At 41.0% G+C, this 144,179-nt stretch overlaps 7 protein-coding genes across 10 annotated transcripts; 1 reads left to right on the plus strand and 6 right to left on the minus strand.

Moving 5' to 3' along the window:
* Nucleotides 1-1,893: 1,893 nt before the first annotated feature.
* Nucleotides 1,894-6,194, minus strand: LOC111222254 (nuclear apoptosis-inducing factor 1-like). 3 transcript variants are annotated; one of them, XM_022745912.1, is made up of 5 exons: nucleotides 6,111-6,194; nucleotides 5,208-5,410; nucleotides 4,461-4,898; nucleotides 4,085-4,138; nucleotides 1,894-3,986 (listed from the first exon to the last, which is right to left on the minus strand). In XM_022745912.1, the coding sequence occupies exons 2-5, from the start codon at nucleotides 5,332-5,334 to the stop codon at nucleotides 3,544-3,546; spliced, it is 1,062 nt and encodes a 353-aa protein (XP_022601633.1). In that variant the 5' UTR covers nucleotides 5,335-5,410; nucleotides 6,111-6,194; the 3' UTR covers nucleotides 1,894-3,543. The 3 variants fall into 3 exon arrangements, with proteins under 3 accessions (XP_022601633.1, XP_022601636.1, XP_022601635.1); XM_022745915.1 differs by lacking the exon at nucleotides 6,111-6,194 and adding an exon at nucleotides 5,897-6,098; XM_022745914.1 differs by lacking the exon at nucleotides 6,111-6,194 and adding an exon at nucleotides 5,506-5,817.
* Nucleotides 6,195-7,157: 963 nt separating this feature from the next.
* Nucleotides 7,158-12,796, minus strand: LOC111222318 (calpain small subunit 1-like). Its single transcript, XM_022746009.1, has 11 exons — nucleotides 12,649-12,796; nucleotides 11,630-11,686; nucleotides 11,502-11,538; nucleotides 11,304-11,396; nucleotides 11,027-11,084; nucleotides 10,779-10,850; nucleotides 10,082-10,143; nucleotides 9,547-9,625; nucleotides 8,894-9,010; nucleotides 8,712-8,770; nucleotides 7,158-8,582 (listed from the first exon to the last, which is right to left on the minus strand). The coding sequence occupies exons 2-11, from the start codon at nucleotides 11,674-11,676 to the stop codon at nucleotides 8,556-8,558; spliced, it is 651 nt and encodes a 216-aa protein (XP_022601730.1). The 5' UTR covers nucleotides 11,677-11,686; nucleotides 12,649-12,796; the 3' UTR covers nucleotides 7,158-8,555.
* Nucleotides 12,797-28,106: 15,310 nt separating this feature from the next.
* Nucleotides 28,107-46,320, minus strand: LOC111222342 (RNA-binding protein Nova-1-like). Of its 2 annotated transcripts, none has more exons than XM_022746047.1 (4): nucleotides 46,218-46,320; nucleotides 38,775-38,918; nucleotides 29,543-29,709; nucleotides 28,107-29,178 (listed from the first exon to the last, which is right to left on the minus strand). In XM_022746047.1, the coding sequence occupies exons 1-4, from the start codon at nucleotides 46,303-46,305 to the stop codon at nucleotides 28,159-28,161; spliced, it is 1,419 nt and encodes a 472-aa protein (XP_022601768.1). In that variant the 5' UTR covers nucleotides 46,306-46,320; the 3' UTR covers nucleotides 28,107-28,158. The 2 variants fall into 2 exon arrangements, with proteins under 2 accessions (XP_022601768.1, XP_022601767.1); XM_022746046.1 differs by having other exon boundaries at nucleotides 28,107-29,268.
* Nucleotides 46,321-48,900: 2,580 nt separating this feature from the next.
* Nucleotides 48,901-60,406, minus strand: kptn (kaptin, actin binding protein). The gene is made up of 12 exons (XM_022745924.1): nucleotides 59,899-60,406; nucleotides 57,954-58,036; nucleotides 57,785-57,869; nucleotides 57,642-57,696; nucleotides 56,928-57,006; nucleotides 56,025-56,098; nucleotides 55,307-55,413; nucleotides 52,567-52,671; nucleotides 52,422-52,485; nucleotides 52,192-52,327; nucleotides 50,241-50,405; nucleotides 48,901-49,355 (listed from the first exon to the last, which is right to left on the minus strand). The coding sequence occupies exons 1-12, from the start codon at nucleotides 60,098-60,100 to the stop codon at nucleotides 49,191-49,193; spliced, it is 1,320 nt and encodes a 439-aa protein (XP_022601645.1). The 5' UTR covers nucleotides 60,101-60,406; the 3' UTR covers nucleotides 48,901-49,190.
* A 9,743-nt stretch (nucleotides 60,407-70,149) lies between these two features.
* LOC111222218 (homeobox protein otx5-like) lies at nucleotides 70,150-74,291 on the plus strand. Its single transcript, XM_022745854.1, has 3 exons — nucleotides 70,150-70,583; nucleotides 71,692-71,843; nucleotides 72,110-74,291. Exons 1-3 carry the CDS (start codon nucleotides 70,487-70,489, stop codon nucleotides 72,746-72,748), a joined length of 888 nt encoding a protein of 295 aa, XP_022601575.1. The 5' UTR covers nucleotides 70,150-70,486; the 3' UTR covers nucleotides 72,749-74,291.
* A 2,633-nt stretch (nucleotides 74,292-76,924) lies between these two features.
* LOC111222397 (histone H3.3) lies at nucleotides 76,925-80,712 on the minus strand. The gene is made up of 4 exons (XM_022746112.1): nucleotides 80,606-80,712; nucleotides 78,891-79,034; nucleotides 78,531-78,684; nucleotides 76,925-78,431 (listed from the first exon to the last, which is right to left on the minus strand). Exons 2-4 carry the CDS (start codon nucleotides 79,016-79,018, stop codon nucleotides 78,303-78,305), a joined length of 411 nt encoding a protein of 136 aa, XP_022601833.1. The 5' UTR covers nucleotides 79,019-79,034; nucleotides 80,606-80,712; the 3' UTR covers nucleotides 76,925-78,302.
* A 3,364-nt stretch (nucleotides 80,713-84,076) lies between these two features.
* Nucleotides 84,077-107,693, minus strand: LOC111222338 (rho GTPase-activating protein 32-like). The gene is made up of 14 exons (XM_022746040.1): nucleotides 107,642-107,693; nucleotides 97,012-97,161; nucleotides 93,939-94,041; nucleotides 92,951-93,095; nucleotides 92,285-92,367; nucleotides 91,832-91,939; nucleotides 91,246-91,391; nucleotides 90,935-91,136; nucleotides 90,421-90,566; nucleotides 90,240-90,314; nucleotides 89,270-90,136; nucleotides 88,254-88,924; nucleotides 87,453-87,593; nucleotides 84,077-87,332 (listed from the first exon to the last, which is right to left on the minus strand). The coding sequence occupies exons 2-14, from the start codon at nucleotides 97,115-97,117 to the stop codon at nucleotides 85,248-85,250; spliced, it is 4,878 nt and encodes a 1,625-aa protein (XP_022601761.1). The 5' UTR covers nucleotides 97,118-97,161; nucleotides 107,642-107,693; the 3' UTR covers nucleotides 84,077-85,247.
* Between the last annotated feature and the right edge of the window lie 36,486 nt (nucleotides 107,694-144,179).

Raw genomic sequence — 144,179 nt, forward strand, 5'->3', positions numbered from 1 at the left:
CTTGTTCTATTTACTAATGTTTGAAGGAGTTGTACCACATAAGAACTAGACTGTACTTTGAGATATTAGGGGGAGGGTGTTTTTTCAAAGTCAAGGGTAAGGTCAAAGTAAAACCTGGGGCCAGTTTCACAAAGGTATCTTAGATTGGTGTGTAGTGTTGGCCTAGTCTTAATATCGCTCATAGATCAGTCTAATGCAAGTAAAACTGTTTCACAAAAATGAAGACTGACTAATTTTAAGCCAAAAACATTAGACACCTTACCCACAGACACCTTACCCATGCCGAAGACCGATGTTACCATGGTAACAATCAATGACACTTGTGCTGACCAGTAGTGCCCGACCACAAAAAAACAGGAACTCACAGCTCATAATTTGTGGTTTGCTAACTTTGTTATGGAGAGAGCAAAGAGAAGGGACAGAGTTTCTTTTTATTGTTAGACTCTTCAAGTAAAATGTTCTTGTAACTGTTTATTCTTGCAAAAGATAAACATTTTCTGCTGAGGTGAATGGAGCTCAGCAGTTGGATGCAGTTCCTCAGTCAGCCATTTTTTTTACTTTGAAAAAAAGTTTTAATTTACCCAGAATTCACTGTACCACAGTCTGACTTAAGATAGTCAAGAATTAAACTGCTTTGTGCAACGGATGAATCTAAATGTTTATCTGAAGTCTGACTATTTGTTATATCTAGGCCATATTCAAAGTCTATCTCTGTGAAACCAGCTCCAAGATTTAGCTACCATCCCAAACCCAGTAATTTGTGTACAGTCCTTTAAAACCACAGTTTCTGAAAGTTGTTGTGGCCAATCCAAGCAGCACAGGGAGTACAGTAAACCCCAAACAGATTAATGGTCCTCACTTCTCCTCCTCATCTGAGGCTTAGACCATCAGCAGTTTCTGGAGCAGTCTCAAATAAATACACTGTGAGATAGGTGTTTCAATATGTGGTAGAGCAGTAAGGACAAATATTACACAACAACATGTAGTAAAAGTGCTGTCACCCTGCTTGCTCATGTAATATGTCTGCATGACGCATGTTCTGAAATGAACATGACAAATTCATGATTCATGCCACTTATAGACTCTACAAATAACTTCCTATGCCACCTTTTAAAATGGTTTTGATTGTATATTGCATTACTGCATAATACATTGTAGAGCTGCCTTAAAGACACGCTGAGAAATGCTTCATCTCGTTTATCAGCTCCCAGTCAGCACAGTCTGACCTCTGAGACTGACTGTGCTGCAGAGCCCCCTTCTGCTAATTCAATGAACCTGCAACACTGGCTGAACATCGCCAGTATTCCTGATGGACTCCAGATAACGACAGTGTCAAGAGGTGTTATAGTTAAAGACACTACAATATCGCATGTCCTCACCTCATAAAGGACTTATTTAAACGACAAATGTGGTGATGTCTGTTTTTCTTAATGTCCACACATCCCAAAAAAGACCAAAACTATTTTTTTGCCTCTAACTTTCTGACCTCCCAATCCATCCCATAGCTCTCAGCTCCTAGCCCATTAATTCCTACTGAAAATGTACATATATACACACACACACACACACATATATATATATATTTATATATGTGTATATATAGTTTTATCTTGTTTTAAAGCTTTAGTAATTTCCTAAATCAGCTGGGCGGTGTAGTTTTCAGAAACTACCTCTCAAACTGGAGGGAATTGCACACTTGTTGGGGACTATTTTCAGCAGCGGATTAATACACATTTGTTGCTCTGCTGAATATTTACAGCTGCAGGACATGGTACAGGAGATCAAATTAAACTAAATCTACATAGCTCATGTTCATTGTTATGAAGGAACATGTCACCCACTGCAACAGTGTGGCTCATTAATGTGTTTTTAATAGTTTTCAGACAACAATGGATAGGACTCTACATCACAGAGAATACAGGACACAGACAATACTTTGGCATAGTTTGGTTTTGGTCTTTTGATGACAATGTGAAAACACTGAATGGGATCAGCTTTATCCTTTTAAGGTCTATCTGTAATTTGTATTTAATGTTAATCTTTAACACGTTTCTCTAGATATTAGGACAATCAGTCTATGAAACAGTTCATGTTTTCAAACTTATGATTTGATACCACTAACCTATCTTCAGTGAAATCTGATTATTTGAAATCAACAATATAAGGGCATTTGTAATAGAACCAGTCTAAAGATGTCAAGATATATTTATAAAACAGAGCCCCGGAATCCAGGTGGATTTGCACTTTCTAATAAGTGGATATTAGAGTTACCACGGTGCTTGGTGCTAGCGGTGTTACACTGCGTTCAGGCATACGATTACATAACTTTTCCATTAGCCCCACTTTTTTCATTTTTTTAGACATAAAACCCATTCGGTTCATTTTCACGTCATATATTAAAAAACTCTATTTTATAAAATACTTGTAATCAACACTTAGTTGGGTGCTACTATTACAAAAAATGTTTCTTCTCTGCGTGGCAGCAGAGCAGATGCACATCATAGAGTAGCAGAGTCTTATTACGTGATGAGAGGGGAGATGACTAACAAGACAGGGGTGGAGTATTCTGTGTCAAAGCGAAAAGCAAAAACACCTATTTGGCGATATCAAAGAACCCAAAATCAAAAAGGAACCTGATACCATTAATGAGGCAATCTGCAAACTTTGTCTGATGAAGGTGGCAGCACCTGGAGGAAACACTTCTAATGAGCCGACACATCTTTTCTTGTGAAATGTCTAATGTAATTGGTAACACCGGTGTTGTCACAAGTTTATTACCCAGTGGGAAAATGTCCACACCGTGGCCTCCCTGGTGGATATCTGAATTATGTCCACTGTAGCTCTTTTCAGACTCATAGCTTGGAAGATGACTTTTGTTCCATTTAAATACATGAGGGGTTTATTTCATGTTTTAAAAGAAATTACTGAAACTTTCATATTCAAGTGTTGTTTGCAATGTAAAAAAGAACTAAATCAGACAATCACAAATTATTCAGTTACAGGTATTTTCAAATTATGTAAAACACCAGCTTTCAGACATATGGACCATATAATGGTCAGGTGCAGAAATCCACTTACCATTACAGTACATTTGATAACCTCTAGACACTGATGCAAGAGAAAGCTACAACTTATACAAGGACACACAAATGGATTTGACTGACTTTTCAAAATTAAAGACTCATTCTTTGCATTTCAACATTAAAAGAATGTAAAGGCTTTCAAAGTGGTGTATGCTCAATAAAAAATGCTCTACAATGCAAGTGGTAGGAATCTCACGTTCAGTAGCAAAAAAAACACCCTCCACATTTACTTTCTTTATGGCTAACATTGGTTATTTTCTCAATCCCCTTTCATGTAACCACGCAGACAGTAATTCCATCAATACGAATACAGTTTTAAAATATAGCCACAGAAAATCTTTTGAGTACTATGAAAAAGTACAGTAACCAGCAGTGGAGTCCAAAGGAACATAAATGCTCCTGCACCTGAAGGCTGTGTATGAAGTCAGTGATACAACTTAACAACTCTGATGTTTTGTTGCTATAATGCTGGCCGTCCATTCAGTTTGTCATGCATGAGTGCAATGGCTCCACCTGTGAAGTCTCTGAGAACCTGCACTGTCTCCCGCTGGAGCTGCAGCGACTCCCGAACAAACTCCTGTTGAGTCTCTGCCAGCTGCTGCACCGACTCGGACAGCAGCTCCAGGGAGCGTGAAACCGTCTCCAGCAGGATGTTGGTGGCATGCTGCTCTTGAAGGCTCAGTGATGCATTATGTAACATGCTGTCCCTCGTGTTCTGTGAGGGCTGACCGGGCATCAAAGGCGTGGATGTTGACGTTGAAGGTCCAGAGGACATCTGAGGTGGTCCTTGTTTTTGGATGCCGTTGTTTCCTTGATGATCCTCTGTTGGTTTTGCAGCTTGAGTGGAAGGGAGCACGTCATCCCTTTGGTCTTCGTCTGAGTCTCCAAATGCAGTTTCAGTATCTTGAGTCAAAGAAAAAGGTTTATCAGTGTTTTCTCATTACTAAAACATTTTTAAAAAATTCTGAATCTTTTTCTGTATCCAAAACTTGACAACTCACCTTCTGTCGCAGGTACTTCATACTGCACATCAAAGGCAGGTTGCGATGAGTCCCCTGCAACGTTCAAAGTATCTAAATTAAACTATATGAGTGCATGTCTCCTCAATTAGCTTTTAACTTAGATTTTAAAATGAATATGTTATTCTGAAACATCAGTCGTCTACAAGCCATTCATTATACTTATAGCAAAAATTAATACTTCCAGAGGAAGATGACATGGAGTAGTTCTAACCTTACATGTGTTATGTACACATATCAACAACAGTGTTTATTCTGAAATAAGGTTGAGAAAATATTGACAAAATTTTCAACTATTATTTTAAGCACCTATGAGAAGAACTACTTTAGACAGACAGTATTTGATCCTCTTTGCTACCTGACTGTGCAAGTCCACTCATGGTGTAAGAGGTTGGTGGGGGCATAGCTGTCATGTCCAACCCGCCATTCGGAGAACTCTGCATTCCAATCATATCCTCCTCTTCCATTTCTTCTTCCTCCTCTGGCACATCATCGTCATCTCCCAGTGGGCCAAAGTCACCTATGCTCTGGTCTTCCTCATCCATCTCCAGGATCTGAAGAACTATTTTCTCTGTCTGATTAAGGTCTCGGGAGAGACGTGAATTGAGGCCCCTATTGGGGACTGTCCCTGACCGCATGGCAGCCACTTTCCGCTTGGTATCGCACTTAAGGTCAGACCATTTCTTGATGACCTCGATGACCTCGCGTTGGCACTCCCCAATCTCATTGACACGTGCGGTAATCTCTGCCCATGTCCGCTTCTTCATGTCTGTTGGCACACCACGATTGAATTTGCCTTTGGGGAGAAAAAAAAAAAATCAAAAAAAACTATACAAGCACCTGCCTTCAAAAATCATTGTGTCAGTGGTCGGGCCATATTCAAGATTTTATCATTCACAAATTTACTGTAATTTCTTGTATACTCTTGTGTTCTCAATATCTTTGTTCCCTGGGCTTAGCTGTGTTTATTTTAAGCTTTTGATTAACCACGTACATCACAATCACTCATTCACTTTCTAGGAACTCAGACACAAAACTTCAAAGCACCATCTCTTCTTAAAGGAGGTGAATGAAATCATTCCGATAAGGAGTTGAAGACACATACCCACAACAACCATACGATGCTTCCTCACTTCATCCAACAGTATGTGGACTTCACTGAAAGAGAAACGAGCTTTTCTTTTCTTGAAGCGAGTAACACTGTCTTGGTTGTAGTATATTGATGAAGACATCCTCCACACACAGTGTCAGCAGAGGTTCAGCTGCTTTATAGTCTCTTCTGTGCTCTGCTTCTACCTCTGCAGCTGTCTGTAAGAGGGTCAAGGGTCTGATTACAACAAAGTTAAAGGGAGACTGCAAGTGTTAAACGTAAATGCTTCACATGTGTATTTTTTCATACATACTTTGCAGTTGATCTTTGAAACTGAGAGCTAGGGTGAGTAGTATTGATGCAGTGATACACAGGCTCAACAGCTGAGCAATGACCGTGTACAAGTCTAGTTAGGTGATTAACTGAATAGATAAATAAATACTATCAACATTTTATCTGTAAGGTAGTTACATACATAGATCTAACTGTTCTCATACAGTTCAGCAGAGAAATAGTACAGGTTTAGCGTGATGTTAACAGTCTGCGTTAGCACTGGCTGAGTGAATGAACAATGGACGATGCTATACTCACTATACACATACGATAGCCTTATTAGCTAGCTATGTATACAAACCATTCGTAGTTACAGTCAAACGCAACCTTTACTTACATCTCCCTAATTATTGTTAACGGATAACACTTACTTCGTTTCACTTATACAATGCTACATACACTTAGTTAGCTATGTTTAGCCAAATGTTACACAACATCACACAGTAGGTTAGCTGTCTTTGCAGCAGGACGTTAGCTAACGCTGCGTTGCAGTCTGAAAAGGCTAATGAAGCACTTAGTTCACCAAATCTCACTTGTCGAGGTGTACGTTAATAGCAAAAACGGCTAATGAGATGGTGAACATACCCCCAAGTCAAAGAAGCCGGGGTTTAGTCCAAAAACGTAAAGATAAACTTCCTTATCGCCAAGGTAGCTACTAGTCAAGCTAGCCAGTGTGAAGCTAATGTTACACAAAAGATATCCGGTTAACGTCAGCGGGTAGCTAAAACACTGCTGATGAACGTGACATTAGTTTGAGAGTTGTCACTACATATTGGTTATCACTGGTTTCACGTGTGACTTTTAAAAATAACCACAATAACCTGGTGATTTCGGTAACTAAGTTCTTTCTTTATTTCTTCAATTTTTACTGTCGTAACACTATGTGGTTTTATTTTGAAGGAGCACATCTAACCTCTTATATCGTTTGCAGGCTTCATCTTTGCTACCAACACACACAGAGGAAATATGGGTGTCTGGCTCAGGTGCCCTCTGGCACCACTCTACTCCAGGGTCTCCGTCACTCGAGAAGCGCTTACTTCTTGACAAAGGGGGTGTTCGTATTTGTCACCTCATGCATTAACAGTGAGTTTGCTGGTGGTGTATAAGTCATGCAAAAAATGCAAAAAAAAACACTGTTTTTATCTCGGTGGGTCAGATTTCCTGTCTGTGGAGGGCACTATTGTCTCTTTTTTTATATATAAATCAAAGTTTCCTTGTGCAGAGGAAGAGGTTTGACGTTCAGCTTTCTTTGGCAGATATCCCACCAAATATATTTTGATTAATCAATATCAACGAAGAGTCTATTAATTTAAGGCCTGTGAATAGACATGTTCTCTATACACAAGAGATGAGATTGGTGAATCTTTATTACGTCCATATACAGTAATTTCAATTGTCATTTAAAAAAAAATAATAGTGTTTTTAACAAACAAATACCGTACCCCATTTAAGTTAAGAAACCATTGTAAATCGGTTCCTATATTAAGTTCATCATACTCATTGATTCATTTCAAATAACTATGCCATTATGAATGGTCCAGAGACCGATGCCCGTTCAACCTGAGCAAGAATTTAGTTACTGACTAATGACTCAAAGGAGCACACTACAAATTGTCAGCAGTTACCAATGACTCATTTCAGATACCCTTTTATTCCAAATATGGCACAGGTATTTATTTTACCAAACATTTTCGGTAACAGTTTAATGACAGTGGCTACAACTACATGGTTAAAAACCCTTATTAATGCATCTTTTCTATTGGCTGCTTGCATTAGTGGCATACACATCTATTATATACGATAAATTCACACATTGTGCTGGCAATTATCTGGTGCAGGCATTTTGAATAAGCACACAGATAAGTGATAAAGTGATCAGTTAACTGAGACATACAGAATGCTATGGCAAAGACATTATCTCTTGGGATGTTAATGTACATTACTATTACAGAGGAGATATAAAGCTGATATATTGAATATATACATTAATAAACTAACTTTAATATCAGGTCACTTAAAAGACAGTTTGTGATTTTAGATTTATTCATTATTTAGATCTTCTAGTGGCTGTAGTCAGTATGAGCATTCCTGACTGCTGTGCATATACAGTGCAACTGTGATGCAAAATATTGGAGTGTGCACCGCGATCTGCTTGTGATAGGCTTTGGTGCAAGTGATCCATAACTTATACATCTCCCTAACACTCAAAATAATGAGCTGTTTCACATGTTTTAGTGAACAAGAATCTTTCATCAGTGGCTGTGGGCCTGGTTTCACAAAGACACTGAGTATAACTGTGGTCTAACAAATAGTAAGATTTATCTATAGTTTTACAACGGCCATCTCAAAGTCTCTGCAAAAACAGAAGAATTTGCTTCCCTATTTTACCCAATGAGACCTCTTCTCAGGGCTGTGTGGGTGTGTAATGATTGGCTGCCAGCCATTTTCCCAACACTCCTGTTAGCTTTGTTGCAACTGTCGGGGTGGGACAACTAACATCCTCATGACTCTTATGATTACATGGAATTTGGTCACATCATGCAATTCTATGAATAGCTACAACCCAGCTTCAGCCTGTGCAGAGCTCTACTCAGCATTAATACCTGAAAACACCTGTGGGTGTGCAGAGCCTTTAAACTTTATGGACTGATTAACTGTTTCCCCTGAAGTTAAATTAACCCTCTCTTCAAAGACATGCACATCCTCATAGGGGATTAAATTTAGTAAGAAAGCTGGTTAGTCCTCAGGCTGATGCTGGGTGGAGCCTTTTCTGAGAATTACTTACGTGATTGTTAAAAGGTATACACTGACCTGTCCCAACAGGTGTAAACACTAGCACAAAGGTAGACATGTCAATCATGCAGTCTATTGAAAAAAGGTGGGAGCCATTCGAACTGTGCCTTGTGGGAGATTTTTTTTTTTTTTTTTTACAGTGATGAGTGGAGTACATTGCGATGGTTGATAAAATATTTTGGACTGCGTGGACAAACAAAGTGGTTCCGTATAACAAGCAGGAGACATCGTCTGGACTCATGAGTACATGGTCAACTGAAGCCACTGAAAAGACACAAGGGCAGAGAAGATGACTTTTTGAAAACATTTGACATAAACTGAATCAATGCTTTTAGAAAAACTAAACTCCAGTTGAAACCCACTGATAATTTAAAATATCTGAGATGACTTTACCTCCTGAACATTGACTTTGATAGTCCCGTTGTTATCCTTATCCAGGGTTTTGAAGGCACCTGAATCAGAACAGATATTAAGCCTACCATACCTTCAGTTTTGGAGATTAAATTCCAAGTTAATCATTCTTGTCACACTGATAAAGAAATCAATTTATTTCAGGAGTGGTCTTTGAAACTTACGGCACATGGCATCCAGCCTCACAAGGCAACCGATGTAGTTATCAAAATCCATGTTCCCACTTTCATCACTGTATCTGCGAATTATCATCTCGAACAGCTGGTCGTTGAGAGGGAAGCCTGACAAACAGATGAGCGGATGAAATTGGTCATTTTACTATTAAATAGCAATTACAGAGAGGTTATGTGTCCATGACCTTAAGGCTGCGTTCCTTAACACAAATATATTCAAACAACCGGTATGATATTCAAATCACTAACGCTTTATCCAGCTGTTCACAGGTGAAGCTTTGTTTTCAGTTCAAAAACATTTCACTGGCTGCCCGTGTCTATCAAGTTGCTGAAATACTGATCAAGGAGTTTCTCTATTTAACTAGTGCTCACAGGTCATGATGAGAAAACAAAATGATGCCAGCAGGAAATAAACCAGATCTAATCTCACTAACTCCACATTTGATAGAATAATAAGTTTCTAGCTGGTGAATCAATGATCCAAATCCAATATTTTATTTGTTCATAACATGCATAGAGACATTTTTGATTGTTAATCAAATCCATTTGTGAGGCTGTTATTAATGTTATGTGTAAAGTTAGTTTTGCTTGCATCGTTTTATTGTCTGTGCAAACATTTAAACAATTTTTAAAAACTCACTCACCTGCAGCTCTGAAAGCATTTGGAAGCTCATCTGCACCAATGACACCAGAGCCATCTGTGTCGTAGGACTTGTACACTCCCTAAATCACAACAACACAAGTATTTAAAACATGTTTGGCATCTGAAACTGTTTCCTCAAAAGCAGATTCACAAGCTAGCAAGACTAAAAGAAAAAAAACACAAAGCAAACATTTTCTCTCCAACAACCCAGCTGCCAAAATAGTTGCATCAACTAAATTCATCTGAGAAAAATTGAGAGAAAAAAAAAAAACATTAAACAAAGTTGGTGCTTTTCACGTCCTGGTAAGCGTAAATCGACAAGCACCAACTTCATGTGTCATCGCTGACAGAATACAAAAAATTCAAGGTTGAGTTTGTCCTTTATAAACTCAATTCAACAGCTGATACCGTATACACCTGGGACTACAGTTTCTTCTGTGTTAACTAATACTGGAGACATTAACATCGACCACAGGAATGTAAGTGCAACAAGACACAGATGTGCAGGAAAAGTGAAATGAGCCTGCTGTACTTGCCTGCCATTTCTTTATATTGTTCCAGAGATGTTTGAATTCATGAAAGCCGAGTTTTCCAGTTGCTGTCACTCTGAAACTGCATTAAGGACAACAGGCAACAGTCTTCTTCTTTAACTCCAGCTTAGATACACAGTTGCAATACTTATACTTATGGGCACGCTGTATTTGCCCAAGGTGTACTTTTACTGTGCGTGCTTTCCTCATTTGTGTGGTTCAGAGCTGTGGGGAACTAATGCCAACTTTAGTCTGACACCACAGCCAAGGATCACATGACTCCCATGTAGCTACATTCACACAGTTTTCTAGATAAATATGCAATTAATGTTGCTTACAAATAAAAAATATATAAAGATTGACCTTTTGATTGAACAGGGCACCTTGGTTTTTTAGCATGCCTGAGGGAATCTGATACATGCCCAGTTTCAAGGTCATTAAACCTGACTATCCAGTGCCACAGGACAAAATGAACGCAGGCTTGGCCCATCTGTGAAAATCTGTTTCAATGGCCAAATCATGGCAGTTATTTGCCTCAATATTACAATGTATGTCCTCAACCTTAATGAGCTGTGGGTGTGATGGAGTGTGGTGAGCCAACACGTCTCTTTCTATAGCGAACTGCCTATGTATTTGTTCTGTCCTGTGTATTTTTACTGTGCAGTCACTGTCAGCTACACAACACAGCCTGCTAATGATAGACAGGATACATCCATGACTGCCACCATGCTCCTGCAAGACTCAATGCTGAAACCATCTGTCTTCAGATCTCCACCTGAAATATAAGCGGAAACAGTCATTGAGCAGTTTGTATATACACAAAATACAAACATACACTACATAGAAATGTGTAAATACTACAAAGGACTGAATCAAAACAAAGAATGGAAGAACTACACACAAGGATGTGTAAGAGATAGACTCAATATGACAAATGCAAACATATCTTACGCTTTGAAATGATTTTATTTAGGATGTTCATCAGCTCAGTTGGGCTCACTTCCATGTCCTATATGACAAATATTAAACAGTGTTAACACTAAGGAAAGCTTCACAGGCACACAACTGTACGGTGTAACACGATGGATGACAGAGAAACAGTCTTTAAACAGTGAAATCTGTCTGTTGACTTTAAATTTTCTTGTGTCAATGAAATGGAATAAGTAGTGTGGTTACTGCAGAGAGCACCAGACATTCAAAGAGAAATACAGGCAGACATAAGACTCACATCTCCAGCAAGTTGCTGAAAGACTCTGCGGAACTGTTTCTCTTCGTCACTCTCATGCTGCTCTGCATATGCAAGTGGCCTGCGTGGTGGAGGCTGTGGGACAAAGGCAGCAGCAGAAATTACAAACTGTGTAATCACCTAGAGTTAGCAGTACAGTGACAGGCAGATAGAGCTGGTGATGTAATGACTGTCACTCACAGGGTCAGAAGGCACAAACTGGGCTGGGTCGATGTTGCTACAAAGACAGGACCGCAGATGAAATGTCAACTTAAACCACAAACCACATTTTTGTTTTGCTTGAGCAGGTACTTTGTGCAGATTCTTACCTTACAACATCAATGATGCCACCGATAAACTTTTTGGCAAAAAACATCTTCTGTCAACTGTGAATGCAAAATGCAATATGAGTCAGGGAAAAGACTTGCACCACATACACCACCTGAGCCCAGATTCTTAAAAACGCTCCCTGAAATTTCCCAAAAACAAAAACCAAAACCAAAACCAGATTCCACTTTCTCATGGAAATATAAAGCAGGAAGTAGGAATAGATAGTATGAAAAAATAAACATGCCATACACCGACAGTGCAACTTGAATGTCAGCCACTACAAACATGAACTGGTTTTCATGGCCCTTTCATGTTTATGCTATGTTAAGTGGTTAAGTGCTTCAATAGCTAACAGCACTGATTAGACTTGCAATAGATCAAGCGATGACATGTCTTGAGTTTTCCTCAGTTACAGTCATGTAAGCGGCACACCCACTAGCCCCTCTTAAAATGTTTCCTGTTATGAAAAAGATTCAGTGCCACTAAAAGACTGCGAAAAATAGACTACATTTAAAGGCCGTGTTAATGCATCGCATGTTTATAATGACAACTATGAAATTTTAAAAACTCCCACTAGTGAGTAAAATGTCCCATTTCAACACTACTACTTAGACTGGGTAAGCTAAGTTCAGTAGCGTCTCTAACTCCTCACACGACAGAGCTAACGTTGCAATTCTAACATTACGGTAGAAGATTAACATTATATCAGGTTAGCTCACGATGTTACTGACCTACTCACATGCAGCTGCCTAATGCAGTTAAAAACCTGTCAAACCGTGCAACCTCTGAACAGCACGTATTTACACTAGCACGTACTGGCGGTAGCGTTTACGTTAAGGCAGCTAACTAACTTTAGCGTCAGATAAGCTAACACTCAGCTAACGTTCACGGCTAGCTCCGCTATCTGTCAAATTCAGCAAAACTCGGAATTACCGTAACTATCTAATCTTACAGTGGGTTTCAGGTAAACGATACTTTGTTCTTTTAAAACTTGACATATACATATATATATATTTACCGTAAGGCAACAGCACTCGGTGAAGTTGGTGGCAGGATGTCTGGCTGAGCTTGCGTGAGACTCCCTAAATTCAACTCAGCTGTCAGGGCGGTCCGTCAACACGCCCCGACCCACTGCCGCTGCAGGGAGGAAGTGGGATGCCAAAGAGGTCTCACAGTTTACCCAAGTCTTTTCTGCGGCTGGCAGCAAAGAAAATTCTTGGTTTAATACGATACGATACGACTTACATTAGTCTGGTGTCTAATGCCTTCAAATCATAAATGTCGAACATGTACAGATGTTTGTTTTCGACAGGCGCAGTGTGATAACCCGGATGAGACACCGCACAGGTTATTGTGTGTTTCAGTATGTGTGGTCAGGCATGCTTTAATCCAGTTCCTCTTTATTGCTATATATCATATTTGTTGTATTTTTTCTTTCTTTTTGTGTGTGAACTCGTTTAAAGCATGTGCCACCGTCTGGTCTGGAGTGTGAACCGAGGTAACAATTTTATAAAATATCCTGCACCTGTATAGTGTTAAGATGTCCGGTCTAACATGTTTTATGTATTAATAGATCTTCAGGAGAAAGGATGCTTTGGGTTGTTTTTTTGTTCCTCTGAGGATACTATGTCAAAACAGGCTTTATTACAAAGTGTTTGTCACGATAGCCTGTTTACAGAAGCTGTAAGTCAACATAGCATTGTGTGCTTAGTGTGAACACAGCTAAATTAAGTGCAGTATATTAACAAAATTAGTATGCTGTAAATATCCATAGAACAGAGGAATGAAAAGCTGGTCAACAAAAGTTGAATATAAGCAGACAATCGCCAATTAAATTCATATATTGGCATTATATTTTTTTGGAGTTTTATGCCTGGAACCAGGTCTGTATCGGGCACTTCCACCTGAACTGTACTGCCTGTGTCTACTGCAGGTGTATAACAGAGAGTGAGTCCTCTGGTCAAATAGGTCATATTCTCACTCCTCTAACATCACTCAGTGCTACAATAGCACAATTACACTGATATGAATTTAGCTGGAGACCTCCTTGGACCCCCTTCAAGGACCCAGGTGGATCCTAGTTTGAGAACCTCTGCGTCTAACTGCTTAGGCTCCACAGCAGGGCATTATTTCCTGGCATATTGCTATTTCATTGCCAGAATCATTCCGTTTTTCTTTGCTATATCTATAAATGAAAGATTCCTTTGGAGAGGCATATTTTATGGCAGTTGGACAATTTCATAGAAAAACTGGAGCACTGTTAAAAAAGCCCATCTTCCCTCAGAAGATTTGCCAGTGGACTTGGGGCATGTTTAAAAATGATAGCACACCACATTGAATAATTAAACACAGCTTAATGAGAAGGGAGAGAAAATTGTCTTGTCATTTATTTTGACAAAATCCTATTCTCTGATAATTGGATCATATAAGCAGCGATTACCCCAGACTGAAGTGATTGTGCTAAACCGCCAAGGGAACTTTTTTCTCATTGTTGTTCAGTGATCAGGACCATGTAGAATAATATCAAGATAAACTGCTTTTCTACAAATGGAGAAGAGCCTGATGTGTTCAAAGATGTAAAGGCCAAGTCAAATGCTACAGTTCATCCATGTCTGCGCTGAGGGCCTTGGGGTGTAAGGTGCAGACAATGAACCACAACATACTTTGTTCGAGCCTGTCTGGGAACGTTTGTTTTTCATTGTTCCTTCCCTTGATCTCTCTGTCCCGTCATTTCCTGGGACAAAAATGCCAAAAAATAAAATCCAAGAAGCCATAAAATCCTACAGTTTTACTTTACAGGAATCTAAATCAGTGAATTGGCTACAGTTGATTACTTTGCAATCTTGCAGGATGCTATATCAGACTATAGCAAGCTAAATCTTTCAGCTTTACAGAACATATTACTGAAATTCCTCTGTAATTGGCATGAAATGGGTGAACACTAATCAGCTGAATATTGGCAGAAAGATTAAATGTCGGCTTTAATCATCTGCCTTTCCTGCCACTGCTCTGCACAGGCCAGAGGTGTCAGAGACAGAACAGCTCCCCCCTCAGGGTCATCTGGCTCAACGTGGGACTGAACGGTACTTCAGCCATTCAGAGATATCAGTTGACTTTAATATGACAGTGCATGTCAGTGCTGTCCAGCAGGTGGAGCTAGAGAGCATTTGACAGAGCTGAGAGAAAACAGCATCTTCCGCATTTACCATGCAAATACGCCAGGTAAGTCTTTTAGAAAAATGTATATTTGCACAACAATTGTAGGAATATTATCACTTTTTCATGGCTGATGTCAGACTTATAAAGCTTTCTCTGCCTGTTTTCTCTTATACATACATATATATATATATATATATATATATGGTGGCAAGAATTTTGTATGTTTGTTTTTTGTTGACGTCTCCTCAGATTTTAACTGTATCCAACCTCACATTTTAGCAGATGGACTTTCCATCATCTACAACATTCAGCCAGGATTAATATGTTGTCTGGTTATCTTTTTAACTGAGAAGTGAAAGTCAATGGGGACAGACATATCATTAAGTACATGGATGATTCCATCATTGTGTACCTGCTCAGTGATGATGTAACTGACCAGTATCTGGAGCCAATAACTGATGACAAGTTTACTTTTGAACCAAATACTGATGTTTGTGCAAAGGCTCATCAGCGCATATGATTTTATCAGAGGCTCAGGAGGTTGTGATGTTGACACCACCTTTATGAGAATGTTTTTTTTTTTTGCTTTATCAACTCTCTTTTAACCTTATCTTTTATTGGCCGATTTGGATCACTTAGCCTGAAAAACAAGAAGAGGTTACAGGGAATTGTAAGAATGTGCAGTAAAATTGCACAAAGCTCAACACAGCGAGCACAGTGAGTTCAGGTTGCTTCCATCTGGTCACAGACATATTCTGCAAAAACTCATTTGTGTCCGCTGCTATTGGCCTTTTGAATAATATTATGTAATTCTATGTTTACTGTGTAAATTGGTTGCATGTGGACTGGTGTGTTTTGACTCCTGTTGATGATTGTTTTTACTGCTGACTGTGCAACAAATTTCCCCTCTGGGATAATAAAGATCACCTTAACAAACAAGCTGGTATACATTACAGAGCAACAAGTCCTCAAACCTAAACAACCACATGTCGCTTCTTAACCTTTAAAATATGATTTAATTCTTTCCCCATTAAATTCAGGGGGGAAAAAAACAGTAAGACTTTATTTGGATAGTCTGTCTACAGAGAGACAGAGTACATAGTATTTGTAACATTTCAACTAGTTATTACTTGAACGATTCAACTGTTTCACTAACCTTAACATTAAATGAGTAACTGCTGAATATTTGTATAAACGTTGAATATCAGCTCAGCATTAGAAAGTTCAACAACAATTAGTGAAATGTTAACAAAAACTCTGTAAACTGACTGTAGGTGGAGTAAGTGTAATGAAAAACATCACCCTGGCAACATTTATCTCTGTCTATTTTCATTGGTTTTTCCTACATTTATGACAGTAATATGGGCAAATACATGTAGTTATCCAGGCTACTGTTGTGACTCTCTGACCTCCCAACAATCGAGCCTCTTGTTTCTTGACTTTAAAGAACTGCTGTTCAGTTCGTCTCACTGCTGCTCAGTTTTTATCATAGCTACATCTCCTCTTAATCCCCAGTGGGCAGGACTATTGTGGTTGCCTTGACAGTGCAGACACTTCGCCTGCTCCCTCTGCAACAGAAAAGTCTCAGTTCTACTGTCCTGCTCTCTCACCACACACAGGAAAACAGGACTCAAAAATACAATGGCAACATGTCAATTTACAACATAATTCATGGCTTCTGCTATACTCGCAATAATGTTCATTTTAAAATCATCTCTCTAGTTTCTGCCCCTAAATACCTGGTGTAGAATTATAAAAAAACATGTCAGCATTTCTCGGAAAAGTCCCAACTATGACAGTGTTCATCATTATGATTTAGATGTTTTTTTTGTTGTCAGCTGTGCAATTTTCTTAAAATTGAATGTTTTTCATTTTCATCCATACAATCTTCCAAACTATAGGCTTGATTGTCGGAACTGCAGTTTGCTGGGTTACTAAATTATACAGTTCAGTCAGCCACTGCATCACTGACACCTGCCTGGATTCTGTGAATGCACCATTGTTTCTGCAAACAAAACATCCCATATGTCAGTGGATCACTGAGCAGGGCATTATACTCAGGGATGTCTTAGTATCATCACATGGCATACTGTATACTGCACATGAGAAATATTATCAATATATATATCATATATATATATCATATATACATATCTGTAACCTGATATTTAAGACGTGTGATAACATATGATGTGCAGTGCAGAAACGGTGATATCTATCCTTCAGATCCCACTCCAGCTAAAATTACTCCATCCATGAAATAGAGGTATCCATGGTTACATCAGGAGCCATGTTAAAGGGTGCCTCAGTGTATCTCTATTCTAGAGCAGTCCCCACCTTTTTCCTCATTCATCACTTGAAAGAAATCACTGTGCCACCTCAAGGTATCCGACAGCCATGATTTGCTTTTGCAAATGAGATTTGCAGTGAATAATTTCAATAATATTGATGAAGATAGACTGGCTATTAAATATCTCTGAATTATGAATGCAAACCATATTACATCTGCAGTTATACCTGCTCCACTTTGAGGAAACGCAGAGCTCATGCAGAGGCTGCAGGTTGAAATATTGTATAGCAGCATCCTCAATACGACATATTTGCAGTCTTCAGAACAACCTGTTACCTTGACAACGCAATTTTATCATTCAAGCCCATTGCTACCTTCTCTCACAGCAGGAATCAAATGTGCCTTAAATGTATACTGCTGCAGGGTTTTACACCTCAGTTCAAGGTAGAAATGAGACATGGGATGGGCTGAGGATGTGCATAAAATTTTGAGTTATGATTTCACTCTGTCACTGCACAATGGACAGTGTAAGATGATTTTATTGCCCTTACAACAAAAAACAGATTGGACAGTGAGGCAGATATTGAAAGATGCAGTTTTAGGATCAGCGTTCCAAATATTTTTGTTATGGCATGGCATTAGAAGGGATAAACTGCAGAGGATTAGACGGGGAGACTTTATCAATTCAAATTAGCAACAAGTAATTCCCCAAATACCAGAGACCTTAGGATTGTTACTATTTCCAATGCCTTACTCATGCAGTTATATGCCTAATATTTGGAGTTAGTCAGTCATCCTGGTGATTGTTATGCAAGCTACAGTTTGCAAGCTTTACAAGAGGCAAGTCCATTTACTGTTGTGTCTCTTTCACTGAATTCCACAAGTATGCAGGAAGGAATTTAATGATTTTTCCAAAGGTATCTAAATCAAATTAGCAATATACTTTTATCTCTGAGCTCTGGGAAGTCAGAGCAGTCAGAGAGGGGAGAGGGAAAACACTGCACCTGTGCTCTCATCAGAAGTGGATACTCAGATGTGACTGAATGTTCATACTGTATATAAACGCAGGGCTCCCCGTTTTCATTTGAAGGCATCAGTTCCCTGCATGTACTGATGGTCTAAATGCAAGAGCTCTCTTCACAAGTTCAAACAAAACTGCCAGAAATAACATTCTTGTTGGGAAGCACCAAACACCTTTATTTTATCTCTGTCTCTTGGTCTAAATGTCAAATTTAAACATACTAAGCCTAAAACTGAAGAGACCATGAAATAATCCACCAGTGCATATTATTTCAATCGCAGAATATGAACTGCATCTGAGGCTGCAAAGCGGGAACACAAATTCCCAGGAGAAATACCGTGTCCATGATCTCAGTATAGCTACAGCCCTGTATTTGTGATGTCACCTTCCTTGCTTGTGTGGCTGAGCTCAGAAGATTAAGAATGTATTTGTTGGATAATGAACAAGGTCGATCAGTGTAGGAAGAATGGCTGTGTGCTGGGTGGCTCATGTAAGTCATTATATAAAAGTCATGACAGTCTCACATGTTGCAGAACTGAAATGGACCCAATAACTTTGTATTATGATTATTTTTTTTATCTCTATTTTTAGGTGCTAACTTAATTGTAGCTCATAAAATATTGTATGATTTTTCATTGATTACATTTACTTGTGCACATATACTACTATAGTGTCAACTTGGTTCAAGAAGACGTGCTGATCATCTCATTCAATTCAAGTGATAATTACTTCGTACAACCCGGCTCTACATGTGTTAGACTTGGCTCACACTGAATATCACATGTTGGTCAGTCATATTATCCACCTTTGACATAACAGAGGTTCTTCCCTGACCACAGCGACAAAAAATTCTCAAATTAAATCTGATTTTTTTTTAACTTGATTAAACAATAAAAGTATAATCAGTCCCAGAGTTGCTGTGCTGTGAATAGAGTAGTGCGTCATCCTGCCATAAGGAGGTTTTAACACTGAGAGGTTTCCACTGACCCTGCTGGGTTTTGTTAGAGAGTTTGAATGTGGTCGAAATGCTCAATCAGAGGAAAATGCAGGGGCAAACAATAATTCTTTTTTTTTTTTTGTCACGCTAGTGGCAGGTGATCCACCGCTTTGGTCAACACTAAAATATCTCAACAACTACTGAATTGGTTTCCATTAAGTTTAGTAGAGATATCCACAGACCCCATTATTTCTACTAACATTGATGATCCCCCGACTTTTCCACTAGTGCCACCAGCAGGTCAAAGTTTTCATTATCCAGTGAAACAGCTACTGGATGAATTGGCACAAAATTCTGTACAAATGTTAATTTTTCCCAGAAAATGACTTTGTTGATCCCGTGATTTTTCTACCAGTCCCCCCATGAAGTTTACATTTATGGTTTTGAGTACAACGTCCCAACAACTACTGGACAGATAAGCATTAAATTTGGCACAGGCATTCATATCCCACTGAACCTCTCACCTGGTGCCATCACCAGGTTAAAATTAAAATATCTCCAATTCTGTTTAAGACCAAATCCCTGCAAAACTAATGACATTCACATCAGTCTTAAATTAACCTCTAATGCTATCAATAATGAGCAAATGTTTGCATGCTAACACCCTAAAACAAGATGATGAACGTAGTAAACATTAAACAATGTGAGTATGTTACCATGCTGATGTTAGCTTTAAGATCAAAGCAACGCCATGCTAATTAACTAATGAACAAGTGTTAGCTGGCTGCTGAACTTACATACTTTTATAGACGAAGTGAATTGGTTTGATACTATCAAGGATCAAAAAGTACCTTGTCATTCAACATCTAAGGAGTAAATGAAACTCTCATCAGCGTCAGTAAGCCAATCAGCATGCAGCATGCTTGGACCAAGATCTAATAATGCTTGTGATTGGCTGTTTGGCTGAGACCAAGTAAAACTAAAATTTGTACCACTGTGTTGTAACTTTATTTTTGTTAAAATAGATTTGATAAAATTGGTATTGAAAAAATTGTTAATCATTTGTATTGAAGTCTAGGTATCTGTATCTGTATGTATATAGAAACCTTTTGAACGACACCCAGCCTTATTGCAAACACACTAAACTAAGATGGTGCATTGTCATTGTGAGCATGTTAGCATGCTGCTAGCACGGCTACAGTCTTGTATCTTTTCTCTTTTGGCTAAATTTAAAGTAGGCTTAACTTAATATCACCACTCTCATGATATACACTCAGACAGGTGTCCTCACTTATGTTACCTGACTTAACCTCCTCTCAGGATGTGTATGTGTGTAGACATCCTCCACCAGTTCTATTCAGGTGAAACAACACCTTTATCAGTCTGATTAGTTTGGTCAGGTAACTCTCATCATAGCTATACCCTTTAATCAGCCTCAATAACTGAAAAAACCTGTGTGGATGTGCTAAAATAGTGGATTGGCCTCAGCCTGTAAAATCCCATAATCCTCCAGTTTATTTTGCTGAGCACTGTCTACATTCAAAATGTGATCACAGAGAAGACAAACATTTGAAGCTATCACTTCAATGCTTTACAAACACGAACAAAATGTTCATGTTTGTCGATTGGCTCTGACCAAAGTCACTGCAACTCTGAAGCAACAAAAACAAGCTTTTCAAGCTGAACAGCATAATGAGCTACTACATGTAGTATCCATTGTCTAACACCCTGCCCCCAGTAAACAAACCTCACTACCAAATCAATCCATGTGAACCATGTGTGAATTTTATGCTGCTTGTCGCCACGTAGTTGTTGTACCTCTATTGGATTCCTCATTGTAAACACAGTATTGTTCCTGTTTAATATGTGCTCAGATTCATCACCTCAGAAATCGATCTATTCATAGAACGTGTTGGTAGCAATTATATAAACTCTCAGCCTTTCGCTCAAGTGATAGAGTCGAGGGATGAGGTGGAGAATAAAAGGAACAGAAGACAAGTGATGTTAAAATGAACATTTATAATGACTCTTTGTTGCCGTCGCAAAAATAATCTTTAAAAAACAATTCAATTATTAACACTGAAATGCTGACTTCACTGGTAGTCCACGAGTCATAAAACACAACTCACTGAATTTCTTTTACAAACACAGTACTACAGTTACATTAAATAGTCATTACCGTTAAATCTATTAATGAATAATGTTCAAATAAACTAATAATAAAAACAATGACACTTTTAAAATCCTCTCATTCCCTCACCATAGTAGCTGTTGTCTTTTTTATCAACAGTGTATTCGTTTAGAAAATATACTGCTTCTGAGATGTTTCTCTGACAAAAGCAGAAAACAGACTGGCAGCATAACAATAATGGTACATGAGCTCAAACGTCATACAATTAGGGTGATGTTTTTCAAGGGGAGTGGAAATGGGACGTAACCATTCCTGTGATCTAACATTTAGTTATGTAGGCTGGCTGCCTTTTGGCTCAGTGTGGAATTATTTGGCACTCTTGCTGACAAATATTTGCCATTAAAAGCTTTCAGACTTTTGCTAAAATGGCACAAGAAGGCATTTTCCTCGAATTTTTAGACATATTCAGAGGACTTTTTCATTTTAAAAGACATATAAATGCTGTCCCAGAAAGCCCTTTAGGTAGTTAACACTGTGGACTTTCACAGATTCTCCTCGTAACAAATGACAGAACGACAGAACCACTGTCAGTAATATCCAAGAGAGATGTACCCAATCAACAAAACATCACTTTGCTTAGGTTGGAGTTTATGATCTTATGCTGTCAGTCCATTTTTTTTTCTGAGATGGAACGAACAGAGGTTAAACGAAGTAAAATCGAACCCCAAAGAAAATTTACAATGACATGAAAATGTTTGCAAGGTACTGGCATGCTTTCTTCAGTTTACACTTAAGCAAGCGTTCAACCCTGCAGAAAAGTCCAGGTAACCAGAACACAAAAGAACAGCCTAACAGACTTTGACAGTAAAAGTAGTGTAAAATCCAACACATACATGAGTTCTTGGGGATGGAGAAGGTCAACTATGTTCATGGGAGGTTCAGAGGGTCAAAGACAAAAATGGCCTCATGTCTGGTTGGCAAGAATCCTGTATTTTCTCAAGACGAAAAGGGCTCAGAAATACCTTAATCCGTTTAAAGGGCGGACACAGTAGCAGGTGCTCATTGCAATGAAACACAAATTGTGATATCGTGTAGGCTGAGAGAGCGTGAGACTCAGGTAGAAGAGGTTTTAAGAGAGGAGCGAGCAGCCTGAGCCAGTTTGTGGCGTTTAAAACCAGTCCCAGCCTTCTCGTGAACGGGCTCCGTGGGGGCGGATGAACATCCAGAAAACATTTGGAGTGAAAATAAATACAAACATGACAACTTTTGGAATGATATTTGTAGTTCGTTTGGCATTCAGATGTGAAGCAGTAAATGCAACAACAGGGGTTTGTAACATAAAATAATGAGACAGAAATATAATTCTTGTTACTAGGCCTTTCAAAGTCTAATAGGTTTTCCTCTGTGATTTTCAATATGTTGAGGTGGCAGAGGCGATCTTCATTTTGCTGGTGCCGATTATGTCTCTCGGATCTGACCGTTAATATCAGTCAGACCTTGAGCTTTGCATCCCCCCCCCCAGTACTTTCACCCTGGTGCTTCGATACAAATTAGCTGGAGAAAATAAAAAAAACATTCTCTAATTTGTAATTTAAAGCAAAAGACAATGCAAAATAAATGAGAAAAGTGTACATATCCCTCCTGTTAGTTAAAAACAAAGCACTCAGTGATTGACACAAACCTCTGCTGAAAGGAATGTGAAGGAGAAGCCTTCGAGTGGGGAACCAGTTGCTACTTTCCTATTTTGTCTGAGACTCCAGCCCTTTCCATCATTCATGAGACCCAACAGGATCAGGGAATAAATAAATTAAAGTAACATTAGTGTAACAGTAAAAGAATGGTATAAAAAAAAAAAAAAACAATAAAATCAGCTGTTGAAAGCCAACATGGTTTGCTTCATTTCACACCCAATATGATCAGTAAAGTGCATTTATGCAACACCAAACAAACAAGATAATGTTGACAGCGAATCGGAAGTTGTGTTAAAACATATCTGGTTCATGACTGTGGCCGTGTGAGGCCTACCTGACTATAGCTGAAATCTGTTATTGAGATAGATATTAAGTCTACATGTATTTGACAATCCTGCCCTGAATTTACATTAAAGACCGATAACATTCGACAGAAATTTAAAAAAAAAAAAAAAAAAAAAGAGAGTAAATGGGTACATTCATAGATTAGATCTGGGCTTTCAAGCTGTGACATAAAAAAATCATGGGACAGGTTATATGAGGTTCAACCTGTTTGTAAAAGAAATGCATGCCGGTTATCCTAAAAAAATTTTAAAAAAAAATAAAAAACACAAGGAGCCAATGCACTGAATAACATTTTCACGTTTGCTTGTTTCACATTTTTAATACTCCTCACTGTACCTAAAAATCAAAATATCTTCTCTGATGATGTGTAGAGAGATGAATTTGACCGATGAGAATTTGATCTGAGATGCGTGTGTGTGTGTGTCTGTGTCTTTTTTTTTTTTTTTGGGCCAACATGACAATAATGAGCTCCCTCCCAACTCACAACATAAAAAAAAAAAAAAGTTTTTTTTTTTTTTTTGACATGAGGCGAGTAAACTTAAGTGCTTTACATTTGACTGCATGCAGTGTTATGTCTCTGAATGTTGCGAGACACCTCGCAAATTTTTGTAATTTTTTTTTCCTCCATAATTTACTTTGATACCATGCAATAGAAGACGTGCAAAAAGATAACACCTAACTCCACAAACACATTTTTGATTGTTAATGGCTATGTTATGAATGCTTATAACATGTTATGCTTAGTCCATGCTGGCCTATAGAGACATTTATGAGAAAACAGCAGTACTTAAGCCACAGGTCAAACAAACACACAAGGGATGCATGGAGTGTAAAACAACATGGATCCATAAAAATCACAATCTTTAACTCTTATTCTATGTACCTATGGGATAAAACAATGCACAAAAGTTCTTTGTCCTTTGTTTTCTTAAGTAATGTATTTGATTATCTTTTCTTAACTTAAAAGACAGTGTTTGATTGGCACTTGATCAGCACTTCTAAACAAGTTATTGATATCTAACATTTGATCGCACATCTACAATTTCAGAAGCTGCAGAGGTCTAGTTTGGCACAGGTTGTACTATGGAGTCTATTATTACTTTTACTATCTTACCAATACTGTATAGTATTCTATACACCTCGTTTTATGCTCCAGCCTTTCAGAGCATGTTTCTAATCAACAGACCAGACATCTTTTCAACTAAAATATTTTGTATAGTTTACTTATCAAATAGCAGCATTTTCATAACTTACAAAAAGTACATGTAAACCTATTCATTCAAAATCTTAGTAATTTCAAAGGTTCATACAACAGACATAAAACACAAAACAGGACAACATGCTACTATATTGCTTCCAATATTCTTTACATTTTCTTACTGTCAAACTAAATCATCAATGACAGAAATATGGACACCACCGGTTGATGATGAGTCATCATAATGCACAAACAAATCGCGAAGCTAATCTTAATCAGGCTTAGTTGGCACTCTCATCATCCACACAAATATAACATAGTTCACATTGTATCGACAACGCTGGACTGCATTTGGACTACAAACTAGAATAGCTACAATAAAGTACATATAGATCATATGACATGACATATTGTATTCCACAGAAATGAATTCTAGTCATTTTCAGATAAGAGGATATGCATAAAGGATGTCATTGTTTCGGCTTGAGGTCACAAACAAGTTCCCACCTTACTCTCGCTGTATCTTATGCGTTCTGTCCTTACTATGCTTTGTTTAGAGGCCGAAACTTGAGCTCAGTTTGTTCAGCCTTCGTATGAATATTTATTCAACCAAGATTTGCCTTCTTCTGGAAAAAAAACCGACACTTTCTCTTCCCTTAAAAGGCCATAGTTCACCGTCTAAACCTTTCTAAATCCTACTTGTTCTTCTTATAGAGGGAATTTGATACTTTGAGCTAATGTTGCTGGTTGGTCTTGTGGGTGTCACAGTTTTTGGAGGCAGGTGTTTTCTGTGCATTTTAGCCTTGTGAACTCTACGGCCTGGGGAAAATATTTTCATACCCTTATGACCTATAGTGCATAACTCCCACCAGCAGCACACCCGGCACACCGCCCATGACGAGACAAGACAGGAGGAAGGAGAAAGAGGGGGAGAGCACAGTGTAGGAAGAAGCACAGACAGGGATTGGGACACAGGAGGAGGAACTTCCAGTAACGGTGAGAAACAGCAACATGCAGGGGAATAAAATGTTGAGAGAAAGAGGAAAGTTAATGAGGGGCAGAGAGAAATAGTATTTGGCACAATGTATTGATCAGAGAGCTTTGAAGGAGAGCTCTCTGCAGGCAAGCAGTCCAGTTGCATTGATAAAACATCCCCTTGTTTTGTGCTTGTATCTTATTATATGCTAAAATCTTGGGCAGTAAAAGTTTATCTTAACGCTATGATTTCACTAGTGGCCAGATTGGAGTTTATGGATGAAGCCTTCCAGACACATAGTGAAAGGAAAGATTTCAGATAGGAAGAAAGGCTCACTGTTGCATTTGTCACGCATAATGTTCAGACACAAAGAGTTGTTTCAAACATGTTCAAATCCATTTACTTTCAAACATGAATTATGAAAATGAAAAGAGAAAAAAGGGTATTCATCAAATTTTCCAAAAAACGGGAGCGGTTCTGATTTTCTTGGACGCTATACTCAGCACCAACCCTCACAGCCGTGTATTCAGGAAGCTGGTCATCGAGCTTGGGTTGATGGGGGGACAATTGAAAGATGTCTCTAGAGTTGGGGACGTAATAGGAGCGTAGGAGAATACAGTGCAGGAAAAATGTGGTGGGAATAATTTGTGGTTTTCGCTGATCAGAAAAAACGCCCGCTACTTTAAGTGCAGTGCATTGGTACTGGTAAACAGAAACATCACAAGACGCTGGAGTATAAATGCTCCCGTGGAGATGTCCCTTCTGTCAGTATTGGTGGGTCTTGTGTGTGTGTGTGTGACATAGATGTGCACATTAAAATATACTCACATCCCAAGCAGGGACAGACACGCTTTACATTGTGTTCTTAATGTCTCACAGTGCAGTCTTCAGAGACCCAGTGTACTCAGGATGAACACCATGGATAGCAGCACAGGAGGAAGCCAAGGTAATCTTCAAGTGCTTGTAAATGCTCTACACAATTAGCCTCCCAGCATTAGACAAACAATTGCCCATAAAAGACAATGATGCCAAAACATTTCGTTATGTTTTATTACGTGCTCCACTCGGAGTTAGTGAGCATTAACATGTTGCCTGGATGAACTACAGAATTGTTTTTTTTTTTTTTCTTTTCGTCTTGATGCAAATTGGGAAGGATGGCTCAAAGAAAAAGTGAGTCCAACCCTTCTTTTCAAGTGTCAGTCTACTTCCCTTTCATTAGTGTATGTCTCTCGACTATTTGGTACCCTTAATGTAAAGGCAATAGTTGCTTTGTTCACAGATATTGGTTCATACAGCTTTTCTTATCAAAATGCGTTTGTAGTGCTTTGTTCCCTTTGCGAACTGAACTGGTTGGACACTGCTTCAAGGTAGTCTGAGCTTTTACGTTAATTCTTGGGTGTTACTTACGTGTGACTAAGGCAAAAATATTGTCAGGTAAAATCTAGAGTGTGGCCAATTTCTGGAAAAAAAAAAACAAAACAAAAAAACCTGCATTGGGAGCGATGATGGACTTGAAATATTAAGACTGGGCTGCTTTTCATCATGAAATGCTGAAATCAGTCCTTTTTCATTAGGTGAGAGGCTGGGTCAGATCCAATGGGCTACTAATGGCTGGATGACACATCATCTTTTTTTTTCTTTTTTTTTTTTAAATCAAGTAAAGAGATTAGTCGCCAGAGAGATTCTGATTTCATGGTAAAGGAGATATAAACCTAATCCTATAGCACCAAGAAAGGGTTAAACAACAAACATATTTCTGTGTGTTTGTAGCTGTGACTGAATATGCAAATATGTTTCAGTGTTTGTGCATTTGTGGGAGCATTATCTATGTGTGTTCATGTAAAATATATTTATACATTCCTGTGTGTCTCCTCTATCCTCTCACATTGATTATTTACCCCCTGAACTATTCTTGCAGACAGCAACAGCGAAGTTCAGACTGGGTTTGAGTTATACATTTCTTTCACTGCAACACAATATTTGATCCCTGTAAATAAAAAATAGCAATAGGCTAATATTGTTTTTACATTCAGATCAACCTGCGTTCACAGGTTTAAATAATCTATTTGTGTTTGAATGAGACCATGTCAATAAATAAAGGATGAAAATATAAAATACCCAAATTTAGAAACTTCAATTATGATATGAGCCAGAATTCAACATATGTCAAAATAGATGCGATTTCTTTAAAGAAATTATACTCAGATTGCTTCCCCATAGACTGAGATGACCTCAGGTGCTTGTCATAAAACCTGTCCCCTGTCAACAATGCCGTCTGCATTGTATACAAAGAGCAAGGTTTGTAGAACAGCTCTGTTAGCTGGCTGGAACTTCATCTGACACGCTCAACTCACCGGGAGCTGAGGTTTGCAACTGAAATGAAAACCAACAAACCAAACCAAAAAAGAAAAGAAAAAAAAAAAAAAAGAAAAAAGGAAAATAAAACAACTATGAGGTTTTGGAGGAGGGTGAAACCCTGCGGCTTCACCCCTGAATCTGCAGCTTGGCAGTGGACCAGTTCAGCTTACTCTGATCACCATCGTCAAAAGGACTCGACACAAACTTTTAAAAAACATCAGGACGTCAGTCCTAAAAACACATTCACATATCACACACACTTATCTTGGTTGTCTCCCCCACCTCCTCCTTTGTGATTCTCTCATTTGATACTGAAATATTGAACAGATATTTGGACATTTCTTTTTTCTATTCATCGTGACCCTCTCAATTCCCTTCTATCTCTGTCTTCATCCTTTCCTTCTTTCCTCTTCTTTTTCCTTTTAGCCCACCTTTTGTGGGTTGGTAGCTCGCACACCCTGCTCGTAAGTGATCCGCTGGCTGATCAGATACTGCGCTGCTTGTGTAGCGGCTGGCGACCCTGTTATGGTAACTTTACGGTTCCGAGTACCAGGAATGAACTCTCCCTTTTTGGAGATCTGGATGCGGGCTCCTGTTAGCTCCTGGTACTCAACCAGCGTTTTCCCTCCTTTCCCCAAAATGGCGCCAACCAGATTCTCGGGAACAGCTATCTCAACCACGTCCTTGGCCCCATCTGCCAGCTTCTCTGTTGCCAATAGGGAGGAGGCCATCAGTGGGGATGAAGCATTTAGGTAACCATTAGAAGCCCCTGTGGCAGCTGCTAGAGAACCCAGGGAGAACCCACCAAGGCCTGTAGCAGGGTGGCCAGCACTGCTGGAGGCATCGCTAGCATAGGAGGCCAGCAGGTTAGCTGCAGCAGCAGCAGCCGGGTTAGCACTAGCTGCTACTGCAGCAAGGACCCCAGAAGCAGCTGCAGGGTTGAGGCCCAGCCCGAGGGTGTTAGTGTTGTAGCCATAGCTGGCCAGTGTATTGAGGGCTGAGGTGATGGCCAGCAGATCATTGCCAGAGAAGCTGGACATGGCTGCGGGGAAGGCGCCCATTCCTGTCAAGCCGGCCTGACCCAGAAGGCTGGAGGCAGTGGCGGCTGCTGCGGCGGCGTTGGGCAGCACCTCAGCGGTGTTGGCGTAGGGGGAGCCGGTGGGGTTGGAGTTTGCCACTGGGCCCGAGACGTTAGAATAGCTGATGTTGAGACAGCTGCTGCTCTGAGGGTCCTCCTGGATCTTCTGCACTATGATTTCCACAGCCTTGCGGTTCTGCTCAGGCTCCCCACTGATGGTTACCACTCGCTCCTGCAGGTTGATGCCCTCTGGCTTCTGGGAGAGCTGTACCCAAGCCCCTGACTGCTCCATCACTGCCTTCACTGTGGCTCCGCCCTTGCCAATGATCAGCCCAGCTGTGCTATTGGGCACGATCAATTTGGCCTGTAGAGAAATAGAAAGATTGAAGTAGCAATAAAAGGTAACTAGAGACAGATTTAATAGCATAAACGGTCGACAGAAAGAGGGATATCTCTCAGAGTCAGAGTACTATACCAGCCCCTGCTTTACTCAGCGATTTGTTAATCCCAGGGGTTTAGGCTGCAGCTGCCACACGGCTCTGTCTAGCTATGAAAGACTGTAGGTAAAAATAACCACATACCCTCACATTTTCCTGACCCTACCACACTGTGGGGGTCATGGCCCCAGAGAACAAATAAGACTAGCAACTAATAAACAAGGTGTCCTGGAAGTGAACTGCCCCTACCACACAGTGACCCTCAGACCCATCGACTGTTCAGTAACTCACCTGTTTGACACGGTCGGGGTTGACAGTGGTCTGTGGCTGCAGTATGCTGACTGGCTCGGGTTTCTGGGCGCTCTGGGGCATCTCGCGGACTTTCTCCGCGATGAAGTTGTGAACACCATTGAGGGCTTCGACTGTACCCTGTATCAGACAGACTCGTTCTGTTGTTCCTGTGATGACAAGAGGGGGAAGAGGACAAACACAGAAGTGATTGGTTACTCTAATGCGCTCTGAGTGCGTACTTGGCGAACAGATTTGAGGGAATTGCTCATGGCTGGACCTGAATCTACATTTATATTAAGATGTCTTGGCAATGAAAATTGTTCCTTGACATTTCACAAAGAGACCCAATTACTAAGCTATTCCTCGCTTCTTCCATTTAAACAATCAACAGAGAAACAGCTGAAAGAAAAGAACCGTGCTTGGTTAGTGAGCCATGGGGGTGGGGGTGGTGGTGAGGGGCATTCCTCCTCAATGATGTAACTCTTTCACTGCTGTAATGCTGAGCCTGTCCTTGCCTAGCAGCTCTAACAGACCAGACACACACTTGTTCCTCCTCTGGGCTTCTTTCTACACCCACATTGACGACCCAACCGGCATTCCGTTGCCATGGTGAAGGGGCCGAGCCATGGAAACAGGTGATGCAACAGCGAGTCTTTTATACTTCCTTGCAAGATTTTTAAAACACCCCCCCTCCTTCCTGCCTTTGCTCACTTCAACATCTGACTGCTCTTTGGCTGATTTTCTTAAATGACTTAACAGACGACATAAATCTGAATGAGGCAGATCATTTAGAGAGGAGAAAGTGTCACATCTTCCCTACTAATTGGGTAAAACAGAACAGATAATGGGGTGAACTTGTGTCTGAGCAGCACTGCTCTTCTTCATCATTGGCATTTCCATCTGTAATTCAGTTAAATCTCAAATGATATGGGTGAGACACACATTTGTATCTGCAAAAATGAATTCAGCGAAATTAGTCAAAGTCAGAGCGGATTGGCTTCATGCCACTATACACATGTCTAAGAATGGATTTAAGTAATCAATAGGTCAGTTCAAGCAAATCAGGAAAAGCAGTAGAAAACTCTTAATTGGGAAAAGTGGGGGAAAGGGCATCTGACCTTATTTCCTTTGTTTCCTTAAGTACTCGATAATAGCTTTAAATAAACCTGCACATCTTACCATATTTCTGACTGTCAACTTGTGTGGCTAAAACAAACAAAAATAAAATGTCTACTGAAATAACAAACATAAATGAAGGCTTGCAGAGCTCCGGACAGAAGCACAGTTGGCGCCTGTTGGTGTTTTTGTGCTGCACCTGCCTGCCATTCACTGAAGTGACAAAGTGATAGACCGAAGCCTGCGAGTGCAGGCACTTGACCTGTTGTGGGTTTGTAATGACAGCACACTTATTACTAACATTTCAAAATGACAATACAACTCATTACTTTAATCACATGCATGCAGCTTTCAAGGCACTGGCTACAATGGCCATTTTTAAAAATGTCCCAAATTCAGGGTCAGTTGTTTGAAAATGAATCAGACAAGATAAACAATGGGTGTTATTTCCTATGAAGCCTATTTACTCTTATTTTCAATTGTTTCTATTAATATTGAGTGTGCTAGAGGAAATTATAAAATGATATTAATTGTGTAATACATAAAACAAACAGACAAAATATAAACTAGGAGGAAGTTAGAACTGATATGTGAACAAAAATTAATTACACACACAAAAAAAAAAGATTGGACTTTCAGACAGTAATGAATTATTCGACTAGAGCTGCCTCTTTGCTTGCCCTCTGCAGGTGCAACGAATTATAAACTTGGCCGTCTCGAGTGACGCAACACATCCTTAAAATGCTTTTTCAGCTTTCATCTATGGATGAGGAGATCCCTCTCCCCCCTCTGGCACAGAAAGTTAAACATCTCTGCATCTTGAATGGTCTTCAAACAGTGACAGTGCAGCTCCCACATCAGTAGGATCGTTTATCCTGAGGCAGAAAACTTGATGTATAACTACAACTTCTGTCACTGATGAGACTCTGCAAAGAGGACATGAAACTATCTGAGTTTTAGATTTTTTAGTCTTTTACCCTTTTCACTTCGTGAATTGCTTGCATCAGCTTTTGCTTACTGTCTTTCTTTGAGGGTGATGAATTTCATAATATAACCTCTGGGCTTTGAGTCGCTGTAAGAGTTAGCTCGTCCTCTTGTTGGCAGGAGGGGAGAGAAATGTGTCAGTGCCCCACAGAGCACACATCTCAGCCTTCAGCTTCCCCCAAGACACCAGTGACTCTCAGGTCTTCTATCTTGATCCTGAAGTAAGAAAGTTTCAACACTTTTGTCTAGTCGATTGAGCTTCTCCGTGATTAAAATCTGCCTTAGCTTGGCCAAATCTTTTGTCACATTCATTCAGACACATAGAGTATCACCCATAATTACTGTCATCACATCAGCAGATTTTTGAACTAATTATTCACACTGCAAATTGAGCTGGAATATTTCTGTTGGAATTCCCACTGCTGAATATATTCATCATGCCACACTGTTACCATATGGCATGCTTCTCTAAAATGAAAACACTGTTTTTAAACATTGGGATCCTTTTTAAGCGTGCCATTTTATACTGCAAGTCAGAAACTGTCTCTTGGAAAAATGTTACATTGTATCACATCCTAAAGTTCCCAACAACCACTGTTGCCATATTAAAAAAAAAGAAGACAGTAAACACACAGAGAAATAAGCCAGTAATTACAGACTGGTTTGTTTCAAGTACCTGGTTCTAATAAACTGTAAGACACACAAATTATGTTTCTTAACAGTAAATTGTAAATGACGGCAGAAACATAATACTGTGGGACCAAGCACCAACCTCTATGGCTGAAAAATGAAGGCAACACATAAAAGCTGCAGTTCCTCAAATGACCACTTGTGACTGGCTCCAAAAGTGAGTCAATCCCCCTAGACTCTCATGTTAAAATGCCCAACTTTACAGCAGAAATAAACATGTTTACTGCCTGGTACAAATAACAGTTTTGGTCTCTATAGCTAATTTCCTCCATCATGACAACTGTACATGGGGTGAGATTTTATATAACTCACCTGTTTAAATTATATTAAGGTTTAAATTTATGTATAATTGAAGCGTGCTGCTTTGAGTGACAGGTGGGCGGGTGTATGTTTTCCACAAACCGGTATGCACCGAAGTCTCTGCTCCACATACGCCCCACCTCTTTGCCCAGTTTTGGATTAGCAGGGAGTTAAGTGTGGGAGTCCGTCACTGCCAAGATGGCAACAGTGGAGCAGCTCACTCTGAGCTGCAAACCTGTTCTTCAGAAACCTATGGGTGATGTCACGGAGGCTACATCCATCTTAATATACAGTCTATGTGTGGGACATAATGGAGTACTAGTAATGTCAGTAGTAATGTAGGATCTGATGTCTGTGTCACATTAAAATACACCAGGGATTTTACTACTAGAAGGAACACAGACACAAAGTGCACGCTTAGATTAGATCTTAAAGACTGGAGCTCTTTGAAGTTATATGTAATCTTCGCTAATTTTAAGGGGGGGTTAAAGGTTAAGGCTGGCGGTGATATTTTTTTTTTGTCAACAAATCTCATGAAAGGACCAAAACTGACAAAGCATTAGTGAATTGCCTCCAGTACCTTATCTGTCTGTGGCTCTCAGCCTCAAGCCCATTAGTTCCTGCTGAAGACACACATTTTTGAAAACCCATCACAAATACATAGTTTCACTTTTTAAATATCCCAAAAAATATCCCAAAACAGGTGGCCACTGTAGTTTTTAAAGAGCATTACTCAATCAGGGGGCAATAGTGCATTTATTGGGGACTATTTTACCAATGGATTAATACACATTTGGTGCCCTGGTGAGTATTTACAGCAGCAGGATAGTGTTGGTGTTCCCAATGTGGTACTGACTCATAATAAATTACAGTGCCCATGTTTATGGTAATGAAGTAACCTGTCACCCAGTGCAACAGTGTGGCTCACTGATGTGTTTTTAATAGTTTCTGGACAACAATGGGGCTCTGTGGCACAGAGGAATAAGATAAATCGGGCTCTGAATACACAGACAATACTTTTTAGTAGGATTCATTCATTGTTGGTTGTGGCCTTTTCATTTGCTGACATATCGAATATCACCAGACGTCCTCTATAACAAATGAGGCAAGTATCAGAAAGTTATGTCTGAAATGGTATACAGACAGAGTTGTGATGAGTTGAGTAAAAAAGATGTGAACTAGAAAACAACAGGTCATGTTACACTGATTCATATGGATGCATGAGGGGATATCTTGGTGTATGTACAGTGACTGAGACCATGCAATAATTTCAGAAAGTTCAGATCCATGCTAATTTTGCAACATTTTGCAGTGTGGTGATCATGGACACAGCATAAATCGACGGGCTGCACAAAATTAATACAATTATTACAAATGATGGAGGGTGCTGTGATGGCTCCAGGGACAAACAAAAACAGAAACAAATTAAACTAGAAGGGCATTCAGAGAGCGAGGACCTCTGCCATGGCCAGTGTCAAACACCATACACCAAGACTTGAGAGAAAAAAATTCAAATTCATAATAAATGATCCAGATCTGCCCCAAAAAGTAACAGGCTCCTCCTTGGCCCATGACTCATCCCTCCACCAATTACAGAGCAAATCGGTTCAATACTTTTTGTGTAATCCTGCTGACACATAAACAGACACGGGTGAAAACATAGATTCCTTGGCAGAGATAAAACTTCTTGCTAATGGTGAACTTCTGCAATGTGGCGTTGAATGTAATGTTCTGAGGTCACAGTTATTGATGCCAAGTGGTGCACAAATCTTGTATGATTCGCTGTTAGTGCAAAATGTTAAAGTCATGCATTAATTTAGTAGCTTTATGTAGTATGGAATTGAAACACAGCTTGCGGTAATTAAAACCCAGAAAGGTTTTTCTTTTTCAAACAATAAGCCATGTGAAAATTTGATTTAATGTGCAGTGTACTAGTGTACTGCATTACTCAAAAATAGATTACATAGTGACTAAGAATAATTAGCAGGTAAGCACAAAAAGGTCATCTCAACCTACTGACTGCTGATAACTTGTCCCAGGTTGAGACTCCCCTGGGCCCATAGGTCATCTGTGCACCAGCTTACTACGACCCATAGCTACCTTTTATTGACAACCTCTAGTGGCCGTAATGATTATTACAGGAGCAAAGAAGGGTGTCGAGCTGACAAAGAATAAAGAAACGTCCATATCAGGCACAGGCCGGGGATGGATGGATAGGCCCAGAAAACACTGGACTTTGAGACAGGAGGAAGCTGCTGTTTTCCCATGTGAAACCAATTGTTTCTTTAAAATGTTCCACATCCTTAACTGTGTGTTTATTATTGTAACCATGACGACAAAGCTCATCTAACCTTGAGGAAGAACTTTTTTCCTAAACCTAACCAAGTAGTTTTTGTTCCTAAACCTAACCAAACTTTGACTCTTGTTTATTATTGTAACCATGATGACGAAAGTCTGGTACAGTGCTGGTACACTCTGCATGTTTATTATTGTAATCAGGTCTGAGGACTTGTTGCCCTGGTTGGACCCTGGCAGGCAATAGCAGCCTGGGACTCTGCCTCACTTGTTGCATTTTCTCTTTGAGCTCTGAAAATGATACTTTGAATCAAACAGCGTTCCTATCCATTTTAGGTTTTTCTTTATTTTACACTCTAAGATTCCTCAAGATGAATTAAGGAGTTGGAGGATAAAGATTTGGATATAGCCAACAATTAAATGTAGGCTATCATTTCCAGAGTTGTTTGCACTAAAAGTGGTTAGAATAGCTGCTAATGGTAACTAGTTACTGGTAACTTTTATAAACATGGGGGACAGATTTAAAACAGAACTGTCACGTTTAAAGCAGCATAGGCCAAGACATTGGTACTTTTACTCAAGCTCCAAAAACTCTGGATAGCATCTTTCATTACACCCTCCCTGCCAGCTAAATGCCCTCATCTTTCAAAATCAACAACTCCTAAGCCGATATCACACTCAATCAATCAATATAACAATCATCACAGTTGTTTTGTCAGACTTTGGAAAGCTCCCTCTAGAGCCACAGAGGAGATCATTCAACTGTTTCCACTGGCTTACACAGACTCCTTATGACGAGTAAACTTCATGTATAAAATTGGTGGTGTGCCCCTTTAATTATTTGACCTTTTCCAATCACAAATATTGCAGCAGTTATTTGGTTGTTGTTCAGATGCTCTCTTGCTCTCTAACACTGTGTTGGCACCATAAAGTAGAACAGGATCTTACTACAGTGCGACAACTGCTCCTGGTTGAAGCTGGGAAGAGTCACCTGAAATGAGTTGTTGTTCACTGGAGACACAGACGTGAATCTGGAGGATCTGGTGCTGTCCTACAGGGAGCGTGAATGAGTGAGTATATACTGCATATAGAGATACATTTGGAAAAACAACAACGTTTTGCTGTAGTTTCTTTGTCTGCTATTTTTTGAAAGAAACACCTCAACCTATACTCTATGGAATAGTGGTGTTTTCCAGTGTGAGGTTACACACTGTGATTGATGTTTTAATGATCAGATAATGGAAAACATACTCCCAGTGTTTCTATGACATCACAACAACCTCATCTGTTTGTGCTGTACAAAGTAACTCAATACATGTACATGGCCAGAGGCCAGCTGCACAAAGCAAAGGGTTTAAAGTTTTGTTTCTAAGTTTATGTTCAAATCGTGAACTCCCACGGCTCTCGTTGCAGCTGCTTAAATATGCGGATGTGTGTAAGTAGGTGTGTGGAGGTGTGTGTGTGTGCTGAATGCATGGTACGAGTGGGTGAATGCATAGCATGCTGCACTTATGAAGGCTCAAGACATTCAGCCATGCAAAAGTTCACATGGGTTCAAACTAAATAATAAAACCAAAAGAAAAGCCAGCGCCCATGTGTTAGGAGTGAAGCATGCAAACACAATTTTAAGAGAAGTGTGATGTAATCTTATCTGGCCAGAGCTCTCCCAACTACCAGGAACCAAATCTGAGAGAAACAGTGAGCGGGGAGCAGGAAAGAGGAAACTTGGCGTGTGTTGGAGCAGCTTGAGTACAGCTGGGAGAGGGGTCATGTCCACAGAGAGAGATTGAAACAGGCTATTTCTGGGCCTGCCCCCCTGTCCCCTCGCTCACATACAATCATGCATCATCCACACCCTTCACTATCTCCGCTCATCCATCTCAGTCCGCCACAGCAGGGCCCAGTTGTATAGTTCCCATCAAGACCTTTGAATTCATGGTTTCATGTCTTACACTGACAGATGGGAGATGTGAGGTGGGTGGGAGCCTCAGACTGAGCCTTCAAAGAGAGGACTGCAGAAGAAAATGGCTGCATCGGTTGTTGTCCCTTGATTTTTTTTTCTCTAGTGTGTGATTTTGCTGTGGTTGGAGTGTGGAGTGGAGCTGCCGCAGGATGAGAGATGGGGGTGTGAACTGTGTGTAACAGTGGTAGCATGCTGTAATGGCCCGGATCACACCTGATCCAGACATAGCTGATCTAAAACAGCCTCGAAAATTCAGGACCATATATTTCATTGCTGTATATATGTTTCTGTTATAAACTTCACCAACTTGGTCAGACTTAAAAAAGCTGTAGTTTTTTAAAGGTTTCGCTTCTGTTGACTTCTCAGAAAGCCGCACTCTCAGCTATTGTGCAGTGTACAGTAGCAGTCGTTTCATTTTACTTGTGTGGGCCAGAACAACCACCCAATCAAATCCTTGCCAGCACCCTCTCCCTGAACTCCTCTTCTCACTCATCACGATAATGAGTAGGGGGATGGGCAGAGCAGGTGGTGGCCTATGAACACATCCACAATCCAAAGAGAGAAATAAAGATACATATCACTCCCTTCATTTGTTTCTACACCAGTCAAGTATCCATAATCCATTCCCTCAAACGGAGCCGGCCTCGTGTGTGGAGAGGCGCGCTTTAATCGTGGCTAAAAGAAACATGGTGGAAGAAAAAGTACGGGAAAAAATATTTGCCTTGCACATCCTTCTTTTCCTCTCCCCCAGTGCTCAGTAATTCTTTGCCACGATTATATATCACTTGTAACTCCCGACTGAACAGGTCAAAATGAAAAATGAAGGGCATTTTTCCTGCCTGTTGTAGTGTAATATTATCGTTTTCTACATAAAAATAAGCTAAGAACTCTCTTTTCTAAGAACCTGTCTCTGTCTCTCCGATTTTATACTGGGAGTTGCTCAAGGCAATGAGAGCACTGACTGTGAACCTTATAATTTAAAAACAACTGTAGTATTTCTCACATACACATTTAGCGGTCATCATGTTTCATAGGTCATGTGCACTGCACTACTATTTCCTATCTAAAGAGGTAATAATATATTCTAAATATGTAGACAGTAAAAAGTATACTACTACACAGGGATTATTTGCATGAGTTATCACAGAAAACATCTGGACCTAATAAGCAGCGAGACACTCAGCACCTGTTATTTTTCAGCAGGTTGAAGAATCCTCTGAGGCATGAAGGACAAACACCCAGAGTCCTCTACCACTCAGACACTTGTGTACGGAGCATAAGATGGTTCAGCTTTGACCTCCATGTGATAAGGGTCATCGAGCTGAGAGGGCATCCTTCTCATGTTGCCGTTTTTGAGTGAAACTCTCTGACACAATTAATGCTTTTCATGTACGCAGCGTTGCCTCTGCATCACAGAATTTCCTCTCATGTTTTGGTGGGAATAAAATGGCAGCCGTGCGCAACTCTGCAGACTTCGCTTTGAAAAAGTGAGACATGGGAGCATGAACCCTGTACTGAAGGGTGCAACCTGCTAGCCAGCAACTTAATTGAAACTGTAACTGCCTAGGGACTTGATTGCAGCATCTCAGAGTAGTAACAGCTACATGTATGTTCAGTCCCTCAAGGACATAAGGATAATCAAGTTCAGTGTTCACGATTGGTATGTGATTAAAATGTAATGCAATTATTCATGGAAAGCCAAATGAAGAGGAAATATCAGATGCTCGCTCTCATCAAACCACCACTGCTTCAGCTGGATGATGAGTCAGACTCCTCCTCTCCTTTATATACATATATATGTATATATATATATACATATATATGTATATGTATATAAACGTCATTTATACTCATCGATTTTAATTACTGAGTGATCATTCTTACCTGGGTAGAAGTCTTTGGATTTGGACAGCTTAATGGTGGCACCCGTCTCTTTCTGCAGTTGTACGATGGTCTGGCCGCCCTTGCCAATTATAGAGCCGGCTGCATAGCTGGGGATCAGCACCTTCAGGAAGTACTCACCCTCCTCTGGGGGGGAGACACATAAAGTGGGAGAGGGTCACATCTTGTAAAGTAGCTGCACATCATCATGTACACCACACTGGCACCCAACCCCCAAACCTCTGAACAAGCAAAAAACTCACANTGGGGGGGGTGGGGGTATCTGTGTTCCTCTGGTATCTGGTAGGAGATTTTGCCCTTTGAGTTCTTTGTAGTTTCCAGTGCATTCACATTTTATTGGAGATTGGTGACATGTTCTGTGTCCTGTCCCAGATTTCTCGTAGAGTAAATGATGACCTCCTTTCCAGTTTGCAGAGGTCTAATTTTAACTGTTTTCAAGGAGTTTTAGCAACCTCTGACTAGATACAAAGTCCAGCGTTACTAATCACTGTTCACACATGAATAAAAGGAATGTGGAATTAACAGTTCAGTCTGAATGTGAAATGTATCCCGTGTTTTTTGAGAAACAAAGTTACACACAGAGGACTGATGCAAACACATGCCGTCATTATCCATGCAGTTCACGAATACCAATACAAAGTGATCCGTCGTAATTAACGGACGTGAGAAGAACATATGGGAACCAATCCCCCAGATTTGTTCATAGGGTACACTGCCAAGATGGTCTAAATCTCCTCCATTTTGGAAGGGGCTTCTGTGGCTTACCATGGCTTGTGGAAGGAAGTGATTGACAGCATGTCAGTTTGAGGATTTTGCAGCCAAGCATGTTTCTCCCTTTCAGCAGGGAAAGTTCCCTCTCCTACGATTCTGATTAAGAATTAATCAGCATCAAAGTGGGTGAAGTATCTGTCCAAGAAAGCCCTGATCACATTGAGTGCACTAATCTAGTAAAAAGCAATCAACCACATATTGAGCTTAGACCCGAAAACAATCAAAGAACCTGCCAAGAAGGCGTCAAAAATATTATATTTATAGATGTGGGACGGTTGTGATTCCCCAATGAATTCCAACTATTGCATCAATGACGTCATGGTAAACACTTGGTACAGGTGCATACTTACTACACTAAAGCACTGATACAAATCATCTCCTCTGCATGCTGTTTTCGAGGCAATGACGTCATGTTCGATCCATTTCAGCTGCCTCAAGGGTGACGTCACTGGAGCGGGCAGAGATGTAAAAAGGCACTGTCCACCTTTGTGTGACGAGATTTCCAACACGTTTCAGAGTGTGGAAAGATTCAGGTTTTGATTGCGGATGCTGAAGCCACAGGGTCTGTCACCGTGTCACTGCATCCTATGTTTTGTGGGGGGTAACCGATTTTGGGGGCTTGACCGGGATGGTGGGGAGGAAAGACGGATGGATGGATGGATGGATGGATGGATGGATGGATGGATGGATGGATGGATGGATGGAGGCGGACCACCCTGCATTGAAACCAACCTGTTGCCTCTGTAATGCACTCATTACATTCAGATGTGAATGAACATGGCACTGTGACATCAGGAAATTTCACAGCCTACAAGTTAGCTCTTTTCCTTATTGCATTAATATGCCCTTCATGTTCCATTCAGACACAGCCTTGGTTTCGTGCACATCTCCCACAACCAATGGCTCTGACAAATATACAGACAATGACATGATTGTTAATGCAATTTCACTTTTCATTTAGATTAATTGGCTGTGGTTGTGGAAACAATCTCAAATCCTGGAACATATTATTCCCACATTACGTGAAAGCACAAGATTTACTCGACCAATCGAAAGCTAGTATACAGTATATATGTCAGGTGCTGGTCAATATGTCAATTGTCTGTGAACATCCTGACAAAAGAAATAAGACATAAACCTTTAAATGGACACCACAGAACCAACTCTAATCATCTCTGGCCATTGTCTGGTCTTTGGATTTTCATGCTATATTGCAGTCAGCTCTCCGCTTTTCTCTCAACGAATAACAATAAAATGACCTTGGTGAAAAAATAAAGATCATGCATGACTGACACGGTCGCCATAAAGCTTCTGAGCCCTCCCTCCTATCACAAGATATCTGATAGCGTAGCCACACAGAGATTTTAATTTGAATGATGCTGATTGCAGGATCCAAACATCCAAAGACCTGTTGTTGACAGACAAGCCCAAACCCACTGCGTAACTTTCTGCTCATCTTCAACCAGAGTAAACCCAGCAGGGGAGGAAGCCACTAAGATTCCCTCCATCGCCCTCGCAGCCACGTTTGCTGTCATTACTCAATAATTAATTCTGTCCTAGTGTCTGAGATCACAGTAACAGGTTTTAATGGCGTCATGTGGTAGAGTAAACATGGCAATCTGTTGCTGCAATCCGCCAGGGAACGGGAGCAGTGGGGCACATTGGGAAGCTGAGCCAGTGGGGTGTTAGTTCAAACCCCTGCCTCCAATACTGGAAGGGTGGCTTGGAGGAGAGACACAGACGCTGAGCCAAATGTGTTTAGTTAAGTCACTCAAGGGGGGTGGGTCAGGAGGAAATGCCTTGTGACCGTCCTCCCTCCTTCTCACTACCCTTCCAAGTACCCATTCTGCATTTCAATGGACTAACCTGCTGCTGACAGGCAGCAAGGACGATGGAACAAAAATGAGCAATAATGGACAAATGAGCTTTAGGTGTATGAAATTTCACGTAGTCTAGCATGATGGATAAATTCAACAAGTCAGACAAAAAGAGTTTGAGGCTTACCCATTCTGAGATCTGCTGCTTCTCAAGTCCTCTGTCAGATCGCCATCAATGCCGGGGCACAATCTCTAAAGGGGATCTTAACATTAGCCTAGGCATAGGTGCAATGGTAGTGTTGAGGAATGCGGCCAGTCGACCTTTTTCACCGAGGTTTAATTCATCAGTGGGTGCAGAAAAAGAGATTTCACCGCAGCATCCGAGCCATGCCTGCAGCTGGCCAGAGCCTCAATTGTCTGAGAAAATGCTAATGCAGGCTCTCAGTGTTTTCAGTGAAAGACGGCACGCATTGTTCAAGCCTGCATCGGTTTGAAGGGGGGGGTCTTCCCTGCCGCATCACCCTTTTCACTGCTCTCATCCATATTCATCGAGTGGCCTGTCCGTCTGCAGCAGCACGCAGGACTGACACCTCTCTCAGCCAATGGGTAGCCTCCTCCCTCCACAACGTCATGTCCCCACCTCCCGACGCCGGTCCCAAAAAATTGAATTTTCTCTCCCACTCCGCCTCTTTTGACGCAGCACTATAAAGTATGGCAGTCCATTCACTCACTTTTTTTTCGTGGAAAGTGACAAAGGTGAAGTGGCTGAGTGAGCGGGCTTCAGCGGTGAATGGGGGAAGCATGTAGAGTGACCTTCAACAGTGGCAGGAGAGGTGTATGGATAACATAAGCAGATGATGAAGGAGGTGGAGGAGGAGTGATCTGAGACAGCGTGCCTTACGCCACCCACCCTCCTCTCCTCTTTTCCCCCACCCCCAATCCCTTAGACGGCCATGTTTGAGAGGGCGGAGGGGCTCATCAACCATTGCAAATGGCAGTGCCGCAGAATGGTGGAGGGGGGTGATGAAGCCAATCACTACGCCTATAAATCTTACACCGAGAGGTATCTTAAGTGGCTGAATGTGTGTAAAAACTGCAATGTGCATGTGTGTCAGTGTCTGTGCATGGACACGGGGGGGTTCAACTTCATTTACCAGTACCTTTCAGGGAACCTGTAAAAAAGGAACTCCTTTTTTCCCCCGGCCGCTGATTACTTTCATCCACAAATCAAACCCTAACACCATGGCCCATTTTGTTTTGGAGCGAATGCCTTCCAGAAAATTCTACCAGTCTCATTCACTGAGAGATGCTCTGGTATATAGACACAGCCTCCCTGTAGACTCCACTCCCTCTCACGGTCTATCTATCTCTCCTTTTCTCTCCATGCTTCTCATTCTCTCTTTCACTGCCACCTGGCAAATTCACAGTCCGCTCACGTCACATCACTCTGCAAGGGCACCTGTGTCCTTCCCACCAAAAATTAAAAAAAATACAGCTCACATTCCTGTGCCAACCTTTCCATTAGCAACATTACGAGATCATACCTAATCCCTCAGCCACACAACCTTTTGGAAGACGCATGCTTGCCAGCAACATGGGCTCAGAGTATGGGTAATTAGAAAGAGAAATGAATGAAAGATGCTTATTCTGAGGAGAGAGGGGCGATGCTGATAAAAGAGGAGTAATTTCCCTCATTCAGTGTCCACAGCTCTTAATGCACAATGAGGGGCTCAGCTTTGAAAGAGCACAGGCTTTCTTCTCTTTGTTGTAACTGCCAGTCATGTTAATGATCAGTTCGGTAGGAATAACGTGATCAATATCAGACGTAGTCAAGGGGTTGGTGATTACAGGGACGGCTAAGGATTATCAGGCTGTCTACCACTATTGCCAGACAGGCTGTGGGTTTGCAACGTTACACATGATGCATGTAGATCACATGAAACGGGAGGCGATGCTAACGCACGTTACATAAAGCTCTTGGCTGCCAAGATATTTATGAAACATCTGTTTTGTGTAGGAGTCATTACAAATGATCAAAACGGGAATTTCACGTGAACATTAACAGGGAGCCTCTGCTCCTAAGCTCAGGCTGTAGGACTGAATGAGCCTCAAACATCTCCCCTTTCAGATACTTATCAGGATGACCGGTAGATCAGCTGCCATTTCTCCTCTGTAAATCTAATTCTGGTGAGCTACTGCACATGCTAACAGAGAGAATGAGAGAATGCTAAGCTAACCTGAGCAATTGAAATGTCAATTACTTTAGAATAAAATGCCTTAAATATATTTACAGTCATTTTGGAGAGCAATACAGAGCCTGGAGATTCTCATTACACGACACGAGTGACCGTGTGTAGATGCTGCTTCTCTCAATGGCTATACGTTAAATAAACATGTACATGTGAGAAAATAGACATTTTAGTAGTGGTTCTCAGAGCAGTTTAGCATACCAGCTACCATGGGCTTTGGAGTATTACTTCACTAAAATTTGATGGGGAAATAAGGCAGCAGTTCTATTCATTTTTGACACTTTCAGGTCAGCATTACAAATCATTACAAGGCCAAGCCCCTACAAAACTAGCTTTGCTGTTAAATGTTCAGTTCAATCAGTTCCTGGCTCTTAACATTTATTTTAAAGTGTCATTCCTGGTGATTTGTGGCAGCAAAAAGTATATTACATGCTATATACTACATTATTATTTGCAATATGAAGTGCACAGGTCCATCTGTTTTTCTAAAAAATAGCAGCAGATATTTCATACTTACAAATGGGATGTGCTCATTGTTTTCCTTCATTACGTGATCAGGTATGTTGTAAAGGAAGGCATGTGAAACACTTCTGAAAAAAAACAAGGCAGCCTCTTCAGAGTTGCACACTGCTGTTTTCAAATACTGCTTTTTCATCACCTCACTGTTAATCATGCAGCTCAAGATTCAGACTGTGATATAGAGACGCCTGAGAGGACGATGGAGTCAGGCTGGTAAAATGGTTTGTAGTGACATTATAGAAATGACAGCAGTAAAATGCAGGAATTGCCTGTGTTAATTATGCATTTTTAGTATCTATTAAGATTTTCCAAATGCATTTTCACACCATATCACCTTGATATTGGATGGGAAGAACACCACGCGATTTCTCTGTTCTACAGTGGTTTTACAGTGGCCAATGGACGACATATGGGGTCTGAATCTGCTCTAAAATACTTTCTGGTGGTCTTTCTGTGCCATGCTGAAGTGACAGTTCTGATATGCAGTGAGGTGCAGCAAAGATGCTGTAAGAAATAGGACGTAAAGCTGCTGTCAGTGAATGACGGGGACACAAAGATGGACAAATTTCAGTAACATATGGCAAATAAACTGCCTTCTCTCTGTGGACGTCTAATTAACGTTAAGTTATTAAATAAGTGGTCCCTGAGAGCTGTGCAAACCATAACAATCAGGAACTGAAATAAGATGTACAGAGGCTGGCATGCACTGAATCAGCCGTCATCCTCACTGCTGTCACTGATGACTAATAAAGCAAGTGTGCACACACCTCAATCCTGATTCTTCATTTGCCACCTCCACCATTTCCCCTGCACAGAGAGAAATCAGGGTAGATCTCACTATTCTCACTGTTATTATCCTTTAATTCTAATGTGTGTTAAATCTTCATGCAGGGATAAATGAAACCAACAGCCGCACCACCCAGCTCTGCTCGTCGAGCACTTACATGTTTTTGATTAGCATTTCAGAGTCATAACTTTACCATCATTCAGTGTGTTAAGATCAGAGACTTTTCTAAAAAGATTGTACGGCAAACATCATGAGAGGCTAATAAAAATACCAAACAGATGTGGGGATCTGGCGTGCCCTGCAACCTATAAATAACATGCGTTTGATGGGAATCTGGGCTTCTAGTGGTGATGAGTGTGTTCCCTACTAGCTGTTTAGGGTTGTAGGATTTTCACCTGTTGGTTTTTCCTGCTGAGCACACTTTAAAATCCACATCACACTCCTGACACTGTGCATTTGCCAGCTCTGAATCTGCATAATTCCAACCTTGAAGAAGAATAAGAAATATCCCACTAAAGCCTCCCTGATCACTGACACTAAATCTACAAAGTCCATCATACTGTACGTCTCAGGCTGTGCTGTTTCTTGTCAGTGTTCACAAATCAACAGTGAAGTGTCCAGGATCAGAGGGTAGATGGAACAGCCGCTGTCCACCTTGTATCAGGGTTATTAAGTTGTTAAGGTACCACAAAGCTGAGGGGAGACACATTTTTACTGGACTTTATAGGAGACTGCATCCAGGTAGGATGCACAAGAAAGCGTGAGGGAATCCCTGTCTGAGAGGACAACCACAACACTGATGAAAGCAGGGTTATTGTGAATATTAAAGCCCCTTACGCATAAAACCATCACTTTCCCACTGAATGAGAAGACTTCACAGCAAAACCTCCAGATGTGGAGGAATGAGGTGATTGGGTTCAAATTCAAAGCTGCCCTGAGCTGAGGAGGTCACTCACTCCGCCGGGCTGCCTGCTCTGCCTGCTGGGATATTCAGCGCGTGAAGTAACAGCCACAAACACAGTCCAAGTGCCAAGTGCACAGGTGCTGCATGTTATACCCTGATATGCGGCCCAGATCCGCTTCCATGCTGCATGCGGTTTCTTTCCCATTCACTGAGGTGAAACTGAAGCCAGTGTGTTTTTTTTTTTGTTTTTTTTTGTTTTTTTTTTTGCTGTTTCACTTCTACCGGTGTATGCAAAGATTTGTGCAACAACAGAATCGACTTCATGTGGAGGAGACACGGTTGAGGAGCTGGTTCTTAATTGTTGTGTATCTCTCTTACCTCCCGTGTTGGTACGCTTGGTACAGCCGGCCTCCTCCGTCGGAGTTTCCAGCGGTCGTTTGCGGGAGTCCGGGCTGTCAGCCTCCATAAGGGGCTGCTGCAGGCTGTGGAGGTTCGGGTTGGAGTATATCCCGTTATGGTCCACGGTTGCTCCGCCACCACCGGCCATCATCATCTTCTTTCCCCCGGAGCTGTAGATAAATTATGGCTATTCCCCCTCTCTCTCTCTCTCTCTCTCTCCCTCTCTCTCCCTCTCTCTCTCGTTCACACACACACACACACACACACACTCTCTCTCTCTCACACACACGCAGCGCCCTCACCACCACATAGCCCGATAACGCACACCGCGATATGAACGACAAGTTTTGGGGGCTCGAAACGGTCTCAAAAGGATCAAAAGGCGAGGCAACAGTGGGATCGGGGGTCTCCTCTCCCCGCTGCTCTGCCGCTCTTCCAGCTCGTCCCTCACAGAGCTAAATATAAAATGCCATTGAGTGAAATGCGCTCATTTAACGCGCTCACCGTCGCTCCAGCAGCATGGTCCTTATTGTTGACGCGCAAAACAACCCCGCGCCTTAAAATAAAGCTGCACAACAGTCTGAGAGCAGATCTGCCATTGAGACAAGTGCAACAGCTCCGCGGGGGCAAGGCGCTGAAAAAAAAAACCAGCTCTCTCAAGTCATCTTCACGCCATGTTCCTCTGTGAAGTCCTCAGTGTGATAAGTGCAGCTGTTGTTATTGTTGCCTTTGTAGTGCGAGAGGGAAATATACTTTGAGAGCTCCGGAGAGGACTACAGTGCCACTGACCGGCCAAAAGACGAGGCCAGCACAGCAAAGATCCATCTGATGTGAAGAAACCACATTATGGACTCATGTGACTCTCCCAATAAAAATGTTTTACTTCCTCTTATAGTTGAACTGGATGTTTCACACACTGTATACTTCTCTGTTGGTTTAGTCTTTCTAGTCTTTTATTTTTCTTTTGCTTCTTCTGAGTCTGAAAATAGAACACCTGAGGTAAAATGATAAGAGCTGTGGGATCTTTATGATTATGTAACAGTATTTAATAGTAACACTGCAGTAAATGTCTATTAAGTCTCTGGTCTCATGTTCAGTCTTAAAATGTATTTTATGATTTCTTAGGCCTACTTACAGGCTACCAAATAAATATAGAAGTATGGGAAAATGAACTGGGAACCATTTTAATAATCAAGTAAGTGTTTAAATCATTTCTTTTCTAGGAAAAGCTGAATGACTCTAGTTTTTTAATTGTTAAGATTCTGTGCCTTTCTCTAATTACCATCGCTATAAATTGACTATATGTGGTTTTAACTGGTCAGAGAAAAAACATTTGCAGTTACCTTGGGCTTTAAGAAATAGTGACAGGCATTTATCACTATTTCCTGACATTTTATAGAACAAACTAATAATTCATAAAATAGCAGAGAACACACAATGCCCAAACTAAAAAGGTTCATAAGTAATTGGATGATCAACTGTGTGTTGCTAGTTCATGCACAAAAGAGTTGTGTGTGACTCAGGGCTGACAGACAGTTGAGAGTTTAGTCAACTTAGTTTCATTTAGTCAAGATGATAAGTAAAGAGGAGACTAGGATATCAAAACTAGGTATTTTATCAAAATCAACAGGGTTCATTTAAAAAAAAAAAAAAGACTTGACAGCAAGTCAAGAATGCTGTGTAGGTGGACATGTTTCCTTGTCTATGATCAAGACAAGACTTCATGAGCAAAACCCGGTAAGACTCAAAAACAGAAAGACCAGACTGCAGTTCATTAAAACACACAAAAAGAAACCAGTAGAGTTCGGGAACAAAGATTTATGGACTAATCCAAAAAACTGTGTTTGAATCTGTTTCCCTGTCAATATGTGTTTCCCCTTTACTTTAACCTGAACCTTACCTAACCACTGAGGGGGTGGCCGGGGTTAGGATAAGGTTATAGGTCACAGGCCACCTAGGCGGTTGCCTGTGCCACCAGCTGGAGGGGCGCTAAAGAGGAGGAAGAAATATTTTGTAATTGCTCCTGATCTTCTATATATATACCAGAACAGTCTGTGCTGCGATTCAGACAAAGTTCAGACATTTCCTCTTTCAGCAGGACAACGATCCCAAACATACAGCCAAAGCAACCACAGAGCTTTTCAGAGTGAGGGAGGTGGAATATCTCTGACTGGTCGAGTCAGTCACCTGATCCGACTGAGCTGCAGTTCACCTGCTGAAGACCAGACTGGAGACAGAGAGAGCCCACAACAATGAAGAGCTGCAGTGACTTTGTTTGATTTTGTTTGACTTCATGTGTATCTGTCCAGCTACTTTTGAATCCCTAATCTGTGAGCTCCATGTATTAATATGGCTATATCTCCCACAGCTCCTTCAGTACTTTTCTAAACCTCAAATTAAAGCTGAGACTTGGCACTTCAATGTAGTATCCATTCATTCATTTCAAATTGAATATTGTGGAGCTCAGAGCCTGAAGAACAAAAACTTTCCAAAGAACCAAAAATTCCAAATACTTACGTCTGGACTGTAACTGTGATTACACGTAATTGTTGCAGCCCCATAAAATGAGTTAAGCTGTTCACTTTAGATTTTTTTAGTAACAGGTGTAAGTAACAGTCTCAGAAAGATGAAAGGAGTGAAATACAAAATACAAAAGCAGCTGTACAGACCCAGATGTGTCATTTATTATTTGCACACTATCTACAGCACATCAGCTCATAGTCTAGAATACCATTACATAATTCCAATGAACTGCATCCATCAGTTTTTTTTTAACTGTCACCTACATTGAGTATGAAACCACGAAGCAGAGTTTTCCTGTTTTGAATGGCAAAAGTCATTGAACTCTTTAGGAACACACGTCCCTGAGAAAACACTGCGCCTTTAAATAATGCAAATGCTTCAGTCTGAACCATTGAGACTTGCACATGTTAACAAAATGCACTGTTTTGCTTAATGTGATGTTGTGTGAGCTGCGCGCTCTTCTTTCTTTGCTGGAGCATCTTTGCCCTCAGCGTCTGGAGCTTTGGCTGACTCCAGCTCAGATCCAGCTGTCAGTGCTGACACCCTCTGGGCGAGCCGCTCCAGGACCAGATCAGCAGTGCTGGTGAGACTATGCTGAATAGACAGAGAGGAGCAAAATAACACAAGTTTCAAATGAGATTTGAGGAGATGTGTTGAGTTTATTCAAAAAAGAAATAATAGGCTCTGAGTGTTGCTTTAGAAATGGTGCAACAGTTGTTTTGTGTTGTGATATGGTGCTTTTGAATGCATGAAGGTGAAACGCTGAAAAGGTCCATTAAGTGAGATCACTGTAATAATTTTTCTCAGGGTTTTGTTAGTTTTGTCGGACCATTTAAGCTGCTCAGTGATGATGAATGATGCTACAAGGTGCATCAAACAATGGCTGGAAAACCTCATTTTTAATGGATAAAAGAAAATGAAAATTGGAATTCACTTTTTTTGTCAATTACAGGCCTCCAGAGATCAAGGAAACAGATTAGACGAGACCTGGAAGTACACGCTGGTAAAGTCAGTTCAATCAATTCTGCTGCAGTTTCTGCTGGTGGCCAGTAGAGGTCAGCAATGATTTGATATTTGTTTTAATTTACTTCTCCACTAGAAATAATATTTTTCTCCATTCAAGACTAAGCCTTTGTGTTTACTGAAGTACGTGTGTGAGCTATCTGTTCTGCTGAAATGCAGAACATCAGAGAGGCACTGGCCTTTTATACTTTTAGCTAAATGTAGGATATTATCAATTGTGTTATCTGTTTTGTGTTGTTTTTGCTACTGACTGTTTTAATTACATTGTACATCTAAAAGCCCAGCTACAGACAGGCATTGAGAATTGGCAATAGCTATAAACTCCTTGTGCAACAAATTAGTTTCATGCCCTGTTTTGAAACTATGTTAAATTGCATTGTCCCTATCAAACAAATAAATAAAGAAACAATGAACACTGTAGCTTTGATTAGCACCATGGATGTTCCTGCTACACACCTGTAATATATGCAAGCCCTTCAGTGTGAGGACAGCCAGCTCTTTCAAACCGTCCCCGGTCAAGTCTAAGTAGATGACGGATAGCAAAGGACTCTTGAAGCTCCGCCTCCACTGCAGCTGAAACTGTCCGCCACCTGCCGGATGGAACTTGTAACACAGAAGTTCCTGTGTGGCAGAGACAGGTAGAAAACACTGTTATCATTAGCACCTCACCACAGCAGTCAGCGATGACGCCTGTGAAGAGACAACACACGTGTCCTATTCTGTCACGTCCCACTATTTTTAATTCTTACTGCACATGTCATTTTACCTCAGGGGTAAATCTGGTGATATTCTGTATTTTTCTTATTGTCAACAAATCCCATGAAAAGACCATAACAAACAATGAATGTCTCCAAATAACAACTACTGTGTGTATCCAAAGCCTGATATATCTTATTCCTCTGAGCCATAGACCTCCATTGATTCCAAAAACTATTAAAAATACTTCAGTGAGCCACATTGTTTCACTGGGTGACAAGTTTCTTCATAATGATGAACATGAGCATTGTAGTTTATTTTGACTTTATCCCACATGCACGCTACAGGAAACATTCACTAGTGTAACAAAACTATATTAATCCATGTCTGCAAATAGTCTCCAGTAAATGCACATTTCCTCCTGTTTGAATAACATTTCTTTAAAAGCTAAAATGACCAGATGCTTTTTTATAAATGACTCAGCATTTTCTTAAAAATGAGAAAAGAAAGATTTGTGTCACTGGAACCAGTGGGCTTCAAGCTGAGAGCCAAAGAGACACATACAAAGCCAAAGCATGGAGAGAGAGATGGACAAGCGCATTTTTGTTTTTGCTCTGTAATGAGTTTTAATGACACTAAAAATAGAATATCACCAGCTTTATCCTATAAAGTACTATTACAGTTTTTCTCAATTGCTTTGATGCAATTCACACATCACAAATGTCATTCTCACAACTCTTAATGCAGTTCTCAAAACAGTTAGTGCATTTTTCATAACATTAAATCACCTGTGCAAAAGCCTCCAAAACAATCAAAACCTTGTTCACATGTGCTGAAACATGCAAAGTCAGTCAATCACTTCAACATTGACACCAATGAATTAAACCTTTTCACCAGTGCTTCAAGACTTAGACACCAAATGTTTTGATATTTTGATAAAAACCTGACTGACTTTAGAAAAAGAGAATTGCAAAAAATTGTTACAACAGTAACATTTTGGAAAAATAACTATATTCTCTTTCAACACTGCATTGGTGTTTACTGTACTGTGTTTCAACACTGTATGGGAATGTATATACAAGCCTATACAACAGTGTGTACATAATATATCCAAAAAATTACAATAAATGAAAAAAAGTGTTTGATGACTTTGAGGCAAATACTTGATTTTTAGATGTGTTCATGATATTTTCAATGCAGTGTTTCATTTTGCAGCAGATATGTGTTGTACAAAACTGTATTTGTAAATTCACACAATATAATTGGTGTTACTGAGGAAAGCAAAAAGGATAAACATGGAACTATGCATTGAAAAATAGACAAAAAGAAACAAAAATTATAATACAGGAAATACAAACATATTTGAAGAAAGTTTAAAGTGATTTGATTGAAAACACTAATGCAATGCAGGACTGCACTAAAGTGAGTGAGAGGTCTGTCATTCTATCTGACGAAGGTACAAACTGTTTTCATGAGTTGTTAGTCAGATGAGAAATGCATCAGCACATTGAGAAAACGTCTTTAGTAGTGAACTATGTGTGGATACAAAGGAAACACTTGAGAATCACAATGAAATATTTCTAATGTGTGTGGGGAAATGATTAACTGTTCTGAGAACTGCATTAAGAGTTGTGACAATGATGTTTCTGAACTAAACTAAAGCGATTGAGAAAAACTGTAATAAAGTCCATTAGTAAAGAGACACGCTCACCTGTCCATATGTTCCCAACAGCACCTCCTTCTGTCCGTCAAAATCCAGGTCAATGACTAGAGCACAAAGCACTGCATCCCACTGGTCACTCTCTGAGAGGCACACGGAGCGGGACAAACCGCTTTCCTGGACATCTCTGAGAGAGCACAGACCCACAAATAAAACAGTGAATTCACACACTGCCTTATCCAACAAAGATCATTCCACTGAAACCTTTCTCTGGTTCTGACCTGTAGACAACTGCCATCTCAATGGTGCTGGTTACCAGAAGGTTGTAGCTTTTCATTTCCGTACCTGAAAAAGAAAAAGCAACAATCTTGAGATACACTGCAGGTGATGCAGAAGAGACAAACTACAACAGACCAGTAACAGTACCCGTCTCTCTGCTGGACTGGTTGGGCTCCGTCTGGCAGCTCAGAGGGAACAGCAGCACTGTAGAGATTGGACTGTCGAACTGGACCCGCCAGCTCTGCAACACCTCTGATAAAAAAAACACACACACAAAATATCTTTAACACACACTGAGGAATAGTCCTAGAGTATGATTTTTGCATCTTGTATAGAACACAGAAACAAGATGGAGAAAAATGCCATTTATAACCAATCTTCATACACATTTTAATGACAAGAAAATACTGCTCACTGCAGTGTCAGATGCGACAATGCTGTTGACTGTATATGAAAAGTTCATATAGCACAGGTACAATACTGTAATCGTAATTAACCCCATTGTTGATTAATGTACAGATGAGGTCTGATTGTGATCTTAATGAAATGAATGCAGCTCTGTGATACTCACTAACCCTGCTCATCCACAAACACAGCTGATTCTGATTATTCTGGCTGATTAGACCACAGCTGTGTCCGAAATCATTCTCTATTTACTGTGTAGTGTGACAGTTCGAATGTGTGAACTTCCTGTAATTAAACCAGTAGAGCTCAGGACTTCTACATTACTTTCTACTAGAGATCCCAACATTCAAATGGGTCAGATTCTATGGAGGCTGTGTCTGAAATCAGTCCCTCATTCTCTCCTTCACTACTCCCTATATTAGTGGTCCTATAATCTATATTAATCATTGTCCTGCCGCATTCACATCATATAAACCGCAATTATGAGCAGCTGAGTGGGAAACACCCATTCACGTCCAGTCTGAGACATCGAGAGCCTCTGTCACGAATGGTATCACCCACTTAGTGAAAACTACTACAGACATGTTGGCTGCACCACAACTGGCAGTTACATCAAAATAAAATGCCAATGCTACAGCTAATCTAATACAACTGATTCAACTCACTTTACAGGAGCTATACACTGTTAGTATCTGCTTTCACTTCGTAGCGAACTGCTACAAATATGTAACACAACAGAAGAAGCTACTTCAGGCTGTTTATCTGGTGCGACAAAAAGGTTGACACCAGGGCTAAGCACCTCAAAATAATGTGTGAACACAGAGTAAGGGATGTTTTTCCTCCTCTTCCCACTCTGCCAACATTGCATGAATGCAGGATCATTTTGCATCAGAAGGACAGGTGTGTGGGATTGTTTTTGTGCCAATGTAGGGATTTTAAATATAGTGCATTATGTAGTAAACAGGGAGTATTTTGGGACAGAGCTTGAATGTTGGTCTTCTTCATTTTAGACATGTTGACATGTCACAGCAGGAAAAGCACAGGTGTGGATGATAAAACTGGGTACTGGTGCTGTTCATGCTGCCTCACTGTCACACTGTCTTACTGGGACACCTGAATAGAACAGACCCATCATTAGTGTTATTAGTAACACCTGTGCTTTTCCAACTATGACAAGTGAAAGTGTCTGCTGTGAAAAAGGTCCACAGTGAGTGAGTGAAAACAGGAAGTGATTTCAGAAACACACTACACTCACACAATGTCAGCAGAATAGGAAGAACAGGAAAACCTCTTGTTATTCTGACTTGGAGGTGTTTATGAATTATTTCATGTTGGTTTGCCCACTGCAAACCTTGTAGTCATAGCATTGAGCTAAAAGGCCTAAATTGTTATTGTTGCTATATTCATTTATCAGTGTAACCAGACCCAAACAAATAATGTATATCTCCTTTTAAATGTTTTATTTAAAGTGTTGATCCATAAGAAGATATATTTGTGGTTTTAAGAACCAAAAACCATCTCACTGTAGTTTTACATCTCCTCTCTCAGGCTTCTCTCTGGAGCTCTAGTAACAGCAGGTCGATGAGCCAATCAGAAGAGAGGAGGCTCTGAGCCTCTTCTGATTGGCTGACTTCAGGTAAATTTCAGGTAAACACTCTGAGAAACCAAATCCTCCGAGGCTGGATGGTGGGTCCAAGTGGGGGGGGGGCTTGGGGTGTGGCTGAGAGTGGTGTCTGCTTTGTTGTGGCATCACAAAGTTACAGAAGTCGTGCCAGCTCGTTTTAAAGCTCAGTTTCTGAATACAGGCTGTGTGCATTTCTCTGTGGACTGAGGGCTTAGATACTTTCACAGTATTAATATAGAACCTAGACCTGCTTTATGATCAAACAAGACATGGAAATCTCACTTTATACAAATTAAATATACAATTCGAAATTAAATTAGCTAAATGGATTATATTAGCGTTCATATTTTGTTTAGGTGTGTGGACACTTCTGTAGTTCTTATATAACCAAGTGGAAGATACTGCAGCTATCAGAAATGACTGAAATCTTAACTAGGAGGATGACATAAATGTTTCTTTTTCTGGTTTTCTGTCCATAATTCTGGTGAGATTGATATGACATGAACACAGGAACAACCTTCTTCTTAGATCTGTGGTATGGACAGATGTTTTTTGTTGCACCTGTTAGGGCAGGACAAATTACACCTTTGTCATCCTTATTTGCATATGAGTCCTGTGACCTCATGTAATTCCCAAGATAGCTCTGCAGCTCTTCAGCTTGAGCGGAGGTGTAATCAGTCAGAATAAAGACAATGAAAAATAACGTCACCTGTTTGGGCATGAATGGCTTTTAAGGTATGTGCATACTGGACTTTCAACACAACATAAATAATGTATATCAACAGCGCAGTCTAATCAACACAGAGTGGAACATCTCTAAATCTCAGAGAGACATTATTCTGCGTTTGTCTCACTCACCTGGTCCAGTCTGGTTTACCAGAGCGAGGCCGACACAGCCGCTCTGACAGCCGAACGCTGAGATCCGCCGCCCGCCAGCTACAGTCAACATATCCAACCACAGCACACTGCATGGGAGGAGGAACGCAGCATGGAGGGTTAGGACTCATACATACAGTTAATTATACGTTTGATCATGGACTGACAATGTGTTGACAAAAAATATTGGCTTTTTTGTCATAATGAGAAGTGTTCGTTTTAACAAGATCCTTTACACCTTATAACCAGATATTTTTCATGGTATTATGACATAGTTTTCCAGTTATTACTACATACAAAATTATTCCATTTTGTTAAAAAGAATATATGACTTTAGCTTGTTATGTCACAATATTTTTGTCAGTATGTCATAAAATAGGTTAACGTGGTTTTATAAATAAAAGATCTGGTTTATCGGCCGTGTTGTGGCTGACTGTGGAAGTGGTAATCAGACTGAATATTGCAGGCTTATGTCTCTTTTCTCTGTCTGTTGAATTTTATATTGCTGCTGACCTCTTCTATTTGTCTAATTGTAACAGAATTGTTAATGTTTATAAAACGCAATTAAAGGAAAATTTCACATGTCAGATTAACACACAGAAATAAAGAGTGACTTACAAGTTTCTGATGGTCTCAATCAACACACACCACCAAACAGCCACATCTACAGCTGACAGAGCTGAAGTGCACACAGACTCACTTGCTGGGCAGTTGTTGTAGCTCAGGGAACAGTCTCTCCACTGGCTGCTCCTCAAACTGGTGCAGGGAGGCGTTCTGTTGGAAACAAGTGAGTCAGGCTCAACGAGGCTCTGATGTTTGACGACCATGTTTTATCTTTCTTGCCAAGAAAAAAAATCCTTCCTGAAGTTTTCATCTCTGTTAATCCACAAATCTTCTGTTTGACATAACCATGAATCTTGTTGTCAGCTGCTGTTTCCACAGTCAAGGATGAATTTCAATGTGGACAAGGAGTCCTTAAGATGAACATCTACATTTTAACAACTGAACAAACTCGAACAAAATCATGTGATGTGATCAAAAGCTCCAGAGAAGATTCTAAAGTCAGGTCTGATTGTTTTCATAGAAGAGTCTTGTTTTGTTTTTTTTTTACTTTATAAACTTTGATTGAAAGTTTTTACACACACATACTACGTACTAATGTACTGGTCTTTTGGTGAGTTTAATAGTAAAATGCCTTAAAAATGTATCATTAATGATTTTATTTTATGTTTCAATTTTCACTCCAAATCTTCACCAAAAAAACAGACTGTTTGAAAACCAACCATGATGAAATAAATAATAAATGTATTATAATTATTAAATTAAATATGTTATAATAAAATGAATAAACATGTTATAAAATAATTATAAAAAAATAATTTAAAAAATACTTTTAAAATATGTCATAAAAATAAATGTAAAAAATAAATAAAATATAAATGTTTATTTAAATGAAATAAATTTTTATACTTCTGAAAACAGGTAGTGAAGGTTTTAAAAAAATTAATGTTTTGATTGAAGTCTCATCTCACACACACACACACATACACACACATACACACACACACACACACACAGAAGTTAATCCAGTCTCTGGGCTGACCTCTTTGTACAGGTGGATCCTCTGGTCGTGGCCACTGAGTAGAAACACAGTCTCACTGCCTCCATCATCACACTGAACTCTGACAGAGACAGAAAAGGTTTCTGATATTTGTTATCCAGACACACTCTGTCATGTTTTCATGTTTCTTCCCCACTGGTGGCTGTAATACTCATTCAGGAATACTTGGAAAATCTCATTAAAATGTCATAGTTTAGTCAGAGGAGCCATTCATCCAACACCATTAGCTCAGGAGCAGAGAATTTCATATAAGATGAGACACTGGATGATAAAAGCAGGAACAACCATCCAGAGTGGTGTATTAACTAAGATGAGATCAAATTATTGATTCTTACTGGGAAATTAATTCATAACAACAATAAAATAATAATGATTCAGTACAGTAGTTAACTAGCAGTACAAGAAATTGAAATTAAATGCTCAAAGTGGATAAAAGTCGCTTGAATTGAAAGGTAGCTGCTGGATTGAGTGTTTGTTTTTGATTTTTTTAATCTGTTATAATCAATAATCACAAAATTGAGTCTTGTCACTAACACTAGCAGTATTTTGTCCATTCCAGGATCCTGTAGGAACAGCTATCTTCGTGAAAGTGAAAAGCTAGTGTTAACAACAAAGCTAGCTGTGAAATGCTTCCACATTTAGCACGTGTTGTTTATAGGTTCACAGTGTGTCACAGTTCTTCCACAGCAAACTTACTCTGTGTGGTAGAGCTGGAAGGGTGTGAACTGCAGCTCCAGATTCAGACAACTTTCTGTTCAGAGAGACACACTTAACATGAGAACGTGAGACATCTGTTAGAGTGAGGAGGACCGTGCACATCTGGAAGCTGCTTCACTCACGCGCAATAGACTCCAGGTTGAACTCTGAGCCGGGCTCATAGTCACAGTAGATATTCAGGAACGGAGTAGCTTTGTCACCAGAGTCCTGCAGGAGATCAGTATCAATGCTGCTGTCATTGTAACACTTAGAGTAAACTACAGTATACTCATGTTATTAACATGAAAATACCTTTATGAATGTGATGCCCACCACCAGGCCTCTGTTGGGTGAAGACTTGTTGAAGGCATCAATTGATACAATTTCTGCATCAACTAGATAAAGAAAACAAGATCAAACATTTGCAGAAGACAACACTGCTGCAGCACAAGCTTCAGGACAACACAACTCCAAATTACAAAAACTGCATTACTAAAAGAAAATCTGATTAACATACTTTATAACAGTTTCAAAGTGAAGATTACACTGTTACTTGTTGGTTTTGTCTGATTATTTGAGGCAGAAAATATATTTTCACTGAAATCAATGAGGGCTAAATTAAAATATTGGCTGCTTGTGAATTGTTGAGCTTCCCATTTGCATTCCATTATGTAAAATAGCTCTGTGAACACAGGCTCTGATGGATGGTCTCATTTATCGTTGTGATTGGTTTCATTTTGGTTTGTCATTAGAGAAACTGTCTTGACACAGTACCAATAATAAATGAAGCCTTATAAGGGTTCTCCATTTAACAGCTGTATTGATCACTTAGTTTTGGTTATAGTGTGGCCTACAACACAGCTGTATATAACCAATACTTTTAACCATAATGAAACACATTATAACTCACTATTCATTTTAATTTTGTTAAAGAATGATGTTCTTATGTACATATGGGAATTTTGAACTTATTTGATATATATTTATTTTTGTTTATTTGTGGATCTTTCACTTAATTCAAAATGTATGTTGTGTGGGGAAACATTCAGATTCTTCACTGTAAGTCCCCCGACAGTGTGTTTTACTTATTTTTTTGTCACTGTGATGTTTGAGCTTCACTGTGCAGAATGATGTATGTGCAGAGTTTGACATTATATTTACTCATTTGGCAGATGCTTTTATCCAAAGTGACTTACAAGTGAGGGACATCACTATTGCTTCAGTGCAGCAGAGACCTTGATGTAAGTACTTCATATATTCAATAAGTGCAAGGAGATCAGTTAAAGGAGTGTAGTGAAAGTGTATAGTTAGTGCATCTGCAACAGGGGAAAGTTTCTCAGTGAAACCTTAAATCTCAGTTTAACATGTGGACATACGAGCAGGATTTTGTGACATCACAAGTAGCTTGGAGCCAATCAGGGGTCAGTATGCAAATTACACAAATGTGAAGTGAAAACTTGAGAACTTCAGTGTCCATGCAGAATGGACCCGTCAATGAAATAGGAGACATCTTGTGTCTTTTGAAATGAAGAATATTTGCATATTCATAGATTATGTATAGTGAAAATGAATACAGGTACTTTAAATAATTTGTAAGTATGTGTTGAAAAACTATATGACACAAATTATTTTTCATTATTTTCTACTTTTATATGTCTTGAAACATCTATGAAAGGACCCTTAAATTAAAAGTAGAAATAGAACAGTGTAGAAAATAGTCCAATACAATTAAAGGTCCAAATATAATAAAAGTATCCAAATATTATCAGCAAAATGCAATTAAAATATTGAAACTACTGGATAGTTTTATCTATAGCATCACAGCATCTTTTTTAAGCTCCTCATGTGCTTTGTAAGTAATTTGCAAAGTAATAAGTTTGATGTCAAATGATGTAGTGGAGTTGAAAGGACAATGTGAATTGTAGAGTAGAAGTTTAAAGAGGCATCAAATGGAAATACCTCAAATTTGTACTAATGTACTGTGTATGAATGAACATAGGTATTGAGTATAATACTATATATAGGCCTATATTATGATTATACACTAAACTAAAACAATAGAAGATGTTCAATTTTATTCTATTTTACAAAACAATAAAAACTGATATTTAAAAAATGACATTAGGTCTACATGTTAGGTCTACATGTGTTTGTATCAGTCCACAGTGAGTGTGTAGAAACATATCCTGTTGTTATGAAAAGATTTAGTGAACTCCATGTTCTTCCTGTGCTTTGAGCAGACCTTCCTGTCTGGTACCTGGTATGTAGGTGAACTGGATCTCCTTGGCCACAGGTCTGATTTTCTGCTGCAGCTCTTGGTACCTGAAACACACCACCTTTCCTTTTAGAGTGGCCGCTAACAGCTCCTGCTGCCCGGCCTGACACAGCCCGTAAATGTTACTCTGTGAGGGGAAGCGGCTGAAGCTGTCCTCCACGAAGGGATACAACTCACGGAGCATCCTGCTGGGCGACAATAACTCACTAAGTTTATCAGAAATGTCAAGAATTAAAGGAGTTCATGATTTCGTGTCTGTCCTGCTTCACGACAGCATCAAGCTAGCACAAGTGAAAAAAGAAACTTCCAGCCATTTATTCAAATTACAGCTAACCCTCACGATAAACCTCTGGTTTGCTGTAACGGCTGACGGCAGTAAGAACGATAATTTTATTTGGAAGACAAAAAAGTATTATCTCCTATATTTTTCTGGCTGGTTTTAAATATCTTGAACTATCCACAGTGGGAGCAAAACATCCGGGTTCGAGCAGAGCGGCGTTCCAGGTCATCGGAAATATTATACTCAGTGGTCCTAAAGGATCCAACGAGGGGAAAAATGAGGCTTTTCAGAACAGGAAGTGCGTTCAGATTGAGGAATGCATCTCCTATTTGATCCTTTACCTTTTTGTACTTTGTATTTTTTTCTTTAGTTTTGTTTTGGATAAACAGTAAAAGCATAATTTGCACGGCCGATATATTCATTCTTATTATAGCTTATTTCTAACTTATTTTAAGGAAAACGCCCAGTCACAGTAACTTTGGTCCCTATTTTTAAGATAAAAACAATTTGATGTCGTGACATTAAATATTTTTTGGATATCTTACTGTCAAATACATAGACACCCGAGGCTCTGGAAGGCAACACACGGTTTTTCTCCTTCATGATTCAAAAGATTCAAGATTCAATGCATCACTTGTACACTCCTGCCACCCAGTGGTTACTGTCTTTTTTTTTTCGTTCTTTTTAAATAGTATACATGAAAGTGATTCTGTCATTGATAAGTTGATGCTATTAACATTTTCTGGTTGCATCCGTCTCTGTTCACTTATTCTCTTTCATGCATTTTATTTACAGTCATAACCCTGTCGAGCTTTATCCAAATAAAGAACATTATATACAGTATACAGCAATGAAAATTAATTCTACCTACTTCTAGCCTACTACAGCAAACTATTCACAGTCAGAAAGAGTCAGACTTAACAAAACAGATAATAATACAAAACTACAACAATGCATGTGATATAATGGTGTATTTAAGTGAATAAAACAAACCATCACGTGTGATTGATTCATTATAAACTCATCATACCATAGACACACTCGTATACATTAGGAAGTATGATTAGAAAAATTACTGTTTTCATTAGGGTTGCCTATTCACCTATAGTAACATTTATGCTCACACAATGCAGTCTGCCACATGACGACATTTGTCCACCAGATGTCAGTGGAAACTCACTCAGGGGAAACTCACCCTCCTGCTGGTCAGCTTCACTCCTGAGGAGATGCAGGTTGGTCCAAGCTGCATCTGCAAACTCCTTTAGTATCATTGCATGAGAGGCAGCTCTGTAGATAAGCAAATTGTGTCACTGATGATTTTGGGAGAAACCTTCACTCCAAGTCAGTCTATTGTCATGGTCGGATGAGAGTCATCTTCAGCTCAGTTTAAACTTTATCTAATGCACATCTTACCGGCCACAGCCTTTCCTCCTCTGCTACAGTGAGTATGTAAAACTTTGCTCACAGGACTCTCACATCCTCATCCTCACCACAGTCAGAACAGTTCACGATTCACAGGAAGAATAAGACTGTGTAAAATACAAGACTGACAACCATAGAGAAACACCACATGGATTAAACTGCAAACAAGGTAAAGAAGAAGCAAACATATCTTTATTAGACCTGTTCCATCACTGACCTTTAACAGAATTAACTAATAAATTATTAAATTTTTTTGTTGCCCCTAATGTTTATTTGACATTTAACATTAAGGACAACAAAAAAATATATGGCAATGTATGGGGGCCCATAGTTGACTGTAGTATGCTTGGTCTATTTTGCTGCCGCATCAATAAACTGCAGTGAAATATCACAGATTACATACTCTGACATCTGAGGTGATTGCTGTTTACTTTATACTCAGAAAACATAAAACTAGAATATTCTATGTGAGCTGCATCCCCATAAAAACAACAGCAACAAATAACAGAGCTGCTTTGCAGGAACTACTCACCACATTCCTTCATGTAGCATAGAAAAGGTGGGAAAGTCGGCAAAGATGCCAGAACAAAACAAACCTTTGATGCTGCTTCCATTCTCTGACCAGGACCTGGTTAGAGACAACAGGTATCCCCCTCAGTTCTTGAGTTAAAATGGCTTAGACATTGACTAAACTGAGCTCAACATAATATATAAAATCAAATATTTGCACATCCACTTATGATAAATACTGAAGGGGTGGTGTTCCTATCGTATTATGGGAGTAGATGATCAATGTAAATGGTTGTTTAGAGTCAGAAAAGACTTTGCAAAAGAGTTGCATAAGATTAGTAACTAAGTCCTTATATGACTATCAAAACAAATGTTTTCATATTCAGTTTTGACGAAGAGCAGATTTATCAACATCTATTACAAAGTCATAGTTCACAGTAGCTGAATATAGATAACTGACATCTCAATAGGTTGTCATAAGGTCAAGTTTAATATGAGGCAGTTGAATTAGTTATTGTACCTTCACTGCAGAAGTGAAAGCACAGTGACTGAAGCACAAGGACATCACTGCCAGCAGGTGGAAGTTTTTTATTTTTGTACTTTAACTTCCAACATTTTTAAAACCATGAATCAAAAAGATCATCATAAAACTTAAAGCAGCACTTGGTCTGGCTTCATAAACTATTCACCAATGTTGTTGTCTGACCACTCCACAGTGTGTGTCACTATGTCCACTGTGAGTTGCTGGGGTGAGACAGAAGGAGGTGAGGCCCTGAGAGCTGCTGTTGCATATTGTGACAGTTCAGAGGTGGCAGTGTGCTACACCCCCACTTCTCCTAATACCATCTGCTAATCCATCTGCAGGATTACTGTCCACTGTAATCACTCATCCTCCACACTGACACACCTCGCCTCACACTGCAACTCCTGACTCATTACACACGCACACACACACACACACACACACAGACACACACACACACACACACAAAGGTATCTTGCATAAGAAGTTTATTGTGGCTGTAGTTTTGTATGGAGGTGAAATCAGGTTTATTCATTGTGCAGGTTTTCCATTTATCAGTCATCACCTCTACTGAGACCTTCCCGTCACTGATATCATAACTATAATAACGACCTAATGCCGTTGTGCAGACGTACAGTGGCTAAAGTGCTTTACAAAAACAACATTAGCTACTGTAAGAAGAAATACAAAGTGACAATAAACCATAACAATAAGTGAAATACTTGATGACCTATTTTTTAAATGTAGGTCTTAAATTTCAGCAACTAAGTATATTTACTCAAATATTATTCTTAAGGACTACTTTACATTATCAGGGATTTTGCAATATATGCTCTACCTTATACTTTTACTCCACCAACTTCCAGAGGGAGATTTTTTTTTTCCACACAGATTAAGATTTTATATAAAGAAACATTATGAGCTTATAAAATACAACCCATTTTCTTCAGTATGGTTTGTGACCCCTTACAAAAAAGAGAAGCATCTGGTAGAGGAGCTAACTGTATGTAGAAGCTCCAACTCAACCAAGAGTAAAAAGCTTTTTACACACTGATGCATCAGTAATAATGTGATCTGTAATCATACTGCAGGGGTTCTTTTCCTGCAAATCCAGAATTTTTACATCCATACATTAGAAGCAAATTTGGCTCCTAATGCCACACCTGTTAACTCTAGTTTTACTGATGCAGAATTTTACTGATGTGAATATTTCTTCCACCACTGGAGTTTACTGCTCCAAGATACAGAGGGAGATTATTCCACTGTTTAGGGACATAAACACAGATTTCTCATGGGAAACACTGGGAACACCTAAAAGAAAGGCAAGATCTGAGAGTTGTAGCTGAAACATAAAATGAAAGACAGTAGCTGATATATATATATAAGTAAAAGGAGTAGTACTTTATAAAAAGTTCTGGTAGCCATGGTGCTGTGACCTGAGCTCTATGGTAATGTGATTCTTTTTTGCCCAAATTAACTGTAATTTTCCTTGAGACTTTTGTAATTGCTTGATATAAGGAGCGCTGCAGTAATAGAGACATGCGTGTATCAGCATGGACACTTGATGGAATAAAAATGAAAGTTTAGTTTAAGAGCCCTCAAAGACAGTGGGTTGGTTGTCTGATGACACAGAAAAGTAAAGTTGTGCAGTTGTATCTGACACTATGATGACTGATAAATTTGTATAGAGCTTGTAGAAAGAAAATATATTATCTAGCATAAACAGGCCAAGTGTTTTGGTCATGGATCTCCATGTTACTCTCACTGTTAACTTTTTACTCTGTATTACAGAGACAAAACACTGAAGCTCCAAGAAGATATAAGAAGATATTATGAGAATGGAAAGGATGAGAGAAAACATCAGTTAATTCAAATAAGAAAAAAATATAACTTAAAATGGCTTAAAGGAATACTTTGACATTCATCGCATCCTCCTGCAGCTCTTCATTGTTGTGGAGTCTCTGTCTTCAGTCTGGTCTTCAGCAGGTGAAGTGCAGCTCAATCAGATCGGGTGACTGACTCAGCCAGTCAGAGATATTCCACCTCTTCACCCCGAAAAGCTCTTTGGTTGTTTTGGCCGTATGTTCAGGATCCTGTTTTCCTGCTGAATGATGTGTTGATGTGTTGATGATGTGTCTGATTTGTTCAGTAGAATATTTTATGTCAATTATTCTAATTGTATCACACTTTATTCCAAATGAAACTTTAAAACGTCTGTTCTGCGCCACACCATCAACGTTATCTGTCCATTAGTATCTTTACATGCACAGTGAACCCTGATATGTTTATGCTGGTTTTAACCATATCCAGGATATGATATAGAACATAACCTGATCATCTCAGGTTATTGTTCATCTCTGATGCCTCCACATTACAATATCATTGGTGGTTAGAGGTGACGGAGCCTTTGCAGTACAGGCCCCTGAGCTGTGGGACTGACTCCCTGAGGATCTCAGAGTGGAAAACTCTTAAAGGTCACTTCTGTCCTTTGGTTATTTTTTCTTAACTGATGGTATTTGTTGTAATTGTTTTAATTATTTATCTTGTTTTAGATCCATGTTTTTGTAACTAGGTGCTGTATGAATAAAGTTATTATCACTATTATTATTACTATTTTTATTATTGTACTGATGAGCAGTTGTTATTTCACCTATGGCTGTACTGACCATATTTCATAATACAATCTTTATTGTAATTCTGTTTATTTTTTCCTTACTTATACAACTTTCAGTGCCGACTTCAGACCGACAGGATCTCTCTTGGCAGGAAGGTCTGGACAGGATTTAGACAAACATGAATTAACCTCAGTGTTAACAAAATACCAAACTACCAGCAGCCCTGTAGAGGTGTGTTCACCTGCTAATTCGCACTGAAACAACCAGTCGCTCACGTCTTTCACTGCTGCTGTTATATACCTGAAACTGATACTAACCTCTGTTACTATATATTGTGTGACAGACTTTTAAAAGAAGATCAGGAGCAACTACAAAATATGTCTTCCTCCTCTTTGGCACCCATCCAGCTGGTGGCACAGGCGAAAGCCTAGGCGGCGTATGACCTACAACCTTATCCCAACCCTGACCACTCCCTCAGGTTAGGTTCAGGTTAAGGTAAATGGGAAACACATATAACAGGGAAACAGACTTAACCACAGGTATTAGTCCATGAACCTTTGTTCCAGAACTGTACTGGTTTGTTTTTGTGTGTTTTCTTGAACTGCAGTTTGTTGTTTTTGAGGGGGTTTGATCTTGTGGTGAATCCTCTGAGGTTCTGATCATGAAGTCCTCTCTTGATCACAGACAGGGAAACATGTCCGCCTAGTTCCTGGAGAACATTCTTGACTTGCTGTGAAGTTCTTTTACCATTTTCTAGTTTTCCTGTTCTTTCCTGTGTCCTGCTTTTTTTTTTTTGAAAGTAGCCAACTGACTTTGGCAAACCAAGTAACTCTGATATCTCTCTGATAGATTAGTGCTTTTTTGAGTCATTGTCATCATCACTTGCACGGTCACCTCTTTACTTCTCATACTGACAGACAACTCCACCTCAAGCTAAATGGTAACTCTCAACTCAGGAAACATCTCCTCCTTCTTGTTCATTGAAAAATCCAGAATCTGTGAAAATGCAACTATTGTTTATTTCAAAAGTTTAATTACTGGACACAAGATGCTTTTTATGTTGTCATTAAGTCAGTTCTAAGTGTCTGTGCACCGGAGGCTTCAAGTTTGCACATCACACTCACTCAAAATCATATTCATACGTATTCATTTTAGACTTAGGGAAGGATTTAAGGGAAGGACAGAGAGAAGGAAATCCATGGTTTTAATCATAGTAATATCCGTGTCATTTGGTCGCCTGTGGTTGTCTGACAGAGGATCAAAATGTACTTTTTATCCAGTTTTAAGTCACATTTATAAGATACACTTTTAAAAATCATGGTTGTTTTCATCTGTATTTTAACCAGATGAAGGATTTTAGTCATCGGACGACTGGATCTTAAATTATCAGAGAAAAAAGCCAGGCAAATGTTAGACAGCTCAGCTCCCAGCCCCTCCCTGACATCCTATCCATCGGACAGCATCGGAGAAACACCTATTTTTAATTTGAAACTGCTTTATTCAGTCCATTTATTCATTCCCTGGTCTGTGTGTTTTGGAGAGGACACCTCTGTGGATAATTCGGCTGCCGGTAAAAACCTCCTGAAAAATTGACTCCAAACCAGTAGAAGCTGCCAGCAATGGTGCTGAAGACAACAACTCCTGTGATCCCCAACTTCTCACCATCTTTTGTTATTGTTTTGATTGAAAGACCCCTAGCAGCAGAAGTTACATACTGGTTATAAAATGTTTTGTTCAACATTAACATTTTGTGACTTGATAATAAACAACATTTCCTCATTATGTTTAAAAAAAAAATAATCCAGATGGCATTAAATTTCTCTCGAAGACTACAGATAAGATCTTCTCGGATCTCCTCTAAACATCTTTTCTATTCTGCACACTGAAGTAACAATAGGCCTAAATAAAATTATTTTGAGTGGAGCGTCCCTTTAAATATCAAGCTGGAGCCAGGAGATAGCTAGCCTAGTTTAGTATAAAGACTGGAAGCAGATGGAAACAGTTAGCCTGGCTCTCTTCAAAGGTAACAAAATCCACCTTTAAAGTTCACTTTTTAACACTGTATCTCATGTCTGTCATGTGTGCATAACCAAAGTGTAAAAACAACAATTTATGGTTTTATAGGTTGCTTTGTGCCGAGCAAATTCTTGGCCTGGAGCAGAGACTTCCTGGACTCTCCAAATCTTCATGTTTATGATTATTATCCATTCATTCTTTATATCTCTCTTTCTGTTTTGACATATATTGCTGTTACTGTAAATCTGAAGGTCATATTGGGCTTTACGATGACTAAGCAAGATGAAGAGATGAAGGAGTGACCATACTCTCATCTCTGAATCTCACTGTGGACCAGTGTCATGCCTGTTAGTCTCTCTCTGTGTCTGTAGATTGATCTTAAAACCACAATATAACTGAACACTGAATATGGTGCTTGGTGTAATAGACTTGTTTGTGTGTGTGTGTGTGTGTGTGTGTGTGTATGTGTGTGTGTGTATGTGGAGTGTGACAGTATGGAGCTCCAACTGGTGATCCTAACTGGACTGTGAGGGGGGTTGGTGGGGTGGTTAGTGCCGGTCTATACTGAGCTGCTGGTGGCACCTGGTTTGCTCAGAGGAGATTATTACGTGTGTGTGTGTGTGTGTGTGTGTGTGTCTGTGTGTGTGTGTGTGTGTGCGCGTGTGTGTGTGTGTGTGTGCGCGTGTGTGTGTGTGTGTGTGCGCGTGTGTGTGTGTGTGTGTGCGCGTGTGTGTGTGTGTGTGTGCGTGCGTGTGTGTGTGTGAGTGATTGGGGTTGACAGCAGCCTCTGTACTGCTGGCTGGCCTGCAGATTTAGCCGACCTGTTTTAGACACTGTAATCTGGATTAACAGCAGCAGTGTGTCAGTGGGAACGATGAGCACAGCCTCCCCCACCCTCCCCCATCCTTCTTATGTCCCGTCCCTTCCCTCTGCGTACCTGCTCCCCCTCCTCTCTTCCTCCCCCTCCATCCACCTGACTTACATCCACTTGTTCTCTTTCTTATTTCCCATCTTCCTGAGTTTCCAGGCATCTGTCATCCCACAGTGAGTCGGACACTGACTCTGTTCAGTCTTAAAATAAAGCACTTGCTTGCATCATTGTGGATGTGTTTCTATGAGTCCAGCTTTAAGGGGGGGAAGGGCAGTCGGGCAGGGATTATGTGAGCTCAGTCCTCTTCCCTACTTCCCTATTTACTGTTGCAGCTGCAGGACGAGCTGTTCCACTGTTGGGTGAAGATTGAATCACCAGCATCAAAATCAAGTGCACAGTGTTTGTACAACACGTGAGATCTTTTTTATTAGAAAAAACAAGTCACAAAAAGACAGTACTTGGCATGATTTTGTAAAAGATCCCACCTCCCAATCCACATTTTGGCCTATGATCATCTGAATATTACTGCAATACTTCAATATAACAGATTGTCTTAAAACAATGAAAAAGTCATTTTTAAATACAATTCAATAATAGAAGAATAAAAAAAGTCAAGAACACATTTTGAATCAGTCATGATTTAAAGTCTGTCCAATTAAATCAGTTTTAAAAGGTTTGTCAGAGCATGATATCAACCCAGACTGTGCACAACTGAACATGGAGGTTTATAGAGCTCCCTGCATGCCTGGATGTATCTCAGTCTCTCCTTAGCTCTGACAGAACTGTAGTCCAGGAAAACAAAGTGGGACTACAGGAACTGCATGTTTACCATATGTAAAACTGATTCCTGCTTCCAGTTGTAGGTTTTCATCAGGTGCAGCAGCTGTCTCCTCACTCTGAATGCTCTGTCCAGGTTGTGCTCTCCTTTCCTCCTTGCACCTTAGAGTCTTCCTGTCACCACATTTTCTACCTTCTGATTTTTTCTTGTCTTTCTTTTTTCCCCGTCCACAGACAGACTCATCCATTTCCATTTCGTGTGTCTCTCCAGCCTCCTTTCCTGCTCCACCACTGAAAGGATTGCTCTGTCTTTCCTCCCTTTATCTGGAGATAAGATACTTACTTTTCAGATAAAGCATATTATGATAAATCAAATGAGCTTTGTCAGTTTTGTGCATCTGGGTGTTTGTGTGCATGTGTGTGTGTGTGTGTGTGTGTTTGTGTGTGTGTGAACATGTGTGTGAACGTGTGTGTGATCGCAGCATGTGTGTATGCAGCTGTTTTGGAGATAAATGTAATCTGTCAATTACGTGTGAATGTATGAAGTACGGCAGATGTGCAGCAGGTGAACTGATCATTGGAAGGAAAAAGGGAAAGAAAGATTTTAGGACGTAATAAGAACTGAAAAGAAATTATTGTTTTCAAAAATCTTATCACTTGTGTGAAATAGAAATTCTTGTTATTGCCTTTGTTGTCTCTACTCAAACAGCTATTTGAGAAATTTCAAAAATGTTTTGTGGAAGGTTTACAATACTTAAAATAAGGCAGATAAAAAATCAACATCCAAAAAACAATTTTTTAGTCACATAATGTAAATTATATTTTTGTTGTTCATGAAAATATGGAATTATTTATATCTGGGACGTCAGACAATATAATAAGAAACTTTGTGTGAATACAGCTTGTATCATTATATAGCCTGTTGCTTTGGATATTTGTGTGTGTGTGTGTGTGTGTGTGTGTGAATGGGGTGTTGGTGCGGTGCGCGCGCGTCCTGCGTGTGCGAGTACACTGCAGAAGATAAAAGGATACGATGCGTACCGTTTTACTAAGCGCACGCAGGGTACCAGAGTGCGTGATAACGTGTAGTGTCACTGTGTGTGTGTGTGTGTGTGTGTGTGTGTGTGTGTGTGTGGGGTGGGAGGGGCTTTGCTGGAGCCACTTGCTCCCTCTAATTAGCAGCGTGTGCCGGTAAAGAAACTCAGTGGAGCGACTTCACCAAGGCGCAAAGGCACTCGGGGGCCACTTCACCTGTGTGATGACTTGACTGTGTGATATCCGACTTGGAGAAGCAGTTTGGATGCTCAGCGCGCTGCATTGTGCTCTGCTGCTACGCTGACAGAGAGTACGAGCTGAAAGTGCAGTTTAAAAAAAAAGAAAGAAAGAAAAAAACACTTCAGGTTTCTGTGGTGAAGTCCCGCGTCTCTCTGCAGCGGGGTGGTGGTGGTTCCGACGCACCGACTTGTTGTCCCAGCTGAGCTGTGAGGGGCCCTCGGCTGTTGTGTTGCGTGTCCGACCTACAAGTCAGCGACAGGACTTAAAAGCCCGCTGTAAGGATGATGTCCTACATAAAGCAACCCCATTACACCATGAACGGGTTAAATTTGCCTGGCCCCGGAATGGATGTGCTTCACACAACCGTCGCTTATCCATGTAAGTACAAACTGGTACATATATATATATATATTTGTATTGTACAGATATAATGTATGTATATATGTATAGCCTATTTGTTTGTTCTTCTTTTAGTTTGTGATTTATACCTTTACGCATTTGTCTCCATGTTCTTTAAAGTATAAAATCCATCCTATAAGATGCGTAAAAACGCGCAGACAGACGCGTAATGCTGTAACCAAACGAAAAATAAGTTAGAATGGGATCAGTTTGTTTAGTGAGAGCCCGTGTAATGATTTAAAAAAAAAGTTTGGTTAATAATGATGAGATGGTAAAATATAACTTATTATATAATTGTGACTGTTACATTGATTTGAGCCAAAAAAAAACTATTTCAGGGTAAGTTTCGTTTTAGGAGATGATTTGATGAAAATTTTATCTCTTTATTTACACATTACTCTGCTGTCGTAGATGTTTTAGTACAGACACGTTTGTTAATACGCAGATACATTCAACCTACAGTGATGTTAAAGCGCAGATTATCTGAGCTCCCTCCTCGCTTCAGTGTCAGGAATGAGCTTTGACATGTTCTTTTTTCTTTTTATGTTTTTCACTTTTTCTCTCAAGGGGTCTGAAATGTTCTCACATTGATGACACCCAGATAAATATAGACTGACTGTAGATGGAGTCACTGACTGGCTAAATGCTAAATTCTCGTGACAAAATCCATCCATTTTGTCACTATACTTGTTCTGAACAAATACAACTTGGTGTTTGACTGGGCTGTGTGCCATGGAAGGCAGAAGGTAAAATCATGCCTCTGTGTGTACAAACTATAGGCGAATAAAATGTAGTAACTATTATGATCATTTTATGAGAAAGTGATTTTTGTCTCCATCTTGGTGACAAGCAGCTGGCGGGATGACACTGTATTATAAAGTAATGTGAGGTTTTCATCAATATTTTTGTTTGTGGTCAGCCTCACATACATACGGCTGGAAAACAACAAAATGTTCTCTTCAATAACTCTCTATTAAAATAAGATACATATCATCCACAGTCACTGTGAGCTGTGCTCATAGATCATGTCATCTCCCTGTTGCTGCCAGTGAAATAATCCCCTCGCTGTGTCTTTTTGGGTTTGCAGCCACACCCCGGAAGCAACGTAGGGAACGCACAACCTTCACGCGGACACAGCTGGACATCCTGGAGGCGCTGTTCTCCAAGACCCGCTACCCAGACATCTTCATGAGGGAGGAGGTGGCCCTCAAGATCAACCTGCCTGAGTCACGTGTGCAGGTACTGGCGAAGTAGGCTACAGTCATGATGGAGGCCATATTGTTCAGTGTTTGTAGGTTACATACAGTGAAACTAGACATGTTAAGATCTTCTTCAACAAGGGTACAAACTTATTCAACAGAGGAAGTACAGCAGTGTATTTCTTCCATCCTATCCTATCATATGTCAAGTATCACTTCAGTTACATAAGTCACAATCGTCCTTTTATTTGCATCTCCTGACACATAACATGCTAACATGTTTCATGTTTTTCTTTGCATCTCCAGGTTTGGTTTAAAAACCGTCGTGCCAAGTGCCGTCAGCAACAGCAGCAGAGCAGTGGCCAGTCCAAGCCCCGCCCTCCCAAAAAGAAGGCCTCTCCAGTGCAGGAGCCCAGCGCCCCTGATCCTGTTCCTAACCCATCTAGCTCCTACAGCCCATCCTCTGCCCAGTCAGGCCCCAGCCTGGCGCCAAGCTCCAGCGCTGGAAACACTGCCGTGTCCATCTGGAGCCCAGCCATCTCGCCCCTGCCCGACCCCCTGGCCTCCTCCTCGGCCCCTTGCATGCAGCGGCCCTCACCTTACCCCATGAGCTACGGCCAGCCATCAGCTTACACCCAAGGCTACGCCAGCACCACCTCCTACTTCACCGGCTTGGACTGCAGTGCCTACCTGTCCCCCATGCACTCGCAGCTGTCAGGCACCGGGGGCGCTCTCAGCCCGATCACTGTGCCCTCAATGGGGGGCTCCTTAAGTCAGTCTCCAGCCTCACTGTCCTCACAGGGCTACAGCACAGCCTCCTCCCTGGGCTTCACCTCTGTTGACTGCCTGGACTACAAGGACCAGCAGGCCTGGAAACTGGGCTTCACCACAATGGACTGCCTGGACCACAAAGACCAAAACTCCTGGAAGTTCCAGGTGCTCTAGAAAGTGAGAAATTGTGGCGTTGATGTGTGTCAACATGTCGTGTGTCAGTGAGTCCCATGTGAGGTAGTGTGAGGCGGTTCTGCCGGAGGACTTGTCGTCTTTGATTCTCAGTTTCATGTTTGTAAGATTTTGTTTTATTTTCTAAAGGTGACCTCTGTAGCAACGCATTTTATTTGAAAGACTTTGGGGATGCGAGGACTGTGAGTGACAGTGACTGTCATTAATGCTGCCTGACTGCACATCATGTCTGTTGTCCTCTTCATGCTACGTTATCTAAGAGAACAAACGCCTTTAAAGAGCTTGTAGGAGAAGACTGGAGTCCTACGTCTGGAAACACACTGAGCCATCTCTCCTTCTGACATCAGCCACATGAACACAACACTTGTTCATTTTGTTTTAAACCTGCATTACCATATAGTGAAAGGAGAACTGCTTTAATTTGAAGGGGCTCTCAAGTCCTGTAGGTCACTCCTTCTTTCAGGGTTGATTTATTGTAAGCTATTTATTATTATTTTATTCTACACTTAAATATGTAATTTGGTTGCGTTTAGATCTTTTTGAGCGTTTGTGTTGCGTATTACAGTGTTAGCCCTTAGTGTTATCATTCTGATCTGTTCATGGAAAAAATTAGATCTTCTGTTTTAGTTGTGTGATTTATTAAAGTGATTTATTCTTTACACTGTCGTGTAGTGATAATCATTGAGATTCTGTGCTTTGAAATGAATTCTAGTTTGTGTTTGCGAGTTGATAGCTGGTTCATAGCAGTTACAAACTGACCCGCAGTGGAGAGGTCAGTGTGAAGACTGGACACAGTGGATGTAAAGTGGCCATGTTGTGGTCATGTCTGGACCCGAGCCGTCATGTTCGTCATATGGCCTGCATGGCCCTCACTGGCCCATCTTGGTTATTTTAGCTTATCTGATTCTGGGAGTGTCCCAATCCTCTTAGCCTCCCTTCAGCAATGCCCTAAGTGAATTAGTTAGGATTATTGCCCTATCCCCCTCTGTCTCCCTCTGTCTCTCACCCATCTCACCCACCTCGGCCTCTTCCTCCCCTACCTTTCCTGGCTCTCTCCTCGCTCTTCTCCTCCATCTTTTCTATCTTTGTCCATCCATCTTCCCTCACTCCGTCTCTCCAACTCTGCAGTATCTCTTCTCTCTACCTCCTCAGGATGTGAGGCCGTCGGCCCAGAATAACACCCATAACATCTGAATCACTGACAACAATGAAGTTCATTAAAGCCTTTTTACTACAGTTGTTTTCATTAATTGTTCAGTTTCTCAGATATGTTATCAGCTCAGTGGTTCGCATTTTTCCACCCCAGCCCCCCACCACTCCACCAATCTCCCCAACTCCTCTGACTACTTGGTAATCCTCACATGACCTAATTACTGCCACGCAAACTTAACTATGACATCAAATATGTGAAAATATTTCGCTGACGTGTGTGTGTTTTGTTTGTTGTGGGAGTTTGTGTGGAAGGACGATCAGATAGGATTGATTCTCAGTTACCAAACAAATGCTGCCAACACAACAAAGACATTTCACAGCCGTCTCATGAATCCATGACATATTTTGTTTTTAAAGATAAGTTGAATTATAAATTTGTAATTTTAGCTCAGTTATCATAAAATCATCAATAAATCTAACCTAAAGTCTTGATTGTCTTGATCAGATTACATTTTTACAAGTGATATAAATACTTCTTAACAGCTAAATTAATATGAAAGTCTTGAAGAAGAAGAAGAATTACTCCTGAGAAATTCCTAATGTAATTGTGATATATATATAAAAAGAAAAACTAGTTTTGTTTTTGTTGCTATGTAAATCATATCTCACCGTATCCAAACATTTTTATTGTAACTTCAGATCTGCTGCACTGAAAGGAGTAAACGGGAACCGAGAGACATTTCAAAGCATTTTTCTGCACTCAACACTGACCTAATCCCACTCTGTGCCCGCTTTAATCCCTCTGCCCTCCCTCTCTGTGGTGTGATTGGTTAATCCTTGCATCCGTGTGCCCTGGTTGGTTAACCTCTCTTGGAGGGTGCAGTGCACTTGTAATCTTCCCCCTCAGCACTGAGAGTTTCAGACAGACATTTGCGCTGTAATCCCGGGGAGGAGCAGATGTGATGGGGGATGGACAGCGCTGAGCAGACCTTGAGGAAGGTGAACGCAGCAAAACAAAAACACAGCACAGTCTGAGAAGGAAAAAGCTTCAGCTCCTGGTTTCCTTGAACTAACAATCATTGAAAATGAAAAAAGAGAAATGTCTTCAAAAAAACTCAAACATTGGGTAAAAGTAAGCTACAGGTCAGTAACAGCAACAGCTTGATTTTATCTCAAAGCTGTAGAAACCCAGCAGCTGTAACAGAGAAGAGCAACAGATGTTTTACATTTTCATTCACCAGGTACACTGACTCCTCCACGTGTACGGGAAGTGATGAAAAAATATTTAACACACTCGAAAGTTCCCTTACTACTACAGGACTGACCCATGAAGCAGCATCTGATTACTAGATTATTAGTCTCTAAGCTATTAGCTGTCATTAGCAACAAAGTGCTAAATGTATTAAAATTGTGAACATTTTATTGTTGATGCTGTTGTTCAAACAAACTTCTCTGCAGAAATTACAATAAACAGTATATTAATTATTATCCAAAGGCTTTATAATACCTGCCTGACAACTCCTGCTCTTTCTCTCTTCATGTTTTCCAGACAGCTTTTAGCATCTTTCAATGACTGATTTAATGATTGTTGCACTCAGCTGTGTAAGAAATATTTGGATGCTTTATTTAAACAGAAGTACCAGCACCAAGATGTAACAACACCTCCTTACTAATAAAAGTCTTGCATTCAAGTATTTACTGCAGGAACAGTACAGGGGTATAATCAGCAAAACTATAAAAGTAAAAGTACTCACAACTCTCTGTCAGTTTACTGTAACAATGCAGTGGAACTTTTAAAAATGTTCATTATATATATTTTATTTATTATTCTGCTGCTGGAATAGAAAGTACAATAATTCCCTCTGAAACGTGGTGGAGTAGAAGTATAAAGTTGTATAGAAGTAAACTGTACTGAAGTCCAGTGCCTGAGCAAATGTCTTTACTTTTCACCAGTGGTTGCTGTCATTAACAAAAGATAAATAATGGTATAATAAATAATAGTGGAAACAGTTCATTTTTTCCTATTCAGAGAAAACAAAGCAACGTGAGTGTGCAATCATTTTTCTGTCCAGGGGTGTAGAGTCTGCTCTGGCAGAAATGTGTCCACCAGAGGGCAGTGACTATCCTCGCCACGTCTGAGTTTCCTCTGAAGGAATTTCAGCGTCAGTGTAAGTAAAGAAGACACTGAGTGTTTTACTTTATATTCCTTTCCTACAAGAAGTTGTCACTTATCAATGCAGAAATACATTTCAGTTATACTTTTAAAAATGAGAGATTTTAAGAGAGAATCTACAGCATTGCCTTTGAGACATTTCACCAAAAATCAGATCCATCCTGTTGCTCTGCTAGTACACGTTCTAGCAATAACAAGATGGTCTTAAAATATATGCTGGAGACCACAAGGAAATATTACAAGCTTTATTTCATTTATTTATTGATTTGTAAATATTTCCCAGCTCCAGATTATTCTGACTCAAGTTGGCCTCTGATGTGAGCCAAATGATCAATGATATTAAAATGATGTCTTTAATGCTTCAGTTAAACTGGGTGGAACTGAATTATTTTCATAGAAAACTGTCTTTCAGTGTGTTAATTTGTGTTACAATACTCTGACACACCCAGCTATAGATACAGTGTACTGATTAAAAGCAATGTGTTGGGAGAGCATGTGGTCTACACAATAGGGTAGGTTTAGATTATCTTTCAGTCAGCACTGACACAATGAAACAAATACACTATAAATCCTATTTGCAAATGTGCCAAGCTATTGTCATTTTCCACATTAGTTTCCAGTGATTTATTACATAGAAGACAGACAGCTGGAGTATGTGCAGCGGCTGTGGTTTAAGACCTTGTTCAAGGTTTCCCCCATGTGGCTGTTTAGTTCTCATACATTGATAGAAACTGCAGCACATTGCAGTCACTCACATCCAGCCTTTCTTTTGGAAAGCCACTGTGGCATTAATGCCTCAAAGAAACTTTGTAAATAAATCCCACCAACTCGCATTACTTTGTTTTAACACCTATTTATTACCACCATAATATGAGAAATTTGGAAAATACAAAGATCAGCTTATTTATACGTCTGAAAATCTTGAGGAATAAGAAAAATATAAAAGAAAACAAATATGAGGTTATATTGTGTATCACAAATTTTGAGAAAGGGAACAGATTATATGCTCAGATCTACAGAGAGTACAGGAGACACAGACCCATAACATGCAGAGTGTAACTTTCACTATAATGTCATTCATACTGTTGTGACAAGTCTAATGCCTATCTGTGGTGAGAGAGCGAGAGAGAGAGAGAGAGAGAGAGAGAGACAGAGAGAGAGAGAGAGAGACAGAAGTATAATATTTGATGACTGATCTACAGTGAACAATTAAATTGAAGAGACGAGGAGATGGTACACCATCGCCCCGGTGTGGCTGCCATTAGAACAGAAGTTGCCTTGGAAAACAAAGAAGCCCTTCCTGATTTTCTATAACAAATCAGATCACTGTAAAAAAACAACCTGACAACCATGTTGACAATTTCAATTGTTTTTTTTCTCTTGTTTTGATGATTTTGGAAGTGGTAAAGGAAGAGATGCTCATCCATGACTCATATGCGTAAAAAAAATAGACACCATATCCACAACGATAATCAATATTCTTAAGCAACCAAGAGATTCTTGTTTGTTGAGTACAAGTGGTTTGGAAGATCAGAGCTCACACATCCACACAAACGGACCAACAGATCAGTGTCCCCTCCCAGTGCAGATCACAGGGGTGAAGGAGGTGAACCAAAATGGTACAGCGAGCCGTCACGCTGCAGCTGCAGAGTGAGAGGGTGGTTGGGGTGTAGAGGGACGGACTGGGTGGGAGGGGAGGAGGGTGTTCAGATGGGCAGAGGCCTCAGGACTAGTTTTAATAGCACCCTGCTGTGGAAGTTGCAGCTCCCCTTAAGCAGACTAGCCCCTCGGCCACATCCCTCTGCTTTGGCTCTGTTTGCCACACAAACTGCACCTGCCGACCTCCCACACTAGAAAAATCCAGGTGAGCTCAAGGATGGGCTTTGTGTTTTGAAGTGCCACCCAAACCAAGTGATGCCTGTTTGAGCATGTGTGCACATGTGTGTCTGATCTACTAAACCTTTTACATGCACAAAAAAGGTACCCTAAAACATTTGGTGAAGACAAAAAACCTATGAGAGACCAGACTTCAACATATTTCTATCGCTTCATAATCAGGATTACTCTAAAGTCTACTGAGAAGCTGGGCAGGCTGGGGAGAGAGGGTGATTGGGATGGGTGGAGGTGGGTGGGTGGGGTAGAATCAAGGGAGGAGGAGGGCAGGGACAGGTAAAGAAAAACAGGACAGAAGTGAAACATTAGGGAGGCTGTTTAAGCGCGCTCTCCACGGATGCGGCGTGCCAGCTGGATGTCTTTGGGCATGATGGTGACACGCTTGGCATGGATGGCACACAGGTTAGTGTCCTCGAAGAGACCCACCAGGTACGCCTCACTGGCCTCCTGCAGGGACAATTGCAAGAGAATTGTGTCAGTGACACTATTGTGTATTTATTAATATATTGTGCGCACGCACACAAGCACACACACACACACACACACCTGCAGGGCTCCAATGGCGGCACTCTGGAAACGCAGGTCAGTCTTGAAGTCCTGAGCTATCTCCCTCACCAGACGCTGGAACGGCAGCTTACGGATCAGCAGCTCAGTGGACTTCTGGTACCGACGGATCTCTCTCAAAGCCACGGTACCGGGCCTAAAACACAACACAACCAAGCTTTAGTTCAATACACCACTTTTGATAGTTAAATAGCTCTAACTTTACAAAATGATAACTAATGTGTCTGATAAATGACAACCAAAAAAAACAATTTGCACAAGATGAATTTAAACTGCTGGAAATAAGCTGAACAGGTCAGAAATCATCCTCCGAAATAAATATTGCTTCCATTTGAAGTTTACCTGTAACGATGGGGCTTCTTCACACCACCGGTGGAGGGGGCGCTCTTTCGTGCAGCCTTGGTGGCCAGCTGCTTACGAGGAGCTTTTCCTCCAGTGGACTTACGAGCAGTCTGCTTGGTACGAGCCATTACAACAAGGTATCACCTGAAGAGAACATTGAAAGAAGAAAAACATACATCACCATGTTCATACTATAGTTTTTATTTTTTCTCCCTGGCCTTAGAGCTGCAGTTTTGATTACGCTCTGATTATGCCATTACATGCTCTAAGAACTGTTCAGTTATTCATACATTTCCATGCTATTATCATGGGCACAATGATGTTATCATAGGCACTATAACTCTTGTCAAATGTTCCATCTAAGCTAACAGTCAGCTGACCTCACTTTAAAAATAACCCTTGTGTAGCTACATGTGAACACTTACATGTTTACAACCCAGAAACTAACGAAAAGCAGTAAAAGGTTGTTAGACAAGTCAAAAATATAAATTAATACTTCAATAACTAATACTGATAAATAATCAAATGAAGTGTGAAAACAAATGTCAAGTTTATACTTTTACCTTTTCTTCCAAATAGTTGATAAACAAAAATCACAACTTCCAAAATTAGACTCTTCTATTCATCTTTCACAACCTCATCGTATTTTTCAATTAATAAGTGGTCTTTTTTTGGCCTAAGCACACATTTAATGCTTTATTCCCTAATTTCCGCCAAGCAACACTTTTCCTCATAAAGTATGTCTCACTGGCCCAGCCCAGAGTAAAAATTTATATTTCTTTTACAATCCATTTTAATGATATTGTGACATTATGGTTGCATTTTTGACTCATCTGGTCACATTTTATTGCCATTAGCGGGTTTGGGGATTTTGGTGATATTATGATGTTATGATATTAAACGCAGGGTTTGAAGAACTTTGTCTGCTGCTTGTTATTATTATTTCTTCCTGCCAATGACCCAAATATCGACATGAGATTCAGTCTCTTGTCAATTTTCTGTCTTCCTTTACTCAGCTGGTTGAGTGTTTTGTCCCCCCCCCCCCAGCTGAAAGTCTGTAATATTAGTCAGACAGAGCCGCCAGGGAAAACTTTTCCTCCGCTTTGGCAGCTGCACAAACACAGCACACCGAGCCAATCCAGACCCCGGGTACTCGCAACCACACCAATCACACCGCTGAACAGGTCATCACTCGGAAATACACCAATCCGCTGCAACCGTGTCGTATCTAAGAACCAATGGGATTTTATTCTGCAGGATCTTGGGGCGGGACCAGTAACCTTAGCTCCGCCCCATACCGCAAGATTATGGCCGCAGACCCGAATGGAGCTACAAACATACTGGCATTGACTGGGACGTAAACTTTGACATTTTCCCACAAAAACTCAAAACGTGTGAACACAAGACTACCAATAAAATGTAGTAGACGAGTGTAGTTATCAAAAAACCGTCACAGGCGTATGAAGCGATGTTGTATTAAAGCGAAGAGGCGACATAGAAACCGTCACTGAAAGTGGAGCAGATATTTGAGCGGTGGAAGTACTGTGCCGTTCTTCTCTCTGCCTGAGTATCGGGGCAGCTGCTTTTTGTCCCTCAACACAGCGTCGAAATAAAACGCGATTTCAGCACAAAAACAACTTCATCTGAGTGATTTTCTTCTCTAAATTGTGAATAATATACTGTGGTTCAAAAAGTGTAAGAAAAATTTAACTTACCGGGGGTGAATTTAACGCCTTTTCTTCGCAAGGATACAAGTGTGTTGTGCTTGTCTGGCAGTGTCAGATATTTACTATCTCTCACACAATGGAAGCAGAGAGAGCAGGAGCAAAATGGCGGCCGTGTCAATCATCTGTCTCCCATAATGCAACTGCCAACATTTGTAAACATTGAAACTTCATTTCTTCAGCTGGAACTTTTTAGTAGCAAACGTTGATGCTTTTCAATACAGTATGATATTATCGTCCTAATGCAAAAAAGTATAATTTTATTATTACTATTATGTCATTATTTGATGTTAGCCATATGTGTTGGCTCTTTTTGACGACCGCGTTAATTTCTTTCACCATCTATACAAATACAAATTACACGAACAAGCAGAAAACTTAATATTAAGAAATGCAGGCACAATATATTGGCATACGATATGCTGTAGAAACAATAAAAGAAAATGAACGGGAGCAAGTAAAAATAAAGTGGATTAGCCAAATTACTTATACATACGACATACAATGAAAATACAATATATTTTGACCAATGGTGGTAAGCACTATTCTACTTGAGTACAGTTGGAGTAGTTGGAGGCACTTGTACTTTACTTGAGCATTTTTATTTTATTTACTGTTTAGAGGCAAATATTCTGCTTTTACTCTGCTACACTTTGGTCGCAATTTCAAAAATGTTCTTGCACACTCACAGTTGTTTCCTTCCCGTTTTAACTATATTCTTTTTAAAGTTATAGGTATTAGTTACGTAGCAGACGAATATTATTAATGCATATTATTTTCAACAAATAAATTATGATGTATTATTATAAATTAAACTACCCGGCAGTATATATAGAGTGGGTATTAGCTCCACATTTAAGTGATGTCTACATTAATGCATCAATAATTATAACATAAGACGTTTTTACTGTGGTATTGCTACCTTTAGTTAAGTAGAAGACCTGAGCACTTTTTTAGTTTAATGTTCAATATTAATAAATACAAAATAGTAGAATGTAATAGTAAATTATAAACGTGATCAAGTTAACAAGATCCTGCAACTGGGTTAACAGATAATTTTTTTTAAACAGATTATGTCAAAATGTGTAAATAGAGGAAAGAAAGAAAATAAAGAACAAAGTACAATTTTCCAACAAAGCTGAAACACAAGGATCCATCTCAAATTTATATTTTTGATGCAAAACAGGATTCACTGTGTGTGTGTGTGTGTGTGTGTATATATATATATATATATGTGTATATAAAATATTACAGTGGGTCTCCTCTACCTTTGGAGCAACTATTTTTAATTGATTGCTTCCTCTTTGTTACATGCCTTGTTTTTCTGTATTGTGTTGTTTGAATTAATACAACTAGAGCACATGCCTTTGTTTTTAGTAATGTTGGTTTGAACTGAATTACTAAAAATATTGTCACTTGCCTTATTTACAGAATTTGATTTGATTTAAATAAAAAAAGTTTTTAAAGTTTTTAAAGTTTTTTTTTAAACCCTTTACATCAGGACACATTAATGTGCTAAAAACAGTTATTATATGGATCCATTTTTTCATTGTAGTCACCACTCAGTGTCCCATGTCATGCCAGCTATGTCAGAGTAACGGTTTATCCATTTGTGCACCTTAGTCTGGATTAAGTGGCAAAAGAAAAGAACAAACAATTAGTGTAGAAAATTGTTAACAAAATTGGAGGTTTTACTTAAGCCTGTAAGTGTGTAGAGATGAAAACAAACATTTGAATTTCTGTATCTACATTATTACAGGAGTCATAGATGTATCACGAGAATGATAAATAAATGAAATGAAATACGATTTTCTGAAATATATCAAGTGAACTGGTGTTTTACCTCCCTGATCACCATGATATGAAAGCAAGGAAGGTAAGAACATTTAGCTGCAATGCATGAGCTCAGGTCAAAACCACGATCAAAGGTAATGTTCTTGTGATGGCATCATCATTTCTACATATTCCAGTTCATGTAGAGGAGCTACATGCTGTAATAAGTCATTCTGACATGAAGGTTATGCCGCAAGCTCCACACCGATGTTGACAAGCTGCTCTGATTCATAACCAACCTTCATAGTTTGATGAATGTTTGACCCTTTGAACAGTCATAAAGCCCCGGATCGGCCTCTTTTTAAAAAAAAAAAAAAAATTCTATCTCCTATTCTCTATTTGAAAATACATGTGGAATTCTGTTTAGTCATGTGGACTCACATCATCACCTAAACAGCACAGGTGCACGTATGATTCAACCTGCAGGATGCCATGTGTAACGAGGTGTCGGAACCAATTCATTTTGTTAGTAATTTAGTATATATATATATATTATATATATAATACTGTATCTTCACCATAATAACGTCTATGCTTGCAAATGGTTTTCTTCCCTCCACCAGAATGAATAATTTGGAAGTTAGGCAGGGAAAGCAAGTTGAAACAGGTGAGTTTTGAATGAGATTAGCAAGGTAGGGAGGAGTAAAGCTATCGAGGGCCTTGTAGGTACTAAGGAGCATTATATGTTTAACCCAGAATTTGACTGGGAGCCAGTAGAGTCTTGCAAAACCGGAGAGATGGTGGTCATTATTGACTTCAATGAGGACTGCTTCAGTGCTGTGTTTTGGGGCAGAATCCAGTTTGAAATGGTTCATGTAGGTCGTCTGGTCTTGTTAATGCACAGTAAAATGTGTGTCAGCATAGCTTTCCACTGATATTGAAAAATAGACAGTCTGGGAAGAGGAAGGAATGACAGTTCACAGAGCACTTAATTTTCTCAAAGCAGCACTCAGGGATCATGTCACGCTACTGTAACCAAAAATTATTGAGGATAAACTCTTTCCTCTTTCAAAGATATTTTAAAGAAATTACTTTTTAACCTCCTGAAGTTAGGCTTAATGACAACTACTCAATTGTGTCTCCTGCAGTAAATTTTGTTGTCAATTCTTAATTCTATCCTTCAAGAAACTGTCAGACAGAACCAAACAGAGATGTATTAGAAACATCGTGCACATATTAAAAGACGTGGATTATAGCTATTCCTGAACAGTTTTATTTGTTTCATATCTAACTTTAGATACCTCTAGTTTGAGACAAGAGTGTTTTCACATTCAAGTACACAGTGCCTTACTTCAACACCTCATCTGAAAAGGTAGAGGCTTTAGATAAGGCAAGAGGAGCAAAACCTGCAAGCGATATAGAAGTCAAACAGTTACAGAGTACAACCTGGATTTAGACATATTTGAAACATATTGTAATCCTTAAATTATGTTGAACCAAAAAGGGCATGTAGTATAATGCCAGATGAATTTACTACACAATTGATTTCCAGCCTGAAAAAAAAAATGCCCCGGATATCTTTAAAAAAAAAAACAAAAACAAAAAAACATTCCCATCCCTCATTGTTTTAAATTCAGAACCAGTGAGGCGATACAAAACTTAATAACCCCAGTCACCTGCCACCCCTGAACTGTCAAGAATCATCAAAAGTGATCTTAAATGTAACTATCACAATGTTTGTTCAGTATGAAAACAGGCTTGTATGACAATGACAGTAAACAAAATAAGGTCTGTAGGAACAGAATTTAAGGCTCGTCACTAAGTTGTTGTCGTTGTTTTTTTCACAAAGCAGCGGCAACATGTTCCTCACCCCGTCGTTTGAGAGGACATTTGTTTTCAGCTTTGTTCAGTTAGTCCAGTTCATGAAAGTACCTTGAATGTGATGAAAAAAAAAAAGAAAAGAAAAATAACCTCTTACAGTTCTAAAGCTACAGCACGCATACATCCACCTCACCGTCTTTATCCCATTATGTGCAACAACTGCGCCAAGTCATTTGGTCCCTCTTCCACTGAAGAACAGACAAGTACCAAAACATTCCATTAGAAGTCATTGAAATCTGTTTATAGCAAAGTTACGTAAAAATGGCACAGTCACAGACAAAATAAGACATTGATAACCACTATATTAACTGAAAGTAACCCATTGCAGCTCCTTGTCAAACCTCACGCTCAGTTGGATTCTTCAAGACAAACATGGACACACTGTGCCGCCTACTTGTGTACATATTGGCTGAGGGAGGGCGTGATGACCTACATGTTTACTCCTTCAAAAGCTTGTGCTGTAACATCCAGAAAGAACGCAATGGATAGTGAACTACATAGAACTGTTCTGCAAGAGATAAAGACCGCATGCATTTCTAAAATGCAAACCTTAATCCAAGTTGATGCTTATACCCAGCGCCACACCTAAAAAAAACAAAACAACAAAATACAACTAAAAATCCCTTTTCACTACAGATTCTATTCTTATATATATATATATATATATATTGTATATATATATTTTACATTTTTGTGGTGCCTGCTGAAAGTACCTTACGTCTTTCATATCATATACATTTATGACTACTGTCTCAATCAATCACAATAATATGACCTCTTGGACAGTAAATTCAGGTACATTCAGGACTTTCTGTAAAAAGTCTTACAATTTTCTTTACAATTCATTAAAAATACAGAGGAGCAAAAATATTGGTGATACGACAGTCCACTGTCCTGCAGAGGCTGCTCACTAGAGCTCACTAGAGTCTTTCTTCAACACAGCTAAAGATAATTTCACACGTTTCTCCCCTTCAACACTTCACTCAGTACGTATTTCTGTCTCTGGCCTCTGCAGAGCCAGGTCAGTCTGGATAAAGGCTCCCTGGCCCAGTGCTGTGGAGTACGCTCTGTTGCTGTGGCTCACCGAGAATCCTGGGGCGGGATAGGAGCCGGAGCCTCCACGTTTTTGAACAGGGGCCTGAGGTTGAGGTACTGGGTGGTAATCGTCCAAGTTATCATAGTGGGACTGCACCGTTTTACTGCTGTGTTTCTGATACGAGTAGTCTCTGTCCAGGTCAGGTTTGCCCTGGTTGTAGTGCTGCTGCTCTCGGACGCTGTGTGATCGCTCTGGTTTGGAGCGGGTGAGTTGTTCCCTGGGCGCTGATGGCTGGTCGTCTGTACTGTGGTAGCTGCTTACTGTTTTCACTTTACTCTGGTGGTGGTCAGAATCAGAGCACTCGTACCGTGGTTGGAAGTTCCTCTTGTTGGGATACTCCTGCTGCCAGTGTTTGGACCTGCTGCCGTCTCCACCCAGCTTATCGTCTCCAGTCTCGTACTTGGCCTCGTGTCGGCCGCTCTCCTGCTGATGGGAGAGACTGTGGCTCAGAGTAGCAGGAAGGGAGTGAGAGGATTGGCATTTTTTGGAACTGCTTTGCTTGGCAAGTCCATCAGACTTTTCACCCACTACACTGCCCTGGACATGCTTGTCAGTCTCCATGTACATGAGGACGTCAGGGTCTGACACCATGTGTCTGGGGAGGTAGCGGCCATCTTTGCTCTCGGCTGCAATCAGCACGCCTTTACCTGGGTCAGATTTACTGCGCAGGTGCAGGGTCTCATAGCCTGATATATCTGCTGGTGTGAACAAGCCGACGTTGTCGTACTGAGAGAGGACAGGGCCTTTAATCCTCTGCCTGGCCCTGCTCTCTCTGCGGATGGAGTGCACGCGGAGCCTTTCTGACTCCTCGGGGTCCCATGAGAGGTAAGCAGCAGCTTCCTTGGTCCCATGGCTAGGGGGCATGTCCCTGCTCACGAAGCTGTGCTCCTTCCCAGGTGGGAGAACGTGGCGAGCAAGGAAGTGGTACCCAGTCGCTTTTCCACCCTGTCGACCGGCAGCAGCCCCCGGATCTCGGTTGCCGTGGGAGTGGAAGTGCCGGATTCGGATGGTGCCGTAAGGGTCAATGTCATAGTAAGGTGCCTCCAAAGGGCTTGAACCGGAGTATGGGCTATAGCGATACTGGACCCGCCCGTTCTCAAAGTAAGGCTGCAGCTGAGTGACGTGGTAGTCGGTCTGTGAGGACTGCTGCGGGGGCTGCTGGTAGGCTTTGCACTGATAGATGGGCCGGTGGTAGAAGAACATGTCATCATCTGGAGGAACCTCAGTCCTCTGGATGGGCACTGAGCGGACAGTGGAAGGAACATGGAGTGAGTGTACTCTGCGGATGGTGGGATAGCCGTGGGTTCTATCATGGCTATAACCCGGATGCCCTGGCCCCGGAGTCATGAACACATTGCGGGGGTTTCCTCTGGACTTTATGGAGTGGTGGTAAGACCTCGGGCCTAAAGTGCTGTATCTGTTGTCCACTCTGGCACTGTAAGGTATCTGAGGCTCAGACTTGGACACGTAGGAGAGGTGTGTGGGGACACTGTCTGGCCGGTAGTGGTGTGGCAAGGACTGTGGGCCCAGAGCAACAGGCCTCTGGTGGTAGTATGCAGCTCCTGGAGGTTCAATTAAAACTGGTTCTCCTTTAGCGTGGTACAGGTAGGCAGGCTGGTGCATGGAAGATTTACGAGGAGAGAGAGGATGGTGAGGCAGAGCATCCTCCTGATGGCCAGGCGCAGGGCCCTCATCCAGGAGGTGATAAGAGGTTTCACTTTGGCTGAGCGCTGCAGTGGCCAGTTTGCTCTCAATGGTGCGTACAGGAGGGGCTGGAGGTTTGGGTCCGTAGGGGTCGTGGTACTTTGTGGACTCTGTACAGGGCTGTACTGGCTTAATGGCCTCCCAAGGCTTCTCAAGAGGCTCAGCAGAGGTGGGGGCCACTCTTGCACTGGCCTTTGAGAGTGTCTGAGGTTGGGATTGGACTTGTGTCTGAGACTGTGTATGGGGCTGTGGCTGGGGATGTGGCTGTGGATGCGGCTGTGGCTGCGGATGGGGCTGCAGGTGAGGCTGGGGCTGCAGGTGAGGCTGGGGCTGCAGATGAGGCTGTGACTGAGGTTGAGGCTGTGACTGAGGTTGAGGCTGTGCTGGAGGATGAGGCTGTATCTGAACTTGTGTTTGATGCTGGGGAAGTGAGACGGCCTGCTTTTTGGGCTTCTGAACTATCGGTGGTGGCGGTTCTGATGGTTTTAGAAGGATCGGGGGAGTTGCAGTGTCCTCCGATTTGACCTGAGTAAAAGAACAACAGATTCTTATTTACTGAGCAAAAACTACAATTAAAAGTTGAGCGTTGCTGCAGCACACACCTCAGCTAGGTGCTGTGCAGTGCCACCACTCTGGTTACTGGGATGCTTCAGCATGGTATTATACTTAATTTATGTTGTTTGACATGTTTTAGTTTTTTATGCTCCTTTTATTCAAGGCATGTTTGACTTTTGTCGGATTTAAAATACAACAAGCATTGACCATTAAAAAGAGTTAAGAGAACTAAAACCTGCAACTCAACACATTAGTGACACTAACCGATAGCAAAAAATTCTATTACCTATGGAGGGTGTAAAACATTACAGAAAAAAATCAAAACAAGTAACCTACACCTTTGACTCTGTGGTAAATGCATGAGTACACTTGGTACACTTGGTGTTTCCAGTCTATATGCTAAGATAAGCTAAGCTCCTGGCTGCAGATGTGAGAGTGGTATCAATCCTGTCATGTGACTCTCAGCAAGAGAGTAAATAAGCATCAATCATTTTCCAAACTGTTAATTACTTCCTTTAAAGATCATCACTGACTTTATGCTGCATATGTTAATTATCAGTCAATTCATGCTTATTGCAGAACAATGTCAACATATAATGACTGTTAAGTCATGTAGGATATGACACTTACCTCAGGAACAGGCTGCGGTAAGACTCCAGTGTCTTTACAGCTGCCACTGGGGGTGGTGGCTGGAGTGGAACTGGACGAGCTGGTGTTGACTGAGACCTGTCTTGCAACAGGCTGCTGCCTCTCTGGACTTTTCCTTGTTGGAGAAGTCAGGCTGACTGAACTAGGAAGTGGGGCGCACTTGTAAAGCGGAGTATCTGGAGGGGTGGAGTCTGCATGTGGCTGTGTTCTAGGTGGACTTCTAGAGGACCTGGGACTGTCTGGGGACTTGGTAACCGGGCTGGTTAACTCTAGCGGCTGCATTTTGACTGAAGGACTGAAAGTTGAGGGACAAGTAGGGGCTGTGACGACCGTCGGAGCCGTGCTGTTTGGTGGCGGGGAACTTCCTCGTTTGGCCTTGTCTTCGGAGGAAGTCTGGAAATGTGGGAGAAGCGGATGCGGCAAGTCCTGGAAGTTAGAGGCCTCCTGTGACTGCAGAGAGGACACCGGTGTCGGGGGCTCAGAGGAACGTGACTGAGACTGCATGGAGACCTGCTGGGCAGACTCAGCGAGGGCCAGGGCCAACATGCGGGCAGCATTTTTAGGAGGGGGAAGAGGAGGAGGGGCAGAAGTGGGAGCTGTCGAGCTGAGGGAATGAAGGGTGAGGTCCTTTGAAGAGTCCAGAGCTACAACTCCTATCAGGGACACAAAAACACAAGGGATCTATAGTTGAAGAATGAATAAGCCAGAGAGTATAGGTGAAGTGAAGACGTGACAACAGGCAGGCAGGTTTTAAGGTGCTTCAACAGTGGGAAAGAGGGGGGACGTTAAGTGTGGACCTCAGCAATCATAAAAACATTTATTCAAAGATGAAATCCATGAAAACCTGAAAAACTAAACTGAGAATAAAGGCATTATATAGGTGATTGTATCACTTATCACATTCTTATTAAGCAACATTGTGTAAATAAACAGTTACAAGTCAGATTCATGGCAAAAACTGCACTGCAAAAAAAGACAGGTCATTCTCTGCCCCTCACCTTGGAGCTCGTGGCTGCTGGCAGCTGGTGCCTGCTGTTCGCTGTCCTCTCCCCTCAGCTCTCGACTGTCCACGCTGTCAAACGCTGCCAGCTTCGAGTGCAGCTCCATTTGGAAAGCTTCAGTCAGCGACGGCTCGGCTGCCCTCAGCAGCACACTGCCCATCAGGGGAGGAGAGTCCTTGGGTATTACAGGAGGAGATAATGGCTGTGGAGGGACAGCCTGTCCAGTTGTATTTTTGTCAGGCAACTCTGTAGAGAAAAGCTCTGAAGTGGCAAAAGGTAACATACTAGTGGCCTTTCCAAATTTAATAGGTGTCACAGCCTGCGTGGGTTTATCAGTGTAAGAATAGGAAGTGGTTAATTTCTTGCTTTCCATGTTTTCTCCAGCAGCTGGACTGAAGTCTGTGGACAACAAGGGAGTGGTCAAGCTGCCCAGGAAGGAGGCAGAAATGTCAGAACCGTTGGTTTTGCCACAGATGCTGCCGGGGCTCCTCTTTAACGTGGAGGCCTCGGCTCCGGCTCCAGCCCCGGCCCCAGCCCCGGCCCCGGCCCCAGCCAGTGAGTCATCTAGGGGGAAGGCGTAGGAGGTGTCGGGGAGGCTGCACTGGAAAGACATAGGATCAAAGTCCAAGGAGGCCATGCCAATATCCGGCGGGCTGAGGTCCACATCTTCACCTGCTGAGCGGGGGGGTGAGATGAGAGCAGGCACGCAGATGGGACCATCATCTCCGTCACTGTCCTCTGTGGCGTTCAGGTTGTCGTAGGAGTTGCAGTGTTGCCGGCTGTCCAGCAGCTCGCCATTAAAGGAGGCGGACAGGGCATCGCTGCTGGAGCGTGGCCGCCGGGGACGGTACACCTTGGACTCTCCTGTGGAAGGAAAAAAAAAAAAGTATTATCAGGAAAAATTACCTTTAAAAAGGCCCTGTTTGTGACAGTAGGTTGTCTGTAACTGGAAGACTCAAATGATTACCTTCAACATTGTGCAGGGAACTCAGTGACTCTTCACTTTTGGCTGATCTTAATGTTGCTGTGTCTCCTCTGCCTCCTGAAACATGAAGGTTAATAGGTATCAGTATTCCTGTTCAGTCAGTTTAGCTCCTCTCAGTGCACAGTTATAAGTTGTTTAAGAAAAATCTTCATTTTCAACTCACCAGCGAGAGCCATAGCCTTTAGCTCGTTAGGCTCACTGGGATTGCGGTGCAGCTTTCGCTTGGACATGGAGGAAGACTTGCCCAGGTTGAAGAAAGAACGCCAACTCCCCACAGGAGACTTCTTGGATTTAATAGGAGGCCTCTTCCTGGTGGGTGACAAGCAGACAGGGAACAATTAGTTTCATTGTCTTACAAACATAATAATCAGCTACATTAATGTGTTTTACCTGCTTTTAAAAACTCTTCATGTGAAAAATCAGATCATTTTCATTTTTAAAATATACTAGACCAGAGACAGTCAGGGTCCAGCCTGTAATGGCAACCTAGTGCAGGAGCAGAGTGAGTCTGCCTGCAGTCTTACAAGCAACCAGCAGAGGGAGACCCATTCCAGCATTACGCATAACAAACGTTATGATGCATATAAATGTCTGTCTCCATCTATGTGTCTAATTTACATTTCATATTTATTGGTCTTATGAAAATGTTCTGTCATCGGTAAAAGGTCTTAACAAACCTCTCGGTGGGAAACTCGATGACGGTGTGGAACTTGCCCTGCAGGGCGGCTGGACCTTCGCCCACCTCGATGTACTTGCTGTCTTCGGTGACCGGAGAGTTGATCTGAGCCTGGGTCCTGGCCTGGGCCTCCTCCAGACTCAGAAGTTTTGTGGAGGGTGACGAAACCAGCAGGGACTTGGGCCGTGACAACGAGTTGTGACCTGGTGATGTGGAAGCAGGCAGGAGTACAGCAATAAATGGTAGAGTAGACGCAGCTGTGGGGAGCGGAATGGCCACTTATCTATTCATCTATTTAATATCCATACGTACCTGCTCCCTCTCGTATCAGTGAGCTGAGTTTAGCACTAAAGAGAACGTCCACGTGGTTGAGGATGAACTCCACCACCACGGACTGGATTCTGACTTCCATGAAGGCTGCTGTGCCGCTGAAGCACGCAGATTCAATCTGTTTTGACCTGAGACAACCACGGAAAAACAAGTTTGACTTAATAATGGAATTAGCTTAAAAAGCACTGAATCAAATCCTGTCCACCTGATTATGTTTAAGTGGTTAGATTCACAACATTTAAATAAATGACTTTACGATACGTTTCCAGCATTAGATGTGTGTTGTGTTGTGCTTTAATCCTTCCACTCAGACAGAATGACTCATTTAAAGCAGCTGTCCACTATCAAGGCTGATTCAAGTCTGAGAAATTGCTAATGTGAGTAATATAGAAGAAACCCAAAGAAACTTAACTATACTGTATGTCACGCTGAGAAAATCATCTGAATTACTCTTTTATAAAAAATGTTACTCAAAAAATAAATGACAGCTGACTTTGAGATGACGATTTACACAGTGAAAAACAAACATACAAAGAACAGGTGTATACAGAGCAGGACGGTGTCTCACCTCAGCAGGTTGGGGGCCCAGACGATGGCCAGGTTCTTGCTGTGCATGTTGGTGATGTAGCTGAACGTTGCCAGGCGGGAAAGGTGTCTCATGAGGAACTCCAGGGTCCTAGGAATCAAATTTATTCAGATTTAATTGGTTCCCACTAGTGATGTGCAGTGTGCGAGTTAATGACCGGAGCTGCTTCTTCAGAGCATCAATATTTCACTCTGTGCTCAAATCCACATTGACTGTCACTTAGAAATTTGCATTTATGTGCTTTAACATAGGATGGGAAAAAAACTGGTTCATCATCACCAATTTAAAAGCCACCTGGGACCTGTTAAATTATTCTCTTCTCTGCAGTGTGGTTCTTTAAAACCCCTTGATCTTAACTGAGGTGAATGCACAATACATCTGTAATCTGTCAGTTAGCAGGCCTGCCAATGGGGGGCAGTGCGCCTCCACACTGACCTGTAATGCGGCGGAGGAAGCTGCTGGATGACATCATGGATTTTGATGAGTCGTTCTTCATCCGTCGCCGCTGATACGGCCTCCTTCAGAGTCAAAACAGTCAGCAGAGGATGGTGAGATAGGGAAGGGGGGTAAACAATGGGATGTGTCACTGCGTCAACATTAAGCTACTTCACTTGTCATCCCAGGTTCATACTGCTACATGGAACATGGAGGGGGACACCAGTCCCCCCACCCACCCACCCACCCACCCCTCCTCTCCTCTCCCCAGCTGCCATAACAACCAGCAAACATTTACTTCATCCTCAGAGACAGCTCTGTTTGGAGAAAGTTTTTATTCCAAGTCACACAGAGAGTGGTTTGCTGCATTTGTAATGACAGGGTGTGTCGGGTACAATGCTATTATTTTAGGGGTGTCACTGACTCACAGCTGAGATAAACTTAAACAATTCCTACAAGATAAATTGTAGGAATTTACTTTCTTTCCTACAGAGCACAATTTTGCAAATCAATAATCAGTCACGCCCAATCAGTCTCCTTTGGGGCATCTGTATGCAAAACCGAAAGAGTCATGTGTCGCAATAGTCAACAGACGTGTTTCAACACATTAAAGTGGAGTGTGAGAAGTGTGTGAGAAGTGCTTGCTTCTGGTAGGGCTTTGCTTACAGAGAATTTCTCATAGAGCTGGTAGGTGAGCAGGGGGTTGGGCAGCTCTCTGAAGTAGAGCTTACACAGCGAGCCAACACAGTGGATGTCCTGGATGTAAACATCTTTGGTCAGGTCGGGGATCTGCTCAGAGTCAAACTCGTGCCTGAGAAAGAAAGAAGGCGAAGGCAGAGACAACAAACTTTAACCATCTCTGAAGAAAAAACATCATTGTAAGGGCCGGTGTGATTTGATGGAGGGATACAAGACAGGAGAAGGGTCAAGCTGCATTTCACTAGTTTTGTAGAAGAAAAAAATATTGATATGTAAAGAGACGTTCTTTCAAAAACATCTCCACATTTCCTGAAAATGACATTTACTTTCATTGAACTGAGCCTGTAATTAGACTCTTGTAGAGCCCATTGGTGTGAGCTTACTCTATCAATTGTAGGTGACTTTTCCACATCTCTATGAACTATTCCCGCAGCTGGACAATCAGGAGACACCATTTAGAGAGATTTTAGTGAGGATCAGTGAAATCGAAACACCCGATGCATGTGGTCATCTCCACATAAAAACCCTCCCCATCCCACATTTACACATAAACACTAAATTACCTTTATAATCTTCACAGCACAGAAGAAAAACATCAGCTCCTCACATGTCCACAGCACATGCTGCATTTTACAAGGCACAACTGCTGTAAAAGCTCCAGTTACCTAAGCACTTATACTGGTATGACAACATTAAACAAAAAACACTGATGATGAGGAACAACTGTTACACTTAAAGTCCTGTTTTTTTTTCTTTTTCTTTTTTTTTTTACAGATGCAGTAATCTCACATGGAGCTCATGTTATCAACCATTGGATGAAGGCTACAGTGGGATAATATTTGTGAGCTCCTCCTGTAGCAAATGACATTTCCTGATAAACACTTGAATCAAGTTGTGTGCTGAGCTGTATTTTCTGGGCAGTGTGTGTGTGTGTGTGTGTGTTTGTGTCTCCTACCGCAATTTCTGGATATTTGAGGCGATTCCAGAGAGGCGGTAGATGCCGTCCACCACACCGTGTTTCTCGATGAACTCGGTGCAGCTCTTGAGGACCTGGGGCACTGTGAACACAAACAGCGTGTCATCACATAACACATCTCTCTCAGTCAATATTGGTCCAGTCTTCACTGAGCGCCCGGGGTCAAGAACAGGGTGACTTTCCTCTCTGAAGTGTGTGTGCAGTGCGGTCAGGCTACAGTTCAGGGGCTTTTTGGACACGAGGCTGCAGACTCAGGAAGAATATTGACTGTGAATCACAAAACCTTTCTGTGCTTCTGGAAGGAAAAACACTTTTCTGAGGGTGGAAACATTTGAACCGTGTAAAGTGGAAAGAAATAAATCCTGAAGACCTTCAAAAATATTACATTTCTTTACTGGCTGAAGCAAACAGTGAGATACCATGCTGTTTGTGAGTGAGGCAGCCAATCATGTACGATCGCCTTCAAAGCACAATGCCAGTGATTGTGTGTTTAGACCAAATAAAAAAAAAAACTCAGAAAAACACAGAGCTGCTTCATTCTCCTTCAGCAACCATGAATCATAAGAGGCATGTTATTTATCTGTGTGTGTGTGTGTGTGTGTGTGTGTGTGTGTGTGGGAGATAAGGACGGTGTGTCTAAGGAGGTTCCCAGGCCTCCCACAGCTCAAACATCATTCAGATGATGACAGAGAGTGGGACACTCGCCGAAGCAGCTGTTCAGATGAATTCCTCACATAGCCAAAGAGAAAAGGAGGTCAGATCTGAGGAAACGAGTTGGCATTCTCCAGCTGAGGCGAGGACATTCAGGATGGATAAATACTCTCCAAGTTCTTCACGTAGCAAGCTTTTGTTATGAAGCTCTCTCACCACAAAGATACACAACATACTGAGTGTGGAATACGTCTCCAACACATAAAAAATCATCCTCTTACACTCTAGTCAAAACAACAGTATTCAAACAGCTGCTTTCAGTGATGATCTGAATACCTTAAAATGTCCTTTTAAAAGTTCAGACTGACTTCAGTGCAGAGGGAAATAAAAATCTTTTGGCAGATTGACAACAAAAGCAGAGATGTGTAGGTTACTGATGGCTGGCTGTCGCCTCCTCTGACAGATGAAGGTAGAACGTGGAAGTTATTCGGTCTCAAGGCAGCAGTCTGAAATTGGTTATGACAGAGGCTTTCAGGAGAAATAAAAGCGTTTACAAAGCGCTTCTGACCTCCAGAGTTTGCATGTGAAAGAGCTGTGCAGAGGAATTACATTAATTAAACACAGCATGAATTGCCCACTTATGATTTAAAGCATCAAATTAATCAAAACTCAGAGGAAATGCATCATTTAATAAAAATCTGAAACGTATGAAATTGTTAAGGTGGAATTCCAGCCAGCAAGGGTGGCAGCTCACCATCAGCCCCATGTAGGCAGATCACTTGATCTTTAGCGCTCCCTAATCAGCACGACTGAAACATGAGGTTTTAATGGAGATTTGTTAAAGTACAATTTATTTCATGGAGCAGATGTTTGTGGCTTTTACTTTCTGTTTTCTCCCCAAAGTCTCAGTTTGTTGTTGAAGCATCTGATAACAGCTACAAGAAAAAGTCTGGCTGCCTGTTTTTGGAGATTTAACTTATAGCTAATTTTACAGGATGAATGAAAATCCTTTACAGTGATAAATGCAAGTTTTGTAGTGAATTGTCACAACATGTCCGCCTACAACCCTCATTCATCTATGCAGCAGCAGAGTTTCTGTGGTTAGCTCATAAACTATAAATCATAATTATTAACCATGTTTCTTTTACTCTACAGTTATCTTTTATTTCTCATAAGATAGAGTCAGAACCTTGACTGTTTGACCCCGCAGTGTGAAAGAGTGGCTTATCTCTGCCTGTAAAGGTGAGGCAGGGTTTACAAAGGTCGAGGCTCTTGAAGGCGTGACTGCGATGCAGGATGGCCGACACAAAATGGACAGGATTCAGTCTGATCTCTGCTCTCTAATGTGCTGCTAAGATAAGACCCACTCACATCCATCCAAAGTGAATAAATGGGTTTTCAAGTTAGTGCCAACATGAAGTGAAATGAAGTTACTGATCAAAGCTTAACAGCAGAGTAACATCATTACACTGGCTGGTAGCTGATGCTACAGTGTAATCGAGACACCATTATCCTCCCACTCTGTCACTGAGACCATCACGTCAGCTTACCTGCCAGACGAGCTGCTGAGAGAGCCGGAAATCAGATTGGCTGCAGCAGATAAATGGAGACTTCGCCCCTGGAACTTATTTACAACCAGGAAGTGCTTCTGTTTATATACAGTATGTGGTGAATATTTGTTTTAAGGTCCATAATGAATTTCATCTGAAAATTATTATTAGCTCGTTAGAGTTATAAAGAAAGGAGGCAGGCGTGTTTGAGGAAAAGTTTCCCAATAAAATATGTTAAACATTCGTAATTCATAATTTGAATTTGAGCCTGAAGGATAAAGATCAGGATTAACTGAACCTGACAAACTGCAGCATTTTATTATAAGACAGTAAACTTTCATAAAACAGCTGGTATTCACAGAAAGACCGCATCAGCTAATAGGCAGGGGGACTATTACTTGTCTGCACACAGCCATGTCCTTGAGTGTTGTTGTGCAACCAATGGAGACTCCAGGAAGTCACTATATATAACACATCTATAAAACCACGTATGTACGGATTTAACAAACATCACATGTTAAATCGGTGAGCTTCAGACGTGTTGCTAAGCAGACTTTTCGACCTTTGGACAGAGCCAAGCTAGCTGTTTCCCTCTGTTTCCAGTCTTTATGCTAAGCTAAGCTAATAGACAGGCATATTGGTATCAATCTGGACATCCAACTCTCTCCAAGTGAGAAAAATGATCATATTTCCCAAAATGTCAAATTGCTAAGCACCCAGAAAGACTTTTAATCTTTCAAGGAACAGGGGAAATTAGGAATCAAAGCCTGTCTATAATGTAAGACTGTAAGACGCATAAATTGATCCAGGAAGTAACTACTCTCAGGCGTGTGTATGTGAGTGTTTCTCACCATCGTGTCCTGAGTTGAGGAGATGTTCTCCCAGGTCGCAGCCGAACACCCTCTCCCGGAGGATGCCCCTCTGCTTCAGCTTCTGCTTGGTGGGTCTGGACTTCATGAAGGAGCGCAAGAAGGTGATCAGCTTCCCGTGCTTCTTAGACACTGAGGAACCATGGAAGGAAGGAAGGACAGATCTTAGGAACCCTTACACAGATGTTTACTACACTACAGTAAGTGTGGGTTAGAAACTGGCTCAGCTTTCACACAAGCTTTACCCATGCACTAGAGTGAAACCTCATACAAGGTGCTCAACGTTGTCCCATTGTGCATTTCAGCTTCATTCTGATGCAAACCCTTCCTTTATGCATGTCTAGTTTCCTTGAAGCGAAAGCTTCGTTCTTAAATACCACCTCCCAGGCAACTACAAAGGAATTCTCCACATCCAACACCAGTATCCTCTGTCCCTCTTCAAAACACGACAAAAAAGGAGTAGACCTACTTAAAAAACTCGACCCACATTAATCAGACACTCTGCCTGGGAAAGGGTCGTAAGCTTCTTAAACTACACACCAGTTATTTTCTCTGCTTTAGAGAGATGTGGAAGTGAATCAAACAATATGCATATTTTGGAGGGAGGAACAATGGAGTCGGAGCCTTCACTTTAGACATTTGTTTGAAAAAAAAAAAAAAAAAAAAAGAGGAAACCTCCCTGAAAATCACACAGTCAGCCACTGGTGAGATGACAGTAGCAGTGTTTTTCCACTCAGTCCTTTAACTTGACTTGGCTCTGCAGATGATGTGAACGTGATCATGAAAGCTTAAATTTTCCTTTAACTGAACAGTTAAAATCAGTTCTGGTTAACAGACAAATATTTTCTGATCTGAAAAAGCAGAAGCATTGTCGTGTATCTAATGGCAGGTTAGATGTTACGTAGAAACACTGCTGCTCTCTGAAGATGAGTGAACAAAACAGGTTCATCACAAGGTTGAAAACCAATTATTTCACCGTCTTAATCCTACATTTACTGAGTTCAGTATTTGAGTATCTTTAAATAAAACCCTCTCTGTGAAGCTGAGGTTGCTACTAATCACCACATTTACAGGATCTTCTCCAGATCAACTCTTGAAGCATCGTCATCTGCCCTTCTCTCTGTTCTTCAAACCTGAAATTCACCGTAAAGCCTTTGATGTGGACCTAAGACATCACAAATAATGAATCAACGTCTCCGACAGTCCTCTCTCGTCCTCTCCGTCTCTGTTCTCTCACCAGTGTATCAGTGGTCCGCCCTCAGCTTCTGTCACTGCTTCGCTGAAAACTCGTCTCGTCTTGGATCTCACCTTTTTTTTTTTTCTTTTTCTACCTGTCTCTCTTTGATCCTCTGTGGACGCTTTACATTGTTCTGCCCTTCACACCGACTTTGACCAACAACTCTTCCTACTATTCAGTCACTCTGCAGTCTTCCACAGCACAGCTACCCTTTCTGAACGTGGAGCTCTCAGCAGCCGCGCGGCTCCTGAATCCAGGAACGTATGAAATTACAGATGTGCAGATGGTCCCACTCTGGACAAAAAAAAAAAACAAAAAAAAACCCAGGGACACTTGCTTAAGGTTTATTAATGAGGACACTATTGAAAATGTCCATTACCTATCCTATCTTCAGATCAGTGTGCTCTTTCAGCCACAACACATCTGGAACTTCACTAAATCTCTAAAACCAGAGAGCTCGCACCAACATCTTCTGTCTGAGGTGCTCAGGGCTAAAGTGGAAAAACTGCTGCGTCGCATCAGTTTTTATTTATATTCCAGGGCACATTGCTTTAACTGATTTTAAATACAGTCACGATCACAGCCCGCCCCTCCCCTTCCCTTCCACTTCTCTCATGTGCTTCACAGATTTGGACTATTCATTTTTACCTGCTCCGGCCTTCAGACCAAAATAAACACAGAGGCTGCAGTTTTAAAGAAGAAAGCATTTACCATTCAATCAAATAAATAACTCGTCTTTGGAGAGATACGGTTACTCTTTGCTGTCTGCTGCCAAGCTGAGCTCTAAAAGTAGGCCACTGCTTACCAAACCCCGCTCTCCAGAAACAAAAAAAAGCTGCGTTAAAGAAAGATACGGCTGCACAGAGTGTCTGAGAAGAATAAAAGTGTCGAGTGTGATGATTTGTCTGAAGTGATGAATTTGAGTAAGAATTATTCCAAGACCAGACGCTGTGCGAGACCCGGCCCCTCTCTCCCAAAGACCATTAGGTAAAAATTAATGAGAAGCTGCCTGTTTTGCATGCTGAATTTACACTGTGAAGGTAAAGTGTGTGCAGCAGACTTAATTGACAGTCTGTTCGAGTACATATCGGATAAAAACATCAAGACTGCTGTAAAACTAATAAGCTGACGGGAATGGAAAGTTACTTTGTAGTTGAATTAAGTTGCTCATTGTATTGGCAGAATACTAACTAATAAAAATATGTGCACACAGTGAAAGTGCATGAGAACATGTTTCACAAAAACTGAGGCGGTGGCGCTCATTACTTTTCATTCGGTTGCTCCTTTGAATCAAACACAAGCCAAGGAGCAGCAGAAACTGAACTGCAACAAAGTGTCAGGGTAAGATGGTTCGGACTTGTTTCCATTCCTTGCATGTCTATCTTCCCACTAACCAGGCTGCGAGATCCTTTATTCACACCGTGTGGTCAACAGATCTAATCCATCAGTAAAATTCTCTTGGCGTCTGTTCAAAACTCACACACTAGTGTAAATTAACTCAGATAGATTTATAACCACCTCACTACTCAAAGTAAATAAATAAAGTCTGAAACACGGTTTTGAATCCAGAGTCTCTATGGTGTGCCGTTTTAATGAAGCAGCACAATCAATTCTGGATCAACAGGCGTGCTCTGAGCCAGCATCTGCAAACAGGACCCAGCGTTTCATGTCAGGGAAATGTGGAGCCAGAGTTCACCCCTCTGGGAGAAATTCCTCCTGCACTGCTGTATCCAGAGACAAAACCGCTGAGGCAGCTTTGTTTACTCACTGTTGAGGCATCAAAAAAAAAAAAAAAAAAGGGCCATCAGTATCATGTAGGGGAGGGGGCGGGGCGGAGCAGAGCTGACTGTGCAACTGTGTTGGCTTACACCGACACGTCGCTTCCATTGTAAAACCCAGACTGGCTGTAATAAGACGTGAGGAAGAGGAGCGCAGTGACAAGCATGACTCTCCAGAGCATGGACAGTCTCTCCCATCTGCTTACTATAAGGCAGATGACAGCCTGTGGGCTAGCAGCTCTTCAAGCACTGAAAAAGTCACTGGTAAAAGGCATTTAATTGAAGATCGAGGCTGCTTCTTGTGACATTAATTAGAAGATTTATTGCTCTGGAGCGCAGTGATTTAGTTTTGTACTACTACGCGATGCATTTGAAAAGAAATGGTTAAATTTGAAGCAGCATTCGCCAAGATATCCTGACCTTTAAACTCCAAAATAATAGATCCTACATTTCCCACGATGCAACTGGATACTGTGAATCATTAGACCCTCTCTGCCTGGAAAACGCCCACAGCTTTCAAACTCCACACCAACAGTCTGTAACACGGGCTTTCTATTATCATTTTCTAGTATCAAGAACCATAAGCCTGATGACATCACTATGACATCATCAGGGTTATTTTTTCACACTTGCTCCAGACACACAAAACACTTCATACAGCTGTTTTCACAGGCTGAGCAGGACTAACCAGGACAAGTAAACTGATCTTCTGTGGAATGCCCCTTTAACACAAACAGCTGACAATGGTTGTGTAGAATATTATTGGATATTTCCAAAAATTGTCAAATCTGATGTCATATCTTTGGCATGTGGCGCTCTAAAAGGCGGTGGGGGCTGAGATATTTACAGATTGGGAAACAAGAGCCAGTAGTTAGTGCCTCGATAAAATCCAGACAGGACAAAGTTAAATACAGAGGATGGTTACTGCCTGATGAACACTGACAGGTTTCAGTTCCAGCCCTTAACTGTGTTTCTATGACGAGGCTTTTCCTTCAGAGAGCCCAGTGAGAGGCTGCGGGGGGCGAGGAGAAAAGTGGCCAAGCATTACAGCAGGAACAATTACAGATGTAATGGCAAACATCATGCTCTCTTTCCCCGCTCCAACCCCAAACCTCATTAAATTCAGTTAACACAGATTGGAGGAAAATTACTTCATAGCAACACAACAACGTCCTAAATTAAGAGCGGTGACACCACAGAGCCAATCAGCAGAGCTTATCCTGAGATATTTGATCCAACTGCTCTGTGTGTCAGTGTTCCCTGAATACACATGCACATGTAGGCGTGACCGCGGCTCCTCAGGGCTTCACAATGGTCTCATCACAGCTCGACTCGGCCTTTTCTCTCCAGCTAGACCCCCCCCCTCTCACTCTCTCTCTCTCACTCACACACTCACACACACACACACACACACACACACACACACACACACACACACACACACACACACACACACACACACAGCGGAGCGGGAAATTCAAACTCCCCCTCCTGTTTGCTGTTGTAGTTTCAAGAAAACACTACATGGACGGGTTGGATATGATTTCAGCGTCAGTCTCAGAGATCTACATGATGAGAGAACAGGAGTTTTGTCTGGGATGTGATTTTTGTTTTTTTCTAAACAGATTAAATGTGTTTTAGCTGGGGTGGATCCTGCAAATTAAAGTTGAGTTTTTCTTTGTCAATACTGTGAGTCTGAAAATGTCTGCAGTTTTTCCAAATTTGCTGTCTGCCAACTTATCAATACTATTGCATTCACTTTGCATTTAAAAGACTAGTGACTAGGTCCAAAATCCTTTCAATATTTTCAATAATGCTTTAGCCCCAATTCATCTAAACAAATCTTAGTGAGTTTCTCTGAGTAGTTGATCTTTTATATCCACTTAAGGGACTCAACAAGCCATCTTCATCATGTTATTGGTATCACTTTCAGATCGCTGCCAATGAAAAAAGAATATTTGTCCATTGAGAGGCAGATACCACAGAGATAATGTTTCCATTTATCAAACTAACAGAACAATAACACTGTGTGGGAGACGCTGTGTTTACGCCCATTAAACACATCCCCTGTTGGTGTTTCTGGATGGAAGTTCACTGAGTAAACAACAAGCAGCTTCTGCCTAAAAGGCAGCCATGAGTGACAGTGACCTCTGCTTGGAAATAAGAGCTTATGTGTGCAAAGATAGTACGAGCAAAATGCCTTATTGTTCCAACTGTCAATGCACCACTGAACACAATTTCAGCAGAGAGAAGAGGGGACAGAGAGGGGACTGTCAGCCAAGGTTTGGCTTCATTTTCTGAGCAACCTAACTGTGGACTCTAATGTGAGGAGCTACTTATAAATGTTTACAGATGGTTCACACCTTTAAATCATGTTACAATATATTTCATGTTAAATAGACAAGTTATTAACTGCATTTCGAGGCTTTTCAAGTATCTGTGCTTTGTTTAACAGCCTATGATACTGTAATACAGAGACATAAATATATTATAAATATATTACAAAGTTATGTAAAGAGAGAAGCTGGAAAAATCTGGAGTCACATGGGGAAGAAGCAATATTTTCCACTTCTTTAAGAGCTACGTAGGATCCTCTTCACACAGTTTGTGCCTCATGAAACACGATCCGTGTAACTGAAGGTTAACTCTTAAATATGTCCAGAGTAATTCAAAACAGACAGGCAATTCATGAGGGGATACTGATTCAAAAATCAATAAATAAACGTGTTTTCTTACCTTCGCTCCATAACGCTGGACCTGCCCGGAGGCTTTATGACAGGAATTCAAAAAAAGTCCAAAGTACAACTGTTCACTAGTGCTATGTCTTCGGCTGAACGGACACTTACAGAGACAACACCGCGGTGAAACTTCATTTGAAAGCGACGTTTAACCGAAGATGACTAAAGTGTAAAGTTTGGACAAACGCAGCACAGCAGCGGCGGACTTCCCTCTCTGCTCTGTCAGCCAGTCTCCACACAGAGCTCCGCTCCCACGGATAGGTTTACAACCAGCAGCGTGCTGCCTTCACGTGCTTCCGGAAATATGATAATTACGCGCTGTCAACCTCATTCTAACAAAGCTGTGGGTGCTATTACAGCATTTTTTTTCATTTAGTCAATATGAGGGAGTGGGTGGTTTTCTATTACAAAAAAATTACTTGATGCAATGCCTGCCCTGTCTATCTGATTTCTGAAAAACAAAAAGTATAAATACAAACTCGTTTTACTTTCACGTTTAGCTCCAATAAACTCCCATGTCCATGATGTGAGGTTAAGTGCTGTAAGGCCTCGTTAAATTGTTGTGCTTCTGACCAGAAATAACAAAAGATGAAACACTTCACTGCTACTTTGTGCTGCAGTATTACATGCAAATGATTCAATGTTTTTAATGTGCTTTCAAGTTCTCTTCAATTTAGCACAGTGCACCCCTGCCTCCTATTTACTGGCTTGTCCATGTATAACATTTCAACATTTCCGACTGCATTTTAAGGAGGCACAGGAATTAAGCAGCCAAGATGGGAGCTGGTGGTTTAACAGTGGAAAATGCTCTTTTAGATTGCGCACACACAGGCATCTAACAAGCAGCATATGACATATAGCATGGATTGACTGTGACTCAGCTCTCCCCTCTAAAGGGCCCTATGGCCCCCTGAAGACATTACCTTATTATTTCTTTAACTAGATTTGTCCCTAAGCAGACATGTTGAGTCAAAATAAAGTCAAACTAATTTGCTGTTGATCGAGAATCACAAGACTGCAGTCAGACTCTTCCACTGCATCCAATCTGTTCAACCTGACAAGCGTTTAAGACATTTCTTTGGCCTGCAGTACATTAACTACTGTGCTTGAGTACAATTTTGAGGTACTTGTATGGTAGTGTATATGCTACCTTATAGTCCTACAACTCAGAGGGAAATATTGTATTGTTTTTACTATTTGACCACTCAGAAATAAGACTATTGTGTTTCAGATGTCTATGAGTTGTTAGCAGTTCATCCAAAGAGTAATTTCCCCTTTAAACTTCCCAGATGTTGATGATGACTTTGAGGTCCAAAGATGTTGTTTGCCTCCATCAACCAGTCAATTTGCAGTTTACATCCATGTCAGTTGAGATGTTGAAGGAATTTAATAAAAGGTATTATGTGTAACTGGAAGTTATATTGAGAGAAACAAAAAAGTCAATTTCCCTTGTATGTGTCCTTAGGCAATAAACCTGATTCTGATAGAGAACAAAGTTGTAGCCATGATATTAGACACTGCTTCAAAGACGGAGGCTGCTTCTTTTCAATTCTAAAACATGGAGGCTTCACACACATCTTCAACCCAGCACCACAGAGGATCTGTACAGTCACCACAGGTTCAAAGCGGTCACAACCACCCCTTCTGTTCCTGAGTTACAGCGCTGAGTGATGGCCAGAAAAGTGTGTTTGCATAACATGACATTACAGTGACCATTAGGATATAAAATGTAATCACTTCATCACTTTATCCTATTACAGATTTATGTGAAATGTTGTCATAAGTAGCATATGAATTCTTGGGTTATGGCCAAAATGGGTTTTATGAGGTCACAGTGACTTTGACCTTTTATCACCAAATTATAATCAGTTTATCCAAGTGAACGTTTCTGTCAAATCTGAAGAAATTCCCTGGCCGAGGCATAATTTGTGCAAACTTGAGTCATAAAAGTCCAATTAATAAACAGAAATTTGTGCAATAGAACTTTGTTTTTTCTTCTTTCCTCTAACATTAATCATCTCATGACCTCTCACAGATAAATGTTCGGGGGCCTGTAGGTTGGGAACCAACTACCTAACTGTTTATGGAGTAGTTAAAATCAGGTCCAGCTTAAGCAGCTACAACAGTAAAATGGTACTTACACATTGATTCATCGGTGGTATCAATCCAATAATGCCACACATATTTTCTGCAGATTGATTTTTTTTTTTCACTTATGACACTTTAAGTTTTGCTGATAATACTTTTGTACTTTTACTTAAGAAAAGACTTTAAATGCAGGAATTTAACTTGTAAAGGAGGATTTTTACATCATTAATTGGTGCTTTTACTTAAGCAAAGGACCTGAATACTTCTTCCACATGTATGTAATAACTTGCTCAATAAAATGCCTTATTTTTCCCCACAGTATCTGCACCAAATGTGTTCACTGAGGAAAATTACAAAGAAAATCAAACTAAATTCAACTCCACTGTGATTATTCTGTTCAGCATAGACCGCATGTCTCCTACACTATGTCTCATACATTATGTCTCCTACACTTGTATCTCCTACACTATCACCGACAGACCAGAGACACTTGGAGCATGAAACAGGGTGAAATGCTAACACATGGGACTGGGTAAACAAGATACTATGAGTATTCTCTCTCTTCAAATTAATTTATCTATTTATATATCATATTTTACGTACACTGTAATATGTAAATGAAATCATATGAATTCAACATTAGTGGCACCAGATCAGTGGGATGTGTTCTGGTTGTCACTGACACAGCAGAGACAGTGAAGCAGCAGGTGGAGGTTGCCTTTGGGAGAAGGAAAGCGCCAGTCACCAATATACAGGAAACAGTGAGCTCCGGCCCTGATGTCATACAACATAACAGAGAGCTTTATGTTAGATTAACTTATCATACAGCTGTTGGTTTGCATGGATGTGAATAATCTATTTCACTGCTGCGATATGGAGATAAAGAGAAGGTGTATTTTGCAGCTGCATGCTAAATTCAATGTAGTAATAAGTGCAGAACGCTGTGCTGTCTCAAGCATGAACGTGGCCTGTACACTTTACAACAAAACATTTGATGTGATAACTTGTTTAGGTAATGACACACTAAAGCCATGGCTCACAATAAAGATGCAAAGATGTAATGCAGCTGTTGAGAGCCCGCTGCAGGGAGCCAAGGTCTAAAAAATGATCTTTGTGCTTTACGCACTCACTCAGTTTACAACTTGGTTTGTTTGTTTGTAATCAAATGCAGCCTCCCACTAACAAAGGTGTGGTCTACAATAGCAGCCTCTTATTGAAGCTCCAGAGCAACACGCTACACAAGGGACCTCGTATAGTTTCACAGCACCAGGAAATGACTGGAGATCCTGAGGAACAGGAGGACAAATCTTACTCTGTCTCACACATTCTCTCCCCATTTCCCTTCCCCTCTCCCTCACATAACCAGCTGTCTTGGCTCATATGTGCTTACAGCTGCCCCAATCTCTGTTCCCCAGACATGACGAAGGCCTGCACGGAGGCGGGGAGGAGGAGGGGGGCTCTACATCTGGCTTAGTAACTGGTAGGTCTACTGGGTCGTCTGGGGAGGAAAGAAGACTGACTGACACTTTTTATTCAAAGCTCACAGCTCTTTGTTTTCATATTGATGTTGACAAAAGAGCATTTTTACTGCGAAGAGAGCAGATTCTGTTCCCAGCTTCAACTACGAGACAGCACAAGAACAGGGATCGAAGGACTGATAACTTCTAGTTTCTCTGGCCTTCTTTTTTAACAGGAGCAGTGCAGCATGTAACAATTTCCATGGTTTTACTGGGAAGCAGCAAAGGTTAGTGGTGAGCAGAGTGGATCTGAGCAGAACAGGAATATTTTTCCACTGCTGTGCGGCTCCCTGCAGGAATGTGCTCTTTCAGTAACCATGGAGAGGGAGACAGAGATTCTTACTGTTGCAGGACAAAGCTTAGCGCTCAATGGATGGGTTTACAGGCCCCCTCATTGTAAAAGGATTAAATAAATCAAGGCCGGTCGAGACCTAGCACCACGGCACCCCTGCCGTGGCCTTTCAGCTCTGACCAAACAGACACACACAAACACAACTGGCCTTCATCTAGACACAGGGTACATTCTGCCGCTTTGAGAAATGCTGTAGTAACCTGGCTCACCCCTGAAGTCATTTGCATACACCTTGAAGGGGCCACGACAAAAAGCAGAACAGGCGGCTGAGGGGATGTGATTGTTCTGCTTTGAAAAGCATTGTTTCCTCACCACGCCCAAAACTTTTGAATACTGTATTTTTTTTCTTTTACGGACAGATGCCATGTACAATGGACTCAGGGACATCCATTCTGACAAATCTGAAACACGTCCACAACACAGCAGTTTGATAAGAAGAATTATATAATGAAAAAAAAACTTATAAGTGACAAATTTAAAAGGAATAGGAAACATACCACAGACATTTTCTTATAGGAGTTAATAGGAATTCAAGTAAAATAAAGTTAACACACAAACACACACACACTGGACACACATGCTCTACTATTACTGCACAACCAGTGTCTAAAGTCGCACTGGTCCACCACCAGTGTAGAGATAATGTGGATTAGTGTGTTAAAGGTCACAGACAGGACAGTTTATTCAGTTTGTGAAAGCTTCTCTAATGCCACAACAGAAATGTGTGAAAAGAGTGAAGCTACATCCCAAGCTATATTCCCAATTTAAAGCTACTGTGACAGGTGCACAAACTAGTCATGTTAGAGTCACACAGTGCAAATACATCACTCGGGGGTGTGGAGTTAGTTTTTGGTTAAAAGGGGGGGGGTGGCAGTGCAACACACCGAGGGGCTTTTGTCTACCTGAACTTAGGCTGTAGTGGTTTAGCGGGTCGGCCACCCATGCATTGTCCTGTATTACACTCTCCATCTCCAAGTCTGCATGCGGCCCGATGGACAGATGGACCAACAGACAGATGAGCGGATGGATGATGGAGACATGAGAGAATCAGCAGAGGGAGAGAAGCACTTCAAGTTAGAGAACAGAGCAACTGTGAACTTTGGGACCGTGAGGTCAGAAGCTTTGCATATAAACTGGTATGTGAGACAGTGTACAGATAAAATATATGGAAATGAAGCAGACCCAATTATAGAAACACTGCATTCATCAGTAAAACAAGTCTTTTTAAATGTGAGAATTTAATTTAACCTTTACGTTATAATCCTTAAGATTTTAAAACCCTATTTTTCTTACTATTTATGGGTACATTCTGACATTTACAGTCTATGTAGCAGTTTTTATTGTTAGTGGCTGACTGTGTTGTTCCCTTGTGGAAGTCAAACTGCCTGTGTAAGCATGGGGGACTGACAGGAAACGATGCAGCCTTTAATCCAGTGTTACTGATTCTAATTTTCACCCACTGATATCAGCCTCACTGTTTACTGTTCACTCTCCCAACACTATCCATGCTAAGCCAACATTTCCTACTGCTGCTAGTTCACATTAAAGGCTTTCCAATGGGCAAACACAGGGTGGTGAGCGCTGACCGTGACTGCTCATCAAAAACACATCTACAAAACAGGAGGATGGTCTTTTTGGCCAGTTTTAATTATATCAAGGAGTAATGGGGTAAGAAGGAGCGGCCACAGTGAGCTGTTATATTAGATGAAGTGCTGCAGGAGACAGGCCGCACACCTCCAACGTCTGAGCATGATAACAGACTCCTGTATTCTGCTGATGTGTGGAAAACTACTTGCACTATGTGCAGCATGAAAACAGACGGCGGTTGCTCATGTCATGATGGAAAAGTTATGCGAGGAGTGTTTGCTGTAGTATTAAACCACACTTGCTGTTACTAGCAGCAGCCACTGGTGTCGCCAAATCAACCAGGACTAAAATCTGTAAGGATTATAACTTCAGCTACAATCACCAAAACTCTGATGTACAAAATGTGATAAGTGTGTGTGTGTGTGTGTGTGTGTGTGTGTGTGTGTGTGTGTGTGTGTGTGTGTGTGTGACTGGGTGAAGCTGGGGTGAGTGGATGGGGTGGATGAAGTGTGTATACCAACACGCACAGGGGGGGAAGAGACTCCAAGAAGCAGGCTGCAGGCCAGAGCAGGGGGAGGCTGAGGCAGAGGAGTCACAGTCAAATGCAACAAATCAAGACACATGCTAACACAACTGTACATCCCTGTGCAGTGAGACAACAACAGTGTTAAAAGATACACTCAGGCAGTGGAGAACGAGCAGTGCAGTTCTGACACAGAAACGGGCAGTAACAGCATTACACCTCAGACCCTGTTGAGACCTGGAATTATCATGTGTCTTCAGTGATCCAATCGCAAGTGGTCAGCTCTAAGTACGTCAGTTCACACCTGGTTTTAAAATGTGTCTCCAGAAACCACTCGTGATCGAATCTCAGTTTATATACAAATATACAAATAAAAAAACAACAGGTATGCGTTGTTGTTTTTAGCAATCTGACAGATGGGTCTGTTGTCAATGTGTTTTTGTGTGTGTGTGTGTGTGCGTGTGTGTGTGTGTATGTATGTGAGAGAGAGAGAGAGTAAGAGTGAGAGAGAGACAGAGAGAGAGAGAGCAAGGCATGGAAGGGATGAGCGAATTATTGCTCAATACGGTTTTATTCATTTGAAATTGTGAAATATTTTCGGTTCATGATGAAACTGTGTTGGGACTAATCAGACTGTGGCGGAGGACGTCAGTAGAGTAGGCGGTCCTTCACTGTGTCCCAGACCACCTCCCAATGTGGTCTGAGTGATCGGATCCTCAATGCGTCTTGTGTACGTTCACACGTGATGCGACGCATGTTAACACCAGGTCTAAACAGGGCCCTAGTTATTTGTTCGTAACTAAAACCAGGATCTGCTCATTTACAGAGTTACATGTTAATATTACTGATAACAGAGAATCTGCAGGATCTGAAAACCAAATATTAGACTTTGGTTATTACTATGTAGAATATAAGACTAAAAATGGGCTGCTCAAGAGAAAGACAATATCTTTTAGCTGTACTCAGGATGTTTAGATAACACACCTGACCTGCGGATACTCTGGGGGGGAAAAAAAAAGACATGCAAAAAAAACAAACAAAAATCAGCAACAAGCATTAAGACATTGCTCAGGAGCAGGGGAGTGGGCAGGCAGATTAAGTCAAGCCTTGGGCAGTGGAGTGTGTGTGTGCACTGCAAGAGTTAACTCTATACCGCAAGATGCATTTCTGATCAGTCACACAGTCTGAGAGGCTCAAAAACTTGACTGGCATGTCAGATAAAATGGGTGTCCAAACAGCACCCGAAAACCCTGCACATATAATGACACCCCCCTCGCCCATAATTGTGGATCTTGTGGGGTTGGTGTTTTGTTTTTCTTTTCGCTGTGTCATCACTTCATCCAGATCCTGGAGCCTCAGAGGCTTTTCAATGGTGGGGAACCCTGGGTCCACTCGGACACCCGCGACAGTAAGTCACACTGGTTCGCAGTCAGTGTTTGGATTGGAGGATGTGACATGGATTCATACGACACTGCGAGGTTTGATCAAAAGAATTTGCTCGGAGCAACATGATGTGAGCTGCAGTGTGTGATTCAGTGTGTGTGAAGGTGTGGGAGATGTTTAAGTTTAGCCTCAAGTTCTACACCGCAGCTGCTGAACGTTGTTAAATGCTCTATTTTTTGATTCAAAGGGAGTTTAGGTTATTCGTTTGCCTTTGACGCTCTTGGGAGCGTGCTAAAGAGCTTATCTGTTTGCTCTAGACGGCTATAGATTAGCACAGTTATTTGCAGTGGATTTGCATAGTGCTGAGTCAATATAACACGATTAGTGGGCTATTTCAGGGGATGATGTGTTAGAATTATGTGTTTTCTTTCACTGTAACATGCTCATATGTTGAAGTTGTATCTGTGTACTGATGTATATATATTATAAAACAGGTACAGACCTCTAACAGGGCATTGTGTGTTGAACCAAGGGTTTTGGACATAATGCAAATAATGGTATATTATACTGGAAATCTACTATACAGAAGATCCAGTTAAACACACACTCACACACGCACACACACACACACACAAAACCATCATCACAGACCTAACCACTATCTGAAAATGCGGCCATATCAGTGAGACATTAGCTGCCATCAATGATAACTTCCTTCCAACACATTTCCTGTGAATGGTTTGAAGAGGAGGAGGAGGAGGAGGAGGAGGAGTACCTGGTTTTGGCACAGAGTTGGTCATGGACTGCGGCACTTTATCGTTTATGAGCTCCACGCACTCGCTGGGAAAGAAGCCGACCTGGACAGAGAGCAGCAGTGAGACAGGCAGGTGAGTTTGGAGGACGTACAATCAGATTCAGATAATAAAATGAAGACTGAGAAAACAGACAACACGGTATCTGTGGAGGTCACATCAGTCATGTGATATTGGGATCAGAAGCACTGTGACAAAGATGACATTTTGGGACTTGGTTCGGACATTTACTGATCGGGCGTTATGGAAATGACCACATCACTGTCATGTGGGTATGTGTTCGGTTCCTCTGCTAAAAGAGAGCACAGACAGGGCCTGTTCAGCTGTGCTAGACTGTGGAGGAGTTGGAAAATGTCAAACTGCCTGAATCTGTTGACATTTTTCAGCATTTTATTATTTTACATATATTTCCTTGCCACCAATTCAGATTAATTAAATTTCTTTGCTCTGGCTTAATAAAGTTTTATAGTAAGTTTACAGATACTACCTACACCAATGCTTTGTGTTCTCTGCATATGTGTAATATAAGTATCTGTGTACCTGCTCCTCTTGTGAATAAAACTCTGGTGCCGCTGTGGGTTGTCTTTAAAGACTTAAATTGTAGAGTACAGGCCAGTGGCACAAACACACACCACCTTTGACATCACTGATTGACCACCTCCTAGTGGAGAGAGGCGGTACCGCTGGTGTATTTGTGTCACTGCTCATTTGTTGTTCCCAAGCACATGCCCTGTTTGAGCTTCAGTCTGCATTTAGTGTGATCTTAAAAGTGAGGATCTGATATAAATAACAGCCATGTGTCCAAGCTGCAGGCGACCAATAGGCCCACAGTCGACATGAAAAACAGGCTCTCCGAGTCTCTGTGTGATGAGCAGGAGAAGCTCTGTAAATCCAGAGGAGGGCAGTGGTCTCCAGCCACTGGGAACGTGTCTGAACTACAACTGATCTGACCAGTGAGTGCCCGCCGGCTGCCATGCTGCCAGTGAGCCTGGATGGCAGGACAGCTTCTTGGAGGAACAGAGCCAAAACACACAGGAGGAGAGGGGGAGCCGGTCAGAGGAGATTCATCCAGACATCAGCTAAAAAACCTGGATTTGTTGTGGCACCGCAAACGATTCTGACTGTGGAATCTCTGCAGTGAAGTTTAGGTTTTGCTGTTGTTTTTGTGTATGTTGTTTGTTTGATGACAGTTTAGACAGTCATGCATTTACATAGCTGTAAATATTCGCCCTCATTCTTTATGCCTCAGTACACACAGGGCCAGATTTACTAAGAAAATGATGCAACACAAATGTGTGCTGCAGTTTCCATTCCATTTGTGGCCCTAATCTACATGTATTTACCCCCTGATTTAGTGAGGGAGCAGCTCATTACGCTGTCAGCTCCTGGGACTGCTGGGATCTGTCTGAGATCATCAAGCTCCGGAAAGAATTGATAGTGTGCACTGTCACTTTTTCACAAAATATTACTCCTAAAAGAGCAATATCATAATCTTTTCGTCTAATTATTAACTCATTAGGATTCACAGGAAACAATAGAGAGAGCCCTGACAGGATGGATTGGATTGTTAATCGTCTACAGTTTGTCTTTTCAGTACAGTCCTCCCAGACAATGTTTGAGCTGAAGTGGACGGATAATAACACATGATGACTTTGTATATGAAACTAAAGACACTATAATTTTGGTAGATACACACAACTCAGACTACTGAAACCTCAAGTAAACTTCAGATAAACTAAAGAATCATTTTCTTTCACAAAATGAGGTTTTGATATCCATAAGAAGATATATTTCTGGTTTTAAGAACCAAAAACCATCTCAATATAGTTTTACATCTCCTCTCTCAGGCTGCTCTTTGGAGCTCTGGTAACAACAGGTCAGTGAGCCAATCAGAAGAGAGGAAGCTCTGAGCCTATCTTCTGTGACATCACAAAGTTACAGAAGTCCTGACGGCTCATTTTAAGGCTCAGTGAGCGCTTTGATACTCTCATAGTATTAATATAGAACCTAGACCTGCTTTATAATCAAAAAAGACATGGACATCTTCCTTTATACAATATGGGACCTTTGAGGCATGTCAAGAAGGGATTTCTTCATGGTCAGTGTGACAGGACGACCGATTACAAGAAAAAAATGTTTCATTGTCCACTGTGGGCATGTGAGTACTGCTTTAAGACAGACTTGATAAACTGCTAATCTGTCACTGAATGCACACAAACCATAAGACTGGGTCCACTGTTGCTGTTACAGTAATCAGATATTGTGTTCGTTAATAATTGCTCCAGTTTTTAATTATATACAGAATATAGGCCAAATTTGAATTTATATTTCTTTTCATTACTACAGCCTTCTGGCTTGTGTAAAGTCACTTCCATCTGCGCTGTATTTACGCTTGGTGTCCTGCACGTGTGTGTGTGGCAGAGTGCATCAAATCTGCGCCTGAAAACCTGGACCAAAAGCCGAAGGTCAGGGTCAGACCAACTTCAGCTCTGTGAAAAACACATGGTCCTCTCTATCATTTTATGGAGCCAGGCTGGTGGTGCAGTGGAGGTGCCAACACAGGGGCTGGAGGGCTCCAGCAAAACAAAACAAAAAAACCCCCAAAAAAACACATGCTCATGCAGTGGAAAAAAAACTATACATCACTTAAATAACACTACAACGTCACTAAGAACGATTTACCTCGAGATCATTGTGATGAAGGATAGAAATTGCTGCAGCTGTGGTAACTTTCCAGGGCTGTAAAATCCTTTCTGTGAGTCTTATAAACCTCTGTGCACCACGCTGGCGTCTGATAAGCCTTTAAAAGCATTAATCTGTTTCTCCAACTGGACTCTCTGGGTTGTATTTCACTGTCTCACGGGTACCTTTAACAACACGCTCCACCAGTGCAGCCCCCTGTGTTGTTTTAATGCGGAGTGCCCGCTCAGTAAATCTGGTCCTGGTACTTTGAACATATTTGTTTGGGTGTAGCCTTCGCACAGAAACATAAAGTGGACATAATGTTTTCATCCATTATTATTCCAACGGACAGACTATTAATCTGACAGCTCACTTTGACAGCTTTCTTGTGGCCTCTAATTAAGTGTCATTCATAAATTGAATTTATACTTTCATAATTTATTTCAGTTACAAGTGAACAAATACATGATTCTGAGAGCTGAAACTGGGAGAACCTAAAGTCCTGAACGCCGCATGTTTCAGTGTGTTACAGGACGGCACTGAAGACCGTGTAGGAATATAAATCAGTTCAGCATCACAGGGAGAGGCACACACACCCTGTAATCTGCTCAAAGGCTTCACATAAAACAGGATTTGTAACTTGCTTTGTCTTTCAGCAAACTCGAGAGTGTTTGAAAACTGCTCTACAAAGCAGCGCTCTGTCCTTGTCCTTGAAATACCTCAAGTTTTCAGCTCGATCAAAAGTTTACAGTCAGGGGAAAAAACAGAGGGAGAGAAAACGTGTGTGGTGTGTGTGTGTGTGTGTTTTTGCCCCGAGGCTGCAAGTGTTTTTTTTTTTTTTTTGTGAGCAGTGTACCTGAAAGCCGTGCTTGCCCCTCCACCATGTGGTGTCTTCTTTAGGGGGCATGTCAATCACTGACACAATATCTCCAACCTGCAGAGAGCAACAAATGGAGGGAAAGATAGTAGATTAAAGATGTGTCTGAATGGCACCTAGCCAGCAAGGCTTTGATTTCTAATCGCAACAGCATAAATTCAGCAGGGATTGTTCTGAGCGAGCTGATCTGTTTGGACTGTGATGTCTAAAAATGCATTCAGCTACCCGTTTGCTCACGGTGAATATTTACATTGAAAAAGACAGCTTTATTACTCCTTCAGTTCTTTGTCTCCTTTCGTGTCTTATTGTTTGTCAAGTTCAATGTTATGAAATCTTTATGCAGCAAGTAACAACAGATGAGGAAATATCTGTGAGGAATTGTAATGGATTCCCAGAACAGCTGGAGACACAGAGAGAGTGTTGATGTTGTTGTTGTCACCTCGAAGGACAGCTCGTCAGACGCCTGAGCGATGTAGCGCTTGATGACGTGGGCGGCAGCAATAGCTGGCACATTGATGGACGATTCTTCATGGACCAACAGATGATTCCCCTTATTGTCAACCTGATACACACACACACACACACACACAGACAAGACTTGCACGTCATTTCATCAGTGGCAGATCACAAATTATTATGGGAGCTGGACAAAATACAGTGCGGATGAATGACATGACATGACATGAGGATGAATGAGTGAAATCATCCTGCAATGAAAAAAGCTATCTTGGTGAAGTGTTTGAGACAATGCAATTTAACATGGTTCCAATACAGAGCCTGAAACTGATGTGTTGCACAGTGAGTTTATAGCTATTGTTAATTTCCGTCTCTAGTTTGGCTTTACATGTACAGTGTAATTACAATAGTCAGTTTTCATTATCATTAAAATTAAAATACACTATAAATTACTGTACTGAAATCCATTGGTTGTGATGTACAGTCTTAAAAAAAGAGACGACAAGAGCAAAACAAAAGAACAAAACAAGCTGACAAAAAAGTCAAAGTGCATAATATTCTGTTTTTACTGAGGTTGTCAGATGTTGAATAAACCTGACATTTATTCCTGAGGTCATTTTAAGTGCTGTTAAAGAAACGTTTGAGTGACACGAGGTAATAAACACAAAAGTCGACCCATGTCTGTCTCTGTCTTTCAAACAAGACACAGGTCACAGATAGAAACACCAGGATGAGGACTAGTTAGTCTGCATCTGCACAAACTGTTAAACTACTGAATAATATAAACCCATGTGCTGTGAATGGATTGCTGCTGTGTTTACACAGAAGAAGCAGCACTTGCAGGATTTCTTTAAGCATCTCATGAAAAGTAAATTCAGCACAACTCTTTTTCTACCTGCTTATTCAAGTATTCCTGCAGTGGAGAAGAATGAATTAATAGGATGTCTGGGAGTTGCCGCCAATATCTACTACAGGGTTCTGCTAATCCTACAGTAATACTTGGTATTATTGCACTGTATTTCTAGGTATCCTGCAGAAATAGAAACCCTTATTAATCTTTAACAGCAAAGCAGAACACTGTATGTCTTTTTGTTTCTGTCATTGTTTGTCTAAGTTAACTTATTTGTTGATCCAGTTCTGCTGTTTCCAACATGTCATCAGGATTTTATAGACGTTTCTCTTTTCTGTGTGACTCGGCAGGGTTTCACAACACAGCTCCAGCAGTTCTTTAACTAGAAAAGCAGACCTCACTGTTTTTCCTTTCACACACTGTGCAGGAGCATTAATGAATATGTCTTTTCTTTAATTCATCTGTAGATGAAACCTTTCTGAGGTAGAAGCCTGACAACTTTAAAGTGATACTGTGCAATTTTTGCAAACAAAAGCTGGCAGATCCCCCCATTAGAGCTTCGTCTTCACAACTGAAATATATGCACGTGTCAGTGTACACCTTGAAGCCAGAGGACATGGCAGCCTTACCTCCATCCATGTGAGGGCGGGCCCACAGTTGATCTTGTTGTCAGCGATGGCTGAGAGCCGGGAGAGGTAAGCTAACAACATCTGGGAAACTGACTAACATGGAACAAAACACACACAGGCCAGTTAGACTCATTATACTGGCCTCAGATTTAATATCCATTATTATATCATTATTATGCATTTAGTACTATGATCATTACTAATGCACTGAATAGTAAACTTAGCTGTTAAAAACAAGTAACTTCAGTTAAAGATGAATGTGAACTATGTTGGTAATCACAGATAAAAGTCTCTGGCTCCTCTTTTTATGTGTTTGTTGACGGACAGAGGCAGATAATTAGGCAGCTACAGTAAACCACTTGAAATGACGTTTGCGGCTATGACTTCATATTACAAGGGAAGTTTACTTTTATAGTTTTTGGTGCCACACATCTACACAGTTGAGCTGACGCTGACATTAAAACTCTACTGAGAAGAAGGGGTGGGATGTAAACTTCAGCTCCTGTGGCTGACATCTAAACCTGCAGGTAAATAAAATCCAAACCTCAGCTCCCAACAATGAATCCTCTAAATGCAGCTTTGTAAAGCTACTACTCTGAAAGTGTCCACAGACACAATACCCCTCAGTGATAAACTGGTTTTACCAATTTGGTTTGATGCCTCTGCTTTCTTTTTAGAGCCTCAATCTGACCATAACGTTTTCACTAGCTCAGAAAACCTTTCGCAGACTGAGGAGGAAATAACTGGCAAAATATCAAATGGTGCATTCCCAAGAAATAAGCCGTGTAGATCATATTGGATATCAAAGCGCAGCGAATGGAGGAGCTTTTATCTAGAAAACTGATACCTTGTTATCTTGTATTTTAAAGGTGTGTAGGCAGCAAATGTTATTTTTCATTTAATTCAGGGACTGAGTGTGCACTGGGGGAGTTCAGTGGAAGCATAAACAGAGTGTGTGAGAGGTTCCCCAAACCTAAAAATAAAGATGAATTTTGCCTGTGGTCAGGTGAAGACTAAAAGTTAATTCATTTCAAGTTAAAATGTGAAGATAATTGAATCTAAATCTTTTGGATCATTTTGCTTTCAGGCCTTAAATGTGTGTGTGCAGATGTGTGTTTTGAGTGTTCACCTCTGACTGATCGGTCAGACTGTCCAATCGAGGCAGCTCAGGTAGCTGTGAGAAGCGTCGGTCGTAGATGCAGAGGTGCAGGTGTTTGTCCAGGACACGGAAATCCTCATAGCTGCGCTTTACAATCCAGCTGCGACCCTTCACAACCACAACGAAAATGTGAGTGCAACCAGCAAGGAAACAATGTTGAAATGCTGTCTAATGCACACCCTGGTGCCTAGAAATATGAAATCACACAAAAGAAAGTTTGAATCGCCACACATAGCCTGAACTACTCTTAATGAAAATTTAACTGGGTCAGAGGCAACAATCAAAAAAAGGAGTAGTTGATCAAAAACATATCTTGAATCCAACAACCAAAAAGCCAAAGAATACAACAGAGTCATCATGTTTGTGCAGGTCAAACAGCTGTTCTGATTAAATGCATTGGCGCATGTAAACACGAGACTGTATTATCTCACAACCCAAATTTTCAGTCAGAATGAAAAAAACCTGATCATGCAACTGCAGCTGTTCAGAGCTCCACAGAAAAATATTCCACAATTTCATTAGAAAGTCTTTGTGAATATGTGATCTGTTTCCTCTCTACTACAGCTTTTTTATGGTTTCATGTACTTTTGACACAGTTTTATTTTATTTAGTTCTATTATTTTTCTTCTTTCCTTTTCCTTGGAAATCACTTTGTAACTTAAAAAACAAGTGCAATACAAATTCATTCTGATTTCATCCTAAACTCAAGGTCAAACACTGTCACCAAAAGATTTTGTTACCAGAGAGGTGTTAAGGATGACTGTTAGCAGATGTTCTAACAGACATCTTTAACAGCTCTCTGAGTCAAGCCGTTGTCCCAAGATGCTTCAAAACTACCACAATAATCTCAGCAGCAAGGTGTTTCTGAATCTTTGAACACATCGCAGCCGGCATCTCCACATCACGGGATCCACTCCAGTTTGCTCACTGCCCCAACCAATCTCCAGAGGATGCAATGTCCTCCACACTTCACACAGCACTGACTCACCTGGATAATAAAGGCACCTGTGCTAGAATGCTGCACACATATGAGTTCAGCAATGAATACTATTATCCCACAGAGACTAGTGGGGAAACTTTCTCTGCTCGGCCTCAATACCTCCACCTTTCTCTGGATTCTGGACACGACTGTACCGCCAGATTCAGGGGAAAGAAGTTCATCAAATTTTTGGATGACACCACAGTGGTGGGTCTCATCAGCACAAATGATGAATCAGCGTACTAGAGGGCTGGTGTATGGACAATAGTCTGGTTCTCAACGTCGACAAGACTAAGGAGAAGCATAAGTGGCTCCACCGTGGAGAGACTGGAGAGCATCAGGTTCCTCAGAGTGCAGATTTTGGACAGTCTCACCTGGTCCATGAACACCACCAGGACTGCCAAACGGCTCCAGCAGAGATTGCACTTTCTTAGGAAACTGACATATTGCATCACCGCTCGAGCTGCAATAACCGTGACACCGAAGCCCTCTAAGAGGGTAGTCAGGGGAGCTAAGAAGTGTCCCTACCCTCTATTCTGCAGCTTCACCAGAGCTAATGCCTCCACATTGTCAGTGACCCCTCCCACATCAGGCAGGTTCTGCAGTATTAGAGCTGCAACCACAAGGCTGTTAAACAGCTTCCTCCCACAGGCTATCGAGCTGCTTAACAGCCGATCCATCTCACCGTAAGACCCTTAATTCGCATATATTATTTCTGAATACCTGCACTGGACACTTTGAATAAAAAGTGATAAAACTTTGATAATGATTCCATAATGAATTGATTTGATTTGATTTGAACTTTAACACCACAAAAAAGGCCACAAGCCTCTCTATTACAACGACAGTCACACCAAAACCTTTATCACCACTCACTGTTCTCTGGTACTGTCTCTATTTTTGTCCCCACAGACGCTCTTCTTTTTATGCAATGGCTCCGTCTCAAGAAATGAAAAATGAAAAATGAAATAGAGAATCAAGTCTCCCATGGCCTTGTGTACTTTGATATTGGAAATGTCTTCGTAAACAAAGAACATTGACGGCTTCCTGGGCCCTTCATAGTAAAATACAGTGATGAAATGCCAGCAGTGCAAGTGCAAACCAAGAGAATTTTGCCCTCGATCCACCACATTAAATGTAACTTAGCTATTTAAAAAACAAAAATCTATGAGTGATTCCATGGATTTGTTGTTTCTTTTTCATCCAGTAAGACCGGGCTCCAAACCTCAAAACCCCACTGAGAGAAACTAGTGGTGGAAAAAGTCTGCTTTGATTTGGCCTAGAAAGATCTGTGTGTACTGAGGCCAGGGCTTGTGCGACTGGGACTGCAGTGCACCACTCAGCCCACTGATTCTAGTGCTGTTTGAAAAGTGCTGGCTGGGGGAGACGCCGCTGGGAGGGCTCTGTGGGCTCGGGGAACTCTTTATGCCTTTCCTGTCCCACTTTCAGACGGTGCTTCTGGTTACCCCCTTTCTGGGTTGGTGGAACTGAACCTGCACTGTGCTACTTTCTCTGTTTAAAGTTCTGGGTGCAGATCTCAAGGCAGACTCTCGGCCAGTTTTTTGTCCCTTTTCAAATAGAACTGGTGTAGATTTAGCAGTTTTCCGATGGCTGTGAGAAGTTGGAATTTCCAAGTACGCAGCCGCATACTTGTGTGGCTTTGCCAAGGTCGTGCAAATGGAATATGATCTGTGGAGGGATATGCATGAAACCAGAATCAAAAATGTCACTGGAGGAAGACGGGGCAGAGCTTCAGAGCAGCTGGTGGACATGTGTGTGTTCTACTTAAAGGCTTTCACCAAGTTTGGGTTAATTAAATTTCTTGCAAAACTATCTATATGATGTAATCATAAATAATTTGGCTGCTACTTGACATCCCTCCTTTAAAAGGAATTTTGAAGATGACTAAGCCAAATTTTTCTGCTTTGACGAGACCTCTGCAATAAAACTAAACAAGGAACACACATCAAGCTGTAAGAAGAAGACGGACATGGAGACAGAGATGCCAAATAAAGGGAACACTCAATAAGGCCTGTCGCAGTGAATAACTAAATGGTCCAATAATGACACAGAAGCATATAAAGAGATCAACATAAACAAATAAATCCTAAAAATTCGGTCAAGGCAACATCCTTAAATCGTCATAAACGTGTGAAGTACTCATGTTTTGAAGAAGTCATATTCTGAAGCCCCTTTTCTATCCATCATTCTTCAGAATCGTTCACCCATCCTGGCACACCTCCAGAGCTCTTTTCAGCTCAGCTCCAAATTCCCACATAACTTGGATTTTCGAAACAATAAGTTAGGTGTTTGAGAAACGTCTGAGTTTGAGCCAGAGCTGGATATCTGGACAGGTTGTACTGAACCATCATTTGTGGGTTGGAAATCACTTCTGACAAGTTTTTAGAGAGAAGTTGAAAGCATGAATACATTTGTACAAATGCGTGGGTGTGTGTGTGTGTTTTCAAATGAAGTGGCGCCTGTGTGGGAGTTCGTATATAATTACATTTAAGTATATAGATGCTTGTGGGCGGTTAGGTATGTATCTGTATTTCTGTGTGACTGCATCGTCAAATTCAGTGGAGTCTTACCTGGCAGTAAATATGAACTAAATACACCAGCTCCTTAGACTCATAGCCGTTCCGCGTCACTTCACACTGTTCATCCCCGAGGGACAACTGAAAGACACAAAGAAAAGGGTCAGAATGTTAAACAAGCATCTTCCAAGAAATCAGTTCATTTCAACAATCTCTAATGTAGTGCAGCAGGGACAAGTCCATATCTTCAACAGGTCTCATTATTACAAATTCATGGGTGGACAATACTACATTCTGCATGAAATCGCATTCAGGATATCATGTTTGCCAAACATGTCAGGCAGGGAAATGGGCATAAAACGAAGCAAACTAAGAAAAAAAAAAAAAAAAGATTCTATTTATTTACTAAATAAGGTGGTAAATGTCTGTAGTAGAATTACTGGTTCCATACAGGAAAATCTGCAGGATCTTTACAACAAACAGGTACTTAAGGAATCTGAATCCATCACGCCAGATTGTTCCCACCCTTTACGTCAGCAGTTTCAGCGTCTGCCATCTGGTTCCCTCCTCAGACAAAACAAACAGATTCAAACACTCTTTTGACCTTTTCAACCTCCGTCATTTTCCTCCGAAATTCTAGGAGGAAAAGGTAGATGTTGTTGTTACTGTCTATTAACGTACATACTCAATTGCCCCACTAGGGACAAATAAACTGACTGACTGAGTGACTGAGTAACTGAGTGACTGAGTGACTGATTGATTGATTGATTAATTGACTGATGACCACAGAGTCAAAGCGAGGCAGTTTTTATTCACACAACTCATCTGTCCTACATGACGGGACAACACAAAGAAAGAAAAGGGGTGCACGTTCAAACTCGACCCACTGACAGGAAGCTTCTGAACATACGTGGATGTCGTATAGGACGATGATTATACTCATGATGTTCAAGTGAACAGAGCTGACCGCCACATTTTGATGAAATATAGATGAAGCAAGAAGCTGGGAGGGCTGACACAGCTGGCATGTGTTCAGTAGAGAGGCTTGAAAACAATATGAACAGCTGTGTTAAGGCAGGTGTCCTCTTTAAAAGCTCTATCTTTACAACCTAAAATATTGAAACAGAAACAGATCTCAGTATGAAGTGCCGTCTTCTGGCGGAAACGCTAAAGTCCTTCATAGAAAATAACTAAAATATAACAAAACAGTAATTTCCATTTTGGTATGGTATGGTTACTCTTTATTTTAATGTATCATTTTATGCACACAATCCAGAGACCAACACAACAATATAAAACCTGATTAAATTATTTGTTTTCTGCAGATGCAACATAAATTAATTCCATATTCCTTTTTAATTCGGATTTTCCTTGGTGTCAATTATTCTAACTGACAAATTTAACCAGTTTTTAAACCACATCACATCCCATATGCACAATAGTATATTTGCCTGTTTTTAACTCAACACAGGTGCATTAGAGAAATCACTAAAACTGAACACAGGGAACTCTGGGATACAGATCCATGTAATTCTGTATATTTTTGCCATAAACGTTTTTGTCACCAAGCATTTCCACAAAGCATGACCACCACCAGCACCCACTGTACTCATGTAGCTCCACTGTTTTTAATGATACAGGTGTAAACTCCCAAAATGACCTTACATAACACCTATTTCCCCCTGCCCTCTCTCATATACGACCATTACTGATGATAATATGTGCCTCTGTTTCTTTAGCTCTATCTTCCTCCAAAGTAGCCACATTAACCTTAGTTTCTTGAATCACACAGCATTTTGGAACATTTTAATGCTGTCGTATCAGGTGCAGAAAATACTTCTCAGTCTCCAAATGTCATTGAGCCCCAGGTGTTTCTTCATTTCCAGCATTAATATGCCGCATTTGTGTGCAGATATCACTCATTGCTCTGCTCACTGAGCTCGGCTCAGGAGGTGATACTAAATATCCAGCGCGTTTTGTTGCATTTATGCATGAAAACTGTAAATTGTTTGGACAGTGTTGGCGAGTATGATATTACTTTAATTACATTTGTCAGTGAAGTTGTCCTCTGGTTTCTCTTTGCTCCATTCTGTCAACCTCCATTCTGCAGGTGGGGGCCTTTCATTAATTTACTTGTCCTGACGTTTAAAAGAGGTCACGTGCAAATGTGAAAGACAATCACTTTTTCTGTTGTGTCTGTCCCATAGCTGAACAACACTCGCGTGCCATACAGCGCATGACAATGAAGATGTTTGTACTGCAAAGCATCGTGGCCATTTCAATGCCACATATCTAAAACATGATAGCTTATAAAACACTGTGGAAAAGCCAGGAGGAACCTAGAACAAAGACCTGAAGGGTCCTACAAAGTCCCATATTGTATAATGTGAGATTTCCATGTCTTGTTTGATTATAAAGCAGGTCTAGGTTCTATATTAATACAGTGAAAGTATCTAAGCCCTCAGTCCACAGAGAAATGCACACAGCCTGTATTCAGAAACTGAGCTTTAAAACAAGCTGTCAGGACTTCTGTAACTTTATGATGTCACAACTAATGTCACTGCCCAGAGCCATACCCCAAACTCCGCCCACCTTGACCCACCATCCAACCTGAGTGTTTACCTGAAATCTGCCATATTTCTATTCCACCACAATCAGAAGAGAGGCTCAGAGCCTACTCTCTTCTGATTGGCTCACTGACCTGTTGTTACTAGAGCTCCACAGAGAAGCCTAAGAATGGAGATGTAAAACTACACTGAGATGGTTTTTGGTTCTTAAAACCAAAAATTTATCTTATACATACATTTTAAATAAAACTGTGGAAAGTGTAACATATGGGACCTTAACTATTATCACTATTATTATTACTAATGAGCTGCTGGGAACCTGAATTTCCCCTATGGAGAGAATAAAGTATCTATCTATCTATCTATCTATCTATCTATCTATCTATCTATCTATCTATGTTCTGGGTATCAGTCCTATGAGTTACTGGGCAGTTACACGCCTCTCTCATATTCATAATGACAGAGGAAGAGGAAGATATGAAGATATGATGTGGCACATCACCCAGCCAGGTGGGCTGAGGTCTTTGCATGAATGCAGTTGGTTTCAGGTTGGAGGGTGATTCCATCAGAAACAAGTGAGTATATTGTTCAGTGCCACTGAAACTCAGCCTGGCTGAAACTGCTGTTAAGGATCTGTTTTCTCAGAGTCCGTCTCTGAACGCGTCACTCTCTCTCTCTCCCCATGTTTTTCACTGCTCCTCCTGCTTCTATATGTTCGTTATATCCGAGTCATCTCTCATCCACATCTGGAGGAATAACGTTTTTATTTTCTTTTGTATTTGCTGCTTCTTCTTTGGTTGAATCTGCATCTATTTGTTCAAACTGAAGACATTATCCGCTTTCATAACAAGCATAAAAAGAAGGACTGAAGGTATTTATGAGCTCTGAAGGTCCACTAAACAGATATTGTCGAAACAATGTCACAGTGCCAGTGAGGGGAGTAAAGCACATGGAAGTGTTTTTGTTCCCATTAAAGCGAGCTTGATTTAAACACAGTTGTTGATGGAGGAGCAGCAGTAGATGGAGCCTTCACAGAACAACACGGATCTTTTCTGTGACTGTCTCTTTGCAGAGACACAAACTAGCATGACATCAAATGACCTAATTATCTCTCTGTTGTTCAGAATCAGCACTGAGAACCCCAGAACTGTTTCGCAGTTGATGCACAAGCTCTCGACAGAGCAGCCAGCAAAAGCTACAAAAACAAACTTTACAAGCAGCAGTGCAAAAAGGCTTTGGTTTATGGGTTTGGACCTACAGTATTCAGCTGCCCAATGACCAACAGCGATTTGTTTTTAGCGACTGGGATCGACAAAACATTGTTGTTCTAATAGACGATGCAGCAAATGTCCAAACTGTGCTAAAAGACTGACTGCGAAACAGATTCGTGTTCATTCTCTGTAATGTTTTTGCAGTGGAACATTTTACCTCTTCATCTTCTCTTCATCTTATAATTGCATTCAGCCGCACATCCTTGCACATAAGCTGCAGTCAAATTTGAACATGGACTTTGGTACTGTTTGTTGGTTAATTTTGTTGATGTATTTGAGGGATTTGTCCTGTCCCCACATCTTTGAAAGTCAGAGTAATAATAAACATAGGTCTGTTCTTGCAGATGACTCAGTGAAAGTCAGCCTTTTGCACAATGACACATAGTCCAAAAAGACCAAAAAGGTATTTATTGACTTTTGCAGGAGGTCCACTATTTTTTAAATCTGTTCTTAGGCACAATGGTGCTTTAGGCTGAATGCTCACATCAGCAAGTTAACATGCTCACACTGACAACGTTAACATACTCATGTTTAGCAGGTATAGTATTTAATATTTTCCTCATGCTTGGACACCAAGTACAGCTGATGCTGATGGGAATGTCTTTAGTTTCACAGGTATTTGGTCATAAAACAAAGTGCTGGACTTATTCAAATTCTGACCTGATGTCCGAGTATCACCAAAGTTATGAGCTCATGCTGACTGGAACATGAATGGCTGAACCAAATTTCCTGCCAATCCACGCAATAGCTGCTGAGAAATTTCACAAAAACACAAACGTCAACCAGAGGGAGTTCAGAGTGGAGCCACTGCTCCTTCGCATCAAAAGCAGCCAGTTGAGGTGGTTCGGACATCTGGTTAGGATGCCTCCTGGGTGACTTCTAATTGGAGGTCTTCCAACTGGTAGGAGGCCTTAGAGTAGACCCAGAAGATGCTGGGGAGATTATATATCTCATCTGGCCTGGGAACACCTTGGGGTCCCCCAGTAGGAACTGGAAAACGTTGCTGGGGAGTGAGATGTCTAGACTACTACTCCAGATGTCTGGACAGACAGACATCAACCTCATAGTGCTGCTAGAGGTAAGAGAGATTAGATTCATGCGTCATTTAATAAGGCAAGCAAGTAATTAAGTGATTTAATACTTCAGTCTGGACCAACCAACAGACAGACACTGCCACCACTAGCACTATGTCACTTGCATGGCTAAAAAACAAACCAAAGGATGTATTTCTTAAGGAAGCTGTGAGGTTTCAGTGTTGATGAAGGCTTTGTTGAAAGTGATGATCTGTTGGTTTCTGAATCTGAAGAACCAAAAACCATTTGGGAGAAAGGATGAATGTGCACTGTAAAGTCACTGATGTGATTGAAAGCTCAGGTTGTCTTATTGGACTCCAGGGACCGTTCATTCAGAGAGTTTAATTCACTTCCAGCAGGATGGAGGTTTTCTCTCCCTAGAAGTGGCACTAAAAGATCTCTAAGGTCATTCGTCATCTTTTCTAGTTGTATAACACAAGCTATTCCTTTGTTTTAGTGAGAGTTATGAGACTAATTGTCTGTTCTGTAATGTTGTTTCTCAACAATAAAAAAAGATATGAGGTCTTTTATTCCAGCAGCTACTGGCTTTTAAACAGAATGTGATTTGGCTGGTTTCTTCTTTTCTCAGCTTTCCCTCCATGGTTTTTGTGGCATGACAGTGACACTGGAGTTCACCTGTGTACTTCCTTGTATTTATTGTTGTTTTTAATTCACACTGCTGTATCTATTATTACTGTAAGCCAAGCATTAAGGCTTTACTGTGCTCTACTCATAGGCAGGTGGTGTGTATGTGTGTTTATAAGTTCTGATGTGCGCCAGTGCGACAGTTCCATTAGATGGAAATGTCAAAGGTGCCTTCACACACACAGCTGAAGTCTTCTGGAACTGTTTCATGTTGAGGTCATGTGTCAAAAACAGCATTAAGTCAATACTGTGCACAGCTAATTTAACAATATCTGGGCTATTACTGAGTCTTGCATTGCGTTAGGACTCCAGGGTCCAGCACACAGAAGGCCCAGCAGTGTTTCTGTAATACACTTTCATGTGGACTTTCCAGCGAACAGTAACAAGAGAGTCTGGGATGAAACCGTTCTTTCTGTGATTCTCTGGCCATATTGGACTGATAAACCGTGTTGAAGTTCAGTTCTAGAAAACACCTCAGAGCCTCACGGATGACAGTAACAAGCAGCTACATCAATCAGGCACCTTGAGCATAACATCTGGCTTCCCTTCAGCATGCTGGATCACCACGGCCGGTATGTTGAAAATAGACAGTAGCTAATAATATGATTGGAGAAACCACTAATGCCTCTTGGAAATAAAACACAGCAATTGCAAAGATTTATAACATGACAGGGACTTAAAAAGACTATTGCAGATTTAGAACCGCATTGACAGTTAAAAAAAGATCAAATGAAAAAGTATATATGGAGACAGGAACGGCAATGAATGAATATATGTACATATGTTTACTATATTTGTAGTTGTCTGTTGTTGACGTGTATTTGATGACAATGTGCAGAGAATGGGACAATAACGAATATCTATGCATCAAATTGATGCAGCAGAAACAAAATATATCTTTTTTTCATCTTTCCCTAATCCACACATTCTTCTTTCTCGACAACCCGACACCTGTACTGTCCAAAGGCTGACAGGTGCAGCTAATGTAGCCTGCAGCTAGGTCTGTAGTCAACTGACACTGATCAGCTGAGGACATTTATCAGACTTCACACAGATCCCTCTGGAGCAACAACAGGCGTTATACAACTTTTTTCCACATAATGCAGTCGTACTCCCAAACACCTGTAAACAGACTTTGATGTATAAAATTGCTAAAACTCCCCTTATAGAGACCAAAATAAACAAAATAATGTCGGCTATGGTAAAGAGGTTCTGCAAACATTAGTAAAAACATTTTTAAACTAGACTACAGGCCTTGAGATTTGTGGGTAAAGCAGCACTTTGGGAGTATATCAAGTATATCAGATATCAGTCAACACAGACTGATATTTAAACCAGAGGCTTTACTTTCTCAGGAAACAACTTCCTTCCTTTCCAATTACATATTTACAGATATGAACACACACTGTAAAAGAGTTGAATTTCTAAGGTAAACACTGCGTACTGTATAGTCCCTTCCCTCTGCGATTCTATACACAGAATAATCCTTCAATACAACCACCACAAATTCACACAGTGTATGAACAGACTGCCAACATGTACATCTCTCTTTTGCAGGAGGACACTTGTCATGTTGTGAGCATAACAATATGTTTGGACATACGTGTGCATCTGCTGACAGAGCTTTCAGAGATGCAAGATGGCTTTCACTGAATAAACAAGCCTGTGTGCTGCAGGTTGGCTCCCAGCTGAATAATGACAGAGACATTTCTAAAACTACTTTAAAGTTAGTATTTGCAGAAAACATCTAAATACAAAGACTAGTTCCTGCTCAACACAACGGTTTCACCATCTCAGCAAGCGTTCGTCTGTTTTTAGCCAAATTACAACTTATGACAAGAGAGTCCAGATCCAGATCCAGAGCCCGGGCCAGATCCTCTGCACCCAACTGAGCGGCACGCTACACAGGTTTGTCTACCATTCCTGGCCTGTTTTCTGTGATGCATGCAACACACCACATTATAACTCGATTTCATTCCAACCTGCACTGCACTAGCACACGTTGTCCCTGTAGCCCCAGCAAAGCTCAACAGCAAAGGTGACTGCGATCTTGCCAGTCCTGAGCAAACTGGATTTTTTTTTTTTTTTTACCATAAGCACCAGAATAATAATTTGAACAGGTTGTCTATCACAGAATATAATACTAAATGTTATTAGTTATTCTGAATGTACTGGGTGCAAGTTCTTACTCTACATTAGGGTAACAATGAAAAGATCAGACCACTGTGACAGAATTATAAAATCACAACTTCAAGCTGTAAGCTGGAAACAGATACACACAACACACAAATCTATGGGTGGTCTGCGCTTTCTTCTTGTTTACATAATTGTGACAGCAGGCTCATAAAACAGCAAGAGAAATATGATCCATGGTGGTCATTTTCCAAAGAGAGCATGTCAGAGGTGAAGTTGCACTGTCCTAACAAAGGTTTCTGCTGAAGAACAAAGCATAATCTAATAGCCATATCTTGGACACAAGCATTTTTGATGAGTCCTGCGGGAACACAAAGACGAGGGTGAAGCACTGCTCTGTTAACTGCTGAGCAGCAGCAGAAAAAAAATGAAAGAACAAAATTGCACAGTCAAAAAGACAGAAAAGACAGAAAGTCACTACTCACAGCAATTTTACACTGGTTTTTCCCTTGTCCCTTGTTTTAGCTCCTACACTTTCCTTCCCTTCGTGCCGTGGCGCTTCATGCTCAAGAGTTTCCCCCTCCTTAGCGCTCCAACACCTGTCTCCAGTCTCTATTTCTCAGTGCGCGTGTGTGTTTCTAGAGCGTGAGAATGTACATCCCGTCTTGCAGAGTCCTGTTTCGTGTCCGGAACACAATTCCCCTCGGCGGGACGTAAATGTCAGCTCCTCACTTTCTTTCACAGACAGAGTGAGCTCTCCTAGTGTGGGATTCAGAGACAACGGGGGGGGGGGAGGCAACAATATTAGCGCCAGCAGCAGTAGGAGTAGTGTTGGAGCAAGAGAGGTGGTGGTGGTGGTGGATTCCTCAATGGGATAGCTTTTCATCTCCTCCATTTTGCCCTCTCTCCCATCCCACCGTTGTGATGCCCCATCCTGATTTTCTTGCTTTTCTTTCTGTTGTTAGCTTCCTTTCTCTGATGGCTGCCACCCAACACAACTTTAACACCCAATCTGATTAGCAACAGGAAATAATGGGAAGGAATCACCAGATTAAAAAACAAAACAAACAAAAGTGTTTCCTTTCAGTCTTGTTCTTCTGCAGACCTCACTGTCTGATTTCTCTGTCCCTCAGCCACATGCTATTCTCTCCCTTTTCTCCTCTTCTCCCCTGTCTGACATGCTGGCTCACCCCTCCCCCTTCTCTCCTCCTCCTCTCTCTCTCTGGTTGGTACGTTCCTGGGACAAAGAGCAGGGATGGAGGGAGGTAGGGACAGACAGACAGAGAGAGAGAGAGAGAGAGAGAGAGAGAGAGAGAGAGAGAGAGAGAGAGAGCAAAAAAAAAGAAGCAGAGGAGAGGGCAAGAGGCAACAGAGGAAAAAAAGGGGAGGGGGTGCACTTGCAGGAAAGCAATTTTCTTTCCTTCCACATGTGCAGTCCTCTCTCTGCAGTCTTCCTGCACAGTGGTAGTCTACTGAAAGCCTTCAATGGAGGACATGTGCAGTTCTTGTCGACAATAAATAGTAAGTAGACAATTAAAGTGCAGAAGGACATCGAGGTGAAGTATGTCAATAACTCACATTTTGCAGCAAATAATGCGAAGCTACTTCTGCTCTAGGCAAATGAACCCTGCATTTAAAAATTCACTCCACAATAAATAACCATGTGGTGTGGTAGCTCACAGTCCACCACACTTGCAAAGTAGAAATAGAGTCACCAAAAATACAACCTTAACCCTCCTCTGCTAAACAGCACGCTCTCGGGTTGCAGCCAAATATCTCAAACAAAAGAAAAAAGAAAACGAGGAAAGAAAAGTGTAGGTTGCTTCATCTGTGATGACTTCATATGTGCCATCCACACATGAGATGGATTAAAACGACCTACTGCTACAGCAGAGAATGGAAATCCATGCAAACAGCCAGCCTCACTTTGGAGGACATGTGGCAGCCAAGAAAGGCTGCAAGGACACAGAGCTGCATGGGACCTGCAGCACTCACCCTCTGGGTGCTGCTTTAAAACATGCGAACTGTGTGTGTGTGTGTGTGTGTGTGTGTGTGTGTGTGTGTGTGTGTGTGTGTGTGTGTGTGTGTGTGTTTGTCTGCACAAGAAAACTAAATCTGACAACAAAATTAAAAAAAAATCAAACCATATAAAATCATGCATCCACTCCAGCTTTAAATAGTGCAACCTAATTTACTTACTTTCATTGCTGCAACCTTCATTCCATAATCGGCTCAGTTATCAAAACTAAAACTAAACTGAGAAGAATAAAAAGGTTTTTCTCACCAAACCTGCCAAATATTCATTAAGAGTCAAATAACAGTCGTCACTGGGGCTGAATTTTCCATGATTTCAAGTTCAAGATGAGCTGTGAGCTGTTACCCTTACTAAGCTGGGATGTCTGGTTAGAACCAGAGCACCAAATCACTTTCTACTACAAGTCTGCTTATGGATATCAAATGATAATCCAATGATGACCCAGTTCATTCAGCTCACTGCACAGCTACGTTTGGGGAGGTCAGATGTTGTCCAGGAAACATAACCACAGCCAAAGTCCAAGAAACTGACGCAAAAAAACAAAAACATGCACTAAGGGACAGCAGTGCTTTGACTGAATGCAAACAGGCTTACACTTTCAATACTAACATGCTAACAATTGGTAGATTCTGTGTTTATCCTAGTCATGGTCTTAATTTAGAGTGAAGCAAAGTATTGGACAAAATCATCAATGTCACGGTGGTACTAGGGGATCATCAAAGTCAGTAGAATTCACCCTCTATGAAACATCAATGTCTGTAGAAAAGTTTGCAGTAAACCATCAAATAGGTATTGAGATATTTCAGTCTGGACCAAAGTGGTGGATTGACCAACAGACCAATATTACTGGCTAATAAAATGGCTGATAAAAATAAACCCAGTGAACTACAGTACAGTGTTACAGGAGCTACCAGTGGCTAATGAGCCTGGGATTTTTCAAATAATCCTCAATGATTATCTATAGGCTGAGATCACAGAGGATTTGTCAGTAAATGATAGTAAACATAATGAATTTCTGATATTTTCAATAATAATGTATCACCCTTTAAATAAAATACCAACATTATTTTAGACACTCTAAAAACAGCAACACTGCTTGTTGGCCCATAGTGCTTCTCTGTGCCTTTAATACATTTCCCATGAGTCTACCCATTCACTGCTAACAGAGCTGGTCAGACCCACTAAGTTCTACACCAAAGACGAAGAGCTGTATTACGATATCCACTTTTCTAACCGTATGTTAATGGTGGAGCACTAGAGAGCCTCCTGACTCACTGTTTGACAACAGAAAATCCAGACTTCTGCAGTTGCTGCACAGAGAGACTCTGGTCTCACGAGAAACCTAGTAACACAAAACAACAACAAGCTCCGGTAGTCAAACTACTATGTTTAACGAACTGTGATATACATCTGCATTTGCCTTTCTACTCAGTTTGTTAGTCAGACTCCAACTTGAAGACTTTGACTCACTTGTTCATGGTGATACAACACTATTTATAAACAAACACTACATGGGTTGAAGCCGCTCATTAATGTGTTATTTTCAAAAATGTGGGGATGTAAATTTGCCGAAAATAGGGGAGTAATTCGATTAAAAATAATGGCTGGTCCCCCATGATATTATTTTCACACTGTGGTATTTTTATCAGACTGCAGAACTAGAGGGGTTTCAAGTGCAGGGCTGCCTGTGGGGCTTTGTGTTTTGGAGCTGAGGGAAGAAGTGTGAAGGGGCTCCATCTAAAATCATTACTAAAGCTATAAAAATGGATCTACTGAGGGATTGAGGACTGCAATGGGATTTAAACAGAGAGAGAGAGAGAGAGAGAGAGAGAGAGAGATCGCTGTAAGGGGATGAGATCATGGCTTGGAGGAGGTTCACAAAACAAATCCCATTATGAGGAAGATTTGTGTGCTGTAGTGTACATGCATTCACACACACAACTGTATATACACCAAAATATGAATTCAAGCAGAGACCTAACAGATGAATGGGAACTGAGTGGGGCTAAAAATGGATTTGCACCTTAGTGTAGAGAGTATAATGTCAATACATGGATCCTACTAATTCAGGCCACTCTGTTATCTCACCTCTCTGTTAGCTGCCAGCCCGTTACAATCACATGGCAATGTGAGGATGATTAGATAATGCAGAGAGGGCACTATTCACAAACACTGGTCATGATGCACGAGCTACATGGACTGTATCCTTTCAAAGCATCTCAACCATCCAGTTTTACAGAATGAGTGGAATGCAGAAAACACCAGAAACATCCCCTCGTCGGCAGGATATTGCGATTTTGTATTCTCTATTCCAACTTAATTTTAATGAGGCCAGAGAAGGGGTAAGACGTTCCAAACATGCTTTCAGTGCTTCTGGAGTGAAGCAGTTACTCCAGCAGCCGGCGCAGCAGTTAAAATGTTCCCATGTCCCAGCTACCCCCCCCCCCACCCCCACACCCCCCACAGGTCAGGTAGGAGAGGAGAGGACGGTTTGTCAAGTGTGAAGGAGGAAAGGGAAATAAATCAGTGTAGTCAAGCTGCAAATGCCATAACATAAGAGAGAGTATATGGAACAGAGTTTGGGGTCCATAGTGTTTTTTTGCTGACTGGCTAGATGTCAGTTCAGTGGATAAATCCCAAACAGTGAAGGGGAACATGAATATCTCTGTGGGAATGTGAATGTACATCTGTACACAACCTTAATGCATTTGCCTTGAGACAAATGCATGTTTGGTACATGGCTGCACAGACAGTTTTCACATTTGCTGACCTAAATAGTTGGTGCTAGGCAGAGCATTCTCTGAAAAAGCCTTTAGTGCACAGGATGCAATGCACTTACATTTCCACATCAGTTGGAGGTGTAAAGAAGAACCACCATCTGACAGAGAAAATTCAACAGAAAATCTCTGAAATCTAAGGTTACAGTATTAAACTCATTGATTAATCAATATGTTATCTCCTGGAGGTGCAAAAGCATCACAGCTAAGTGATTAAGAGGTTGCAAAATGACTGACAGGGGAAAAGAAAACATATTTCTGCTACACAAATTTGCAAATTGTTCTACGCCTGAACAGTTTGGTTGTTTGACATGAGAGGGTTCCGTGCTGGTTGTTTTGTCTTTGCTTTTCCTCACTGGCTTGAAGTCAATGGGGCATAACTAGAAAAAGGTGATATAATGCATTTTAAAAGGTGCTATACAAGAGTTTTCTCTGCCGGTGGTAGTGATGGTTGCTCACCAAGAGCTTCAGCCACCACTGTGTTTACAAGAGGTTACAATACACCCTCTGAAAGGTGCTATTTCTTCAGGGCAGACTGGATATTCACTATCAGAAAGAGACTAGACGGTCCGGCTGGACTGGAGCTAGCTGGTTAGCATGCTAACTTCAGAAAAAGAAAAGTAATGACAGAAAAAGAAGAGTCAAGACTGTCACTGCTAGAGATAGCTCTTGGTGACAAAATGAATGAAGATTGATGCTGAAGTCACAACATTTCTTCTAGACTAGTGAGTAAAGGGTTAATGCTAACATTAGCATTTAGCAAAACTTACGGATAGCTTATTTAAGCTACTGTCAATCAAATATGATTGAATCACACTAGCTAACTAAACTTTTTTTTCTTTGATTGTTGATTACTTAGTTTTGAATATTTATTGTTTGGAAGAAATATGCAAGTTTTAAGGGGCTTTTATCTTTGCTTTTTTCTTTGAAATACGGTTGTTTTTAATACCTCAGCACCACCAAAACAATGTCAGAAAACCGTAAGAGAATACAGGGCCTACAATTATTTATTAAATACATGGATTTATTGACATTTTTGACACTAGCTATTGCAACGAGCTAGCTGATGGTGCTCACTGAAACTCCGCAAAAAAGGATAGACAAGCATCCTGCAGTACAATCCACTGACACAACAGTCACACTTTCACTTTCACCACTGTAGAGGTATGTGATGTCTTCTAACAGCCCACATGGTCATGAAAAAGTTATAATGTTGCTCTCTACAGCGAGCTACAGAAAATATTCATGAGCTTTATCAATTAATTTTAACACACTGTAATACATTCTAAAGCTTTTTTGAGGAAACTTTAAAAACAAAAAACTTTTCAATACCTGCATATTTCCTGTCCAGTCATTGCTTTGTTTTAGAGGATCACAAACATGTTCAAGCTGGCTGGAAAAGGTGCAAGGTTTTCAGGTGTACTAAATGATTGGATATCATGTTGAAGGTCTCACATCCTAATGCTCGGTTGATTTCATTTAGCAAAGTCTGCATCCAAATTCAACAGCATCATCACGGACTAATAATGTGTGCCCGTCGGACTGTCTACCACTGATATTACGAATAACCGCATTTCTAACCCAACCCTTTAACAGCGCTGTCCTCCAACGACCATGAGAGACACAGAGAAAGAGTGCGAGGTTTTGTGTGTGTTTGTGTGTGTGTGTGTGTGTGTGTTTTAGCAAAGTCTGCATCCAAATTCAACAGCATCATCACGGACTAATAATGTGTGCCCGTCGGACTGTCTACCACTGATATTACGAATAACCGCATTTCTAACCCAACCCTTTAACAGCGCTGTCCTCCAACGACCATGAGAGACACAGAGAAAGAGTGCGAGGTTTTGTGTGTGTTTGTGTGTGTGTGTGTGTGTGTGTGTGCATGCTCTGGCTGGTCTTTTGTTTGCTCTAACAAGGGCAGAATGAGTCTAACCGTTACATCATCCTCTGCTTACAAGGAGCAGAGAGGTCCTGTGAATGAACATGTGATGCAGGGTTTGACATCATCTCTTTGCAGGGCATGGCTCTCAGTTTGCTTTGTCCACAGTAACATTAGAGTGTGAACAATTATGGAGTTAAAACCAATCTAACATTGGCTGATTATTGGGTCATGAATATACTCTGGATCCTGCTGTTAGTCAATGCTGTGCCTTTAAAAGGACCCCCTGGCTGGCTGTGTGCTGCCCGGTGCTGTCTTCAGTTTAGTGCTGCAGTTGATGGATCGGGTCCCACTGGGGGAGGGAATTCATCTCTATGCATTTCTGTTGGTCCTTTGTGAGTGAGGGGGTTGAGTGGGCAGTGGGAGCATATTGTGTCACGATGCTCAGCTAGCAGGGTGGAAGCAGGCAGGCGAGTGATGGAGGGATGGACGGATGGATAGAAGGGTGGATGGATGCATGAGTAAGAGCAGAGTCAAAATGACAAGTGCAACCCCTCCCCCCTCCAGACTGTTTTTGTCACGTCAGTGTCTGAAGGAAGAAACAGCTGAGGCACATCAGCCGTACAGCAACACGCAGCGAGCTGGCCCAAAGAATGGCTGAGAGGGGCGTCAGTCTATATCATACGCATGGCCGCACGTATACATGCAGCCTACTGCTCCCATTCACCCATACACAGAAATCACACCCTCTGTAAGTGCATGCACTGTTGTTGAAATGAGAAGGGGGGGGGGCACTCCTTCACAGCTCTTAAACGCAGATTGATTGCTGTAATTACTGTCAGAAGCTGGATACACCACCCTTCTCCGTCTTTGTCTTTCCTTCTCACACACACACACACACACACACACACACACACACACACACACACACACACACACACACACACACACACACAGTCTCAGGCAACTTACAACAACTCACACCCCAGGTTTATTATTAAAGGACCAGTGTGTGTAAGATTTAGAGGGATCTGTTGGCAGAAATTGAATATTATACTCATAATTATGTTTTCATGAGTGTATAATCACCTGATACTAAGAAGTGTTATGTTCTCAATAGCTTAGAATGAGCCATTCATTCTACTTAGGGAGTGGGTCCTCTTCCACGCCATGTTGCTCCGCCATGTTTCTACAGTAGCACAGAATGGACAAACCAAACACTGGCTCTTGGGGGGAGCTTTTGCGTTTTAATGCGACCTGAAGGCAACCTTAGGATCTCCGTCACGCTTAGGAAGAGAGGGGTGAGGGGTTGCAATTGGCATCATCACCACTTGATGTCACAAAATCCTGCACACCGGTCCTTTAATCTATGTCCCAGAACATCCAAACTGCATTTGCATAACGTGAATTTCTTGCCTCAAATTGTTTATACGTATCAGTTTCTTTGGTGCATTGCATTTCCTGCTTACACAGACACAAAATGTCTGACCTCTGGCTGTGTGTGTGTGAGGAGAGCGAGAAAGCTTTTGTGTTGACAGGCTGTCTATCTGCCTGTGACCTTACAGCATTAAAGCCAATTCACCAAGCCCTGAAAACAAACAGATGGTTAGAAAGATGGTGGATATGAGGTCGATTATACACTAAGAAAGCTGTCATGGTTGAGACTGAAACATTTCAGCTTGTTATAAACAAGGAACAGCAATCTGCAATCTGCACAAGTATTAAGAGTAGTCTACAAATGTAGCGTTACAATTTTATAAAAGTATCAGACTCACAATGGGAAGTTTTACCAAAAGGATCGATTCGATGCAGCAGAACCAGAGATATCCTCTATTCTAAACATTCCGCTTCCTTGTCAACACCCGGTGCATACATTTCCAACAATGCAACACGTTAACAGTTCTCTGACTGAACTGTGGACAGTGTGCTATGGTATTAGTGGTTAATGTGGCCTGGCACCTCTAGCCTTAAGCAGAGATGAGGGCTGGGCTATAGAGGTCTGCTAAGATCGCTTCTGTCTAACTCCACACCTCCAAAACTTTTTTACTCTTCAAACATGTAGTCTTCAGACCCAACCAATGCTGACTCAAGTGACATCAGCTGAGGACATTTATCAGACTTCACACAGCTTTCTATGGAGATACTAAAGAGTCTATACAAAATGCAGTATCACGCCTAAAAAGGACTTTGTAAAATCAGTGAAGTTCCCCTTTAATAAATGGCTCAATGATTAATTCCTGAGGTGGAAATAATGTTGCTAATATATTGCATCTTTGAAGAATCCTTCTAGACATGTTTTGAGAAATATAAAAATACTATGCTCTGAATAACAATTTGTCTAATACATTTCAAAATTCGTAAGATTACAACAACTCCTTCTCCCTTACTGAATAATCCAGAATATACAGTATATATATATATATATATACACATACATATATATAAAATATGGAAATACTGTTCCTTCTTCCCTCTTGAAGAGGGAGCTGAGCTGGAAGGCAAAAGCTCTCGATTTACCAGTTGTTCTTCATTCCCCAACTATGGTCATGAACTCTGGGTAGTGACCGAAAGAATGAGATTGTGGATACAAGTGGTTGAAAAGTGTTTCCTCCACAGGGTGGTTGGGCTCAGCCTTAGACATTGGATAATGAGCTCTGACATCAGGGGGTGAGTTTGGAGTAGAGCCGCTGCTCCTTCGCATCGAAAGGAGCCGGTTGAGGTGGTTTGTGCATCTGGTTAGGATGCCTCATGGGTGCTGTCCTTTGGAGGCACATTCAACCGATAGGAGGCCCCAGAGTAGACCCTGAGCACACCACTGAGATTATATATCTCTCTGTATGTGCACCGTAGGCTTCAAGTTTCAACATTACACTTGTTTAAGTTGTATACTGGACCATGATTGGCTCCAAACTGGTTGTGATGATGTATGTGCATACATCCAAGTAAAAATAACAAAAACACGTTTTTTCATCATACACCAAAGAGAATGGTGACGTAGATTTTGGACAGGACCAGCTTGAGTGGTTTTGAACTCTCCATTAATAGTAAAACGTCTAAGAGTGTGAACCACAGAGAGGTCTATATGCGACAAGATGGGACAAAATGGCAGGTTGTAGATAAACCATATGGAAGAGAAGGGCCGACGGGCACAGTGGGAGAGTAGTGCTGAGGTCAATAAAGTTGTTTTCCTGGTGTCTGGCTGCATACTGTATCATGTAGTCACAGGCCTGCAGGGCTGGGAGAGGGCTGAGGGGAACAGAGCGGAAAAGAGGGAAGCTGGAGGCCGTTCAAAAGGAGACATCAAGGAGGACACAAGCGGTGGACAGTGAGCCTTCAAGTTGTCTCGAGGATAAACAGCAAAATATTCCTGTTAACAGGAAGAATAAGCGAGGTTCTAAGAAAGTGGCTCCTTTATTAGATACACATGCTTGTTAAAGCAAACAGCATCTCATTTCAACAACAAACTGCAGCTCAATCTAAACAGCATGTGGGACAGGGTCAACAAGTTCAGTTACTGTTCCAGTACACACTACAATTCACAACTTCAGTGACTTTATATTATCATTGTAAATATCTGCCCTCTGGCAATTTCTATACAATAGAGAGAACGATCCAGTAAACCAAAAAACAGACACATTAATAAAATGTGCAGCTCTATGAGCCAACGTGCCTCGGCAATATGCAAGGTCAGAGGACAAAGTTGGAAAGGAGTCCCACTAATAAAAGCCTGGCACAGCAGTAATGTGCAGAAAGGTATTTTGTAAATGCACAACTTAGAGAAGGTTAAAGTGAACACTACTGGATTCCACTACTCTCAGGATTTAGGTCTATAGTGTGCATGTGATCACCAAAAAAGGATGATAGAGAAGTGGAAAAAGTATCAGTACAGTGTGACTAGCTGATGGTAGAGTCAGAGTATCAGATTGATGGTGCTCAATGTCACAGTGTACCTAGGTTTTGTTGATGACCATCTGACCATCTTATCTTTACTCTCCGTTTTAACTGTAAAGCTCTTTGTAACTGTGTTTTGAATGGCGCTCTAAGAAAGTTATTATTATATTATCTGTGTCCCTTCGTGAACCGGCTACCTTTTCAAAAGCATGGTAGAAATATGTGAAAAGAAAGAAAGTTTTTTTTAATTCAATAGATTCTAAGAAAGCAGTGTTAAAATCAAGAGGCTTCCAGAGCGGTCCTGAAACCTACACAAAACTGTTTCAAAAGCAGTGTATATATTGTGTTGTGATCTATTTTTCTAGTAATTGTTCAGTCTTCAGTGTGTCACTGATGAGAGAATGACCTCTGGCTTTGGATGGGCAGCCTGTTCAGTTTGATATAGAGGAAGATACAAAAAACAGAGAAAGAAAAGCAGGCGAGCTCACACCGATGAGAGCTGCACACAAACAAACAAGAGCCAATACTCATTTGAGCCATCACTCTCTTTCCTACCGAACATAAATGTCCGCCAAATTAAATTAACAACACTAACAACCTTACCTCTACTGTCCACCATGTAAGCATAATTAATAGTTGGCCAGCTGTTTTCCTGCAGCTGTGCAGGTTTGTAAAGAAAACTAGAAAATCTTTTCTTTCAGAGTAAAATGATATGAATAAAATATAAATATTATTTCATCTCGTCTCTCTGCCTTATTTAGCACCTGTGGCTCCACATCCAGAGGATCTGTTAATGACATTAATCTATATTAATAAAATACTTTTAGGTTTCAGTAACATTCATTTGAATTGATTAAGCTATCTTTACCATCATGTAAAGAGATAAATAAGTTGCAGAAGTCAAAGTGATCGAGTCACATCTGGAGGTGTCAATAAAACAGTTTGGGTTGGCAGAGTTTTAATGAGTGTTGTAGTGATGTACTACCAGCTATGAAAATGTCAATAAAGAGTAATGTTAACATTACACAGTATACGTATAAGTAGCATATCCACTACCTGCACAGTGGGGAGAGCACTTGCGCACATCGTGTCACTCCCGCTCTGCATTCGCTTGTAATAACTAATTGTATTACAACAAATGAAATGAAATGTGACAGATGTTGAAACATTGACCACAAATAAAATACAACCAGGTTCAGACCAGTAATGCTGCAAGAACGCATGAGACTTGTGTCCGTAGGTTTTGTTGCTGGGAAGCTTTGGCACATGCCTGTTCTCAGGGCGCTGCAGCATCTTGGCTTCATCGTCTCTGATGTTTTTGACTTTCAAAAGGATCACCATATATTGCACTCTGGGCGCATTGCCCGCATGTAAATGATCATGTACATGCTGCTTTTAGATTTTGTGCTCCAGGCTCATGGAATAACCTACAACGCACTTTAGATATCGATTCCCTGATAACACTGGGACAGTTTAGAAATATACTTTTAAATTTTAAAGTTCCATCTTTTAAACTGTGTAAAAATACTCTGCTATGATTGATATTTTGTTTAACATGGTTTTCCCCACATAAAAAGTAAAAAAATTTTTTTAAAAACTGGGTCTGGAAGCAGATCTATGATTACTTCCTCATTAAGAAATCTGGATCAGGCCTTGTGCCCTGCCCACCACTGCTGCTTGCTCCAGGTGGACAAGTAAAAGAACAGAGAATATCAAGATGGAGGAAACATCAGAGAGACTCAGCCACATGTTTGAGCCTCAGTCGGACCCAGACTCGGAAGAGGAGTCTGCCGGCGACTAGCTGACGTATCAGATCGGTTTGCATAGCTAGCATCTTTTATTTGTTTGTGTTGTTTGTTAGCTTGTAACTGGCAGTGGCTGACAAAGTGTTAGTGGTTGTGCTAAAGCAAACTCTCGCTCTCTGTACTCACAAGGTTTTGGGTTTATTTTGCAGCCCCCTGTCCCCACAAGTTATCAGGATTGGTTCCTTAGGTTTGTGACATATGAAACCCTGAATTTATTTTTATGAAACTATCATTGGTTCACTGCAGTTCCAAGGTTAAAATACTCACTCAGGCATGGCGTTGACTGCTTATTTCACTCTTGATATGTCTTGTATTATATATATATATGTATATATATATACATATATATATATATATATGTAAAAACATATGGACATACTATCAAGGTCAAAAACTTGATTTTCATCAGAGGGGGTCTTTAACGTTTTTAAATGTAACTGCTTTTATTAGGAATTGATTTTTGTATTTCTGATTGTTTGGTTTGTTTTATTTCTGCATATGTAATCTGGGCATCATTAAAAATGATAGTCACCCATCAATGTATCCCTGAGAAAATAAATAAAGGTTGATGATGATGATGATGATGATGCATGTGGCATATACAGTAGATGCAGAACAGATGAAACTTGCAGAGACTTGCAGAACTCAGAATAACAAGTAGCTTGTTGTGTCCAACATGCACAAAGATGAGCTTAACTGTTCTTACACTATGCTGACAGCCTGACTCTACAATTGTGTCTGATGGCACAGCTTTATCAATAAATTATGTTATTCTTTCAAGAGGCTCTAACCAATTGGTGCAAACAAAGAACAGAAATCACTGGACCATCAGCTGTTGTCATTTTTATAATTTTCATGCAGGAGGCCCAAAATCCTCTTCACCGATTATGAACCTAATATGGAAACACAGTTGTTTAAATACGAGGCAGAGCGTGTCTCTAATGTCAAAGCAAATACTGGAAGTTTATTCAAGTTAAATTCCTGCTTTTCATAGAATCACCAAATGCTGTGAAGCTGCAGCCTCTGTGAAACTGTTGGTTCCCCTGATCCTCTCCAGGCTGCTCTCACCGACACATCAACAGAGCTCTGGGAAGGTGCTGTGAGGTTCAGTGTAACAAGAGGCCTGAACGACTCTGAGCTCATTCATTGAGACTTCCACTGCACTAAGGTCTATGATGTTATCGTTGGAATTGATTGCATTAAACATAGCAGCCATTAATAACCCACTGGTAGCTTAGCTGAAATGCAGAGTCCAAAACTTGAGATAAAGGCTGTCCTTAGGCACAACTGTGCTTTGAGCTAAAGGATAACATCAGAATGCCAACACGCTTAAAATAACATCGCTAACGTGCTGATGGTTAGAGGGTATCATTCATCAATTCATCCTGAGGGGAAAAATAATTTACTGCTATCCATTCGATATTTCACACAAAAAAGCTGCTGGTGGCAAATCCATCTTGTAGATGTTGAGATATTTCATATCATAAATTTACCAAAGTTATCGCAATTCATTTTCTGGGTACCATGAATATCTCCAATAAATATCATGGAAATCCATCTGATGGTTGATGAGATATTGTAGTGTGGACCAAAGCCATGTATTTAGACATCCAGCTCAGGCACATCCCAATTTGCCTCTCTGTATTCCCCTAAAGTGACCCTGCATTATACTCATACACTTACAAAAAAGCATGTGGCAGTGCTGACTCATTCCTAGTGAGTGTGTGAATGTCATTTAATATATGTGATCTACAGACACTTTACCTCAAATCACCATAAAATAACATGTCTGCGTTTACAGTTTGCCGGGCTCACAGGGAGCTAAACTGCTGCCAGGTTTAGCAGCATGCTCCACTGAGATAACAGGATCACAGCGTGTTATTTGTGTTATTTCTACAGGTACACCTGCATATTATACTGTAAATGTTTAAAGAGACTGTTTCAGTGAGAATGAAAAAAAAACTCCAATTAGCATCAGTGCTGCCAATTATCTCTTCACATCAACAACAAATTTAATTGGACTGTTACACAAAACACAATCTGTCAAAATGTCCACACTGAGCTCAGAGACCTGTCTCAAAGTATCAGTACAGCTGGTTTGTCAAATTACATTAACAACAGTTGCTCATCAACAACAAATTTTGGTTGTTTGCACAAACAAAACATTAAATCCCAATGAATCAACATCTTGGTCACAAGCAATTCAGAGAATGGGCAACACTTGATAATAAATAATAATAATAACACAAAATGAAATTATGTAAATGAATCCAGTTCATATCAATGTCAGTGACTGAAAGACAGAACAAAAACAAAAGGACTTGCTGGTTACCAGTCTAATGTTATCCCCAATACCAGAGTCATGGGACAACAACTGCCACGCAACCACTGCTCTGAATTCACACAACTGCTTGGCCTTCTGTGACGATGAGATCCTGATGTTTCCACAACAAAACCTTGCCTGACTTAAATTCTGCTTTGGCAAGGTTTTTTATTATGGAAATGAAAGAATATGTCTTCCAGCAGAAGGCCGAATGCCAAGCTGAGCCCATGTCCTGACCCCGTCTCAGTTCAGTACACTGCACACAGAGTCTGTGAGGTTTGATGCAGAGTGCAGAGCTCAGAGGAATAACTTCAGGTGGGTTTTAAATATAGAAATATTCCTAAACCTTACGGGTGCAGCTACAAGAGATGGCAAAGGGCTTTACTACAGCAACATAAAAAAATAAAACAAAAACTGATACCATAGCTTTGCAACTTCACAGACACTTTTGTCAAATAACCACCATGGTGAACATAAAACTTTAATTAGAGGAAACACTCTGCTTAATGCTTAACTCGTTTTCATTCATCATCTCATCAAGTATTTATATCATGTCAGAATCATTTG

Source organism: Seriola dumerili, unplaced genomic scaffold, assembly GCF_002260705.1.
Source record: "Seriola dumerili isolate Sdu_G_001 unplaced genomic scaffold, Sdu_1.0 BDQW01000091.1, whole genome shotgun sequence".
Lineage (NCBI taxonomy): Eukaryota > Metazoa > Chordata > Actinopteri > Carangiformes > Carangidae > Seriola > Seriola dumerili.

Bases quoted from the DNA above. Each gene is read 5' to 3' on its own strand.
- LOC111222318 (XM_022746009.1), bottom strand. From the start codon at position 11,676: ATGTTTTTTGCCAAAAAGTTTATCGGTGGCATCATTGATGTTGTAAG. The intron at 11,539-11,629 runs GTAAGAATCTGC...CTGTCTTTGTAG, and splicing joins GGCATCATTGATGTTGTAAG to CAACATCGACCCAGCCCAGT. The intron at 9,011-9,546 runs GTGAGTGAGTTT...TCTGTTTGTCAG, and splicing joins AAATGCTTTCAGAGCTGCAG to GCTTCCCTCTCAACGACCAG.
- LOC111222342 (XM_022746046.1), bottom strand. From the start codon at position 46,305: ATGGAGGCTGACAGCCCGGACTCCCGCAAACGACCGCTGGAAACTCCG. The intron at 38,919-46,217 runs GTAAGAGAGATA...TCTCCCCCCCAG, and splicing joins CAAGCGTACCAACACGGGAG to AGGAGGGTGAGTACTTCCTG. The intron at 29,269-29,542 runs GTGAGTTACTGA...TCTGACTCTGAG, and splicing joins ACCCCGACCGTGTCAAACAG to AGATATCCCTCTTTCTGTCG.
- LOC111222254 (XM_022745912.1), bottom strand. From the start codon at position 5,334: ATGTCTTCATCAATATACTACAACCAAGACAGTGTTACTCGCTTCAAG. The intron at 4,139-4,460 runs GTAGCAAAGAGG...TGAACGTTGCAG, and splicing joins GAGTGGACTTGCACAGTCAG to GGGACTCATCGCAACCTGCC. The intron at 3,987-4,084 runs GTGAGTTGTCAA...CTTTGACTCAAG, and splicing joins TGAAGTACCTGCGACAGAAG to ATACTGAAACTGCATTTGGA.
- LOC111222397 (XM_022746112.1), bottom strand. From the start codon at position 79,018: ATGGCTCGTACCAAGCAGACTGCTCGTAAGTCCACTGGAGGAAAAGCT. The intron at 78,685-78,890 runs GTAAACTTCAAA...GTTGTGTTTTAG, and splicing joins AAGAAGCCCCATCGTTACAG to GCCCGGTACCGTGGCTTTGA. The intron at 78,432-78,530 runs GTGTGTGTGTGT...TTGTCCCTGCAG, and splicing joins CCGCCATTGGAGCCCTGCAG to GAGGCCAGTGAGGCGTACCT.
- kptn (XM_022745924.1), bottom strand. From the start codon at position 60,100: ATGCTCCGTGAGTTGTATCCCTTCGTGGAGGACAGCTTCAGCCGCTTC. The intron at 57,697-57,784 runs GTGAGTGAAGCA...CTCTCTGAACAG, and splicing joins CAACCTGGAGTCTATTGCGC to AAAGTTGTCTGAATCTGGAG. The intron at 52,672-55,306 runs GTGAGTGAGACA...TTTTTTTATCAG, and splicing joins GGTAAACCAGACTGGACCAG to AGGTGTTGCAGAGCTGGCGG.
- LOC111222338 (XM_022746040.1), bottom strand. From the start codon at position 97,117: ATGAAGTCCAGACCCACCAAGCAGAAGCTGAAGCAGAGGGGCATCCTC. The intron at 94,042-97,011 runs GTGAGAAACACT...TTGTGTTCACAG, and splicing joins CCTCAACTCAGGACACGATG to TGCCCCAGGTCCTCAAGAGC. The intron at 90,567-90,934 runs GTTTGTTAAGAC...GTCACCCACCAG, and splicing joins ATCGAGTTTCCCACCGAGAG to GAAGAGGCCTCCTATTAAAT.
- LOC111222218 (XM_022745854.1), top strand. From the start codon at position 70,487: ATGATGTCCTACATAAAGCAACCCCATTACACCATGAACGGGTTAAAT. The intron at 70,584-71,691 runs GTAAGTACAAAC...TTGGGTTTGCAG, and splicing joins CACAACCGTCGCTTATCCAT to CCACACCCCGGAAGCAACGT. The intron at 71,844-72,109 runs GTACTGGCGAAG...TTGCATCTCCAG, and splicing joins TGCCTGAGTCACGTGTGCAG to GTTTGGTTTAAAAACCGTCG.